The sequence below is a fragment of the Myotis yumanensis genome, unplaced genomic scaffold (genome assembly GCF_028538775.1).
Source record: "Myotis yumanensis isolate MYYU_CA2020_CCGP unplaced genomic scaffold, mMyoYum1.0.hap1 SCAF_3, whole genome shotgun sequence".
NCBI classification, from domain to species: Eukaryota; Metazoa; Chordata; class Mammalia; order Chiroptera; family Vespertilionidae; genus Myotis; species Myotis yumanensis.
The window spans coordinates 47,325,261-47,455,614 of record NW_027223754.1 but is presented as its reverse complement, the minus strand read 5'-3'; the positions used below and the strand labels follow the sequence as shown (position 1 = coordinate 47,455,614).

The 130,354-nt window shown below is 37.5% G+C and overlaps 1 long non-coding RNA gene, 1 other non-coding gene and 1 pseudogene across 2 annotated transcripts; 2 read left to right on the top strand and 1 right to left on the bottom strand.

The window, feature by feature from the left end:
• The first annotated feature begins 44,435 nt into the window (after positions 1-44,435).
• On the top strand, positions 44,436-93,615 carry LOC139004967 (uncharacterized). Its single transcript, XR_011470633.1, has 3 exons — positions 44,436-44,641; positions 74,107-74,268; positions 92,684-93,615. It is a non-coding gene; the product is annotated as an uncharacterized lncRNA (long non-coding RNA).
• A 7,443-nt stretch (positions 93,616-101,058) lies between these two features.
• LOC139006127 (importin subunit alpha-1 pseudogene) lies at positions 101,059-102,456 on the top strand (annotated as a pseudogene).
• Positions 102,457-104,315: 1,859 nt separating this feature from the next.
• LOC139007891 (small nucleolar RNA SNORA29) lies at positions 104,316-104,452 on the bottom strand. The gene has a single exon (XR_011471024.1). It is a non-coding gene; the product is annotated as a small nucleolar RNA SNORA29 (small nucleolar RNA).
• Positions 104,453-130,354: the final 25,902 nt, after the last annotated feature.

Genomic DNA, 130,354 nt, shown 5'->3' with positions numbered 1-130,354 from the left:
TCCTGCTTTGTTGGTCTCATGCCTGATCTCCATAGTTCTGAGCAATAACTTGGTATTCCAGGAAAATTCTACTCTAGACTTTGCTTGGAAGAAGCAGTGCCCTGCATGGAGCTGAAAATAAAATAGTAATTGTTTGTCTTAGGTTTTACCAAGTGTGTAAGGAGAGACACGGTGATAATGAGCTTGAAATGGCAGATTCAAATTAATCACATGAAGACCTCAAACCTCTTTGCATCCCATGTCTATGGATGATGAGAGAATGATGGGCAAGATGCCTGCACTCTCGGAACTTGACTCTTGCTTTCCACGTAAAAGCCCACCTGAGAGGCTTCCTGTGAGTGACCACTTGGTAAAGCAAATCACAATGTGTCTATGTGTATACAGCTTGGATCCCTGAAAGCTTTGGGAAATGCAACTACCCACAAGGCTAAGCAAATGTTTAGGTCCATATTTCAAGTCACATTTGTTCTGGGTTATGAGAAAGGGTGATAAAGAAGTTTATCATCATTTTCTCTCTTCTTGATGCCTGATACCTAGATGTTTATCCCACATTCTAAGTTGATTGAAAATATGATCACTTTATTGCACAGTATTGGATATTATGTAGTGACTAATTCACATGTCTTGGAAATTTCCAGCAGTTCCCTTTGGTTTTTTTTTTTGTTTGTTTGTTTTTGCTGAAAATACCAAATAAAATTCATGTAGATCTATATTTTTCTGTCTTAGCTTTGTGAGAGCAAATTTTCCTTGAAATAAATTAAAGGATTATGATCTAGGAACAAAAAAGAAATGAAAAGAGGGGAAGGTATACAGCAATTATCATTCCCTAGTTTTCCCGACTGCTATGGTCACAGCAGTTAGCAAACTACTGCAAAGGAAGGAAAAGTGTGACATAGGCAAGTATAGTTTCTTCCTTTCTTTAGAGAGAAAATGACAGTCATATTGACCTCAGCTCACCTGCTAGTGCATCTCAGGGTACTGAAGGTCTAAATATCCTGAATCAACACTAGCTCTTCATTTCTCTGAATAGAAATAAAAACACACCAATTTTAGATGATGAGAGGAAAGTATTACAGGAAACAATCTACTGTGTCTATTACCTTTAAAAAAAAAAACCTGAATCTGCCTCAGAAATAAAGCTGTTGAAGTAGATAGCCCTCTCTCTCTTCATTTTTAAAAGATAGATGTAATGAGAATTTTCTCATTCTTTTATCTCTAACATCATATTCCAATATAGGATTTGCTATTCTGACTCATGGTAAGTTAGTGATTTCTTTCTTTTTATGTAGTCCATATTATTTGCCACATTAATGTCCTTCATATTAATAAAAGGAAGTGAATATAATATATCCTTTCTTGTCAGTAATGAGTTATAACCTCATATATTGAAGTATGAAATACACAAAGTAAATTGTCCTATAATAGTAATTTGACAGAATTGATTTTGTTATTCTTCCTTTCCTGAGTTAATGACTATAAAGTGCTCTTCTGCAATAATGACTATTTCTCGTAAATCTTAGATATAAGAGGTATTCAATAATGTTTTTAAATGAATTCATAGATGTGTATGACAGTCATACTCCAACATGAATAATATTTCCATAAAAGTGTATTTTAGACAATATTATGGGGTGACGATAATGAGCAGATATTATTTGTAGTTCAGGGAATCTTTAGTGGATATTGATGAAGAATATTGTGAGCATATTAAAATTTCTTCAGAATATGCAATTTGTGTTAATCCTACTAAAAACATTAATGATCAAAACTCTATGTATTGGAGGCTACTGGCTGATTAGAAAACATTTTCTCCTTTTATGAACCCGAGTTGGTGTCATTATTTAGGTTCCATTGAGATATGGCCCCGTGACTGACTTCTCTTCAATAGAATGAGAGTGAAAATGATGTGTGCTACCTCCCTGCCTGGCCATACACACTTCCCGTGTGTAGTACTCCATGCTCTTTCTCTATCTATTGCTGGTGAGCAGAACAGAATCATAAGATAAAGGAGCTGAGACATTGAATAATCACATGGATAGGTGTTTATTAAGAATCAATACTTAGGAGTTTATGTGAGCAATAAGTAATCTGCTGTAGTTTAAGAATAATAAAAGTTATAAATCTGATATGACTAAAAAATCTACCAGACCAGTCTCTTCACAGATAAAAACTATAAACTTCTGACAAAATACAATAAACAATTATCTAAGGAGCCTGGAGAGTGAACAAAAACATGCAGAATCTGTTGGGGAGTCAATTATCCAAGAAGCAAACTGAATGAGAAAACATGCACTGACTTGGCAACGTATTGTAGTTAACACTGCATCATGACCAAAACTCTCAGAGAAGCCTCGTCTTTCTAATCTGAATAAACAGAGTACAGAATTCTGGAAAGTGACAGGGGAACCTTGGAAGAAAGAGAGACCGAGATGGGGTGTCACAAATTCTGTGTAAAAATCTCTGGTTGGCCCTTGAACTATGCATTCAATGGCAGATAGAAAGCAGTACAGTATGCCCAGCTTAGTGGCTCAATTGGTTGAGCATCATCCTGTGCATCAAAAAGTTGCAAGTTCAATTCCAGTCTAGGCACATAACTGGGTTGTGGGTTTGATCCTGGTCTGAGCACATAAGGAAGGCAGCCAATTGATGTTTCTCTCTCTCCCTTCCCCTCTCTCTCTCTCTCTCTCTTGTTCTCTCTAAACATGTCCTCAGGTGAGGATTTTAAAAATAATAATAAAGATAATTTTTAAAGAGCAATCCAGGTGTAGATAAAATCACTGAGCTGATATTTGAAATGGTGCAAAAAGATTGGTTTGACTATCCAATTAATTGTCTGCTAAGAAAATTAACATTATTTGGATGATTATAACAGAATCAAGAACCTCCATGACATACATTTATAATGTTCAGAATATAATATAAGTTTATTCTACATCAGAAAATGTGATCCATCTCAAGAGAAAAGAACAATAGAAAAGTGATAATGTTAAAAAATAATAAATGAATGTAAATCATTAAGTTAATACTATCTACAGACCTATATAACCTCAGTAACTAATTCTAGCTTAATGAATACACATTTATCTATATTCATTGAAGTCTAAAAAAATTATTTCTTTGTAAACAAATGAGATAGAATCATCAGAAATTATTTTCATAAACTAAAGTCAAAAAACAAGAAGCAAAGTAAGCAATCAACAAAGTGAAAAGGCAACCTATGAAATGGGGGAAAATATTTTCAAATCTTAAGAGTTTGGTAGGGGATTCATTCCCCAAAATTATAAGAAACTCCTACAATTCAATAGCAAAACTAACTAACTAAATAAATAACCCTATTAAAAATAGGCAAATAAATTGAATATAATTTCTAAAACACACGCACATGCAAAATATCAACAGGTATATAAAAAGATGCTCAACATTATTAATCATCAGGGAAATACAAACCAAAACTACAATTAATATCACCTCACACCTGTTATGATGGCTACAAACAACAACAAAAAAGATCATGTTGGCAAGGCTTTGGAGAAATTATACACTTGTACACTGTTAATGGAAATATAAAATGTTTCAGCTTCTATGGACAACAGAATGAAACTTCCTCAAAATTATTAAAAATAGAATTGCCATATGATTGAGCAACCTCACTTTTGAATATATATCCAAAATAATTGAAAACAGGATCTTGAAGATCTACCTGCACTCCCATGTTCATTGTAACATTGTTCACAATGGCGAAAATACGAAAACAACCCAATGTCCAATGACACACAAATGGATAAATAAGATGTGATATACGCATACAATAGCATATAACTCAGCCTTAAAATAGAAGAAAATCTTACCATTTGCAACAACATGAATGAACCTAGAAGATATGCTAAGTGGAATAAGTAAGTCGCAGAAGAATAACTATTGTATGATTTCACTTATATGAGATTCCTAAAATAGTCAACAGGGCTGCTATTAGATTTCAAGTCATGTTACAGCAGCTGCAAGAGATCATAAAATTGCTGCTGTTACCCGGAGGTGAGAAAGCCTCCTGACACAGCTGCCAATTTTACAACAGCCCACAGCCCAAAATCTGGGAACCAGGCAGTGTGACACTGAGCTAAGCTACCATGAAATCCAAGTCTGCAGAAGTCTACTAATCAGCTGCCACCACTGAAGGAGGAAAAGTCACCTCTGCATCCTTTCACCTTCCAAATCTTGCATAAGTAAATCTCAATGGCAAAACCCAAACCACACACAAAGCCTGGCAGTAAGAGAGTCAGAGTCTGGAGAATATATTTCTAAGACTTTTAGCCCCTGCAATAAAGATGAACACGTACAATGATTGAGAATGGGTTGAGAATTTAGCTAACAGACAAAATCTGGGACTACAAGCTAATTCAGAGGTCCATTGTAAACATAAAATGAGATGAAATACACAAGAGGCCCTCAAAAATGTTTGCTCTCAGAAAGCCTGGGGTGGGGCAGGGTTAGAGTAGAGGGGGCAAAAAGGGAGGAAATGGGAGACATTTGTAAAACTGTCAACAATAATAAAAAACAGCTCTTTTTCCCTTCTCAAAGCTACCAATATACTAATGTAGGTTCCCAGATTAATCTTAAAGTCCAGCCTGAAGAATCTGGTTTTATCTACAGAATTTATGGAACAATGTTCCTACCTAATAACAGAAAAAGTTCTTGTGAAGAACCTAGAAGAATCAAGTTTTTCTGAAGAACCCAGAAGTTAATGAAGTAAAAAGACAATATGGTCTATTTTCGGGTAGAAAAATAGATTTGAATTATTTGGAGAGGAGCTAGAAACTGAAATAAAATTTTAAAAAGCAGATTTGAGAAGTGTGCAACATTCAAGGAGCAAGCATTTCACAAAGCTTTGGGGTTTTTGAACAGCTCAGTCTCCTATTTGGGGGAAAAGATATTCCTACTGAGATCTGATGTGACAGTAAGAAATAAAGGAATATACAGCTATTTGACAACTCAAAGGTTTTACATCTTGGGTAGCTCAAGAGGCAGGACCCTAGAAGAGAAACACCAGCCTCATGGAGCATGTTTACAGCAAAAGCTACCACAAGATTCTGGTCTCAACTTACTACTTAAGATACATCAACAAGGTATTTCACAGTGGGAGGAACATAAGATGCTGGCCATCAGCAAAACCCCCAGTTTTAGGGAGATTTAAGGAGGAGAGGAATTGAGGCCCCATTTTTAATCGGGATGGAGGAAATGAGCCAGCAATATAAAAACATTAATTTTAATGTGACTATTCTTGGTTAGTCACATAAACTCAAGACCTGTGGAGACCTGGGTCACACACATAGAAACTCAGCTCAATTTCTATCTTTCCTAAGATTCAACATTAGGCACATATCCCTCCACCACATATTTGGGACCAAGCTTTTGTCCCTGGTGGCATGAGCTTGAGCTACAGTATTTAACTTTTCTGAAATTCTTGCTGGAAAATTAGACAAAGCCTTCAACATCCTGAATAGAAAATATTCTTTCCTAGTGAGCTTTGGGAAAGGGCTCACCAGAAGCTGCCATGGGGTGGTCATTTCTACTTGAATATGTGAAAGAAGAAATGAATGAACATGAAGTTCTGGAGGGGAGCCAAAGGCTACAATCACTAGGAATCAGTATTTCTTCTATGTCCCCTATTCTTCTGGAAGAGCTTTCTTGTTCTGATTTAAAAGTCAGGCCAAGAGTTTCCTTTGACACGACATTTAATGTGAATAGTAATTCTCCCGTTCCATTTTACTATCTTTGAGGTAGTTACTTTTATTATCTGCATTTTACAAGTGAAGAAATAGGCTGAGAAAGGTTAAGTAACTTGTCCAAGTACTCTATTTTTTGTGGGTTTCAAATTACATTCTTCCCCAGAAGCATTGAACTGCATATATAAATTCTTCTGACTCCTAAATTATTTTTAAAAAATACTTAATAGCAGATATTTTTTTCTAGAAAGTTTATCTAGATATATTAGAGGATTTTCATCTGCTTTGCTTTTTATTACTATGACTATATGATGACTATCAAACTCTATCAAGCTGAAATATGTAGAAAGCAAAATTACTTCATAACTCTAATTCCAAAACAAAAACCACTTGATAATTTGACAAATATTCTCCTAGATATGTATATATTTTAATTTACAACAGACTGTATGTATATAAGTATGCCATTTTTCCCTTGTGAATTGAATTGTTTCTAATGTTTTGCTATTTCATGCTGCAATTGATTTTGAAATTTCATCTAAGGAATCAGTTAGTGTATGAAATATTTATTGCATTTTCTGCTTAATCTTTAAGTATTGTGTATTTTTAAAAGAGCATACATCCCATCAAAAGAGAACAAAATAGTGGTTATTTAGTAACTAGAAGTTTGCCCTGCATATCACCAATAATTAGGCCCACAGATCACTATTTACCTTAATGACGGATACATGGCAAAAATTCCTGAATGATCTATAGAGAAATGAAAAGATGGAGAGTATAAGTACTGAAGAAAACACTTGTATGATTGAGTTCCATGTCTCTAAATGGACCAAAATTCTTTAATTAAATTTCTTATAAATTGGATTAATTCTTGTTCTTACTGAAATTCAACTTATCTAGTTATGAAGATAATTTTATAATGGTTCCTATATAAATCTGTAGCCCCATCATTGACAATTATTTTTATATGGCACTTAAAATTAACACATTTCAATGAATTAAATTCCTATAATAGGAGAACAGATGAAATCCAGTAAAATAGATCTACTAGTTGAAAGCATTTTCTAGAAGAGACTAAAAATAATAAAATAATATTATATATTCCCAGAGAGTTTTTCTGTGTCATTTTCCCATCACTCCTAACAAGTCACTAAAGTTTCTGTCTTCTTGAGAATAATTTTCAGAATCTATGCATACCCACAGATATACAAATCTCAAAAATTGCATAACCAAAGAAACACTAGGGCTAATATAACTACTCTGTATTGTTAGAATAAAAGGGTCAGAAAGACAGAGAGAACACATGGATAAGTAATGCATACTTGGATGCATAAATGTGATAAATGGAGAGATACATAGAAAGACAGACAGATGGGTTGATTGGAAAGAAGGTAGGTATATTATAGACTGGGAGCCCTGCACGTGAAATCCCGTGGCGCCACCCACCCACCTGCAGCCCTGCCTTGACACCCAAACCTGTCCACGCAGAGCTCCAGCATGCCTGGCCCAGCCCCCAAACTCTCTGGCCTTCTCTGGCCGCTTTAAGCCAGCCCTCAGTCCTTCCAGTTGCCTCCGGCTGGTCCCGCCTTCTCCCGGTGTCTCCCTGCTTCCGCCCTGTTTCCGGAGCCACGACCGAGCTAATATGCTAATGGCCTGGTCGTTACCCCTTACCGTGTCCCCACCATTAGCATATTAGCTCTTTATTAGTATAGATAGATGATGATAGATAGATGATAGGTGATAGATAGATGATAGATAGATAGATAGACAGATATTTTAAATAAGATGAGTACATATTCTATGCTATAATAAAGGCTTTCCATAAATCATCTATTTTTAAATTCTGCAGCAGCAGTTTTCAATCAGTGTGCCACAAGAATGTTTAAAACATACAACACCTGACGATTTAGTGAGGGGCAATGATATTTTTTCTCTTAGATTGTCAAATTAAAAAATACCAACAGCCAACACAACAATAGCTGTTTTGTGTGAATGAATTATAATTATACTTATTTTTTTGGTCAGATCGGCCCAAAATACATATTTTGGTGTGCTGCAGAATTTCAGTAATTAGTTTATGTGTGTCACGAGATGAAAAAGGTTGACAATCACTGCTCGGCAGGCATCTTATGAAATAGGCATCTTAAATGAGATGTGGAAATTGGGGCTTAGAGCTGAATTGCCCATGATCTTACACTTAAATGGCACTTTCAATAGTCAAATATGACATTTGAAAACATAGACACTCATTCATTTAATAAAACTGAATGACTCATTATGTGCCAGCACCATCCTAGGCATCACAGATCAAGCAGAGAACAAAGGAGACCATGTCTCTGCTTTCATACAGTTTGGAAAGAGACAATAAAAATATAAATGTTTAGTGTACCAAGAACTAATGAACATGCTCTTTTTTTTTCTTTTCTTTTTTTTAAATATATTTTATTGATTTTTTTACAGAGAGGAAGGGAGAGGGATAGAGAACTAGAAACATCGATGAGAGAGAAACATTGATCAGCTGCCTCCTGCACACCCCCCACTGGAGATGTGCCGGCAACCAAGGTACATGCCCTTGACCGGAATCGAACCTGGGACCCTTCAGTCCGCAGGCCGGTCAGGGCAAACATGCTCTTTTTAAAAAGTAAAATCTTGGTGAGGGAAGAGATAATGAAGATGGGCAGTCTGAGACTGTGCGTTACAGGAAAGGAAGACATTTGAGCAGAGACCTGAATGACGAGCAGCACTGCCATCCAGCATCTGGATGAAGGGCACTTGTGCAAAAGGAAAAGAGAAAAGATCTCAGGTGGCTGTTTCCTGAATGTGTGTGGGGGGGGAAATGCAAGCTCAGCACTTTCTATAGATGCCTGAGTTGGGGGTATTGCAGCAGGCAGGGTGGTAGGAGGCGAAGCAGAGAAGTTACCAGGAAAAAATCACCCAGCGCTGTTTGGTGTTGGGAACTGTGTGAAGAGAGGTGACAGGGTCTACTCCAGTGTTAACAGGGTAACTCTGGATGTTGTGGGAAGAGCTGATGGTAGGGAGGCAAAGAAGAAGGGATGAGTCAAGAGAGTGATTCTCAACCTTGTCAAACAACTCACTATTCCAAATAAATCTAAACTATACATACAGCTGATTGTCAAAATAACTCAACATTTAGAATAATTCATAATCTCCAAAGCCCTATTTATAATACCAAAGAGCAATAAAGGGAAAATAATTTACTTTAAAACCATGTATTTTAATATGTGTCTTTTCCTATAAGAATACATTAGAAAATAATAACTAGTGGTCAGGTTTTTAATACCTTATGTATGTCTACTGTAAATGTGAAGTCTAAAAGGGCCAACCAATAGAGGTGTTTTATGCTGGCAACTCAAAGACAAAGAACGCAGCCAATGATGATGTCATTTTCTGAAATAATTTTTTAAAAAATTCTAACAGGTTTTAAACATAACCTTCCTTCAATTTGCATGTGCCTAGAAAATTCCATTTGCAATAAAACAAAACAAAATATTTTGTGTTTATAAGTTACATGTCATCATATTCTAAGCTCAGACATGACCATGTGTTTGTAAATTACATGATGTTAGATTCTAGGCTCAGAAATGACCATACATGTGGGCATGTAAAAGTAAAACAGAATGCCCTGGCCAGTTGCTCAGTGGTTAGAGCATCAATTCATGCACTGAAGGTTTGCCGGTTCGATTCTTGGGCACTATCTGGATTGTAGTTTCAATTCCCGGACAGGTTGGGGTGAGTATGGGAGACAAACAATAGGTCTCTCTCTCTCTCTCTCTCCCACTTTCTGTAAAGATAAAAAATAAAATCAATGGAAAAAATATTCTCCAGTGAGGATTAACAAACAAAATAAAGTAAAACAGCAAAAAGAATTTTTTTTTTCCTGCAGGACTATCCTGTGCATTGAAGGGCATTTAGCACCACTGGCCCCTGGCTATTAACGGCCTAATGTCTTCTTCAACACATCTGATTAATGAATATGACTCCACAAGTTCTAAAAATGCTTTCAAGGGATGGTATTACCCACATTGGGAATTACAGATTCAGGAGACTAAAGCAAAAGGCCGAGTGAAATAAAAGTGGTGCTAGAGATGACATTAAGAGGCAGATTCAGGATATAAAGTTAGAAATGTCAGCATTTGCCAATAACAGGCTATCTATATGCATACTGGTAAAAGGCTAAGGGACCGGCTAACCAGCTGATCTGCCAACTGGCCTGTAGGACACACACTGACCACCAGGAGGCAGATGCTCTACGTAGGAGCTGTCAAGCAACAGAAACTTTGCAGAGTGCCCTCTCTCACTCTGGGACCCCTTGGGGGAATGCAGAACTACCAGTTTCAGCCCGATCCCTGCAGGCCAGGCCGAGGGACCCCACCTGCTGGAGGGACGCTGCTCACTCCACAGACGCCCTTCGAGCCCCAGTGCTACCCCAGGTGCGGCCAGCAGGGGAAGGACCGAGGGAGGTTGGCTCCAGGGTGTGCCGGGCCCGTCTTGCTGAGGCCCATCCTGCTGGCTACCTTCTAATTAATTTACTTTCAATGTGCACGAATACGTGCACTGGGCCTCTAGTGGGATATACAGAAAAGACAGGGGCCAAGGATGACTCCATGTCTCAGTTTACCCCATTGGCCAAAGAAGAGATGAGGCTGCCATCCACCTCTTAGAGCAGCAGGATTAGTCACAAGCTGCTGTAAATCATGATATAGTTGTCCACGCGTCCACAGTGAGTGTCTTTCCCCTTTAGGTCAAAGGGGTTTACTAATTCTTTCCTTGACCTGCCCACCTTGCTGTCCCCTGACCAAGCCACATACGTATGAAAGGAGTGAAGACAAGCTCTGGAAAGTCTTTCTGAATTATTCATACTCCATCTTCAGAAGTCATATTTCTCAATGTAAATTTGAATAAGAGACAGACTAAGAGGTCAGTGTTTTAATTCCAGTATGTTATCTCAATCCTTCCATATGCAGAATACTCTCAAATAATTCACAGTATTATTTCCCAGAACAATTGAAAACAAAAACCTGCTTTCCTTTGACTTTCACTGGGTCAATTTGATTTACATAACAATTTTGGCTGCAAAAGGGGACAGCAAGGGACTCCTGGTTGGTGAGACAGTTCCAGAGCTTGAAGCAGCTGAAATGAAAAACAGAAATAAAGTATGACATTACCCTCTGTCAAACACAGAAAATGTGTGATTTTGCAATGGTTTATATCCCGTGCTACTGTTTGACAAGCGTGATGTTGAACTGCATTAAATATTAATTTGTATAATGTAGTAGTCATATAAAACTAGGCATAAAACACAGCAGGGGAAATTGCATTTTCTTACTGTTAAGACGATTGTTACAGTCTTCTGGTAGCTCGTGCTGTCATCCTGCTTAGTAGATTGATGTTTATTTTTCCAGCGCACATCAACTGCCTTCAATAGCATTACCAACTTGTCTACTGTTCTGTTGCCCTCGAAAGTGCTAAATCTTGTAGAATGTGAAAGGGTCTTTAGTTTCAAGAGACTACCTACTCATAATCTGTTGACATGAATTTAATCAAAATTCAGAAATGACATGTGAATGCTTGTTTCTAGCAAACACAGTTTATGTAAACCTGCACACAGCTTTGGTTTTGATCTATAACTTATTTTATGAAGCAGGGCCAGGGATAACTTAACTTCCAAGTGTTATTTTCCTTTGTTTCCACTTGTGCAGTCTGTATAAGTAAATGTCTCTCAGTTTTCTCCTAAGTCTCTCCAAAGAAGGATATTTGCCAAAAGGGCCCATTTACCCTTTTCCCGAGTCTTTCCCTGTTTACTCTTTAATCTTCTTGTTCTTGTCATAAGTCATGAAACTATTACTTTGATTTCATTTTTCCAGAACATCCATAACATTGTTTTTACAAAATTACAAGGATTGAAGACATATTATTTAAAGACAATGTCTTCCTTTTCTATTTGGTTCCACTCCTGTCTCCTTTGTTCTTGACTCAATACACGTATATTCACATTCATCAAACCAGCTCTCTCCACTCCCACACCCTCTCCAAAGAATTGCCTTGGGCATTCTACTATGGAAGCTTATCTGTTGAATTTCAGCTGATGAATAGCAAGAAAATGTCACTCAGAAGGACATGGTTACAAAACTGACCATGTATTGTGTGCCGATGTATTTCTTGACATTCCCCAGTCCATACACCTTGGCCAAATGTAGCCTTTCTTGACCTTTGCTTCTATTTGGAAGGAATCTTGACGTCTGAGGCTCATTCTTTGCTCAAACCCAAGTAAAGAGGAAGAATAAAGAGCAGGCACAGAGTTTCAGAAATTCAGACAAAAGAGGTTCTTCTGATATCTTTGTTTAAGAACATATTTGTGTTGCATGGATAGGAAAGCCAGCATCAGGAACTGAATTCTGAAAGTAAGGGTATTGAAAGTGTTTAGTGAGTTCTAAACTCCTCATGAATTGCTTAATTACACCTGGATTTTGAAGGACCAGAGGTATTCTCTCTCTCTCTCTCTCTCTCTCTCTCTCTCTCTCTCTCTCTCCTCCTCCTCAAAACCAAACCTATAGTTTTTAAACAACTATAATTACTCCTATTTTTAATTACCCTAGAGAGAATAAGAATCTACTTTATTCCACCTAGTCATTTATATTCTCACCTAGATATTTGCATTATTAAAGATGATGTACTTTGGAAACTGCACTGGAAGGAAATCCTATTAGTGTAACTAACTGGTACGTGTAAGCCTGTTGCAAATCAAGTCATATACTCTCCAAAACACAGCATTAAAGAAGTCCTATAAACTTTAAAAAAAAAATTTAAAAAGATGATATACTAGTATTTTGCTTCCTCATCCCATTTCTGAAAGTGCCTTACTCTCTCACAGAAACATAATGCGATGCAAAGCATTGGATTTCAATCACTATGCATTCCGAGCAACAGGTTCTTGAAAATCTTAAGGATAACATAGCTGCTCATTTCTAAAACCTCCCTGGAGTTGTTGATAATCCTTCATGTTTCCAGTTGCAAATTATTGACAGAAACATTTCTGTGGCGTGCAGGTTCAAGAATTTAAAGCTAGATTAAAATATTCCTGCATTTATTACCATTTTATTGCACTATTTTTATATTTTAAAAAAATCTCAAAATGTCAAGTAAAGACTTTTCTTATTTATTTGAAATTATCTTCTATTATTATTTGCTTAAAAAATAGATCCATCAACATTGCCTATGTCAATATTATTTCAAACAAAATTCCTCCCAGATATAAAAATGGAGTTAGAAATTCAAAAGCCATTTTGGAAGTTTTAATCATCTGAACAGAGGGATTTAGAGTTGACTGGTAAATCTTCCCATGATAGCCTGTGAAATATACTAATCACAGGCCACTGGCTCAGTAGGAATTCAATAAATAATAATAGATGAGGTTGAAAATATGTTGCTCTAAGTTGACTCTCTAGTTTTAAATAACTGCTTTCAAACTTGCACCTTTAAAATGTCATGAATATAAAAATTATTTATGAGTGACAGGTCTCTTCATGCCTTCCAAACAAGTGATTTAGTCCTGGCTGACAATGCTGGGTCTCCAATATTCAAGAATTCATGCCTGAAGTCCAACATAAAAACAGGAAAACACCCTAAGTATGTATTACTACTGTCAATCAGAAGACTGAGTTAAAATGTAAGTAATAAAGACTAATTACATCTATGTTGGAAAAGATTAAAAATAATTTTAAAAAATAAAATTGAGAAATATGACCTGTTCAAATAATTTAAATAAAAGAATAAAGTTGGAAATACTGAAATTATAGACATAGACAAATGTAAAGTGTTTTGGTATAGTGGCAAAAAAAAAAGGTATGTGACAGGATAGCATATTCATTTTTGTAACTGAATTAGGGACTGTAATTTAAAACCATTAATCAGAAAAGTGGGTTGTGGTTACAGTATAGGAAAAAATACCTAAGTTTAGCCTTAATAAAACACTTAGAGAGTTTGTAAAAATTAGTTATGGAATTTCTTTATTAAAAATACTGAAGTTACATTTAAGAAGGATTGCAGCCTAGCTGGCATAACTCAGTGGTTGAACATTAACCTATGAACCAGGAGGTCACGGTTCAATTCCAGTCAGGTCATATGCCCAGGTTTCAGGTTCCATCACCACTGTAAGGTGTGCAGGAGGCAGCTAATTAATGATTCTCTCTCATCATTGATAATTCTATTTCTCTCTCCTTCTACCTTCCTTTCTGAAATCAATAAAAATATATTTTTATAAAAGAAGGTTTACAATGAAATAATTCAGCCAGTTTGCTGTAAATCTAAGGAGAGCCTCCTACTTTAAATATCTAATCCTGGGTCTTCTGCAATGGAACAACTCATCAGCAGGGCTGCTCTAAAGTCAAGTAAGGCCTCCATTTTTTTCTACTAATAAATTAATATATTTGTTTAAATACCAAATAAAAATTTTTTAATTTTTTTCTGAAATCTCTAAGAATGTTAACAAGTGATTTTCTGAGATGTATTGTGTACCTATTCACAACTCAAGTCTACAATTATCATAATGATTGCATTAGAAAATAACAAGCTTACTATTATATAAGGAAAAAAAGAAAATAAACATTAAATGTCTACCAATCAATACTAAAATATTTTAGTTTCTCTTCTACTACACAATGATGTAAAATTTCTAAATGGTCATTTTGATAATCTCTAGTATTCCATATAATGATCCATCTTTGGAGTAAATGTTTTTTCTCTCACCTAGATGAAATTCAGTACCTGGATTATGTCAATCATCCCCTTTTTGACATTGCAGTGCAGACTATGGAAGGAATTGTTACCTTCACATTGACACTGATTATACAAAACAAGCAGTGGCCTTCACTTCAGGTATAAAAAGGAAGCACATATATGGAAATCTAACACAACAGTAGCAACAGTGCTTAGGTTGTAAGATTTAAGCATCTGAAGGATTTAAGTAACTGGCCATTATTTAGAAGAGTCTTGAAACACATATGAAATATTATTAGGAAATATTTCAATTATTAATAAACAAACCTATAACAATTATCAGCACAGAGAATGGACAGAGTGCATAGAAACTCATTTAAAAACTATAACACTTCACCTTTAGCCAATAGCATTGCCTAAGGTTAAGGAATAAACTACTAACAAGAATCAAAATTAGAACCCTATAAAACCTTGTGGTCAATGTTATCTTTTGGGTTCAAGATATCAATTTTAATAACTATTCTAATACAAAATGTTTGTGATGTATCATAAGATTATAATAAAGTAATATAGTGTTGTTATTATGACATCTGATTATGTTGCCAACAATATTTTCTTATTTAAAAACAAAAGGTTGTCTAATTAAATGTCTTTCTAGGGAACTAATTGTTAAAACTTGAGAAAAAATTCATATCGGTAAATTATACACTATGTTTTATAATAAGATACTCTACTACACACACACATACACACACACACACACACACACACACATACACACTACAGAAACCATAGTCTATACAATGTATTTGTACCTTTGTAATGCCCTTTCTTTTTTCCTCAATGCCGAGCTGACTTGTTTGTAACTATGCAAATAACTGAAATAATCTTCTTCTCACTCCTTGTCCACCTGGTAGAGTTATAGGCATCCTCCCAAGTTCATCTGAAGTGATTACTCCTCTAGGAAGTAAAACCTTCGCCACAATGGGCAGGAATGTGGCCACCATCAACAACCTTTTCAATTCCCTATACTCTTGTGGTGTTTCCCATAGGATACTGAACACTTGGATTGCGGGAAACGAGTTAAGTCGGCTCGCGTGAATTGCGCGTACTCCGCGGGAGCCGTCTTAACTCGGTTCATATAGATTTGCGGATATTTAAATATATTGTGATAAAGACATTCATATAGAATTTTTTAACCAAATAAAATAAAATTGTTCCGCAAAGTGTTCGCATAATAATTATTTTTTTATATCAGATATCTATCGGAGTACCGCTATTTTCAGTTAGTATTATTTTTATTTGCTTTAAGCGTGGGAAACCTAAATAATTGCCCGCGCCATCTTATATTTTGGCGGGAAATTCACCCGACACCGTAGTGTGAAATATGTTATAGGAAAAGTCATGTAGAGAAAATTGCAAAAAATCGTTAGCAGTTGAAATTCCAGGTATACAACATGAACTTATCAGCTATGTAAATTTAATTAAGTTGTTTAATACCCCTTAACTTCCATTCCTTCATCTTTATTTTTTTAACTAGAAGCCCGGTGCACAAAAATTTGTGCTCTCGGGGGGTCCCTCAGCCCGGCCTATGCCCTCTTGCAGCGTGGGACCCCTCAGAGGATTTCCACCCCAGTGGGGACCCTCACCCCATGGAGGTTTGTCCAGCCTGGGTGAGGGGCTGATGGGTGTTTTCAGGCTGGCCACACCCCCTTTGGGGTGGGGGGTCCCCACTGGGGTGCCTGGCCAGTCTGGGTGAGGAGCTGAGGACCGTTTTCAGGCTGGCCAAGCACCCTGGCACCTAGCCTCTCCTTTTTTTATTTTTATTTTTTTATTCTGGGATTTATTTACCTTCTATAATTGAAACTTTGTTGCCTTTAGCAGAGGCCTGTGGAAAGCTTGGCTTCCTCCATCGCCAGGGGCAACCCACTCCTGCGCGCTCCAGCTTCGTGGCCATGGCTGGCTGAAAGCAGGTATCTGGGGTTTATTTACCTTCTATAATTGAAACTTTTTTGCTTTCAGTGGAGTTCAGAGCCGGGCTGCGGCAGGCGGGGAACCTTGGCTTCCTCCATCACTGGAGCAACCAAGTCTCCTGCTCACTCCAGCTCCATGGCTGCCTGCCGCCATCTTGGTTGGGTTAATTTGCATATAGTCGCTCTGATTGGCTGGTGGGTGTGGCTTAAGGCGTAGTGAAAGTACGGTCAATTTGTATGTTTGTCTTTTATTAGTATAGGATATGTTTTTATTGATTTTTTTTTTAATATATATTTTATTGATTTTTTTACAGAGAGGAAGGGAGAGAGATAGAGAGCTAGAAACATTGATGAGAGAGAAACATCAATCAGCTGCCTCCTGCACATCTCCCACTGGGGATGTGCCCGCAACCCAAGTACATGCCCTTGACCGAATCGAACCTGGGACCTCTCAGTCTGCAGGGCGACGCTCTATCCACTGAGCCAAACCGGTTTCAGCATTATTGATTTTTTTAAAGAGAGAGAAAGAGAGAAACATTGATGTGAGAGAGAACATCAATTAGTTGCCTCCCATCCAGGACCAAACCCAAAACCTGGGCATGTGCCCTGAGACACACTGGCAAGGGCATTTCTTCATCTTTAAAAAGTAGAGCAAAATATGTTTACCTTACAGGTTACTCTAAATGTTAAGTGAGTTCATACATGATAGAGCAGGTTGCACAGTGTCTGTCTCATGTAAACAAGAAGGGATGGTTATCATCATGATGATGAGGATGAGGACAGATGATGATGTACCCTCACTAGTCTGTGAGTTTTTTTAATCTTTAAAGGTTTAAGATAAACTTTAGTAATACTAAGTACTAGTAACTTCAGATACTAGAACTTTCTACTTTACAGATTATCAAGAATCTATGTTGAATTAAAAAAACACCAACTATAAGTAACTGCTCAGGAGATGATATGTAGCAATAAGAAAAAAGAATAAGAAGAGTATAAATAAAGACTACATATGGAAGATAAATTTAGATTTTTATCTAGCATTCAATAGACAATGATTGACAATTTAAAGCACAGAAATGACATAATAAATTTTACAATTTTAGAATTATAGTCAGCAGCCTGGAAAACAGATTGAACATATTTTTATTCTATGTATATGAAAGAAAACATTTATTCATTTCACCATGAATTTTCATTTCTATTATTGAAGATTTTAGAAAAATATGAATTATTATTTTTAAAGCACTTTTTATTTTGTTTTATTTATTAAATATAGTTCAATCTAGGATTTGCATCTTTTTTCCTTATATATTTTATACTCTTTGACATATACACATTTTTATGAAGGTGAATGATGAAGAGAATGTATGTGAAATTGAAAGTTCAATAAAATGCTTGTAATCAAATATTAAAGGATAAGTAATTACAGCAAAATAATGTAAAATTATAATCACTTTGTAGTTGTGTTCTACAGGGAAAAAAATATTTACAAGAAGGCAAATGTCCCTTGGTAGATTAGTAGGGCATTAAACAACATTTAACTCACATTTCTGGATTAGGAGATAAGAGTTATTAACTTTCATGCTTTATTTTTCTTTATTGATTAATTATTACATATGTGTCCTTATCCCCCAATTGATGTACATAATACTCTGTAGAACTATCCTTGGGCCTCGGGAGCTATTTACTTTGTTTTGCAATGTACACAATTGTCAATTTTTAAAGACTTAAAAATTTGAAGAACAAATCCTCTAAACAAACAGCATAGTATCCTTAAGTATATTAGTTTGCCAACATATATTTAATCTTTTTGTTACCATTATTCCTTCAATAAAAGCAAAACATCAACTGTGGTCTGGGCTTTAAATAATTTTTGAAAAGAGAAACACTAGCGAGTGTTTTATACAAGTAAAATACCATTTTTATTTAAAATGATAAGCATGAAATACTGAATTAGTATATATTGCAGTTGGATAATATAATTTTGTCCAGTTAACAATATTTCAATCTATCATAACATCAAATAAACTTAACCTGTAAGCAGGTCTTTTGGTAAAGTACATTTCAAGGAATCTCGGTTACATAGTGTTCTTCAGAAAATTATTGGCTAAGACCAAGAAAATATGTCCTTACCTAGCTATAATGTGGCCATAATAACTAAGCTCAACAATTTTATTTTAATTTCTTAGGATTTATGAGTTGACTTCACCAAGAATATAGAAATTAAAGAAGTCGTTTACTCTCTAGGAGTCAATGGAAAGAAGAAGATGGATCAAGGAAGCAGGAACAGAATCCTACATATTTACCTATTTAAACAGTGTATCAGTGACAGACTGCTTGTTAGCCAGGGAAGCAGAGGGAAATAGTCACCCAGGCAAATGTTGTGAATGCCCATGTCCCCTTTGTATAGAGGAAGGAAGTTTGAAGTGTTATAGATCCAGTGATAGAGATAAATGTGGGTAATTGTAGCCAATAGATGTTAAATACTCTGATCCAAAAAAAAATGAAAAAGAAAATAAAAGTTGTTGAATTGAGGTCATCCAAATTGATAACTTTTGCTCTTCAAAAGTTAATGTCAAGAAAATGACGACAAGCCACAGACTAGGAGAAAATATATGCAAAACATTGATGAAGGGTATTATTTGAAATATATGAAGACTTCTTAACAACTCAATAATAAAAAGATAATTTTATTTAGAAAAGGTCAAAAGACCTGAATAAACATTCCACCAAAGAAGATATGTAAATAGGATTATGCACACAAAAAGAAACTTAACATTATTATTAGAAAAATGCAAAATAAAAAGACAAATACCACTACACTCCCATTAGAATGGTTAAAATAAAAAATACAATACCCAATATTGGCAAAGATGTAAAAAAAATATTGTAATCTTCATGTGTTGCTGTTAAGAATATAAAATACTATAATCACTTTGTAAAACAGTTTAGTTGCCTCTTAAAAAGTTAAAACACACACTTACCATATGGTCTGTAAGAAATAAAAATGAATGTTTACAAAAAGATAAACACAAATGTTTATAGCATCTTTATTCATAATAAACAAAATATATAAGCAACAATAATATACATCAACTGCTCAGTGAATAAACAAATGATGACATCTTACATTGGAATAATACCTAGAAATGAGAAGGAAAAAAGTCCTGACACATGCAACAGTATGGAAGAACCTCAAAAATCTGCTAAATTGAATACCTGAAACACACAAAAAAACTATATGTGGTGTTATTTATAAGAAATTTCTGGAAAACATAAACCATAGAAACATAAAGCAAATCAGTGGTTGTCAGGGGGAAGGGTGGGAGCGAGGACTGACAATATCCTTCAACTGGCTCATTTTTTTAAACTATGAGACACCACTGAATTAGTTGAGATAATGTATGCTTAATTAAAATTAATCCTAAATTACATTCTGGTGATACCTAGAAAAAGTTTTTAAATGATACGGCAAATTTATTTTCAAAATAGTTAAAACTGTTCAATACTATAAAATTAATTCATTTTTACAAATAAGAGGACTTAGTAAATCTATATCTAATAATTTTTATTTGCTCCATTATTTTGGTATTGTCCTAAAATAAAAGGTTTGCATAGAAAATGTAAGTTAATAAAAATTGTACAATTAATATAAAACATTAAAGATAAAAACACAAAGAATATCATTGAGTTATACACTTACTCTAAATTTCTTCTTACACTACTGGTTTAATTTATTAATTGTATAATTTGAAAATCAAACACATCATTCATTTTTCTAAAGATCAAGAAAATACTTTCCAGTCTAAAATCTAAGAATAAACTAATGTTCATTAAATGAATATTCATCCTCATATTAGTACACATTTAAAGATATGCCAACAATGAGTATTAGAAAAAATGTCATAAAAGTACCCAATTTATCTTTTGCCAATTTAAATAAGCATTATTTTGATAAGCTAAAAGTCCCAAAGGGTAGTCCCAAGATCAGGGCTCAATGCAAGCACACCCACCTCATTTGAAGATTGCTGGTTCAGGGACTTTATTGTGACACATACTTAGAAAAAGTCATTATAAATCCAGTTTCTGGGTTGAATCAATAGTCATTGATAAAATGCCTTCAAAAGAACATGTATCATTTTGTGCAATTCTGAAAGTGCTACTTTTGATAATATAACAGTGTCCTTAACCTTTTTGATGGAAAAAACAAATGCATTATTGTCCTTATAATGACAGGTATGGCAATTATTAAACTGTATTTCTAGGAGACCAAACCTATTTTTTTCCAGTGACACCTCAATATCAACACAATTACTTTGTTTTGGAGAAAGTAAAGGTTGACTTTAGAATGTCAGAACCTAGAATAATCTCTAGAAGCAAGGACTTTTTCCTTCAGGACTGAATTTCAAGGACTCTGGATCAGAATATTTTAAAGAATTCTCTCAGGAATATCATACACACACACACACACACACATGCACATGGAGAGGTGCTCATTTATGAAACTAGATTTACTAACTAAATAAACTAATAATCAAAGACACAAATTATATGGATAAACACAGCTGAAAGATATTAAGCTTCATATTAACAACTATATATATAACCAATACCTTTCTTTTTAAGTTCTTTAATAAACATATAGGTGCTATAGAATGAGACAAACGATTGAATTCTGAAGTTGAAGTTCTGAATTCTACAATAATGATACCACATTTTTTCCTTAGTATATCTATGTTTTGGATATAATTACACATTTCATGTTATATACTTTATTATTATTTTATTTTTCATCTATGGATTTATATGATAAAATACAGTGATGCAGAAGTAAAATTTAATCTTTTAACAGTTTAAAATTTTGTAATTTTTTTTGTCCTAAAACATACTTGACAACAGATAGCATCCAAAGAAATTTAAACTCAGTCAATACATGACTACTTGATGTATAAATACAGTATAGGACTATATGTGTATGCATGTACATACTTATGAGATTCGATATATAAAAACAACTGGGGAAAGAAAACTAGAAAATGTTAATCTGAGCTTTATCACAGTAAGTTCAAGACAAATTATGCTAAAGACCCTTACATGGCATTGGTCCTTTCCTTCCTATACTATTTTTGGCACTGAGCATATTTGATGTAAATGCACACACCCTTGATCTGACTCCTTTGTAGTTTAGGAAACTTATTGGATTTTCTCTTTAGTCCATTTGCCCAAATTCATTAAAAAACAACATGCAGCTGAATTCAATACTGAGGTGATATAAAAGCAATTGATAAATCAACTATGAACAACAAAGTTTTTCTCATTCTCAAAGTATTGAATTTGATAATTAGCTAGGCCGGATTTATTTAAGAATTGTAATTTTCTGTCTTCAACTAAGCACTTTCCAACCAGTTCTAGCTAGGAGAGAAAAAGCTAATAGGTCCGTTAAATGTAAACATGACATTATTTTAAGCAGGCAATATGGCATAATTGTTGTTGAAGAGACATAAGTGAATCTGAGTCCCAGCTCTGGCACTCACTGTCTATGTGAGCTGGAAGTTACTTAACTTCTCTGAGCTTCCGAGGGAAAAAAATAAAATATTTAAAACCTCTACCGCCAATTGGCCCATCTGCCATCCAGGTGCTATCAAGCTGGGAGTGGGAAGGATCATTCACATTAGAGGGCAAATTAATTTCTAAACTGCTCCATTCAACCCACCTGTGGCTGTGGCTGAAAGGGAATGGGATAAGAAAAGACTCACCTTTCCAAATCTTGGTCAGTTCTTCAATGCTTCTGGGTGATAAACACTGAGAGTGGATGACTATGCTTTTGACAAGAGCTTAAGTGCATTTTTTTAGTATGCAAGTGTTAGTCTGAATTCTGGTTAGAGACAGAAAGGTAGATTGTTCTGGCTGATAATATCAAGACAATTCCATAAGAAAGCCCCAGTAGTAGGGGGAACCCAACAGAGACGTGGAGTTAAGGGATGAGGCAGCAGGTTGGGAAGAGCAATTTACATAGAAAATAAGACATCCCATGAAAAATTCGGGATGGTCAAAAGCCTTTCAGAAATAGGAATGTCTAATATTTAATTTTAAGTTGATATCCTAATTTTTCTGCCATGTAACTTCTTTCAAAGCCAAGACAGGTCCTTTTAGTATAAGGACCCAATGGAGCCAAAACCGGTTTGGCTCAGTGGATGGAGCGTTGGCCTGCGGACTGGGGGGTCCCGGGTTCGATTCCGGTCAGGGGCATGTGCCTGGGTTGCGGGCACATCCCCAGTGGGAGGTGTGCAGGGGGCAGCTGATCGATGTTTCTCTCTCATCGATGTTTCTCTCTATCTCTCTCCCTTCCTCTCTGTGAAAAGTCAATAAAATATATTTAAAAAAAAAAAAAAAAAGACCCAATGGATACATGCCTGTTGCTTTTGCCTTACTCCAAGAGCCCACCTCCAATTTCAAGCACATCAGTGGAGGACAGTTCTGAGCAAGCCTAGACTTGCCAGCCAGTGACCCCATGGATTCTTGCAGTCCCTGCTTGGAGCAGTCCCTGCTACTCTAGTCCTTCTCACCATGTGCAACATGAGCCTGTTTATCTTAATACAGCCCTGCCCAGAATGCGGGAAGTGTTTATGTCTATGTCAACCTTCAGCCACTAGAGGCAGGAGATGGTGAATAGCTTCTCATACTCCCATCCTGGGGATGGACCAATTTGGGAGGCATCAGGAGGTTCCGGTGGGATTGGGCACCTCATTGTTCTCAACAAGAACAACAGCACACCTCACATGGGCTTTTCTTCTTTCCCTGCCTTATGACTCCCAACCCTTCATTCTTGCTGCCTGGGAACATCTTCCCAATAGACTACCAAGACTTTGCCCATCCATGACTCTGCTTTCAACAGACTCCAAACCAAGATGCTTTGTGGAATCTGTTTTAAGTGGAAAATAGAGGGGAAAGGGCTGAGTTTCCTACTTGTGCACGTGCTGAGCTGAGAGGGCAGCAGGCTGAGGGAGAGAAGGCCCAGCAGAAGCAAGGATTGTAAGCCAGGATGTTGAGGAACACTGCCATTCCTGTGGGCAGTGTGATGAGAGATGTGAGTCAATCTTATTTATATCTCAAATTATAACCAGAATCCAAGTTTGTCTGCCTGCTGTCACAAAAACCAAACTCATGAGACAGATGCTGGTGAAATAGGAAAGAGGTTTTAATCAAGTGCTGGTTGCCTGAGATGCGGAACTCATGTCACAAAGCCCATCTCAACATCTCAAGGCAGGCAGAGGTTTTTACAAGGAGGCAGAGGCAAAGCTGAACAAAAAATCAAGGAGAGAGGGTTGAAAAGTTCTCTACCTGCAAGCCAGCACATCCATTCTGACAAGGACCTTAAGACTGGTCAAGTGATGGTCTGGCGTGTGTCATCCTGGTCTTCGTCATCCTGGTTCTACATTTGAAGGTCAGCAAATTTCCCAGAACTGGGATGACTGGAGGTCAGAGTCTGTATATTCTGAATTTAGTTCCTTGGATTCTTATATAAACACTAGAGGCCCGGTGCATGTAATCTGTGCACAGGAGAAGGAGGGGTTCCCCTCAGCCCAGCCTGCACCCTCTCCAATCTGGACACCTCAGGGGATGTCCGACTGCTGGTTTAGGCCCAATCCTGGAAATTTGGACCTAAACTGGCAATTGGACATCCCTCTCACAATCCTGGACCACTGGCTCCTAATCGCTCACCTGCCTGCCTGCCTGGTTGCCCCTAACTGCCCCCCCCTCCCCGCTGGCCTGGTCACCACCAACTGCCCGCCCTGCCAGCCTGGTCACTCCTCATCCCCCCTCCCCCCACCGGCCTGGTCACCCCATGCAGCCTGCTTGTTCAGTCGTTTGGTCATCCCTCACTAAGCCTCCTGCCAACCTGTTCATAGGCAGCCATCTTGTGAGGGTATGAGGGTTAATTTGTATATTGCCTCTTTATTATATAGGATGCTGTTTATCTACAAGCTACCTATTAGTCACAGTCAGCATTTACAGAAATAATGTCAAAAGAATGGTGGGGTGGGTTACATTTTCCACTGTTAAAAAATGACAATTAAAGGCAACCTTATCTAACTTCTGGTTAAAAGTCAGCTCACAATAAATGGCAGAAAATTCATTTAATAAAGCTGATTATGAGGGTAAGAATTTGCATTCTGAACCAGATTATTACTGTCAGCATCTTTGGTTTCAGATTTGGCTGATGAATCTCCAGCTTCAGTTTGCATTGTTATGAGATATAACTTGTGAGATACTCACCAATGAGCAGGTGGCACATTTTGAATCTCAGAGCCATTCTATGAAGTGGTGACAATATATATTTCAAAACTTATTTTCTGAAAGTCCTATGTATGCGTATGTTTGAGCCAAAAATTATTAACTATATGCATCTTGCATCATACCATCTATATTAGGACTACCTTTCATTCTCATCTGCTTTTTCTCCCAAGACCTATTCATCTTTCCAAACCTGCCTGAAAAAATATGTCATCCCTAAAAACTTCTCAAATCATATCAGACTGTAGTCACTTATGTTTTCATATAGTTATTTATATTTAACTAGAGGCCCAGTGCACAAAATTTGTGCACTGGTAGGGTCCTTAGCAGCTGCTGGCCAGGGCCAGGGCCTACCCCCTTCCCCCTGCCCAGTCGCCTGCCACCACTGCCACTGCCACCAGCCAGGGCCTCCCTCCCTTCCCCTGGCCAGCCCCACCCCCTGGTCAAACTCCCAGACAATTCCAGGTCGAGGGGGCAATTTGCATACTACCCTTTTATTATATAGGATTACTTTCATATCACAGGACAATATTTATGCTTCATTTATCTTTCACTTACATACTTAGTATTTCTGCATAGAGTTGGAGATTAGACTTGCTCTTTTCTTAGTCTTCTTGAATATACTAGGTAAATTTTTATTACAGAGGGTATTGCTACCAGCCTTTCCTATTGGCTTTCGAATTACCATGTGCCCCATTCCACAATCCACCATCAGACATCCTATACTGAAGCCTCATTCTGATTCTTGTGCCTTAAACAAATACCTACCTGTCACCAACATTTTGCTTTTACCCATATTCTCATATCCCCTCTTATTACAGGGTAAATATCCATACAGTTTTCCCAGGACACTTCCAGTTTAAGCCTGTTGTAAAGTGTAATTAACAACATCACCTTTTACTCTCAAAAGTTTCCTGTTGTGAAGAGTGCAGTCACCTTATTTATGCAGTTGCATGTTTTGTTGCTTTTCCTTCTACTCTGTGCTTCACCTATTTCCACACTGCATTTTGTATTATATATCTTTGTTGCAGAATATATACAATTTTTAAAGTGAGGGAACTTGTCATGTAAAATGATGTAATGCAATCAGCTTGCTCCGGGCATGCAGAAAGACTTTCCTGTGACCAACGTTATAAATGCCTGAGCACTATTAAGTCTGAAAAGCAGACACAAACCAAAATGGGTGGGAAGAGAAATTGCTTTTGGCACAACTTCAAAAACATCATTTCAGGAAGAAAAATCCAATTCAATTTTCAGAATGACCAGTTAAACCAATCCATGACAGGTCTATATAATCAATATCTCCTGCCACTTAACTTGGCAGCATTCCTAGAGAGATCATTTTCCAAAATTGTCCTCTTCTCAGCCACTTTCCATTGTGTTTTATGTAAATTACTTTGGCTTTGTCTACTGTAATCCTCTTTTTTTTTTTTTTGGCTTTGACTACAATAAAGAACTTAACCAACCTATTGCATTACATAAGAAAGAATAGGTATTTTCAATCCCAGTATGCATTTCATTACTTTGCGCAGTAAGCTATGAGATTGGTCAAAATATTCTCCCATTTTCAGAGTTCTTGTACATAATTCTTGCCCACCTGCAAATATTTCTATCTCTGTTGTCTTCTCCACTTACATGTAGCAGCTCTAGACCTTCTCCTTGAAAAAAAAATAATGTTTTTTTTCTAGTCAGCAAAGTCTGTGGCACCAGACATAGCTATTGGTTAAGGAACTGTTTGTTTTTTCTATAATCACATCTGATAAGTGCTTTTGTCAAAGGATAAGTATTAACTTTAATTTGGACCTGCTAATGAGAAACGCTTTCGCTTCCCCACTTAAATTACTCCTCATACCCCTCAGCAGCTCCCCATTGCTATGAAGAACAAAATCTTAACCTGGAGCCCTGGCCGACAAGTCCCTGATGGTGTGGCTGCTGCCTTCCTCTCCAACCCCAGCCCATCCACTCCTCCTGTCAGTCACCATGCTCTAGCCACGCTGGTCTCCTTTCTCTTGCTGAAAAAAAACCCCCACAAAATCCTCTCCCTTCCCTGCCAAGGAGGCACTTCTCTCAGCCCTTTAGGAAATAGACTCAGTCTCAACTCCAGTTCTCAGTTCAAGCATCACTTCCTCAGAGAACCCTCCCTTGACTGCACCACCTGAGGGTTCCTCCTTGGTTTCTTAAACCTTCCATAGCTCTTATCACAGTTAATCTTCTTATATGTTTGCTTATTTCATTGTCTGTCTACACATTAGGAACTGTGTCATTTTTACCCCACCATCCCCTCTGTCTAGCACATACTGGGTGATCAATAAATGTCTGTTACGTGAATGACAGCCTTAAGCAAGAGGGATACAGGCAATTTTTCTTATTGTATCATTTTATCTGCATTCTTTTTGCTAGTATTTAACACTGCTCCAGCAAGCTGTCAATAGATTTCAACCATGGTTGCTGGGACCAAAGAATTAAAGCAGCCAATCTCTGTCTGATTCATGTGTGTATGGGGGGAGCGGGCATGGGATGGAGGAATGAAGGAGAAAATGGGCACCCTGGGGAAAATGAAAAGAAAACAGGTGACATTCTTTAATCCTCATGTCAATTAGGTCTCCAGATAAATAGACCAATGATTTTTAATAGGAGAAACAAAGATTTTCTCTGAAATGCCCTCAGTAGAATATCCCTGCCTACAAATTACCCATACTAAAAAGAAACTAGGACCTATAAACATAAACCATGGATAATGATAGAATTGTTCTATAACATATAAAATAGATCTGATTAATAATTTGATTCCTACAAACTCCACATAGAAGTTTTAGCTATTATTCTGGGTAAAAAGTGCATGGACATTGAAAGACGATAGGACTTTAGGATCCACCCTTAAGTCCCCATTCCTGTCTCTGTTCCACCTAAGATGCGTAATGGTCTGTATTATAGAAAGGATCTCTGATTTATGAGACTATCTCATCTTGTGTTAGCTCAGCTGTGAATTAGAATCTCATGAGGAGTTTAAAAAATAGCAATATCCAAGTATTTAACTGTAGGGGAGAAAGGGAAAGAGACTGCTGAAGTTTGTTTTTCTGTTATTCAATCCTGACCTGGAAAAGTGAAAATGTAAACAAAGAGCTTCAGGTGATACTGATTGCAGTGGATTGACTAGTGGTCCCCAAAATATGTGTCTACATCCTAACTCCCCACAACCTGCTGTTTTCATCAGCTAGGACGACCATAAAAATTACCATTGCCAGACCGCCATAGCTCAGTGGTTGAGTGTCAACCTATGAACCAGGAGGTCCCAGTTAGATTCTCGGTCAAGGCATATGCCCTGATTGCAGGCCCAATCCCCAGTGTGGAGCATGCAAGAGGCAGACAATCAATGATTCTCTCTCAGCGTTGATGTTTCTATCTCTCTCTCCCTCTCCGTTCCTCTCCAAAATCAATAAAAAATATTTTTTTTTAAAAAGTACCGTAGACTAGAGGACTTAAACAACAGAATTTTTTCCCCACAATCCTAAAGACTAGAAGTTTTTAATGAAGGTGCAGGCAGATTTAGTTCCTGGCAGGAACGCTCTTCCTCGCTACCTTCTTGCTGTGTCCTCACAGATGGAGAAAGAGAGAAAGAGGAGCAAGCTCTCTGATGTCTCCACATATAAAAATACTAAACCCATTAGTTATCCTCTACTTCTCATTATCTCATCTAAGCCTAATTACCTCACAAAGGCTCCATATCCAAATGCCATCACATTGGAGGTTAGAGTTTAAATATTGAATTTGGGGTGGGGAGGCATGATTTAGTCCAGAGAACCTATGAATGTGACCCTATATGGGAAAAAAAGGGTATTTCAGATATTAAGGATCTAGAAACAGGGTCTTCCTGGATTATTCAGATGGGCTCTAAATCCAATGACAGGTGCCTTTATGAGAGAAAGGCAGGGGGAGATTAAACACATGGAGGAAAAGTTCATGCAAACACAGGCAGAGGTTGGAGCTATGTAGCCCCTAGCCAAGGAACACCTGCAGCCAACAGAAGCTGGAAGAGGCAAGGATCAACTCTCCCTTAGAGCCACCAGAGGCAGTACCACCTGCAGACACCTACCTTGACTTTGGACTTCTGGCATTTACAACTGTGAGACAATAAATTCCTATTTTAAGCCAATAAAGAAAAAAAATACCAATGTTCAAATTCCACCCCTTTCTATTCAATTAAATCAATATCCTCTGAAAGTGAAGTCCTGGCCCTGAGTTGGTAACTCTGCCATGTGATCAAGGTTGAAAAGCTCACACCTCATCTGTTACCCTGTCCAGAGTTATTTCCATTTTAATGAGGGTTTCTTCATCCCCAAAAAATCAAAATATTCTTGACCTTCGAAAAAAATTCTGCACAGTGGCAGATGGTTTGTACTAGGAAATGTATTGGAAACAAAGATGTTAGAGACTTCTGCATTCTTTAAAATTTGTTGTCCCTCCTATTATGACTAGAAAAGAATTTTTGAAAATAAATTTTGAAAAGTAGGCTGAAGGGCACTATGAAACAATGAAGAATTTTTATTTCTTTATATTACACAAAAAATAATAATTCTAAATGGGCCTGTAGAGTAACATTAAAAAGCTAGGTGTTTTCTTTCTTTTATGTTATAATTTCCAATTATTTTCCTCCCAGTATATCATCCTGATCAATAGTGAATAAATCTAGCTATACCAAGTGAAATAAAGAAGCAAAATAATCATAGTCTTACAGAGAAATAGAGACAGTTCATCTAACCCCAATACTTGCATTTTAACCTACCTTCAGAGAGCAGTACAGAAGGTCACCTCTTCATCTGTTTCTTAAGAAAAGAATGTCATACATATTGTTAAACTGACTTCATCTCCCAAAAATAAATGAGAGATGAACTGCGTTGAACAAAAGGACATTACTACTCTCAGAAAGCCATTTGCTTACAACAGGAAATCAATGTAAAGCAGTCTTACAACATTGCATGACATTACATGTCTATCATAACTTTATTCTGCTTAAGTTGTACAGATGTATTCTGCCAGCATTCTTCCTCTACAGTCTCTCCCTAGGAAATCTCATCTCCTTTTAAAACCACGAGGATCATTTATAAACTAATAGCTCTCAAATCCCCATCTCAATCCCTAATACCTCTTCTAAGCTACAGAATCTGTATGGTGCAGTGGCTAAGGATATATACACAGGCTTTAGAGCCAAAGGGACTATGTTCAACTCCCAGCCACCACTCATAGGCCAAATTATTGTCTTCAAAAAGGCTCACTTTTTTCATGCTTAAATCGAGAAAAATGCATGCATCCCAGTGTCTGGTAACAAATAAGTGTTTGATAAATGTTGTATTTACTTTATTATCATCAAGCTTGTCCACATAGCTGTTCCAGGAGTTTTTTAAGTACAAAATTGTCCAGACTGAATTCATTATTTTCCCCAAATAGTTGATCCATCTCTTTGAGTTTGACTGTACTCAATAACATCATCATCCTACCAATACAACCACCCCACATTTTTCATTTTGCCATCTCCTTAATTTTCCACTTATATTTAGTTGCTATAATCTGTTTCTCTATCTCTGTGGTGACTCATTGCACCTTCTTCATCCATCCCCATTGTCATGACCTGAATCAGGTCATCATCACTTCAACATTACAACCTCCCTATAATTGGTCTCCTAAGCTCCAATCTCTTGCACTCACATTGCTGCTGAATTCTTCCAGCAACATGGATCTAAACTGGAAATGATTCTCCAGTACACTCAAGTGCTGTGCTTAACATATCATTCAAGAACTTTCAAAATCAGGACCCAACCAACCTATCTAGCTTCATCATCCTCACAATTTTCTCAGGAGGATCTCAATTGTACTCTACTCGTGATATATGATACTAATAATAGTCACCTGCTCCCATGGGCATTCTCAGAGATAAATATGATTACCTTATCACTGACTGTAAATCTAATCCTTAAGAAAATAGTCTAGAATGCAAGTTAGAACTGTGTTAATATATATATTACCTTCATGTGATTCTAATTTATATTTTTAAAGCAAATTGTGTGTAAACATTGGTACTTTATAGTTTTTAAAGGAGTATCAAAAGCTTTATCTCTTATTCAATCTTGATAAGCATTAGATTATTATGTTATGGACTAGAGGTCTGGTGCACAAAAATTTGTGCACTCGGTAGAGAGGGGTCCCTCAGCCCGGCCTATGCCCTCTCGCAGTCTGGGACCCCTCAGAGGATGTCCACCTGCTGACTTAGGCCCGTTCCCTGGGGGATCAGGCCCGAGCTGGCAATCAGACATCCCTCTGGCAGCCCAGCAGCCCTCAGGGGATGTCCACTTGCCAGCGGGGAGCAAGCCTAAGCTGCAGTCGGACATCCTTAGCGCTGCTGAGGAGGCAGGAGAGGCTTCCACCACCACCACTGTACTGGCAGCTGGCAGCTTGGCTTGTGGCTGAGCAGACCTCCCCCTGGGGGAGTGCACTGACCACCAGGGGGCATCTCCTACATTGAGCATCTGCCCCCTGGTGGTCATTGTGTGTCATAGTGACCAGTCATTCCCAGTCATTCTACTGTTAGGGTCAATTTTCATATTACCCTTTTATTATATAGGATAAGTAATAATGGCCAACAGCATAAAATTTAAATTAAGTCTTAAAAGCCATTGTGATACCTCCTAGTACACTCTGTCTCTCAGCACTCTCCTCAAGACACCTGCTACCATAATCCATGAGCTCCTATCTCTTGAATAACTAAGTTCATGGTGTTCCTCAGCCACTCATGCTAATTTGCCCTTCTTTATCCTTACTTATTTATACTTACTCATCCTTCCACTCTCAGCTTGATGAGTATTCTCTCCTTGAACATTCTCTGATTCCTTGTAAGAGTAGGTGAATCTTCCTCCTTATATCTGAATTCCAGACTGTGCTGAAGTTCTAAGTACAGGTCTCAGCTCAAGTTGGACTGACCCCAAACTGCAAATTGCACAGTCAGGTTAATCCAAGAGAAAAAGTTTAGAAAAGAAACTGATTTTAAAGCCAGACTAATGTACAACTGAAGTAAATGAAGGGAGACAGTCTAGGAATGAGATAACTGGATAGAAATCACAATTTCAAATCAGAGAAATACTGAGTAGACTATACCTAGGAAGATTGAGCCTGTCCAAATGATCTAAGATGCTGGATTGTAGTCATCAGCTCTTCTCACATGTCATATAGGCCTTTAGCCAAGAATGGAGAAAAAGCTCTTAGAGACCACTCTGACATGTTAGTGCAATTCATACATTCCCCTTTCATTGCAACTTACATTGTTTTTTTCTGAGACAAAATGATGATGGAGAAAAAAGTATCTAGGTATAGAAATTATATGTGAATATCTGAAGATGAAAAATAAAAATAAAACTTTATATTAATAAAAACATATAGGGATATCCTTAATTACTAATATAATTTAGGCATTTTAATCTATGCAAAATTGCAAATGAAATCACAGACCACCTAGTGTTTCTAATTTGAGGCCAGAAAATATTTCTTTTAAAGTTTTCTAGCTAGAAATTCTTTACCCTATTATAGAGGTTGTCCAAATTTTTTCTTGGTGATTCAATTAAAAATTTCCAAAACCAGGTTATAATGAGACAGTTTTGAATTAAAACACTAAAAAGGCTGCTCTGATTCTCACTAGCAAAAATTTTCTGGCATTTAAAAGTAAACTTTCAAGAAATTTTTAATTGATTTTAATTGCAGTGATCTATGTTGAAATTATTCTTTGTATTTTAAATAACTGAAAAAAAGTTTACATAAACATATTGCTGTCAAATAAATATTGTCAACCTCATCAGAATAGATAAAGAAAAAAATTAGAATCCTATTTCATATGCATATATTGATTAAATACTTAAGTAGACAATAGATAGATGATGATAGATATTTACTCATCAACTTTTAGTTTTTAAAAAATATATTTTAATTCATCATATTATTGATCCTCTCAATAAAAAAGAGTTTGCACTTCTACCCAGTACAAAGGTGGTAGCCTGAAATCTATGCTCTGCTTCCCAACCAAGTCACGTGCCCTAGCTCAGGGCTGCATCCTAGAGAAAGCAGCATCTTTTTCTCATTCAGCAAGGCTAGCAGCAGGTTTTATAGCTCTATGAAAACTCAAGTGTCTGTGTCGTCTTTAATACAAAACCAAAGATATCACATAACATCTGTCATGTGATACCTTCTTACATTGAGAGGAAATACTCATGCAGGCAGGGAACAAATATTAAGTACCTACTCTGTACCAATGCTCTTTTAGGTGTAAGGGACACAGCCCAGAGAAAAACAGAAAGAAATCTCTGTTCTCATGGAGTTTATATTCTAGTGAGGGAGACAGACTCTAAACAGGAGTAGGTAAGTAAAACATAAAGCATCTAAAAAACACAAAGGAGCAAAAGAAATGTTAGTGAGAAATATAAGGAGATAAATAAAAAATAAAGGAAGGAAAGGGGATAAATAATATGTGGAGGTTAGGGAAGGCACTATGATTTTAGAGAGTTTAGCCAGCGAAGGCCTACACTAAAGATAGCATTTAACTAAAAACCTAAAGGAAATGGGTGATAAGGCATGTACTCAACTGGAGGAAAGAGTGGTCCAGGTAAAAACCGCAGCCCTAAGATGATATTATCCTGAAGAGCAGAAGAATTAGTATTCTCAGACATAATAACACAATTCTCAAGGTACTGTTCTAATCATTTTACACAGAAGAGACCACTTAGTCCTCACAAAAACCCTAGGATACTGGGGCTACTGTTGTTACTATTATATAGATGAGGAAAGTGAGGCATAGGTGGTTCGGCAACTTGCTCAAGATCACACAGCCATTCAGTGGAAAATTCAAACCCAAGCCATTTGGGCTGAGATCAGGTGCTCATAACCACTGTACTAAGGTATGTATCAATTTAGTGATTTTAATCGTGGACTAATGCAGATTATGACTATACCTACGTTAAAAAATAAAAAGAAAATAAATTTTAAAACAGTAATCCAGTGAAGTCAATCAACCCAATGGACCAACCGAGAAAATTCATAGCAAAGTTGATAGATCTATGCACCAATTTCATTGCTCCTTGCATAGCATAAGGGTTTTTCATTGGTCTAAACCTCATAAATGATGTAAAACTTAAAAAAGAGCAACCTTAACAAATCACTAAATTTTGATTATGATTTTTCTAAATTAATTGCCTACTTGAAAAATTAGACAGATAAATACCAGAACAGGTAATAGCAGATTCTCCAATTAGATTTTCTGAGTATGAATCATAGCTCCATTATTTATTAGCTGTGATGGTTAAGCCACTTAACCTCTCTGTGTTTCAGAGACTTCCTCTGAGAAATATGGATAGTGATAATACCCCATATGGTTTTCATGAGGGCTAATTGTGTTAGCAGTGCCTAGAGTAGAGAAGGAATGAGAGTTAGTTTTATTATTACTTTAGTGACAGTGGAGTATACTATGTAAGTAAGGGACTCCAGTGGTATGCTGTATAAAATGGAATCCCAGATTAACCTTTCCTGCTTTGTGACCTGGGTAGCTTAACCCCCCATTGACTCAGTTTCTCATCTGTAAAATGGGGATAATTATACTAACAACTTGACAGTGTTATTGGAAGGATTAAATGAGTTAATATATGTAAAATGGTTAGACAAGTACCTGGTCCATAAGTATTATATTTTTCTGATATTAATGTTGTTATGTGCCAATTAAATTTACCAAGAAAATTCACTCATTTTTCTCTTTCATTTTGGTTCAAGAAGACATGAACAAACTCTCACTGCTTCTTAAATACCTTTGTTTTTATTGTGATCCAGCATAAAAAATGTTTAAAATATGCTTCCTCGGTCATTTAATGAGAATTCAACAAATTAAAAGGTATACCTGGTGGTCTGAGTGTAGACATTTTACTTAAAACAGAAAAAATGTTGAGTGTTATGCTAAATTATTTAGCCACTTTCCTAAAAATTATGTTCCTGCAAAATCCCTTTCCTCTAGTCATCACTAACATAAAAATGTAGGTAGATTTAATTTTACATCCCTATCTGTAATTACCATCATATTACTGAGTGTTTTCAGTATTCACTCATATTTGACAGTAAAAACCTGATAACACATAAAGATCTATGACATGGGTCATTTTTCCCCTTATTATAGGATAGTTTAGGGATTTGGGATGACATCTGAGAGAAAAGAAATTAAACCATAGCTGTAGTTGGCCACATTAATGATAACTGCTATTTGCAGTGAATCTGTCCTTACCAAGATTTCATCTCCATGCTTCAACATCTAAACTGCCATGACATTGCCTTAATGCTCTTCAGATATATTAAACAGGGTTGGGTGTATCTTTTTTACAGAGAACATTACCTTTACCCTTACTCAAAAGGCAGAAAAATCTGCCAAAAAACTAAATTGCTATGTAATCAGCTTGGTTGGCACAACTCAGCTAAATTGGGATGACAGAAAAAATGTTCTAACAAATATCCACTCCTGATTTGCCCTATAAAGGGAAACACATTGGCTCTATCCCATGCTTACCACAAGCCTAGAGGGGAAAGGACCATGCAGAAAATACCTGGTAATGTGCAAAGTACCTTGAAATGTCACCATCAGACTATCGTATCAAAGAATTCTCAATATGAAAATTACCTCTCAGAATTCATAACAATTTTAGTTGCCATAATGATCTTATTATGAGTGATTTTACCAAAAAAGTAGTCTACCATATGAATACAAAGCTAATGTGGTTATTATGCCTCATTTTAAAAGGTTCAATAAAGATTGCCATTTCCTATCCCTACAGATACATTTTAAAATCTGAAATTTAACTATTCTAAGTTAAAGCATTAAACGGGAATTACCAATTGATACTACCATTTAAAATAATATGGAGAACACTTGATAAAAGGATTAAAGTATAAAATCCCTTTTTGGTATTTGAGAGAGAGGGTCATTTTTTTTCAACCAAAAGAGCACAATTTTTAATGTTTTCATAACTTATTTCTGAACTTTTTCAGACATTTAATAATTTGTGGTGTAGTCCCCTGGGGGACTCTACAAATTTTCTACACAATTTTTTAGAGCAATGGTACTTAACGTTCATGGACTTTTAAATTTCAAGAATCTTAAAACTATATATCCAAGGTATGAATAATATATTTAGAGAGAAATACTATGTGGCCCTGGCCAGGTAGTTCAGTTGGTTAGGTTAGGGCATTGTCCCAATAAACCAAGGTTGCGAGTTTGATCCCCAGTCAGGGCACTTACAACAATCAAATAATGAATTCATGAATAAGTGGAACAACAAAGATATATCTCTCTCTCTCTCTCCCTTCCCCTTCCTCTTTCTCTCTAAAATCAATGAATAAAATTTTTTTTAAAAAAAGAAATACTAAGTATGTAATAAGAAAAGTTGATTCTAGATATAAGAAAAGAAATAATTGTCTACCGAGGGTGCCATGGATTTTTCTTCCATTATTTACTATTGTGAAAACCTCACTCAGAATTTAGTAGGCAGTTAGACAGGCATGAGCAAAGTAGGAATGATGGGCCAGGTATAGAGGAAAACTAGGGTGAAAAGCCCCAGGTGCCTAGAAAGGGCAAAACTATACGCCCTTGCAGGACCACTTCTTAAATATCAATCCCTGGAAGATAACCGTGTTTCAGCTGTGTTTGCAGAAAAGCAGCAAAAATAGCCAAAGTGACCCCATAGCTGACTTCAAGGCCAACCAGATTGACTAATAACCCCTAGCACAGCCCAATCAGTGGAGAGACCACCAGAGGGCACACCTGGAAAGTTGATGAATATTCTATTGAGATGCTCCCCTAAAAGCCCTCAGGACATGATTCTGCAAGGCTCTTTAGATGGAATACACTCTTTCCTCACCCTTTCTCTCTCTCTCCCACCTTAGCCCCCTATAACTTGAACTACTCATCTCTCCAATTTGGTTGTTCCTGCATTGTTTTCTTTATAACAAACGAGTAAATGTAAATAAAGTGTGTTCCTGAGTTTTGTGAGCCATTCTATCAAATTGTTGAAACTGTTAATGAAAAAAAGGCATCCTATGGAAAGTAAACTCACAGGGTAATATGATCATAAATTCCTAACTTGGTGAGTCATGGTGGGTAATTACACTCCAGCCTTGTCCATTGTTCTTATGCACCTAGGTTAACACACCTTTGAAATACCATAAGTAATATTCCTCAAAGAGAATACATTATCTTGTTAACTAGCCTATAATTCAATCCCCACCTTCCATTCTCTCACTTCCACATAATGTTCTTTGCATTCCCTCCTTAATTTCAAATGCATAATAGAAGCTGTAAAACTGTTATCCTGGGGAGAATTTGAGTTTTGTGCCCTGGCATATGTCATCAGCTTGGCTCAAGTAAACTCTTAAAAAAATTCTCTCCAGGTTTGGACTTTTCTAAGTAGACAAATCTAAAGAAGAGTGTTTAGGAAACCCCCAATTTATAGCCAGGTGTCAGAAGGTGGCCCAGGATTTGTTACAGGCATCTGAAGTCTATGAAGTCTTGTGGGACTGAGCCTATATGGCCAATAACTAAAACAACAACAACAAAAATGGGTTCTACAGAAAATAACCTCGTTGTTGACCTGATCTTAAACTCCCATTTGGGCAGGAGTTTATGAGTCATGCCCCAGGTATATAATTTTTTAGTAAAAGGTTTATCTTTGCCTCAAGCAAGCCCTATCCATTGTTTTAGTGCATCTAGGTTAACATACCTTTGAAATGTGTAACCACTCTCAAGAAAGCATATAATATTGTCCACTAGCATGTAATCCAATCCCAATTTTGCTTTCTCCCACCTTCATGTAACCTTCCTTACTATCCTTCAATTTCAAATCTATAAAGGAACTGAAAAACTGTCATTTTTCAGAGCTTTTGAGATCTTGTTTCCTGGCAATTGTCATCAGTTTGGGCTCAAATAAACTCAGAAAAATTCTTTACAGGTTTGGACATTCTCACTGGGACACTGTTTACCTGCTAACTCTGTGTAGTATTAGAAGAAAAAAAAAAAGAAGAAGAAGAAACAACAGGCAAAAATGGAGTTACTTTTGCTAAGCCACCTCACCCAACCACAACTTAATAACTAACCTAATAGCAGTTTCAGCCTCTCCCAGGAGTGGAATTTTAAACCAATCACTCCGGAATTTCCTGAACAACACTAGTAAGACCCCTGATTTCCCCAAAGGGGAAATCCACTCTTTTGACTTTTTAGTTCCCTCCCTCTTTCTGACTATAAAAATATTCCATTTGGCGCAACTCATCGGAATACTCTTCTTGCTAGATGGGATGCTGCCAGATTCATGAATCACTTAATAAAGTTAATCAGATTCTCACATTTACTTTGTGGGCAAAAAGGGGGCCACACACTAAAACTGACAAGCTCAGGGAGCCTGCATGGTAGACCTTACAAATTCAGAGGCCAAAAGTAACCACATAGGATGGTCTGAACATAAAAATTTCTAACTAAAAGCCAGTCATGATGGGTAGCTTCCTTGAGGAATGTCAATGTTTACCTGAAGTAAGCATCTAAGTTAACACATAACATATTGGAATGTCAGAGAAATCCCCTTTTTCCAGACCAGAGCACAAGACCACAGAACCCCTCATGTAATTTTATTCCCCACATACCATTTGTATGATCGCTAAATGTTAATTATCTTATCTCTGTGTTTTACTTTTTATCTGATCCCAGAGATTTCCCCACTTAGCTTTCTCCTACCCCTTAATCTCCCACCAATGGATTTCATGTAACCCTCCTTATCTCTCCTCCTTTGGTTCTAATGTATAAAATAAGCTGCAAAACTGCTATTTTCTGGAGACTTTTCTTAATTTGTTGAGATTTTGCTTCCTGCAATTGTCATCAGTTTAGCTCAAATAAACTTACAAATTTTTTATATAAGTTTGGATGTTTCTTATGCTGACAACTTGGTTGAATTTTATTCTTTAACAGTAGTTAGTGCCAAAATTGTATTGAATTGAATTGTTGGACACCAATTGGTGTTTGGAGAATCACAGAACGAATTGTTTTCAGAAAACACCTCAGAACATAGTGATTTTAAAAGGCTACCCTAAGCCTAACCGGTTTGGTTCAGTGGATAGAGCGTCAGCCTGCAGACTGAAGGATCCCAGGTTCGATTCCGGTCAAGGGCATGTACCTTGGTTGCGGGCATATCCCCAGTAGGGGGTGTGCAGGAGGCAGCTGATCGATGTTTCTCTCTCATCGGTGTTTCTAACTCTCTATCTTTCTCCCTTCCTCTCTGTAAAAAATCAAAAAATATATAAAAAAAATAAAAATAAAAGGCTACCCTAAACTAATCTAAGCACTGCCTTCATTACTCTTTGCTGTATTACTACAGGCCTCCTCCCCCATTCCTATCCCACGCATGCTTGTTTCAGCATCAATGACTGGAGCACTGTAAAGCAATGAGTATTAGTTGAAGTGGAAAATAAATCTGTGTTGTGAACAGAATTGTATCCCTCTAAAGTCCATGTGTTGAAACTCTAACCTCCAATGGGACTATATTTGGGGATGGGGATTTGGGGGTGGTAATTTATGTTAAATGAGGTGACAAGGGTGGGATTCTAATCCAGTAGGGCTGGTGTCCTATAAGAAGAGGAAAAGAAAGGAGAGCTCTCTCTGCTTCTCTACACACCCAGAGAGGAAAGGCCATGTGAGGGCACAGCCTTAAGGCTGCTATCCAAAAGCCAGGGAGTAGCTCTTACTGGAAACAAAATTTACTACCAACTTAATTTTGGACTTATAGTCTACAGAATGTAGGAAAGTAAATTTCTCTTGTTTAAGCTACCCAGGGCATGGTATTCTGTAATGGCTATCTTAGCTGACTAATACAATCTGATAAAATTTCAAAACTTTCACATTCTAGTCAACATTTAAATCTTTTTTAGCCTAAAGACTATTTTTTTTCTACATATAACACAATATTTTAATATCAGGGATTGGGGCAGGATATTTAATTATTTGGACTCAAGCACTTCTTTTAGCTAGCAGGTAAAATAATCCCAAAATCCCAGTTTTAGAAATGTTGATTTTTTTTTTACTTAAAGCCATAACACTATAAATTAGAGTTTTCAACTCAAAATTTAATCATCTAGTCCCATTTCAATATATGTATTACTGTGAAAACAGGAAAATAAATATAGTTCCTGCCTTTGAGTTCACAGTTTTGTGAGAAGATAGACATTGTCCAAATAACCCCATGACTCCCTGAGGTTCGAGTAGGTTTGGTAATCCAGGCACATTATTCCACATTTACCATGTCAGGTTGATGTATGAAGATAAGTAGAAGAGTCCCATGAGAATTTCTTTTTTTCATAAAATGCACAGAAATATAATCTTGTCAGACACATATATGCTTCAGAAATTCATTGAGGTTATATAGTTTTGTAATTGGCATTTTACATGAGAAATCAAGAATGACTAATAAAATGGCCAATAGAACTAGAAAGTTTGATATATGAAAAAAGATTGAAAAGAGTAAATGCCTATAGCTTGACCAAATAAAAACTGAAAGGGCCCTAGCTGGTTTGGCTCAGTGGATAGAGCGTCAGCCTGAGGACTGAAAGGTCCCAGGTCGGTTCTCATCAAGGGCACATGCCTGGATTGTGGACTCAATCCCCAGTGAGGGGTGTACAGGAGGTAGCCAATCAGTGATTCTCTCTCATCATTGATGCTTCTATCTCTCTTTCTCTCCCTCTCCCTTCATCTCTGAAATCAATAAAAATATATATATTTTTAAAAAGCTGAAAGGGGATATGATCATGGAATTAAACCCAAAGTATTTAGAAAAGAAAAAAATTACAATATTGATACAAAAGAAAATTTTTACATTATAGAAAATGAGCACCAGCTTTATTCATTAAATTAGAGTTGCAGTTAAAATTTCTTTAAAATAATGCATGAGCTCAAAATTGAGGAGGGAAATCTTTAGAATACCCTATTTGGTCACTAAAAGCAAGGTAGCATTCAGGATTATCACACTCAAAGCATTGGGATAGTTTTTTAACAACTTAGGAAATAATTTACTGGGAGAAATATCAAGCAAAATTAGACTGACAATTCTCAAAGCCTAAGGGTATGTACTCCTGCCATACTTGTCATCTTTTTTAGAAAATTCAGGTAAGAATAAAGCATTTTCTTTCTGCTGTGAGACTAAGCCTCAGGACCTTATTAATGATGATGCCAGAAATGGCACAGGACACCTTCATGTTGCGTATTGATAATCGAAAAAGTAAAGAACTATGTTTTTCCATAGAGCTCTAGTAAACACTTTACCATGGAGGGCCCAGTGCACTTACCATTCTCCATAAATAAAGTGGATTTACCTAGAATTAAGCACTGTTGAGATGAATTATAATATTTTTTATTTTTAAATTACATGATTTTAAATTGAGCCTGTAGGTCTACTGGATCAGTTAAGAAAACCAAAACCCTTTTAAAATTACACATAAAAAATATAGTATAATAAATATTTTAAAAAGCACTCAAATATTAATAGTACAGTGTAATGTTTGCTTCTCCCTGAAATAAGCCCAATTTAAAAGATGCTTCTAAAAGAAGCGAATCTGGAGGAAGCCAGGCAAGCACACTGCTCTAGCCCAATGCTAACCAGGGCTTAGTGCCTATAGCATTCTCTGACTAAATAGCAGAAGTAAGATAGCTGACCTTTTTGCTAGACTTACAAAGGAAGTTCCTGAGAATATGAATGAATGCATTTAAGCAAGCTATCTGCTATTAATGTCAAAGTTATTTCCGGACATCTTCAAATACCAAGATAAACTGCAATTATGAGCTGCATTTGTCCAAATGGGATATCCCATAAATTTAAAAATTCTCCTACCTCACCATCTCTACCCCGTAAGCAGAAAGACCACCCAAAAGAAGGCTTTGATCTAAAATTAATGTTGTACTTTAAAAAATTAAAGAGTAGGTAACAGCAATGATCAATATGGGAGCCTTTGATCCTTATGAATTAGTCCCTTCGGAATATCCAAAAATAGGACACGGGGTTCAAGTATTCAGTGAGGAAGAAACCTGGAGGAATTTAGATTCACAAGCTCCTCAAACTCTATAATTTCATGATGTCTTTCTTTCCACTGTGAATTTCTAAATTAATTTGGGAATTCTTTTAGTTTAATGAACTGTTCTGAATTGTCACTCAACTACAGAATATCTTATATAATAAAAGGCTAATATGCAAATCGACCAAACAGCAGAACGACCAGTCTCTATGATATGCACTGACCACCAGGGGGCAGACACTCAATGCAGGAGCTGCCCCCTGGTGGTCAGTGCACTCCCACAAGGGGAGCACTGCTCAGCCAGAAGCCGGGCTCACAGCTGGCTAGTGCAGCAGCAAGGACGGGTCTAAGCTGTCAGTCGGACATCCCCCGAGAGCTCCCAGACTGCGAGAGGGTGCAGGCTGGGCTGGGGGACACCTCTGAGTGCATGGATTTCACGCACCGGGCCTCTAGTATATTGTAATTTGGAGAGAAAAATTTCTTCCACTATTGTTAATCATTAACATTGAACTAAAAACAATTTATTTTAATAAAGGGCTATTCAAAATAAACAATAACCCAGAAAATGCTATAGATTATAATTAGAAATATATAACCATTATTATAGAAGTAAAGACAAAAGTTGTTGATTGATTTTTTTTTAAGTGCTTTCCTAGGAACACAAAGATTGGTCTCGGTTATTATTTACATATGATAGAGATAATGGTCAAAAGTTTGGACTATGCAGTGCATTTTAAACAATGTTCCATGTTTTTAAGCCATTGGATAGAGTTCCACAGAGAATCATGGGTCTCACAAATTTGGGATCTGAATTAGAATTTTAAATCTCAATTACACTATTTTTAAATGAAATACACATATACACACTCTTATTACAACAGAAATTGGATAGAGGCAGATAGACATGGGTTTAATTCTGACCTTAGTATGTATTTACTAGCTATTTGCAGTTGAGTATTGAAATCTCAGAGTCATCGCAGGGTTCAAAGAGATGCTGGCAATAGAGCATAGCACCTCAAAATACAGGTCCTAAATGTGGTCTCTGGAGCACAGCATCAGATTCAGGGGGAACTTGTAAGAAATGCAAATCCTCAGACCCCACTCCAGACTTACTAAGGTTGGGACTAACAATTTGTATTTAACAAGCCCTACAGGTTATTCTGATGTGCATTAGAGTTGAGAACTACCACCCTAGACTCAGTTTCTTGGCTATTTAACAACTACACGGGCAAGTTAATAAATTCCTATGATCCATGTAAAGTGTTTGAAACATACCAGTAAATGTTAGCTATTATTAAAGTGTTTAAGACAGTGCTGGACTATAAGCATCTCAGTAAACGTTAACCACTTGTATGATAATTATTATTTTAATCATGACTACTTAGTATTATTATTAAGTCACTAGTGGCCCGTGCACGAAACTCATGCATGGGGGTGGGGGGGTTCCCTCAGCCCAGCCTGCACCAACTCCAATCGAGGACCCCTTGGGGGATGTCCAACTGCCAGTTTAGGCCTGATCTGGGACTTCTGGCTCCTAACCGATCACCTGTCTTCCTACCTGATTGCCCATAACTGCCTCAGCCTGCCTGATTTCCCCTAACCCCTCTTCCTGCCTGCCTGATCACCCCTAACTGCTCTCCTCTGCCAGCCTAATCTTGCCTCCAACTGCTCTCCCCTGCTGTCCTGATCTCACCCCCAACTGCCCTCCCTTGCTGGCCTGGTTGCCCCCAACTGCCGTCCCCTGCTGGCCTGATCTTGCCCCGTCTGTGTCTCTCTTTGTTTTTCTCTGCAGTCTTCCAGGCCTCCCTCTTCTCTTTCCCAGCTGAGAGGGGGAGAGGCTAGTGGGGGCCGCTCTACCCTCTGCTGGCCCTCCCTTCCATCCAGGCCTCTTCAAGCCCTGTCTGTTTTGTTTCCTCATTCTGAGAGAGGCTCTGAGAGCGAGCTGGGAGGAAGGAAAAGAAAGGGTGAAGAGGCTGGGAGCTGGTGGGCCCTATGTGTGCCTGTGCGTGTGTGCGGTTATGAGTGAGTGTGAGTGCGGGCCCTGCCTCCCCAGTCCCTGTCTCTGCTGCCACAAGTCCTCATGCACCAGAGCCTGCTGCAGGCACAGCCTGGGTCGAAACTCAGGTCGTTGTGCATGTGAGGGACCCAGGGTTTTTATATATTAGGATTGTGAAACAGAATCAAGCAGTAAATGCTTAAATACATTCAAGTTCAATAAAAAGCTTAAATTACATTCAAGTTCAAGGTAAGGAAAAAAGAAATCTGAAAGTTTATGGGTACCTTTGGGAATTTCTGTGATTCTTCAAAGTAGGTCCCATGGAAAGGTGTTCAATATACTTACTTTTAAGTTCTAAAGAACTCCTATAGCCTTTTCTTTATATGATCAAACTTGTTGGAAGCAGACACACTAAAAATAAAATTGACTCATCATGATTATTCACAGAGGTTTTAAAATTCAAAGATTAGAAAGACCTAATGTTCCTTTTAATCTGCTGATTTTATTCCTTTTGTAGTCCAAACGTCCACACAGAGCCAGGCTTGAATGTTAAGTATGACACATTAGTATGTTTTTTGTTGTTTTTTTATCCTTGTATCTCATAAAGGTTCAAAGAAAGGCAAAAGTGCCAATATGTGTATGGCCTGACATGTAGTTCTTTAATGCTGTGACAAAGAAGAACGATTGAGGATTAAGATGCAGAGAATAGAGATGTTCATGCTTGGGCGAGATGGTCATGAGAACGACAATAAGCATCTGCTTCGTTTCAGCCCAAGGCCCTGGAACTTCACAGCAATCTGATTACACCATCTGTAAGTATGGAAAATGCCTTTTAAATGTCTTAATTTGCAGTTTATCAAATTTATTATGTTTTTCCATTATTATATTGTTTTATAACAATAATAGCATATCAACGTTCATAGAGCCTGTAATTTTCTGTGTGGGAAGATTTTTGACTACTAATTCAGGCTTTTTCTTTGATTTGGTAAGCTATATCTTTCCTAAGACCTTGCCCATTTGATATAAGTTATCAAACGTGTTGGCCTAAAGGTTGTTCATAAATTCTTCACATTATCTTTTTTAAATCTACATAACATTGGTAATTAGGCCTTCTTTTTCATTCTGACATTACTTATTTGTGCCGTATACTTCATTGATTAATACCATTAAAATTTGTCTATTCTACTGCCTTTTAAAGAACAACTTTTTGGCTTTATTCAAACTTCTTAGTTTTTACTTCTGTAACATTAATCTCTGCTCTTATCTACATTATTATGTTGCTATTTTATTTGTATTTGTTTAGATTTCTTATTATAATTTATGAGATTAAAATTTAGCTCTTTAATTTCCAACTTTTTCTACATAATTAATATTTTAGCTCTTTTCTACCAATTTAAGATATAGTAGTATTTTCCTTTTCATTTTCTTCATTTTTATAATTTTCTGTACCTGTGATGATTTATTTCTTAACACATAAATTATTTTAGTTAATTTCTTAGAAATTTCCAAAGAAATGAAAATATTCTACTTAATATCATCATGATTGCTAATTGAATTCTAGGTTATCATCATAGCAATCCTTTGAAATGTGTGGAAAATTACATTATGGTTAAATTTTGTATGGTCAACTTTTGTAAATGTTCTATGTATGTCTGAAAAGAAAGAAGGTGTATTCTATAGTTATGTGATGTGATATTTTCTTGTACCCTCTAAGTAATATTTGTTAATCACAGCCTATAAATCTTCTATATTCTTTACTGATTTTGTTTGCTTTCTATCAATTACTGAAAGATACTTGTTAAATTCTACTGCTATGATTGTGGATTTGTCAGTATTCTTTTCATTTCTGTTTTCTTTGTGTATTTTGAGACATTTTTAGATATCTGCAATTTAAAAATCATTTCATGTTTCTAGGAAATTGAAACTATTGGCACTAAAAATGACCATTTTTATCTCTAGTAATGCTATGGAACTTAAATTCTATTTTGCCTGATATTCAAATAGATATGCCAGCTTTGTTTTATATTTTATTTTGATGTTGCCCTTTTTCACCCTTTGCTTTTAACTTCTTATATAACCTTACAGTTTTGATGTGTCTTTCATAATTTTTTTCATTCAGATGATTTGCTTAACTATTTTTGGGGGTCTAAATTGGGTCAGCAGACAATTTACATATAATGTAAATACTCATCTATTTGTATTTAAGTCCACCATCTTATTTTGAGTTAATTGCCCAGCTTCTTAAGTGTTTCTTTTTCAATGCTTTTTCTTCTTCTTTTGTAAGATCAGTAATAATGTCATAATGAATTAAAACAAGCATTAAAACATATGACAATAGCCCTAACCGGTTTGGCTCAGTGGATAGAGTGTCAGCCTGCGGACTGAAGAGTCCCAGGTTCGATTCCGGTCAAGGGCATGTACCTTGGTTGTGGGCACATCCCCAGTCGGGGGCGTGCAGGAGGCAGCTGATCAATGTTTCTCTCTCATCATTGATGTTTCTGACTCTCTATCCCTCTCCCTTCTTCTCTGTAAAAAATCAATAAAATATATTTTTAAAACATATGACAATATTAATACACAAATTGGATGACAATAAGTATAAAGTCCGTGTATTATCCAGGAAGGGAAAAATTTTGTTGATTGATATTAGGAAAATTAAAGATGCATGTGGTAATTTATAAGTAAACTTGTAAAAGAAATAAAGTACATTACTTTCAAACTATTGGAGAGAAAATGTGGAAGGATCAAACATAGTCATCAATCTACCTTTACTGTTTTTCATTTCTTTCTGGAACTTGTACCTTCATGATCCATCACAACCTTCCAAACCATCTGTCTCTATGAAGTGTGCTCTGGGTAATTTTTTCTCAGTTTTTTCTACCTAATTTTCTTTCAGCTGTGTATAATCAGTTGTTTAACCCATGCATTGAGTTTTCAATATTTGTTATTATAATTTTTATTTCTAGAAGTTAGAAATAACTTTTTCAAATATGCTCCATCAATTTTTATAGTTTTATGTTCTCTTCAGGTATATATAAGTTTGTCTTCTATTTCTTTAAACATAAAAAATATTTTTTTTCTCATTTGTGGCTGATATTTCTAATATATTAAGTGTTTTAGGAGTCTATTTCAGCTTTCTATTTTTTTCTGCCAACTCTCTCCCTTTGCTTTCTTTATGTGTATATTTTTATTTTTGACTAGTTCTGCTTCATGTGCTTTAAGAGAGTTATTTGTGGAAAATCTTTGATACCCAGAACAAAAGTGACATTTTCAGATAAGATTCCCATTTGCTTCAACAGAAGCTTAGGAAAATTACATGTCTGGGTCTTTTACAAAATAACTCTGTGGCTCTTCCCCTCCAGAGTTTTAGAACTAGCCAGCTGATATAAATTTGGTCTGCAGAACAGCATAAAGAACCATCTAATTGTGTTAAAGTCTAAGGGATTTATTTTCACACCTGAACTGTTGAGCACCAAAGCAACATATTTTTTTATAGGCTCATAGGTATTGAGTGTGGCATCTTACTGATGTTCAACACCTCCTGGAAACCTATTAGTCAGTATGGTCAAAGATTAGAAAACACCTCTGACCACAAACCAATTGTCTTCAACAGTAATAAAGATGACATTTTGATCTTTTATTCTTCTCATCTGAGGAGTTTCTCAATTTAGATAGAAAAGAAGGTATATACTTTATGTTTTGTTTCATTTTTTCTTTGTTTTTTTTTTTAAATGATCTGTCCTTATTTAAGATAATGACATTTTTAAAGAAATAAAACATAGGCACACATCTTTGTTAGAACATGTTTTAGTCATTATTATTTTACACTAAAATAGGCACAACATGTCATTTCTGACTTATATTAACACTAGAGGCCCGGTGCATGAAAATTCATGCACTGGAGGTGGGGGTTCCTCAGCCCAGCCTGCCCCCTCTTACAGTCCAGGAGCCCTCAGGGGCGGGAGGCGACCCAGAGATCAGGGGAAGGCAACTCCCCCATCACACCTCTGCTGCTGCCACTGCTGGCAACGCAAGCCTCGGCCGCCCTGAGCAGCTGGGCAGCCGCCATACGAGGCTTGCCTGCTCCTCAGGCCGGCCCTGGGTGGCAGCCACGGCCATCCGTGGCTTGCCTGAGCCTTAGTCAGTGGGTGATGCTGGAGGACCCGAGGCCCCTGATTGGGCTGAGGGGACTCCAGTGGCAGGCGCACAGAGCAGCTAGCTCCAGCTGAGGAATGGAGGATACTCTCAATGACATGAGTTATAACTTCCAATGTGTTGGACACCACAGTCAAACTTCAGCTTCGGGGGAAGGAGCAGGAGAGAGATGGGCAGCTCGTTAGAGGAGCCTGGGCGAGCTGTCAGTCAGTGGGGGGTTCAGGAGGACCCGAGGCCCCCAGCAGGGCTGAGGGGGACTCCGGCGGCAGGCATGCGGAGCAGCTGGCCCCGCCCCCACTGGGGGCACTGCCATCTTGTGGCGGCGTGACAATCAATTTGCATATCATCTCTTTATTATATAGGATCACTCATTTGCCCATTAAAGTAATGCTTATTGAGCATCTGCTGGTTTCCATTATTGCTCTTATAGTATGAGTTGTATCACTTAGGAACTTCTTAAATATACTGAGCAATTAGGTCAATTTAAAATTTCTTAAAAATCAAAATGGATGTTCAGGTATAATTTTAGGCATGGTGGACATGATCTAAAACTCACTAGTAAATGTATTATCAAATAATAATAAATACTGTGATTCTAAATTTGTAGGAATCTATATGAATTTTTTAGATTTTTTAAATATTCAAAACTCTTGTTTGGAAAAGAAGAAAAAAACACATAAAGGAAGACATTCAAATAAAAGTTAAGCTCCAGCAAGTAAATATTGTGTGATGACAAATGAAATCTTCACATTAGTATTTAAAAGTGCCACACTTTTGTGTGTTGTGATCTCAGTATTCATTTGTGACACAGAAGTAATATTAAGAGTACATAAAAAGATTTCCTCAAAACTATTTTTAAAGCATATGAAGTCCTTCATAAACTTTTGGAGAAATGGAAAACTTAATGAGAAAAAGGTTATCTAAGCATAAACTCTACTGAAAACAACTGTAGGACCTAATTTCAAAGCATTCTGTAACATAATGGTAGCAGTAATTACCTGACTTTAGAATGAACAGTAGGAGGCATTCTTTTTTTCTTTTTTTTTTTTAGCATATCGCATAATTTTACCTAAGAAAATATGCCCTTTACATTTCTAACAACAGTTTTGATGGATAGGAACAAGAAGCATTTGCACTATAATTTTTCAGTGCATTATAATGAAATGAATGTTTTCTAAATGTCATAGTTTAAATTTCATGGGGCGTGAAATCTTTTTTGAAATGAAATTTAAAGCCTTTTTCAAATAAGAAGACTAATCTCACAGTCAAAAACACTTTATATTCCCAGACATTATTAACCTTGGAGTACTGCATGCAAGATGATAATACTTTCTGACATATTAAGATTAAATTTGTCGTTATATAATTATGTTAAAGAATACATTTAAAATATATAAAATTGCAAGAGAAGTGGTGTGTGCAATATAGGAGGATTTCCATTTAATGATAGTAAATATATCTACTCATCATTTATATGATAATGTTAACACATATTTGAGCAGATCACTTCTGAAGAAAACTATTTTTGGACAAATCATGCTGCTTAATGTCAAAAATAGTAACATTGAGGAATAGTCTAAAAGAGAGTTGGCATTAACTTACTATACTACTTTTAAATATTAAAAAGCACATAATCATTTTTATTAATAAAGTGCAAAATTCTTTTCATATAATCAAGTACCATGTTAGTGCATCCAAAAGTGTTTTACAATGTGACTTAAAAACACATTAGTTATACTTTGAACAGCTTGCTTTCAGTTTGTTTTTAATTACAAGTAGCTGTACATGAATTTTTTTGCACAAAGACTGCAGTAATTGGCCATTTTTTTCAGACATGAGCTGTCAATGCCAAAAACTATATCAAATATGAAAGGTGATGATGCTACCACATTTTTATCTGCTTTAAGACTTTGAAATCTTAATGACAAGGTAAAGTATTATGTATCTTTTATTATTCCTTCATAATAGACTAATACCAATTTCCATTTTCATGATCCCAATGTTTTAAAACATGACCAAAGATAAGTTGAACTGATAAAAGGTAATAAAGTCTGGCCCATCAACTTTATCTGTGAGCAAGAAAACTCAACCTCTTTTAGGATAATAAATATTCTATGCTAATTACTGACTTCCACTCCTCCTCGTAGTGCTTTTTCACCCTAAATGCTCTTCTTTGCATCCTGACACTGACTAATTCTTCTGGGTCTTTGGTCCCACCTGCTGGTTGGTCAAAAGAATTGATGACCAGATGCTCCTAACTTCTCTCTCAGGAATTTATTCTCGGGCATAACTTCTTTCATTTTATTTACATGCTTATTTCTGCTTGTCAAATATATGTTGTCCATAATTTAGGTAATTGCCACACAGTAAATGTTTGTGTCACCCAGAGATACAGCTCCTTGTAAATCCCCTTGTTTTTCCTCTGGCATTCTATGTGTTTCCCGCTGGCCTCATGAATGTCTCTTTTCTTCTTAACCATCAACCTCATCACCAATTTTTCATCATCAATCTCTCCATCTCTCCAATTTTTACATGAGAATCAAGAACAACATGATTGACAAAACAATATTAACATTACTAGTAACCCGAATCAAGGAAAAGATAAACCATAGAGAATATTGTAAGCCCTTTAAGAAATCAAAAATTTTCCCCATTCCTCAAAAAACTGCTCAACTGTGTCTTCTTAAATAAATAAATATCCCTCAGTGTCAGGATTCAAGATGCACAGAAATCTTTTCTTTCCTATCTTTGTTTCCTATTGCACGTGTTCAATAAAACACTCTCCAAGTTGCAGAAAACCAACTTAAATAACCTATTTTTATACTGGACACTGTTTATATTAAAGCCTTTTATCTTTATTATCAGTTTAATTTCTCCCCAGTAAGAGAGCATTCTGTTTAATACTCCAAGCACGAGGACACAGTAGCAATCGGCAATAAAAATGTTTATGCTAACTTCTCCCAAAGAGCCACTTGCACATTTTTAATGTTTTTATATGTATTAAAAGTATTGATTCTTCCCAGAGGAATTAATACCACATCATGGATCAGCTTTGTTCGGGTCAAATAAGACTCGTGAACAAGAGGTATTTGTATCCTTTAAAATAAGTTTATGCAATTGCACTAAAGGCTACTATTAATATCATTCTCATTTTTAATCACTTGAACAAACTGTATACCCAACTACATTCTGGAACCAAAGAACAAATCTTGACTTTAATCATCTAAACTTAAGTGACCATTTTTAATTTTATTGCTTAGAAATGCTTCATTGAGATTATTTGTGGTAGAATTCCATTAGGATTCTCAAATGCTAGCTGAAAAAATTAAATATCCTGGGCTAGAAGGGAGTCCAGCCAGATACTTGTTCTCTATTTAAGCTTTCAGGATGATGGGAAAAGCTTTTACTGGTTGTAAAGCAGAGCACAAAATGCTCTGCATTCCTTGCTCTGTTCCAGCAGAAGGATCTCAGAACTAGGAGGGAGAGATTTTAACTGTTTATTGTTTAGGATTGTTTAGGGGTTTTGTTATTACAGCACTCTACAGCTTATGAAGTGCTTTAATTTATTTTATTAAATACTAGAGGCCCAATGCATGAAACTTGTGCAAGAGTAGGTCTTTGCAGCTCCAGCTGCATCAGCCCTCGCAGTTCTGGCTTCGTCTGGAAGGTCGTCCAGAAGGTCGCCTGGACGGTCGTTCTGCTGTTCAGCCATTCAGTTGATTTGCATATTATACTTTTATTATTATAGATATTTCTGTGTTCCAGCTCTCTAATGGACATGAATACATCAATAAAACTTCTTTACTTCTTTTTAATTTGTCTTTAAATCAGGAAAATGAAAAATATTTTTTATTTTTTTTTCTAAAAAATTTTTAAAGAATACAAGTTTGCACTACTTTGGGATATTATTATTATTATTATTATTGGTTAGCCATACTCAAATCTCAAATACAATGCCCCATAGTTGATGTAGAAAATATACTTTAATTGTATGAAATTAAAATTGCCAGATATAGAGAAATGGATATCCAGGAGTCTGAAACTGTTACTATTTTTAAATTGTACATTCTGAAGCATAGTATGTGTTATGTAGTTTTAACAAAAAATATATTTTGTAGGAATAATTGTCACTATCATCAACTAATATCTCTTCAAAATTGTTATAATAATTGTTTGTTTCTTCATTAGCCATAGTTATATAAAACATTGATAAAAATGCTAATGTAGCACTATTTGAGGATCATGAGTTATTTAAATGCTATTTATAAATGTTGAAATATACAGTGCAAAGTTAATATTTGACAGCCATTTCAAAGCATGTCACAGAAACACTGACATTTGTTTTAAATAAAGATAAGCTGATTTTAATACTTGCAACATATTATATGACTCAGATGGAACTATAGAAGGGTTAATATACTCACTTGAATGCTTCAGAAATGTACAAACCTCTATTACATTTACCAGCTCTTGAAAATTGCCATGGAGATATGACCTATAGTGACATGTTCCACCACATATTTGTCACTCAGCTGCTTTATGCTCAGCCAAATTTAAAAGTGAAATATGTCATTGGGGCATAAAGACTCTGAGTCAGACTTTTTTAAACTATGAACCATTCAAGGTGAGCTGCTTTTATTTTTCAAGGCATCTTCCCCACAAAATCAAATAGAAACATTCTTCTTATTGCTATCCGCCAAATTGCAATGAACTCTTCTCATAGAATTATCATAATACTCTTTTATTTCTCAGTTTTAGAGACTGGAAGTCCAAGATCAAAGTGCTGTGCTGATTCTGTTACTGATGAGGTTTCTCTCTTCCTGGCTTCTGTGCCCTCATATGGTGGAGAGAGGAGAAAGAGAGAGAGAAATGGCTTCATCCACATAACTTAGTTACCTCCCAATACCCCACCTATCACACTGGGGATTAAGACTTCATAAGCCAGTCAATGAAGGAAAAATACCACATGATCTCACTCACTCATGGATAATAAAGAGCATTATAAACTTATGAACAATAATAGATACAGTGGCAGAGCTGCCTCAAACTGATTGTCAAACTGCAGCAGGAAGGCTGGGGAGGGTTGGGGGGCAGGAGGTGGGGGGGGTAAGAGATCAACCGAAGGACTTGTATGCATGCATATAAGCATAACCAATGGACATAAGACACTGGGGGGTAAGGGAGGGTAGGGGTTTGTCAAGGGTGGGGGGAAAAAAAAGACACATATGTAATACCCTTTGTAATACTTTAAGTAATAAAAAAATAAATAAAAACTCTAAATTTAAAAAAAAAGAGACTTTAACATATAAATTTTAGAGGGACAAAATTCAGTCAGTAGCAAAGCTGGTTCTTAGTTGTGACACATCAGCAAGAAAATTAATTGAATTTATTAATGGCTGTAGTAGTCACTCCACCCCTAATCAGCCCTTCCCCAATATACCCCAAATGTATATATTGTATGTCTAAGACAACTGTTTTTTATTTACATTAAAGCCATTGAAAAAATAAAATATTAATAGGGCTCTTTTATAAAGTTACTAAATGCCTGTAACATGTTCTCTATCTTATCAGAATAGAAAAGACTGTTGCACTAATACTTAAGCTTCTCTAGCCTACGAATAGTATAAAAACCAAACAGGATGTCAAGAACACATCTCCAAATGTTCTTCTTAATATTATATCTATTTTGGGCTCCTGAAAATATGCATACTAATTAATGAAACCAAGTAACAGACCAAGGAGATGTTTAAAAGCCTATGACAGCCAAATGTGATTGGGACCTCATTAAAATTAAGATTATGCATTAATGACTGTAAGAAATGCTCTCATTGGCAATGGCATGCAATTTCAGTTCTACTGGAAGTAACATACACTTCTAAGGAATTACTTGGGTAACATCTCTTTCCACAAAGTAATTACTTTTTTATATTTTGACATGATGACATGTTAATGGCAAAGTCTAAAGGTGTTACAAATGCATAAATCACTGTCAAACACTCTCAATTGCATAATGTGGGATATTTTTATACTAACATCATCAATAAAAAGTACCTAAGTTACTCTGCTAAGAGGGTTCTATGTAAGGAGGGTTTCCATATTGAAAATAATAACACATTGGTGAATTTGTGAATAGACAGTGAAAGAAGGGACAAAATTAAGAGGATGTTGAAGAGGAAGTCAGAATTAAGTGTATTTTGAAACTGGGAGTGACACATGTTTGATTATGAGTTGAAATTATGTTAAATTTAATGATATAGAAAAGCTAAAAAAAAGTAAGAAAAGTTATATTTAGTACTATAGATATCTGAGGATGATATTTCATGTGATTGCTATTATGTCAGGCTCATGTTCATATGTTACCCTGGTTCACCAATGTGTATGACCAGAAAATAGGTTGGCTTATATACACTAATGACTGGAAACATGGTGCAAGTACCAAAATGTGTATATTGAATTTAAAATGCACAATTATAATGAGAAGAGGATTACTTTTCTAATTATATCTTAATGAGTTAGCATTCCCAGAACAAATACTGCTTATTGAAGAGAAAGATGCTTCATGCCATCCAAATGTGAAAGACACAGTGGGATTCGGTCTGTCATTGCACACAGACACACACGACTAAAGAATTTAGATCTTGAATACACTCCCCTGTCACAGAGGCTTCCTCTCACAGAATGCACCTACACCTTTCCTTTGATACTACTTGCTCTGAACTCTGTCTATGGCCACCTGTCAATGTGATTTGTGGAAATAATCAACTTCAATATACAATGGCTTTTCATATAATCAACCACCGTTTTCCTCTCTCATGCCAGAGAAATAGATTGTGGGATTTAAACTTTATTATCATTATTATTAATATTATTATTATTATATTTTTTATTAATTTCGGAGAGGAAAGGAGAGGGAGAGAGAGAGAAACATCAATGATGAGAGAGAATCATTGACTGGCTGCCTCTTGCATACCCCCAACTGGGGATCGAGCCCACAACCCGGGCATATGCCCTGACCAGAAATTGAACCATGACCTCCTGGTTAATAGATCGATGCTCAACCACTGAGCCACACTGTCCAGGTGAAACTTTATTATTATTCATAATCTGGTCACAACATTAGAAGCTTCAGGGGCCCCATATTCTCTCCCACAAGTTCTAAGAGCCATCAAAGTCTCTGGGTGGGCAGAGAGTCAACCCTGGGAAGTCAGAGATGGAGGGTAGATGGAAAAAGAAGACATGATAGAAAAAGGAAACAGAAAGTAGAGACTCAAAGAGAAAAATGATAAGAGCAAAAGAAGTAGAAGGCATGTGTAATTTGTACATTGTGGAACATTTTCTTTTGTACTACAATGTAGAAAAAATAACTTTCACAGTCACAGTCAGATTGTTCAGATGGAGTGTGTATTGATGTAAGAAAGTCCAGGAAAACTGATTTTACTACAAAATTCTGCAGGAGCAACAAAGAACAACAAAGGCTTCTGTCATTTGAGTGCTTACTGTGTATTAGATACTGAAGACAATATACAGATGTTTTCTAGTTCCCAATTTTGAAATAAAATTGTAATTCAGTTGTTTGTGCTCACTTCACAGACAGACACAGAGGATCAGATCACTTAAATGATTTGCCAAAAGGCACAGAATTGTTAGGTGGAAAAAGCCAAGACTCCCACCATACCATTTTGACAGATTTATTTACAATATTCTATACTAGAGGCCCAGTGCACGAAATTCATGCATGGGGGGGGGGTGGCCCCTCAGCCTGGCCTGCACCCTCTCCAATCCAGGACTGCTGGCTCCTAACTGCTCGCCTGCCTGCCTGCCTGCCTGATCACCCTAACTGCCTCTGCCTGCCAGCCTGATCGTCCCCTGACTGCCCTCCCCTGCTGGCCTGATTGCCCTTAATTGCCCTCCCCTGCTGGCCTGATCACCCCTAACTGCCTCTGCCTTGGTCCCTGCCACTATGGCTTTGTCCAGAAGGACATCTGGAAGACGTCCGGTCTAATTAGCATATTACCCTTTTATTAGTATAGATATGCATTATTTCTGACATATTAAGGTAGCATTTGGTAGTTGCTTTTGGAGCACAGATTCCTTTGAAAATGTCACTGATTAATATCCATTGCTTAATTTACATATAATAGTAGGATCCACTTTGGGGAAACTGCTTTTCTTCTTCTCCAATCATGGAGGACTGGTGAGGGCAGGTGAATGTGTTCAATCACAGAGTCTCTAAAGCACAAGGATTGATGCACAGATGGCCATGTGGCCCAGTGGGTTTAACCAATGTGTTTTGTTTTGTTTTTCTCTTATTTCTGTGATGGAAAGCAGTAAAAGGGGGCAGTTGGTTATTAGACTTTATTAGACTTTGAAGTCTAGATTATGAGACTGTAATGCCTGGAGTTGCTTGGTTAAGTGTCTGATTTAACCAAGGCAAAGAAGACCTTCAGACACTAGATGTGATCTAGAAAGAGGCAGATTCCTGGCAGCATTTGAACCTCTAATTCCAAGCATCTATAAAACTAAGAATGCCCTTCTTACAGTTATTGCCCATGTCAGTCAGTAATGTATCTAGTCCTACCCAGTCGTTCAGTGGTTAGAACATAAACCCATGGACTGAAGGGTCTTGGGTTCCATTCTGGTCAAGGGCATGCACCTCAGTTGCAGGCTCTTTCCCTGGCCCCCATCTGGGTGAATGCAGAAGGCAACCAATCAATATTTCTCTCTTACATAGATGTTTCTCTCTCTGTGTCTCTCCCCCTTGCTTCTACTCTCTCTAAAAATCAAAGGGAAAAATATCCCCAGGTGAGGATTAACAATAATAATAATTTATGTATTTTACCTGTTAGCAATAGTGAATTTTAGTCAATTAAAATAAGAAGAATCCTAACATTCATAAATGTATTTATCTAGAAAAAATGCAGAAAAATTAAAAAGTGAAAAAATTCATTTCATTGCATAGGAAATTAATTCATTTGCTTAGAATATTTTTAAAATCTATATATTTATTTTTAAATGACTATCTTGCTTTTTATACAAATATAAATTATATCCATTTCTTATAAAAATAAACAGAGATAAAGTGAGAAAGAGAAAAAGGAGGATAAAAGGAAGATTCAAATCATGCAAAAAAATTAATTACATGTGAATTGGGGGGAGGTTAATGCTACGAGAAAACATCAAATGTCAATTATAAATTTCTAATTGGTGGGAAAATGTTCTGATAGCTACAAGGACACATACTCAAATCTGCCATTCTATTTTACTCCAGATGAGGGTAAGCTTGTTTAAAAGAATAACAGAGTTCTGAAGTGCTCTCAAGATTGAATTCTGCCCACATTCTTCTTTGGCACTTCCGTCAATGAGGTCATCTTTGGCTGGGTGTGCAAATTGATATTGATATGTTATATTACCATGAAAAGACCAGAAATCCACATTTCATTTAAATGACTGGACATGGATTCCTGCCTGCTTTTATGTGACCTTCCCACCCTATTGTCTACCCTCCGTCCACATTTGGGGGCAAATCCAAGGACACCAAGGCAATGAGCTGCAAAATCACTGACCAGGAAGCCAGACGGTGTGTCCAATGCAGCCCCTACACAGAGGAGTAAATTTCCAGTATTAATACCAAGGAATGATAAATATGGACCAAGTAATAGATCTGTTATATGCAAAGCATAAGTATGCTTCTTTAAAGACAATCTGTACACTAAAGAGATGAAATCTCTGTGGTAGGTGTGGACTATTTAAATATTGTGCAATGTGATTCCTTCAGTATTGTGAGTTGTCCATTACTAAATGCATGAAGATTTGGCACACTTATTTCGAGCATTAGAAGTAAAATTGGCAAGTGTTAAAAAATTTAAAAACATCACATTCAAATTATGCTTTGGCATGTTTATTTTTAAAAACCCAGTTTGTTCACCCTGGTCCCTATTGTTCGGCCCAGGTTGGCAATGTCTCTCTGTCTCTCTCTCTCTCTCTCTCTCTCTCTCTCTCTCCCCCTTTTCCCCCAATCCCTCCCTCCCACTATCTCTCTGAAAATCAATGGGAAAAAATATCCTTGGGTGAAGATTTTGAAAAAAAATCCTGTGTGTTGTAATTATTTAGTGTAATATTTCTTTATACTACTTCAATTAATGTAAAAATAATTATGTTGTCATATGAGAATAAATTACAGCCATGTAAAGTTAAATTCTACCCCAAAAGTTATGAAGACAATGATTTATTCAAGAAAAATACCAATAATTGCAAATTGTTTTAATAAAAGTTGATTCTTCAGAGGACATTTTGCTTTCTTAATCAGTGTAAAGAAATTGAATTGTCATGAGTAAAGATTGGTGGAGGGAGTGACTGCACCAATTTTATTTGTATTAATTACTTTTGTCATAGTTATACTATTACATTATATTATAGTTATATGATAGGTGTAATATTATTATTACTAGGTTCTTTCCTTTGTGAGAAAAAGTAAGATAATTTTGAATAGGTTCTTCTCAGAAGAATAAATGCTAATTGTCAATAAACATTTTAAGCTATATTCATCCTCAAAAATAATAGAATCCAAATAAAAATGAGATGCTGATTTAAATTTTAATGAAGTTAATGAAATTTAACATACCTAAGTGAAACAGCCAATAAATTATAAAAACACTCACATAATCATTCAATAAATGTATACTGAATACATACTATATGTCAGACATTCTGTACCCTGGACAAGTGGGTTAGAAATCATACAAGTCTCTACCTTTATAGAACCTACCTTCTAAAATGGAAAGTGAACAATAAACAAGTAAACAAACATATAAATGATATGAATTTTTAAAGTTTTCATGAACAAAATAAAGAATATAGGGTAGCTAAAGGGCTCGATAGTCAGTGGGGTGTTTATTTTAGATGAGAAGGAAGAGAACATTGGAGCAAAAGCTTGAATGGTGATAATGGCAGCAGCCATAAAAAGACCCATGACGGGTCACTCTAGACAGAGGGAGCAACACAGATGAAGACTTGGAAGAAAGTCTAAGACTGGCATAACCAAGGAGCAAAGATTTAGGCAAGAACCAGATTACTTACAGACTCCTGAACCAAAGTAAGACTTGATAAAATGGGAGGTCACTGGATCCTTTTTATTGGGAGATTTACATAATCTGATGTACTTTTAGGGAAAAAACACTCCAGCGTCTGTGTGGGAACTGGAATGTAAAGGGGCATGGTGGAAGCTGGGAGAATCAGTGAGGAAGGAATTACTAAATCCTCATGATGAGTGAGGGTGGCTTAGATTAGGGTGCTAGAAGTCGAAGTTGTAAGGCGTGGTCAGATTAGAGGCAGAGTTTGAAGTTTGAATTTGTAGAATGTGCAATGGATTAAATGTGAGTGGTAATAAATATGTGCTTGTAAGTTGGTGGAGGGCAGGGACTTAAGTAATATGTAAAACATTGGTTGGAGAGAAGATGAGGGAGTCAAGAGTTCGATTTTTAATTGGTAGGTTGATACACTGGAAAGAAATGTTGGACATTCGGGTGGAAATTTTAAGGAGATAGTAGCATATACAGTCTGATGTTCAACTTAGGGATTGTGGTTAGTGTTATAAACTTGGAAAAATACCTAGTTATAAATGGTATTTAAAATGATGGGATTGGGAGGAATCAGCAAAAAAAAAAAAAAAGTATACTTACAAAAAAAAATCTAGGATTGACTTTGAAGATACTTCAATATTTACCAGTTAGAGGGCAGAAAAAGGAGACACCTATAAAAGATGGGATGTGAATAAGTAGCAAAGGGAAAATAAAAACAATAAATATATTTATAGTCCAGAGTAAGGAAATATTCCTGTGCAGTGTATCATGAGAGAAGACTTCATTGCAGAAAGACTCCTGAACACTGGGAGAAATTTGGAATTCCTATCACTCTGGCCTCAGATCTTAACCCACATACCTTTCAATCAAGTTTGGTGGGCGCTTTATGATTTCTTGTGAAGAACTCCTTTTCATTTCTTCTTTGGTACCTAAAGTGCATCTGAGAAATGACCAAGATATGATAAATTCATTGGGATAGGCATTTTATAAGCTCAGATTCACTTGAAGTTTCTTTGAATTTTCTAACAAATTCTTCAAAGAAAGTTATCTTGTTTACTTCATGCCTTTCCATCGTATTTTTATCTCTTCACATGCCAGATGTCCAAAGGAATCTTTTAAACGTCTTACAGGAACCAGGTTAAAAGAAGGCTTTTAATCTGATACTAGACTCTAAGCTCAGACTTCCATTTGAGCTCAGAGGACAGTTGTTCTGAGCCTTGCAGCACCAGAGCAAAAGCAAGTAGATCATCCCCACAGATAGATGAAGCAGGGAGGCCCAAACATTCACACACACACACACACACACACACACACACACTGACACACACATGCACATACACCTGTTTCAAGATCTGCTCAATGGCCACAAAAATTAGCTTTTAGAGTACACCTCGACAGTTAAAGCTTTATTTCTAAAACACCAATAGAACCATAAGAAAATGTGATACGTGAGAAGTGAAATGAACAGAGGCAAAGCCAAACAGTGAAGACAAAATCCACTAAAGGCAGGATGCTAGCCCACCACCACCTGTTGCTGCAAATAAAATTTTATTAGCTGTGTATTTACATATCATCTATAACCGCTTCCAGGCAAAAATGACAGAATTGAGCAGTTGCAACAGAGAACATGTGGCCCCAAAGCCTAAAATATTTACTACTTGGATCTTTACAAAAATTGGCCGCCAACCCGTCCTAGAACATCCCTCAGTGTCTATATCCTTTTATGTGGCATACAGCTCTGATGAATGGCATTATGTATTGTCTAGGACAGAAAAATTGAAAGGGGAATGAACAAACATCCCCACTTCCCTAACAGACACTAAGCATAATAATGACCATAGGATAAGAGTTTAATGGAATCCTTATTAGAACAATTTCTTCAGACTTTTATTTTTGAAAGGAAAGACGCAGCCATAAGGAGGTATGTAATTGCTTTCTAATTCTCAGAAGGCTCAAAAGCGTCCCCAGGGCAATTAAGGAAGAACTAAACACCATCACTCGAGTGAGAAGGTGATTGACTGACTGATTCTATGGAAACACTAGTGTCTTGAAAAATTATGAAGCAGTTTGAGAAACATTTATTTTTCTCCTCAATATAGATTTAGCCTACTGTCTGTGTTAATGAGTTTTATCCTTGGCACATAAGTGTGAATGTGTCCAACAATCTGATCTTTACTCTTTGAAAATGTGAGAACAGAAACAGACTAGCTGAAACTGATGAAGGTGGAGAAGGAGCAATGAAGACGGGCCCTGGGCTAGCCTGCGTGGCTCACAGTGGCAGAGCCCCTCCCTGCTCGCTTCTGCAGACTTGGGGATGTTTATAGCTAACACCAGGAATTCAGCTAAAGGCTCCTGGCATGGGTTCAGTGTGAGCGACTCTGCTTAAAGAAATATGTAATGGGAAGAGGAAACGGAATCCTTCAGTAAAAGTACTTCATTAGGTAAGTCTTAGGTCCACAATGAGAAAGAACACATTGCAGGGAGAATCAGCAGAACCGTGGACAGCTCTGGTAGTCCACTCAGGAAAAAGTTCAGATCTTTCCTTATAGACTAGAGGACAGGAAGCTCCAAGAGAGGAACAACTAGGGAAGGCAGACACTTGATTTACATATATATTGAGAATTACACATGTGCTCTACTGAGTCATTTGTGAACCCTATTTAATCTTCATTAAAAGCACAGAGTAAATTTGTTTATCCCCTTCCTCAGATTCAGGAACTTGTGCTCAAAAACATTTAACACAAATTAAACATCAGTTTGGATATAAAAATAAAGTTACAATGATTTCATACATTAGTGGTATGGCTCTCATTGTGGTACCTGGTACTCATTGTGGAACCTCTAGCCAACTTCCCCAGGGGGTCTCAGTCAGGTCAGCCTCACATATACCCGTGGGTACAGCACTTTCACAGCCATGCAATGCCAGCGATTCTGCTTCTCCGCTCCCTGTAGCTTCAACTATTTATGAGAATCCCTCCTGCAAAGGCTTCCAAAGCCCCAATAACTCCATGAGAGCATCTGCTGCTGTGGCTACTGCCCTTATTGCTGTCCTCTTGCTTAAGCCTCACTGTGCAAGGGTAATGCTGCACTCAAGCTGTTCCACTGGGTGAAGACACTGCACTGAATGTGAAATCCAGTGCTGGTGCTGGCACTGGCACGGTGAGTGGTACTCAGGCATTCAGAGCCTCTCACATTGCAGCTGCTGCTGGCACTGCAGACTGCCACCCAAGAAGTATCCATGGCTTCTGAACATGCTCCTCTGAAGGAGGGAAAAGTCTTTCACTTGCCTTCTTACCACATTCAGATCCTAAGTCCAAAATTGCTCCCTTGAGTCTCTCACAGAGATTTTGAATGACAATTACTCATTAGTGTATCTATCTAGATTCAGCTTGTCTACTTCTACACACGGTAACTTTCTATATAGTTAAAGTTGGGCACAGTCCCATGGGAGCTGGGGAACAAAGGAGCTGAGTGGCAGAAATCATGCCATACTCAAAAGCATAATCCTCTTGACTCGTGTAATATAAAAGAAAATGCCCTTCTGTAGCTCACATCTCCTGAGAGTATAAATTACAGTTCACTGTATTAATATTGGTTCATTTTATAATTCTAAGGCCTTAAAAGGGTATAGTTCTGGCCAGTAGACTGTTTAAAATAATGAGGTAGTGTGTAATTTTTCCCAAACTTTAACTCAAAAGGTTTTAATAAACTAAAGTCTTGGTGCTTAAAACAATGAGCTTTTATTATTGGCAAATCAGTCACATGGAACACCTCTTTTACTGAAGATTCTGGATAACGAGGCATCATTAGAAAATAGGAACAGTAACATATTTATTTTCATGCTGTTTCCCACAACGAAGAAATCCAATATCCAATTGATTCCTAAATTTGGAGAAGGAATATGAGTTCAATCCAAATAATTGAAGGGAAAATAATTAAGTACAAGCAGCCAACATGTGGCTGTAACAAACCATCTCTACTCACACAGCAGTGCAGTAGAAAGTATCCCAATGGGCAGACCCCAAATTCTGAGGGATATTGAAATGAAAGAAGCAAGCGCTTCCATAGGAAAAGCAAGTCCTACATCCAGAAGGGGTCGACTGGCACTCTCTTGTGAGGTGAGTCACTGGCTATGATACTTCCATGTGAGAAGCAACGAAAAAGTTTAGTTATGCCCAGGAATGCCTCCCTTTCAGAAGACCTAAAATTGATACTTATGACTTGAGAGGAAAGAAAAGAAAAAGACAAGGTTAGTAAACTATGGCCAGTGAGCCAAATCCTACCTGTGGTCTGGGACTGTTTTTGTAAAGAAAATTTAATTAGAACACAGCCATGCTCGGTCATTTGTATGTTTTCCATGGCTATAATAAGGGTAGAGTTGATTAACTGCAGAAGAGACTGTATGGTTCTTTACAGAAAATGTGTGCTGATCCCTACCTTGGGATATCAAGTACAAGTGTGAAACCTGCATCATGAAAGACATCTGAAAATCTCTGAACTAACAAGCGTTGGCAAGGGTTACTATGTACAGATCTTGACCTTAGAACCACATCACTAGACTCTGAGAAACTCAATTCCTGGATGACCTCACTGTGAATCCAAGCTTACCCTGCCAGGTACCAGAAAGTTCCCTTGCTTTCTTTTCTACTGTAGATCAAGTATTTCTTGCTATTGCTGCTTTCTACTTAAGTCCATCTGAATCAAGGGAAAGACTATTGTTCTGGAAATTATTTTAGTTGAATATATTCATACTGTTAACGTGAGTATTCCTTGCAAAAGAGAAGAGCTGCCAAAGTTAAAATGGATAATATCTTAATCAGCTCGGTCTGGCAGAACAAAATACCATCAACTTGGTGGTTTATAGTAAACAGCAGAGATTTATTTCCTGGAGTCTAGAAAGTTCAAGATCACGGTGCTGGCCAATTCAGAACCTGGAGAAGGCTCTCTTCCTGGCTTGTATATGGATGGCTGCCTTCTCACTGGATGTTCACATAACCTCTTCTTTGTGCCAACACGTGGAAAGAGAGCCAGCAAGCTCTCTGGTGTCCCTTCTTAGAAAGACACTGATCTCATCAGGAGCCCCCCTTCACAATCTCAGAAAATGGCATTTGCAGAACTTTTTCACAAGTACAATCAAGTTGTAGTTCAAGCTTTCTTTGAAAACCAACTACTACAAAATTTACTTTCTCCGTTCTTTAAGTTTGTTGATAATCATTGATTATCATTTTGGTTGACAGAAATCCTACACTAATTTGGGTCTTTGTCATGATTTTTTTTAAATATGTAGATTTCTTCTTAAACTGAGCATTTGAATTCATTCTAGATGTAGAAATAGAGGTTGCAAATGTCAGAGCACTTTTTGCTCTATATTTTAAAAAATGTATATTATTTATATATCTATTTTATCAAAGTTCTACTTTTGAAATAGTTTCCAAATAACACTTACAAACATAATTCTAATTTGTTTCTAAAAGTGGCTTCACCTAATCTAATATTTGTAGGGGTGGCTCTGACAAAAATATTATAAATGTGATGTAATCTTTTTAATCAGGTGCAAGTGTGGTAGACTTTCTACTGCAACCTCCAGAGAAATAACAACAAATAGATCTGGAATTCCTACCTATTTCTTGCATTTAATCAAAGGGACACTGAGATAGGGAATCAATGAGCTGTGCGGAGCAAGTGAAAGAGCAAAGCCAAGTTAAAATTGTGGGGAGGAAAACAGACCAGACGATGAACAAAGGCCTACAGGATACTATTTTGCGTAAAGGATGCTGAAAGAACAAGCCTGTTTCTCTCAGAAGCTTTGATTCTTGTGACAGTTCCCATAAGACCTGACTCTATTTATTCAACCTTTAAAATAAAACTCCCTTTTTGTTTAAGGAATCTTGAGCAGGTTTCAGGTTTTTGCAACAAATAATCCCTGTCTAGAATAGAAATTGGTGCAAAGGACATAATAGAAAAATAGAAATTCTCAAAGGTATGAATTTGGCTGTAATTTTGAGAAACAGGATATTTTTCAGATAGAAGAGGGGAGAGGCTGGGAGGGCAAGGATATTACCTTTAGGGTACATTGGGGACTAATACTAATTAATTTATTAACTGTAAACTGGTGGGATCTAGATAGGTGACTGAAGAAAAATATGGGAAGCCTAGCTTTCAGAATATAAGGTAAATGCAGATATTCCTTATGGCATTAAGTAAAATTGCAGTAAGGAAAAAAGTTCCTGTAGTCCTAGGTGACCTTGCTGAGTACCAGCAGTGAAAAGCAAAGTGCTCCCACTGGTGCAAAGGCATGTAAGGTTGTCATTAGGAGAAAGAAAAAGGGGCCGAGAGTGAGGGGACTCGATAGTGGGGGAAGAAGGTTTGATATTATGTCCTCTGAGAAAATATGTAAGAGATTCCCAGGAGAATCAGGATCATGGAATCAGGCAAAAGGAATTTAAAAAGCAAATCTGTTTCCCATTACCAACCCAGATATAGCTACAAAGAGGACACACTTAGGCTTCTAGTGACTTGATAACATCCTTGTCATTTATGAATTTCCTTAACTCATATAGATGTCTTCTTGTAATTATTAAGAGTAAATTATTTAGAAATAAAAAAGTTAAGTACATTTTTAGAAAGAAATTGAGATTAGGAATCTTATTTCTATATGTACTGGAGAAGATAACAAAATCACAGGGGACATTAAGTGACATACACTGGAGAAGTAGGTCAAAACTTGGGATACAAAAGAGGAAAAGAAGAGAAAGATACTGGCTTAGATATCATAAATTATCCTGAGATATTAACTGGAAAGAAACTCCTTTTTTCTCTACAAGAATTATATACAGAAAGCAAGGAGGGCACAAGAAAGGTATATTAAAGCAACTCAGAAGATAGAAATATTAGGCAAAAACAGCATTCATTGGTTTCCAAAATATGTTTTTAGAAAGCATTGTTCTCTGTTTGGGGACAATTCTAAATACTTGACATCTGAGGGAAATACCTACATTACTTGAAACTGCTCTTCTGTCTCTCACTAATGTGCAACTTGAAAGAACTAATGTTTTTTGCCTCTGAAAATTCAAGTAAATGATACAGACTATTCACATATTTACTTTGTACTAACAAAAAATCTATCTTCAAAAGTTTAGGGTTTTTCTATTCTTTTCATTGTATAAGATAATCTCTCTGATAGTGCTTAAATTGGGGCAGAAGATAAAACTTGCCAAAAAATAAAAAAGAAAGGAAAGGACTTTTATTTTGGCTTGGACATAATTCATTATATTTGCAACTACACATAAAAGGAAGAAAGATGAAACTAAAACATATAAGTGTACTTTTAAATGGTTGTCAAAAAATGCAAACACAGCCGCTATATATCTGATAACATTGGAGAGAAAAGTAGTTCTCAAATGATGTGAGGTTAAATCTACAAAAATGAGGTGAATTATACAGGAAAGCATTTAACTGGTGAAACCAATCAGTCCAGACAAGCAATCGAGGCAGCATTGTCACTTTTTCTTCCTCAATAAAAGGTTTATACTGTTAGGCTTTGGGGACAAAGTGCCTTATTAATTACATCAAATGTTTACTTCACTTTGCCTGCCTACTGATCACTAAGTCATTATTTTACACTAGAGGCCCAGTGTAGGAATTTGTGCACAGGTGGGGTCCAGCCGGCCGGGCAGAGGGGCCACGGGAGGTTGGCTGGTTGCCCCACCCCCCCCATTGGGGTTGGGGGGAGTGGCCGGCCCCACCCCCGATCGGGCTGGTTGGCCAGTTGTTCTGGTCGTTCTGGTCGCTTGGCTTTTATATATATAGATGAGTCTGATTGTTGATTGTAAGAGCTCAAATCTTCACTTCTTTTTATATTTATTACACTGTATCATTAATATCTATTTATTTACATATCTCCTCCACCTTTCTATAAACTCATTGAGGACAAGGATATATCTAATTCAGTGGTTCACAGGGTGTTCTGGGACCAGAAGCATCAACATCAACATTACATAGAAAATGGTTAAAAATACAAATTATTGGGCCCGACCCCAGACCTGGAGCCTGGCACTCTGCTATAAGGAGTCCTCCTGGTCAGATACTCATGGTTTTGAGAACCACTGGTGATGACTCACATTCAGGCACTAAGCACATACCTGACAGTGTAGAATCTAGCAGTTAAAATTCTTTCTGTGCTGAAACCTGTCTTGTGACTTTTTCAACACATTCTTTATATACAGTGTCCTACTGACCCGGATCCTACCTACCCATCACATAAAAAAGTGAAGTATTAGCTCGTTCATACTAAGGAACCATATTACTCCTTTCTGGGACATTTTCAATATTAAAAGAAAAATGCTACAGATAGTAACACCTATTGTCTTATGTAGGATCAGTTCAAGTTGACTTCCTTTAGACAAGGGGCATCAGGGAAAGCTTCTGATTAGGTAATGTTTCTTTGTACTCTCATAACACCCTGAACTACAATCGGGCAGTTCCAGACTCTTTCCTTTCTTTCACTGAGTGATCCTTAATGTTAATTACTGTGCTCCTTTCTTAGACCTCAAGAGCCTAAACCAGGGGTGGGCAACCTTTTTGTGAGTGCATGCCAAAACCAGCAAAATCTCTGACCCAAAATTCTTCTGCGTGCCAACCCTAATTTTTTGAGAACATGTTACACCTACTTGATATCTCTTAAGGTGTATGTATGTGAAGAACCTTGAAGAAATAATAAAGTTTATTTGAGTGACAAAAACACAGTATATGATGATGAAAAATACATTTATTTTTTAATGTATACATGTTATGAAAAATTATTTATTTATCTAAGATGCACCTACACTGAATTTATCTGAAAAATAAAAAAGTCGATATTAAGAAAAAAATTGTAAATGGAAGATTATAAGAGAGGGTTTCGTGTGCCAGCAAAAGTTACTGGCATGCCATGTTTGGCACGCGTGCCAGGGGTTGCCCACCCCTGGCCTAGAACCATAGCAGGTAGTAGATATTCAATAAACAAATGAATGAATAAACCCTATAGAAAATTAACTTTCCAATCACAATTTCCTAGTACTGAAATTTATAAGTAATTACTTCAGTGGTAAGTTACATCTTCAGAATTTCCCTTACACTGATATAAATTGGAAAATATTAAACCTGTTCACATTAGATAGTGCTTATTAACAAAGCGTTCAGTCACTTTTTGCTAAGAAAATACAACATTCTGGGGTCCTGAGGATTAAAATTACTTTATTAATGGGGTCATTATTTATAATTACTCCCATTCTCTTCAAGATAATCAACTGCTTAAAAACAATATTTCAAGAGACAGGAAACAACACATATTAACAGAAGTATTTTATTGGTCACTAAGACATATGACAGCTTAGCTCCAGACACCTAGGTGGCCATTTATTTTTCCAGATTTAAGTGAAGACACCTAGCTGGTTAAATGTGATCAAACATAGCTACCCCCATAGCTGGATGACACACTGTTACAGCTCTTCCTGTCTTCCCACCTATTCATAGTCAAAGGGGTAGGGAAGGGTTTCAAAGACCTTGACACACTCTTCTCAAAACCCACTCTTCTATATTGCAGAATATAGAAAATGTTTTCTCTCACAGAAAATTTATGGATCTATAGAGTTTTATTGAGCATAATTTCAGAATTCAGTCTCACAAATTTGTATAGCGAGTTCTCATTGTTCACCGTTACTCTAAATATAATTTTACTTTTTTCTTATCTAGAGAGCATCTTTCTTGTTTTACAATACATAAAACTAAACCTATGTGAAAAGAAGGCCTTTTTTTCCAATTAAACACATTATTCTTAAAAAATAAATAATTAATTAATTATTCTTCACTGTTCATTAATTTACTATTTTCCAGACTCATGTACATGAATTTTCTCATGTTCTGTAGAAAATGGTCCCTGCAAAGAGATCCTGTACAGTCAAACTATGTCCAAAATTCTACCCATTTTACTTCTAATTATATCTCAGCCCATCCTGTAAAGACATGGCTCCTGCCCTGAGAAGTATAAAATGTAAGAAAAGTCAAATTCCTTTCCCCAAGCCACTCTTCTTTCCTTTTTTCCTGATGAAATATTGTTTTTTCTTTAAATAACCTAATTTGTGAAACTGTTTCCCATTTTATCAATGCCCAGTCTGGTCTAATCCATGGCTATAGGTACCATCTATATGCTGAAGATTCACAAATTTCTAATTCATTCCTCCTTAGTTCCAGAACCATATAATCAATCTACTTATCCTTGCACATCGCAGTATAGCTTTCAAAAACACTTAAAATTCAATATCTATAAAACTTAACTCATGATCTTCTCCCCCCAAGACCTATTCCTGAATACTCAAGTCTTCCCATATATACCGTTTCCAAAGCAAAACACCTGGGAAATATTCTTAAATCTGACCGCCTTCTTGCCCTTTACATTTCCCAAATATCGCTTATTCCAACTAATTATATCTCAAATCTATCTACTTGACTCTATCTTCATGGCCATCATCCTAGTCCAAGCCACTTTTATGTCTTACCTGGATCACTGTGATTATTGTTTAACTGACCACAATGCCTATACTTATATCTTGCAGTTTGGCAGCCTGATATCTATAATCACAAATCTGATCATGTCATTCGCAAACTGTAACCAGTCCATGGTCTCCCATTGCCTTTACAGTGAGGTTTATATATCTTCAACATGACCTATAAGGCCTTGCTAGTAGTCTGAACTCTTAGCAAGAACTGCAAGGCCTTACCTGACTAGTTTTATCTCCCCCTGTTACCTCTTCACTATCTATGATCCAAACTGACACTCATTTTTTCAGTTAAGCCACTCAGACTGCTTCCTCTAACTATAATGCCTTTTCAAATTATTCCCTTTCAAACTGAGTCAACTTAAATATCACTCTCTCAAAGACACTGTGTCGGGTTTCATTGTTCCAACCATGGCCACAGCATAGCAGTATTGATTGTCTCACGTTATTTCCCAGAACTTTGTCCCTTGTCCCTCAAGAGCTAGAGTGTATTTATCTTTGCACCTTGGCTGGCTTGTGACTTCAACCAATAAAGAATGGCAGAAATGATGCTATATTACTTCCGGAACTAGGTTTAAAAAAGGGGGGCAGGGGCGGGATGCAGCTTCTGCCTGGCTTTTTTGGGACACTCACCTTTGGAAGTCGTCATCCATAAACATATGCAGAGGCCTTATGTAGGTGTTCTGGCCATTTGGCCAAGAATTCTAGCTAAGATCTTAGGCAACAGCCAGCATCAAGCATCAGACATGTGAATGAATGTTCTTCAGATGACTCCAACCTCTATGCTCTGAGTGCTACCCAGTCATCCCCCTGTACCATCGCTTGCCTTACTGAATCTCTAAACATAATGGAGCTTGTTTGATGCACTAAGTTTGAAATTAATTTGTAATGTTTCCCTGGTAATTGGAAGAGATGCCTGCCCTGGTTCTTCTCTGAGACTAGGTCTTGCTCTCACAGACATCCAGAGCGCTTATGGGATTTTAACTATGTCTTTAATGTCAATCTGCTCTTTTACCTTGAAGTTCAATGAGGATATGGATTGTATCAGCTTTTTTCACTATTATATTCACCATGTATTTGGTAAATATTTATAAAATATTTGAATAAAATTATGTAAGAGATAATGAACGGAAAAAGAGAAGCTTGACATTCAGAAATTGCAAAGCTAAAATGAGCAGCAGAAAAATAGCATAAAAATTAATAAATCCTTTAGAAACAAATGAAGGCATAAGACTATAATGCTATTCTTTGGAATTACATGGCGGCATTTGTATTTGTGAGATAGGAGGAAGCTAAGGGATAAGTAAGATGGGTTGACAGCATATACTTTGACATAGAGCAGAGCTAAGACCAAAAAACACTGAAAATTGGGAGGAGTTGAAAAAATATCCTGGTAAGTTTTGTTTTTTTTAAGTCACCCAAGGCTTTTTAAAAGTCAAATTTCCAAGTGATGGTGTCACTGGAGAAATGAGAAGAGTGATGAAAGGAAATGGAGGTAGGAATCAGTATTACAGCCCTGTTGTCAGCATCTCTAAGTAGCAAAATCAAAAAAGTATTTACAGTTAGATTGAGGCCAAAACACAGCATCAAAGAGCTTCTCTGCCCAAATGCTGTCTTCAACAAAGAAAGTATAAATATTTCACTGAAACTGACATGGATAGAGATCTTAACACTTTCCTTAACATCAAATACGGTAAATCAAAATTAATACCTTTGTCTTTCCTAATAATGTCAGATGTTAAAAACATATAGGTTAAGTTCTCTGATGCCATTTTCTCTACAAGGTCTTACATTCTTTAAATCTGATTTTTCCTTTTGCTGAAGTTTTCAAGATTCTAATTCTCAGCATATCCTTATTTTAAGCTAATTTGTATTGTGATAAACAATTATGTATTTGCAAAGTTGATTTCATAAAGATCCTAAAATGAAGACAAATATGCATAATGTAAAAAATAAATGGATGGGTATGCATACTATAGGTTATCAAAGCCTTGAATGAAACTAGTTTCTTAGCTATTTAAAAATATCTATGGGGTTGAAAAATTGATAAACAAACATCATAGATATGTAAAAATCTACTCAGGGAAATCAACATTTCTTCTGGAGAAGGAAAGGGAAACAATAAGGTACTCCAAGGATTAGTGCTAAAATAGATTCAAGTTTTTTAACTAATGAGGAAGCAAAGACACACTAAATTCTCTAAAACTGTACTGCAAAACCAAGCACTTTGAGATAATAAAATGCCCAGTCAAATGGTTGTCTTGAAAGATGTCCACAATGGATAGAAAATGCCAGTAAAGCTTTACCATAAGCATATGTATGATAATGTATTAAGCAAAAAGTAACCCAGATCCCGTTTACAATCTAATTGGGTCTGAGCTATCAGCAAAACTCAGGAAACAGTCAGTGAGGACTTTGTAGATTGACAGTCCCTGAAGGCATCGATGTAATGCACTCCTTTTAGCTAATTCCTTTATACAGAAAGGCTTCCAAAACACCACACTGAGAAGGTAGCCAGGCCTATAGCCTCTATTCAAAAACTAATTCCTGAACTGCCCACATCAATCTCACAGCTCACCCAGTCTTGCTCTAATTTCCCAGCTATGAATCTCAGTATGCGTCTACCTATATGCTGTGGCTGCAGCTCTCAGATCTGACGACCGAAGTCAGATGTAGCTAAAATCCTGCAGGTCTTCCCACTCAAAGCATCACCAGCAAACTCTCAATAGTTATCTGGCTAGAGGTGGCCTGTCTCAGGAGGGGAGCCCCCCACCTGGTGGTAGGAGCCTCACAGGAAGGACCAGACTTAATGTTCTGCTGAAGCCAAAAGAACCAAGAAAGCAATGGGCATTATTATCAATATATATTACTAGGATCTCCTTTTTCCCTCCTTTCTTTCTTTCTTTCTTTCTTTGAGAGAACACATCTCATTTTATATAGTGAAAACAAAAAGAAAACCAAGATTTACCTTGTTGAATTGTGGTTGTGTATATCTTTTCCATTATAGCATCATTGCCAGAGAAATTACCTGAATTTTGCCTAATTTATGTTATTTTGCATGAATATAAATTTCACCACTCTTATTTTTCAGTGGTTGTAATTACATCACTGCATAATGTTCTTGGTTTAAATTACACTATTGTCAAGTTAGCAAAAATACAAACAGACAAAAATAGCAATGGAATTATTAAGCATATATGCTCTCCAAATTACAATATGTGCAATAATGTGTACATCCTTTGAAAAATGCTGGTATCACATAACTGAAAAATAACAATCGAATATAAATATGTCTTTCTGTGTCTTTTCATTCTCATTGCCAAACACCACTATCTATGTAACTGATGCTCATGGTTTATAATTAAAAAGTACGATGTGCCTTTTTAAATTAAAATCATTTCCATATTATACCCAGTTTGTTTTATTTTTAAAAAGGAAAAGGTGGCTGATTGAATTGACAAGATTAACACACAGGCATGACTTAATTCTGCATGAGATCACTTATTCCTATGAATTATTTTTTTTAATTCTGTAGAATATCAACAATACCTGTCTGAATCAGAGGTGTCTGTGATGGAACAATACAATTTCCTCTACATTCACGGTGTCCCAAACAACAAAGGCAGATTTTTAAAACAGGTTGAGACCTTTGTTGATGCCTTCAATAGACAGGTTTTCTAGGTTACTCCAATTTGGTGCATGATGTGCTTCTGCCATCTACTGGAATAATGATATACTACAGTTGCAATAATTTTTGTAGCAATAAGAGTGTAACCCATGGTGATTAAACTCAGTTAACCAGTCACTTTAAAGATAATTTCTCATAGCCCTAATATATATATATATATATGAAATAGTCACTTTATACATGGCTAGGGAAGAGATCTTCCAAAACTGGAGACCTCTGTGAGGACTGTGAACCTTTTCTTTGTTGTAAAATTACTTTCTCTTTTAAGATGCAAGTATGTCTGTTTTAAATATGCAACACCATAGGGAGACAAGAGAAAAGAAGTCTAAGTTTCCAAAAGCCAGAGGCTTAAATAATAAGGGGAGAAATTCACACACAAACATTTTTTTTTATTTTTAGTAGACTTAAATTTTGGTTAAAGATCCATTTAGGCTTTTTCCATCAATATAATCTATCTGATAATCTCTTTTATTCAACAGAAAAGGGTTTCCCGTGGTCTTCTTATATGTGGAGGCCACCTTTAACATTCCACAGCATCTTGAATTTATAAAAGTGTCTTCATCTTGCAATCCTCTGAATTTGGTGGCTTCAACATTATTACTATCACCTGAGGGGTTTTAAACTGAAGTAGAGAGAATTGGAACAAGCGGACTCTATAATAGCCCCCCATGATCCCACCTCCTTGTGCATTCTCTTCTTTTGACTGTGGGCTGGACCTGGAGATTTGCCCTTAACAAATAGAATACAGCAAACGTAATGGAATGTGGCTTCTTCTGAGATTAGGTTCTAAAACTAACTCTCTCTCTCTCTCTCTCTCTCAGCTCTTCTCACTTGCTCACTCTTATGAAGCAAGCTGCCATCTTATAAGCTCCCTAGAGAGAAGGCACAAAGAATGGAAGAAGGCCTTTGACCAATAACCAGTGAGAACACAGGCCCTCAGTGCCACCCACAAGAAACTGAATCCTGCAAATCACATGAGTGAGGTTAGAAAGGCATCTTTCTACAGAGGCAGAGCTGCCTCAAACTGATTGTCAAACTGCAGTGGGAAGGCCAGGGAGGGTTGGGGGGCGGGAGGGAGGGGGGTAAGAGATCAACCGAAGGACTTGTATGCATGCATATAAGCATAACTAATGGACATAAGACACTGGGGGGTAAGGGAGGCCAGGGGATTGTCATGAGCCGGGGGGGTGGGCGGGGGGGGCGGGGAGAAAGGACACATATGTAATACCCTTTGTAATACTTTTAGCAATAAAAAATAAATAAATAAAAGGCAGAGATAATTACAATTAAAAAAAAAATAGAAAGGCATCTTTCCCCAAATGAACTTGTGAGGGACTACAGTCCTGGCATTATCTTCACTGTAGCACTGAGAGGGACCATGAGCCAAAGAATCTAGCGAAGCCCAACATAAACATCTCATGCACAGAACCCATTAAGTCATAAATTTCCTTTTTCTTACATTTTTGTTGATGTCAGAGAGGAAAGCAGAGGGAGGGAGAGAGAGAGAGAGAAAGATCAATGATGAGAGAATCATCCATTGGCTGCCTCCTGCACACCCGTTACTGGGGTTTGAGCCCACAACCCAGGTGTGTGCCCTGACCAGGAATCTAACCACGACCTCCTGGTTCATGGGTCTATGCTCAACCACTGAGCCACACCGGCCCAGCAGTCATAAATTTTATTTTAATGTTCAGCTAATAAATTTTGAGGCAATTGGGTATGCAGCAATAGATAACTAATACAAGAATATTAAGCAAATTCCCATAGATTCCAGCCTGGCTAATGATATAAAGGGAACAAACACTTTGAAGTTATCTCGGTAAGTTAATAGTAAGCCTGATTCTAGCAAATTAAAAAGAAGAAATGTGATATAACACAACAAATGCTTATTGAGCAGCTAATCTTCCAAAGGCCTAGATTATGTAAATAAGAACAAAATCTAATATCAAATGGGAAGTGCTGTAGGCCGAATGTTTGTGTGCTCCTAAAATTCATATGTTGAAACTTAATCTCCAATGTAATGTTATTTGAATGTGGGGCCTTTGGGAGGAGATTACGCCATGAGGGCAGAGTCCTCATAATGGGACTAGTGTCCTTATGAAAGAGACCACATATTAGTAAGGTTGTCTTGCCCCTTCCACCATGTGAGATTAAAGTGAAAAGATGGGCTTCTCTGAATAAGAAAACAGGTCCTCACCAGACACCGAATCAGCCCAATGTCTTGATCTTGGACGTCCCAGCCTCCACAACTGTAAGAAATAAATTGTTGTTTATAAGGCTACCAGTCTATGGCGTTTTTGTTATAGCAGCTCAAACAGACTAAGACAGAAAGTAATATGTAGGTAAAGAGGATTCACTAGAGGGAAGATTAGAGTGAGGGATATAAATAATGATGCTAATGTTAGGAGGGCTCAAAGAATATCCTCTCTAGATAAAGATCAGAAGGACATCATTGGGCCGACAGCCCTTGAAACAGGCCTTGTAAGAAAGGCTAAGATTTCCAAAGAAGAAGAGAATGTCAAGTAATAGTTAAAATATGAAAATGTGCAGAAATGAGAAAATGGAGCATACTTAAATAATGGGGCATACTTAAGTGAGTGGTTCATACATGGAGAGATACAAGGGAATAAATCTGCAGCAGTCAAATAACTGAATTGAGAGGCCTGAATGCCAGGTCTGAGTAGTCTGAATTTAATTAATTCTGCAAGGACCCATTGAAATTGTTTGAGAAGGAGTTGACCAAATTAACATCGTCAAAGAATTATTCTGCAACAAAACAAGAAATGGTCCAGATACTGTTAGAAGATTTGTGAAAGACTATGGAATGAACCAAAAAAGTTATTGACACTTTGATCATAAACTACACATATTGAAAATAGGAGTCAGGTACACTAGGGCCCATGGACCAAACTGGGCTAGCGACCTACTTTTGTACATTTGAATTTTGAAGGATGGTTATACTTTTAAAAGGTTCTAAGACAAAACAAAACAAAACCAAGATGAATAACTGACAGAGACCATTACTATCTGATTCTTTACAAAATATGCTAACCATCCTTTGGTGTAAATCTAAGATTCAGCTTCTAAATCTAAGGGATCTGCACGTTTCATAGTCTTTTGAGCTATTTTACACCTCTGTAAGTTGTAGATAATTGATAGCACTGCAAATAACTTGTCCATTAGCATGCAAATAAATTCTGTCTGTTGGAAAGACATTTTTCTCTTTCCCATACCTATCCCTGTGGAAAAGAGTTGATTTTGCTTCAAACCGTAAAATCATTTCATGGCCTATATGTCTCTCTTTTTTGAATTATCTTTTGAAGTGGTTGTAACACTTCACTGGTTACCTCATAAGTTCATGAGTTAAATAAAATCCTTGACAAGTGTTCATTTTATATTTTTTATGGAGTCAGAATTTGGTCTTTTACAAATTTATTCTTTAACAGTGGGAAAAGAAAAAGATGATAAATCAGAGATGATCAAAGCTACACATGTCCCAATGTATCATTAAACATCATGGAGCTCTGGGTGTCTCTAGTTGAATAAGTTCAGCTACTCCCCAAGTATATAAGGAGGTTAGAGACTAGGCAGGTAACTCAGCCCTCTTCTGATTTTAAGGGTGTTCTGGGTGTTATGAGATGAAGACTAAATGAAATCCTGTGACGTAGAGCAGTGTCCTTCCTACTAGATAGTCACCCAGAGAGGGACTAGATGAAGCAAGGACACCATCCAGTAAAAATACAGTCATGAGCTGCTTAACAATGGAGATGTGTTCTGAAAAATTAGTCATTAGGTGATTTTGTTGTTGTGTAAACATTATAGTGTGCACTTACACAAACCTAGATAGTATAGACCAGGGGTCCTCAAACTTTTTAAACAGGGGCCAGTTCACTGTCCCTCAGACCGTTGGAGGGCCAGACTATAGTTTAAAAAAAAACTATGCCGAAACCGGTTTGGCTCAGTGGATAGAGCGTCGGCCTGCGGACTGAAAGGTCCCAGGTTCGATTCCGGTCAAGGGCATGTACTTGGGTTGCGGGCACATCCCCAGTAGGAGATGTGCAGGAGGCAGCTGATCGATGTTTCTCTCTCATCAATGTTTCTAACTTTCTATCTCTCTCCCTTCCTTTCTGTAAAAAATCAATAAAAAATATATTTAAAAAAATAAATTAATTAATTAAAAAATAATTTAAAAAAAACTATGAACAAATTCCTATGCACACTGCACATATCTTATTTTGAGGTAAACAAACAAAACGGGAACAAATACAATATTGTATTTGCATGTGGCCCGCAGGCCGTAGTTTGAGGACCCCTGGTATAGACTAATACACACCTAGGCTATATGGTATAACCTACGGTATTGCTCCTGGGCTACAAGCCTGTACTGCATATTTCTATACAAAATATCACAAAATTAAATCAAGCTCAAGAGAAAATAATGCAATTGAGAAACACAAGATGCATGAGGCTTCTGTCCACATTACACGGCAACCTTTCTTTTTTATAAATAAAAAGAGTACTCTCTAAAATAATGATAAAAGGTACAGTAAACACATAGTCATTTGCTGTCATTATCCAGTATTATGTACTATACAGAATTGTCTGTGCTATGCTTGTGTTCAATTATAAGCATAGGTTTGCTTATGCCAGCATCACCTCAGGCACATGAGGAATGTGCTGTGCTACAACATTATAATGGCTACAGTATCACTTGGCAACAGGAATTTTCAGCACCATGATAATCTTATGGGATCACCATCGTATATGTGTCCATCATTGACCAAAACAACATTATGTGGTGTGCTAGTGCTAGCATAATACTTGAGTGAGGAAAAGAGAGGCAAGCAGGTCAAATTTTATAACAGGGCTTGTCAGCAATGTTCCACATAGTGGTCCTTTGTCAAGTCTCCCCATGGGGCAAACATTGGAATCCTTGCTCTTATTGAAAGGCCCATGTTTTTTCTCTCTCCTCCTTCAATCTGTTTTTAGACCAGGACATGACTTCCTCACTAAGACACTTTTCCTTACTTCTTGCTTCTTCAAGCATTCTTTTTTCTTTTTTAACTGCTATGCAAAAATCCCCTCCACTAGTTATTTCTCAATTGACTCTGATGGTTCATTAGAACAACCAATTTATCAAATAACTACTTTGCTCTACATCACAAAGGGTTTAATCTTTAAACTCTGAGTGAGTTGATATTTGGGCGTTTTGGAATGGTGGTAGTGAGGTATTGACATTTTGAAAAGAGGAAGAAGTTTATTTTTCTTATTAGAAAAGTCTGAATTAACTTATCCTGCTCCACATGGTAATATGATGATGAAATTAGAAAAAATTTGGTGGATTAAGAAATCATTATGAAGGTAGAATATTCATAAATTGGCAATTTATCCTATCTAATAAAGAGGGAATATGCTAATTGACCCTCATGCCATCACAAAGACGGTGGCAACCACAGCCAATAAAGCGGGAATATGCTAATTGACTCTCACACCCTCAAAGATGGCGGCGCCCACAGCCACAAGATGGTGGCGCCCAATCCCCTCAGCCCCGCCAGGGTGGCAGGCATGCAGCAAGGCTGAGCCCACCTCCAGAGACCCCCCAGTCCCCTCAGCACCCCCAGCCACCCAGGGCCGGCCCGAGGTGCCGGCAAGCCTCAGATGTCAGCTGCCCAGCCACCCAGGGCTGCCCGAGGCTCAGGTAACCAGGGCCACCCAAGGCTTGTGCTGCTGGCAGTGGCAGCAGCAGAGGTGTGATGTGGCGTTGCCTTCCCCTGATCGCCAGGTCACCTCCTGCCCCTGAGGGCTCCCGGACTGTGAGAGGGGGCAGGCCAGGCTGAGGGACCCCCTCCTCCAATGCATGAATTTTCATGCACCAGGCCTCTAGTGGAATCTACACTAATAAAAGACAAACATGCAAATTGAGCATACCTTTGCTATGCCTTAAGCCACACCCACCAGCCAATCAGAGCAAATATATGCAAATTAACCCAACCAAGATGGTGGCTGGCAGCCACGGAGCTGGAGCAAGCAGGAGGCTTGGTTGCCTATTGATGGAGGAAGCCAAGCTTCCCTCCCGCCTGCCCAGCCGGCTCTGAGCTCCTCTCAAGGCTACAAAGTTTCAATTATAGAAGGTAAATAAATCCCAGAATAAAAAGAAAAAAAGGAGAGGCTGGGAGCTTCCGTCACCAGGGGGGCTTGGCCAGCCTGAAAACAGCCCTCAGCCCCTCACCCAGACTGGCCAGGCACCCCAGTGGGAACCCCCCACCCTAAAGGGGCTGTGGCCAGCCTGAAAACAGCCATAAGCCCCTCACCCAGGCTGGCCAAGCACCCCAGCGGGACCACAACCCTGATCCGGGACACCCTTCAGGGCAAACCAGCCGGCCCCCACCCATGCACCAGGCCTCTATCCTATATAATAAAAGGGTAATATGCAAACTGACCCTAACAGCAGAACAACTGGGAATGACTGGTCACTATGACACACACTGACTACCAGGGGTCAGACACTCAATGCAGGAGCTGCCCCCTGGTGGTCAGTGCGCTCCCACAGGGGGAGCTCTGCTCAGCCACAAGCCAGGCTGACAGCTGTCAGTACAGTGGTGGTGGTGGGAGCCTCTCCCACCTCCTCAGCAGTGCTAAGGATGTCCGACTGCAGCTTAGGCCTACTCCCTGCTGGCAAGTGGACATCCCCTGAGGGCTCCCGGGCTGCCAGAGGGATGTCTGACTGCCAGCTTAGGCCCAAACCCCCGGAGAGTGGGCCTAAGCCAGCAGGTGGTCATCCCCCGAGGGGTCCCAGACTTTGAGAGGGCACAGGCCAGGCTGAGGGACCCCCCCGAGTGCACAAATTTTTGTGCACCGGGCCTCTAATATAAATATAAAACAGATGGATTGGTATAAAAGATATTACAGCATATTAAGCCTGGTTCATTGGTGGTGATGTTATCAGACAAGGGGAATTCTGGTCAAGGCACTGTTTTTGGAAGTGGTTGAAGAGATTATGATGTGACTTTTCTTACAAGTAATGTAAGGATCATTATAGCTGTAGTACTCCTTATAGGAAAATTTTAAGACAATGGAGAATAAATAATGTAGAAGTAATTCCTGTTTATGTCACAGATAAATCATATGGTTTAGGGTACTTATTTTAATATTTTCACCTAATTCGAGAGTGAGAACTTTTTCACAATCTTACAGAAGTTTTCTACTACTTTATCCCTGGATTTGAAGAACAACAAAAATGATATATTCATAAACTTACTATGTGTGAAATACACATATGGGATATTTCTAATTTTAAAAAGTTTCCTCATATAGCAAATTATGATTTAATCTTCTGTTAATCTCTGAATATTATACTATCATTATTAATTTTAGTAACTAAATCCATAGTTAATGCACCCCTGCAAGATCAGTCAGCAACCTATTTTTATTAGTGGAAACTACCATCTGGGGGTATTTGGAATAAGTCATATTTAATTTACTTTATCAGATTAAGTTTATATTTACTGTTATAATCTAGATATTGAAAAAAGTCAAAATCTTATTATTTTTTCTCTGTACATGATGCTGTTCCTTTTCACCTGTGTCCAGAGAGGGGTATTCAGAATCTTAAATTTTCCAATTCCGTTAAAAATAGTTAAAAATTGCCCTGACTGGTTTGGCTCAGTAGATAGAGCATCGGCCTGCAGACTGAAGGGTCCCAGGTTCGATTCTGGTCAAGGGCATGTACCTTGGTTGTGGGCACTTCCCCAGTAGGGGGTGTGCAGGAGGCAGCTGATTGATGTTTTTCTCTCATCGATGTTTCTAACTTTCTCTATCCCTATCCCTTCCTCTCTCTAAAAAATCAATAAAATATATTTTAAAAAATAGTTAAAAATTTAAAAACCCATTTGAAGCCTGATTCTATCTGCTTTACAAAAAAAAAAATTGTTTCAGAGTCAAACATTCCCCATCTTCCTTTTGCTTCATTACTTTATACAAAATCCAACTTCATTTGTAAAAGAAAGGTATTAAGCTTTTGTTTTTTAATGGATTGTATTCTGACCCTTGGCAAACCTATGGATATCAGCACTCAGTTAAATGAACAGTATGAATCCTAGTTTCAGGACTTGCTTTAGGCAAAATATGACAAATAGACAATCTCTTCTTACCTCCCTGGGGACCAGGGTGAGAATCTGACAGGGTGGAAACCAGAAAACACATTACCCTCAAGCTAAAATATTGCTTAGGTGTTAGCCACTTCCTATTCCCTTTAATAAAACTAAGACCTACACACCGAGTGACAGTTAATCAGACCCAGTAGCGAACAAAAGATTAATCATCAAGTAAAATACTAAGAAATAGCATAAACATTTTTCTACCTGTTCTTATAAATTAAACATTCTTTTCTTTAGGTAAAACAAAGGCTTAGCTGCTTTTGAATGGCCTAAAGCTAATACAGTGACATACATTCACATTTTTTTCATGGAACTGATTTATTATAGTCCTTCAGCATGACCAACAGCCTGCTCCAAACTAAATCATTTCACCACCATCAAAACTAAAATTTACCGAACAGTATTTAATATGCAAAATAATATTTCAAATGAATCCTTAATAAGTTATACTTTTCTTTTAGCAGAAACTTTGTATGCTGAAGCAAAATACTAAGGTTTTCTTAGGGGTGTTGCGTGTAATTAATCATAAAGATTTTTTAATGGGAAAATAAATCTATGTGAATTTTCAAATTATAGTATTAAAGAGTCTTTCTCTCTTGTGCCATGGTAATTAAAATTTAAATTTGTAAGTAGAACACACAAATCTTTTGAATACTAAATCTACCTACTCCAAGTGTATCAACAGAGGTCAATGCCCTCTACAATTTATGCTGGCAAATCTTCACTAACCATGCTGAGCTTCTTCTCCTGTGCAAAATATTTTTTACACTCTAAAGGCAACTGCTGTAGTGTATGAGAGCATGCCTTACCTCCAAATCAAACTTATATTAAACATGGGGTATAAATTATCTGTAATCATGTAATATAGTCTGACAATATAAAAAATGAGTCAATGAACATATTTTTTTTTTTTTTTTTTTTTTTTTACTTTTCCTTTTCTTTCTTTTCTGATTCACTCAACTCTTTATTTCTTACGCCACCTTCTGAGCCACTAACATAACAATGGTAAAATTGTGGGGAAATATAATGGACTACTTTTTTTCTTTAATGCCTTTAAAATGGAAGAATAATAAGGTATTATGGGGTCATTAATGTAGCAATATACACCAAATATTTAACAAAAGTTGTACAGAGGAAGGAGGGAAATAAATGAACAGATACTGAAAGGGCGAGGGCTATGCCCTCCATCTTGCCCCAGGGCGAGGGCTACTGCTGGGGTCCATCCCCAGCAGGTCCAGGGGTCCCCAAAGGTGTGGACGGAGTCGGCGAAGAAGGGATGACACGGAGGCAGCGTTCAGGTGATCATCATAGCCAGGTTCCTCTGGCCAGGTTCTAGCCAAGTTCTGGTCAGGATCTCCAGCCAGGTTCTGGTCAGGATCTCAAGCGAAGTTCTGGTCAGGTTCTCTTGCCATGTTCTCTTGCTAGGTTCTCCAGGCAGGTTCGGTCGCCAGGTTCTAGTCAGGTTCTCTTGCCAGGTTCTATCCAGGATCTCCAGCCACATTCTGTCGCCAGGTTCTGTGTAGGTTCTCCAGCCAAGTTCTGTAGCCAGGTTCTGTCCAGGATCTTTTGCCATGTTCTCTCCCTAGGTTCTCTCTCTAGGTTCTGTGTCTAGGTTCTGTCAATGAACATATTTTAACTCTACATTTTATCCCTCTTTTTTTCTTAAACTCTTCTATTCATTTGGACAAATAACAAATGTGGTCCAATTTACTTAAGAATTGATCATCTGTTTAAGATTTGCTCAAATACAAATATGTTAAGATAAAATTGTATACATTTGTTTTTAAAAAGAGGGTCATTTGGGAGTAGAAAAAGCATAAACTTTGGTTTGAGAACATTAATTTTGAGTTCTGTCATCTTTGGGAGTTGATCACTCTGAGCCTCAACAGTTTTTGTCTGTACAATGGGGCAATAATATAGGTTTCAAAGATTTGACAGGTTTGAAAGAGCTGATTTCATAAAGGAACAAGTACATACAGTTAGTTGTTCAATGAATGGCATTTCCTTTTTTGCCTACGGATAGCTATACCATGACAATTTGACAAGAAATGACTTGGATCCACATGCTTTTATTTGAGAGAAAATTTTCTTCTAGTTTCTAACCTAGATTCTTCAGAATAGAGTAATTTACCAATGGGGTAGCGAACATTTAAACTTTATTTGCATCATTATTATTGTTTAGATCAGACTCTAAGTATAAAATTCTAATGCATTCAAGTCCAGTCATCTTTCATTGCCTGACATCTACCATTTTGCTAGTAGTAAAAACAGAGACTTGATCTTGACAAAAATAGAAAATAAAAAACTTAAATTCCACCATTTGAGAAACTATATATCCAAGAGAGAATTCATAACAATTCATCCTATAAAATTTCATCCTATAAAATTTGACAAATACATTCATTTCTACCCAAATTTACATCCAGAAAATTATTTCTTAGTTCTCATATAGGCCAAATATAATATTTTTCATAATTGAGACCTTATATAAAAGAGAACCTACTTTGTTATAATAGTAGTCTTTAAATATCTATAAATAAAACCCAAATTTCAGAGTAAATCTAAGTCACTGAGGAAAGAGATGAAGCTAACATGTCTTGAGCATTTGCTATGAACCTAGCTCAGTGCTTTAGATTTTATAAACATTTCATTTGACACTCACCAAAAAAAAAAAAGATAAAAAGAAGAGGAAGAAGGATCTGTACAGTATCCTATCTAATAAAAAGGGAATATGCTAATTGACCCTAACGCCATTGCAAAGATGGCAGCACCCATAGCCAATAAGGAGGGAATATGCTAATTAAATGCCCCACCCTCAAAGATGGTGGTGCCCACAGCCATAAGATGGTGGCGCCCAGTCCCCTCAGCCCTGCCTCCAGAGTCCCTCAGTCCCCTCAGCCCTCCAGCTGCCTAGGGCCAGCCCAAGGCACAGGCAAGCCTCAGATGTTGGGTGCCCAGCCACCCAGGGCCGCCCGAGGCTCAGGTAACCAGGGCCGGCCAAGGCTTGCGCTGCCGGCAGTGACAGCAGCAGAGGTGTGATGGAGGCATTGCCTTCCCCTGATTTCCAGGTCGCCTCCCACCCCTGAGGGCCCGGACTGTGAGAGGGGACAGGCTGGGCTAAGGGACCCCCACCTCCATTGCATGAACTTTCATGCACCAGGCCTCTAGTTTATAATAATTCCCTTCTAAAGATGAGAAAACTGAGGTTTGGAAAGTTTATCAAATGTTATACAGGTAATTTATGGTGTCAGAACTAACATATTGAAAAGCCCGTCCATGATCTTCGTTTATGAATTATCTTGACTAGTCTCCATCTCAATGCTTCATTACTAAATAGGTTTAATGGTGTTACATACTCTACTACACATTCAAGGCTTCTTTTGGAGGCTAATTATACTATTAACAAAAATAAGGCCATCCATAATGCAAAATATTTACATAAATATACAATAAATTAACAAAAATTAAATTAGCAAACAATTATTCTGACAGTTGTTAAACAGCCAGATGACTCAAAGGGTTTGATGTATTCAGTAACAGCACTGGCCAGGTATCTCAGTTGGTTAGAGCATTTTCCTGATATGCCAGGGTGCAAGTTTGATCCCCAGTGAGGTCACAGACAGGAATCAACCAAAGAATATACAGATGGGTCAAACAAACCAATGTTTCTCTCTCTCCCCCCTTTCCTCACTCTTTCCCTTCTTCTCTCTCTAAAATCAATCAATAGGTAATTTTTTAAAAAATATTGAACAGCATTTAAAAATCAGTCTTAATTCCACTGAATCTCCTTTGATTACATAAGACATTCAGCAGCAGTTCTCAGCAGGTCAAATGATTTACACCTCCAACTGCCATAGAAACAGCCTCCAGACAATACCAAGCAACACCAGAGATCCTCATTCTGGAACAATAGCTAGAAAATATCTGATTTCCCTTTATCTAAAACTAGAGGCCCAGTGCATGAAATCCGTGCACAGGTAGGTAGGGTCTCTAGGCCTGGCTGTCAATCAGGACCCATCAGGGCCTTCCGGCTGCCAGCTGGGAACTCCCTTCCCCAGCTGCCAGCTGCCGGACGGGGCCTTCCTTCCCTGGCTGCTGGCCAGGGCCTTTCTCCATTCTGCGCCTTCCCCTGGTGGTCAGCACACATTATAGCGAGCAATCAAACTCCCAATCTCCTGGTCGAACTCCTGAGGGGACAATTTGCATATTAGGCTTTTATATATATAGATGTCTAAGTTGAAGAAGTGGAGGAATGCCAAATTCCTAAAACCAAAGGATTATGCATTCTTATTCTTCCATTCATCATTTCTAATCCTGTCCTAGGACTTCATATACTTAAAATACAAATTTCTGTTTATCTCTACATTGAAGCTTAGATGATTTAAAACCAATACTGACCCCTCCCTTAGAAAACTAGAGTTATTTTTCTAGTTTCTTATTTGACCAAATTAAACCTAAAGTATTGCTCTCTTTGGCTCCTCTACTTTCAGCATAAATATATATCTGGGCTAGCTCGCTGGAGACTGAGGCATGTAAAACAGAGCCAGAGCTGCCCCAGTCATTCCCAGCTGGGACTACTCCAAGGACAGAAGGGACAAGAGATTGAAGTATTTACCAGAAATCAGAGGGAGAGAGTCATGTAGAAAAGCCTTTTGAGGGTAGAAGTGACTTTTTTTTGCAGGACACATTCAACCTGAAACAATGCTTCACAGAGGGAAACAGGAACTAACTAAATATTCTAACTTCAGTCTCTTCTCATTCTATGATCTCCTGGGTCGCAGGTATCTCCATTGGCTGAAACCAGCTAGACCTGAGACTGAAACATTCCTTTGATGGAGTATGTACAGGCCATCCTTCTGGGGCAACAACAGGGTAAAGACTGACCCAGGGGAGCAATTGCAGTATGCCCAGCACACCATGAGAATGGGTGTTGAGTTTAATATACTATCTCAACATCCTTGGACAATAATCTTTAGGTTCATATTTCGTCTGTTAATGTGATAAAAGCTGCCTAAAATTGAACTACCTTTAAATTTCTGGAAAGAAGCTCACTTGGTAATGGTGTAATATTTCTTCGTGTGCTGCTGGATCCTATTGCTTAACTAAGGATATTTGCATCAATATGCATAGGAAAGATGTCTCTGAGTTTTTCTTATTGTTCCTGATTCCTCCCAGTTGCATAAAGGAGGACTTTTGAAAGTGTTCCCCAAACATAAATACAAAGAATACCAAACAAAAAGGTGAAAACCATAGTGTTTACCTTTAGTAATATAAAGAAAGAAAACTTGAGAGTTTTTTTTAACTCAGGCTTTCCTTTCTCCCCACCAAACACAGCATTGAGAGATATGGTCATGGTAGAGATTCCACAGGGACTATGGCTGTTTTTTTTTTTTTCTTTAACCTTCTTCATACACTTGTATTTTAGGAATGTTAGAGAAGGTAGTTCTTCAACTGGCTTATGTTAGGGCCTAGTAAACACTGCCCTTTCTGCGCCCTGGCCAGTGTGGCTCAATTGGTTTGGCAGCAGCGTTCAGTGCACCAAAAGGTTGCAGGTTTGATCCATCAGTTGTGGACATGCAGGAGGCAGGCAATCCATGTTTCACTTTCTCATCAATGTTTCTCTCTCACCCTCTCCCTTCCTGTCTCTCTAAAAATCAATAAAAATTCTTTAAAACACAAACACATACACACACACAACACTGCCCTTTCTTCCACCCTATTGTTTTACAAAGCCTTAGTATTGTAACAATTGATTATGCTGGTAAATAGGCAGCTAAACATCATAATTTAGTAGTTGCTCAGGATTAAATTAATTAATGTGCAAAAAGCTGCTGTCAGTTGCTGGTGCAGTCTAAGAATAATTACCACCTTTTTTTGTTTACAGAATAATTTTCAATCTTTAATTCTAGAAAGAAAATTCAGGTAGTTTATCATTTTAGTCGTTCTGGCCATTGTGTGGGTGTGTATATACTTGACCAATTCTGATAACTACAAGATCTTAACGAACAAAAGTGCTGTGAGCAGGCACACCAGCCCATCTGCGGACACTATTAGACCATCTCACTCCTTTTTTTCCTCCTTTCTCTTCAAGATCAATGCTTAATAAAAATTAGTAGAAATAATTTTCGGCCTGTTCCTCTCTTTGTGGAAAAAGACTATCTTTAACTTTTAGCTCATTGCTAAAAATATGCAGGTGGCATCTGAGTACTTAATTTCCAAATAATGCTAAGAGAAATTCAAGGAGGGATTTCACTGGCAAGCAGGACTGATTTTATGTTCTGCTCCTTAATCCAAATTTTTAATTGCATGGATATCTCCAATATGAACAGTTTGACATTTTAAAAGTATATTCATACAAATCAGTGAAAAAATATTTCTCTGTTCTACTGAGATATTTCAACGTAGCAATGCATATTTTAAAATCTCTTCTATACTATTTTTAGGGACATTAAATCTTTCTGGAAAATAAATTTGGTCAGAAATATTCAGAATCATTCAAGAAGTAAATGGACAATGGCATGTGTTGATATAAAACCTGTTAAAATAGTGCAGCCTATTTGTCTCTTATAACCACTGCCACTTCTTCATCCTCTTTAAATGTTTTTGCATACCCTTTACTTTGGATATTGGCAGGAATGTTAAAAAATACAACTAGCATGTAGATCAACATTGACCCTCCTCAATGTTCTGAGAGTCTCTCCCAAAAGACACACACACATTGCAAAAGCCCTTGTGCTTACAATTTACTACAGTTCAAAATGCCAGGCTATATATTCTTGGTGCTAGTCAAACACTCTGGCAATATTTAATGGTAAAGATAAACCAAGCATTTCTAGCCAGCCGCTTTCGACTGAGATCAATACAGTGTAATGATGATTTAGGATGCTTCTTAGTGTAACTTAAGTAATTTTCCCTTCTCTGCTTTGAGCTTGTAAATCTGACTAATTGCTTCACACTTTCTAGAACTGCTTCTTCTTGCTAAATATAATTGCTATGTCTGAATTCTCTTACACCCCAAATAATTTTGTGGAGGGCTTACCTACTGATCTCATTATGCTTCCAACTCTGATGCATCAGGCCCCGCGCTGCTATTTACCTACTTCAGTGTACTTGATAAATTAAATTCAGGTCTTGTTCAATTTACCCCTTTAAGGCACAGATGTCACAATTTAATGTGAGTTAAATTTAACTAATAGGCAGTTTCTTCTTCCACCGTGGAATATGCATTAGTGAATTTCAATTTGACCACTGAAACACCAATACCAAAGGAAAAGTAGTAAGATTATTTGTGACATAGATGTGTCTGGGGAGGTGTGGAGTATCCTAAAATAAGTTTTGAAGTGGAAAAGTGAAAATATTCTATCATGGCTTAATCAGCTCTTAGCTATAAAAGTGGAATGATGGAAGATAAGAAGTTAAATAAGAGTAAGAAGAGTAAGGAAGTGAAGAATGATTGCTACACGAGGCTAGCAATCAATCGTAAAGTCGGTTATTGTGATAGCCACACAGAATTGCCCTTTTAACATCAGTTCGAACAAAGATTTATTTCTTCACTGAGACTAGATTGTTTTAGTCCCATTAAGAAAACCAATCCAAGTTGATGAACTTTGATGTTGTTTTGCTCCTGGGTTCACAGCTGGAGGGAGGGGAACCCACAGGCTTTCTGTTGATGGCACCACCTTTCTTTGAACTTTGTTAGGGTGACAGGTCCCTGTGAAGGTTTTCTCTTTTGACTCTTTTCTCTGAGCCAAGCCTTTAGAGAAAATTGATTAGCATCGGCACTGAGGCTTCACTCACCTGGAACAGTTCAAGAACAAGTGTTCTCATCTTTCTTACTTTATCCTTGGAACATTTCTCAGCAGAAAATGTGCTGTTCCATCTGCATACAGTCTTTAGAATATGCAGTGGGAAAAGGTTTAAGGCAGCTCTGAGATTTGAATGTGAAATAAAGCACAGCCTTTTGTGGGCGAAATTATTCCTCTAACCACAGCTGCGGGACATAGCATGGACATTTTCTTTTTCCTACAAGGAACTCTTAGATGCTAACAAATGTGGACATTTCTATCTTGAGTTGGTGTCACTTTAAGGGGGAAAATAAAACAGAAAACCTTTAGAGGATTTTTTTTCAATATAAAATGCAATCTCTCAGAAACCAAGTTTCTGTAACCTACGGTAGGGAGGTGCCTTGATGGATGTGAAACCAGACAATAAAGCACTTTGCGTCTATTTCAGTTATCTATTAATGAGTAACAAAACTCACTGATGTTACAGTTTGAGTGGGTCAGGAATTCGGGAGTGGCTTCGATGAGTTGTCCAGCTCAGCTTCTCCCATGAGGTGATATTGGTTGGGGCTGCAGAAATCTAATGGCTTGACTGGGGCCCAAGAATCTTGTTCTAAAATTGCTGACTCATGTGGCTGTTAGCAGAAGGTCAATACTCACACAGTTAGTTGTTGGCAGCAACCCCTAGCTGGCTTCTGACAGGAGCCCTCGGTTTCTTGACACACATCCTGTTCAACGGGACTGCGTTAAGGTCCTCATGACCTGGCAGCTGGTTTCCTCCGAGTGAGTAAGCCAAGAAAGAGAAGGTCAGAACGCCTTTTGTCACACACCAACACTTCACCATATTCTCTTTGCTAGAAATGAGTCACTAAATCCAGTCCAGGATCAAGGGAGTGTATTTGAAGGGAAGAATATAAACAATTTATAGGCATATTTTAAAACAAAAACAGTGTCCTTCTTGCCTACTAACATTTTTTAAATATATTTTATTGATTTTTTACAGAGAGGAAGGGAGAGGAATAGATAGAGTTAGAAACATTGATGAGAGAAAAACATCGATCAGCTGCCTCCTGCACACTACCTACTGGGTATGTGCCCGCAACCAAGGTACATGCCCTTGACCGGAATCGAACCTGGGAGCCTTGAGTCCGCAGGCCAACGCTCTATCCACTGAGCCAAACCGGTTAGGGCACCTACTAACATTTTGACAGTTGAGATAATATTGCACTTTGGTGGACAGCTTTTAGGATGGCCTCCATGATTTCACCTTCTGGTCTTCACGCCTCTGTGTAATCCTCTTTTCTGAGCGTGGACAGAAATTGCTTTGAACCAATGGAATATGGGAAATGTGATGGGAGGTACACAATTACATAAGAGGGTAGCATCTGTCTTGTTTGGGTTTCTCTTTGTCTGTTGCTGGCTTTGAAGATACGTAATTAGTCAAATCAATCCATTAATCAGCACTCATCCGCTAAGATATTTAGAATAATTATTGACTCATTCAAGTAGCAATAGAGTCAATGGTTCTGTATTACAGTGTGGCTATATACTGCATCATCAAAAAGCAGCAGATGCATTATTACATTTCCTTTAAATTGGTGAGAAGTCAGTATTCAAACCATTAAATAAGGTGTTAATGCTCTAATTCAAAATTCTTTAGCTTTAGGGCATTGAATTGAAACTTCTAACAGTATAAAAGGTTTTTTTCTAGGTAATTTTCTATTCCATCACTATATATGGTACACGGGAGAATAACTACACACCAGGTTGGCTTTGGGGCTGATAGGTTTTTTAACTAAGTATTTATAGAGTATATTATTCCATGTTGCAAGGCTCAGCACATCATACAGATATTTTCAAATTTATTATTATGACTTGCCTGCAAGAGGCACATCCATTTTAACAATGAGAAAACTTTGACCTTTTGACCCAGAGAATCAAAGTTCTTAACCAAGAAGTCCAACCTGTGATACATGTCTCACATAAAGCTTAATCAGGTTGTCTTCACTGCTCCAGTCTCAGAGAACAATAAGTCTCCTGCAAACTGAGATTGCATGGGCAACTTGCATTAATATAATGTCTGGCAGGAAGAAATGGCAGCTTTGTGGTAACATATATAAGTTTTTATTGGTTTAAAAACAGTCTTACAATTTTCATGGGACATTTCACTATAGATATCATTCAAAGGTTCTTATAGTGGTTAAAATGTGTAGGCTACAGTCTGGAGTCAGACAGTCTGGTTTAAAATCCTGGCTTGGCCAATTATTAGGCACTTAAACTTAGGCCTCAGTTTATTCCTCTGTAAAATGAAGCTAGTTTAATACCAACCCTCATATATTTGAGAAAAAAACTAAATAAGATTATTCACATAAATAATTTAGCAGAATTTTTAGCATTTAGGGCACAACAAGTGTTAGAAATTATTATTGTTATTATACTTATAAGCTGATATACTGTCAGACTTGAATAATTGCACCAGAATATGTGGTCAAAGATTAACTGAGGAAAAAGGAGAAGAGAATAATGGAAATTTAAAAATTCCAAATGCTAAAAGTCATGCGAGATCAATTGTTTTATGTGCTTGAGTATTGACATTATAAAAATATAATACTCAAAAGCCCACATAATCTATAAAGGAACACAGAATAGGTATTCCATCTTTATAAATAGACAGGTAATTCTAGGAAGTGAACTTGTACAATAAACACAAAAGGAAGCTTTAGAAACAAACATTTAAATCTTCATTTTCAAGTTAACATTTTCCAAACACTCATCTTTTTACTTTAGTCTTAAAGATAAAGTGCACCTTACTAAATGTGCCATATTTCTGTCTCTCTAGATTTCATTATGTTTGCTTACTGAGTCACTTCTTGGACTTAAGAAATAAAACAGATGCATTGCTTTCCAAAGTTCAAAATCACAATGTCTCTTTAAATTAATACCCATCTCTCCAGCAGAGGGAGCAAATAAATTTTTATATTTTCATTTCTACCAAAAAGAACATCTCTGAATTTCAATGTGCTATTGGATAAAACATCGTCACTAGGAGACTATATTAAAGAATAAATTTGTAATAAAAATGTATTCAGGTGAACACAATAGAATATATTAAATGCTGATAAAATATTCATATATGTGTATGTCTTAAGCTTTTCATTTTAAATCCAAACAAAGAAAAACATATTTTTAAGTTCTTGAAATGCTAAAGTGCGAATAGTGTATTTTCAACAGTAATCTGTTATAGAGGTTTTTGGTTTTGTGGGGTTTTGTATGTGCCTTTTAGAAAATGACTAGTAGCAGAAGCATGCCAAATTAACAGTGGCAAAAAGGGTTACACATCCTGAAATATGCTGTGTGTGTTAATTAATTGTGTAATATTAAATTCACATTGGATCATCATGAGTTAATTATGCAGGCTTCAAAATCACAATTTTTTGGTTATGATTTTTCTCACAATCCAGGACCGCTGGCTCCTAACCGCTCACCTCTTCAGCTCAATCGCCCCCAACTGCCCTCCTCTACCGGACCGGCCTCCTCCACCAGACCGGCCTCCTCCACGCCACATGGTGCCGCAGGAACCCCAGGCCTCACCATGCAGAGCAGCTGCCGGGCCCCACCTCCGCTGTGTGTGCAGCCATCTTGTGGCGGCCATTTTATGATGATGTCATGCACAAGGGGCACCTAGGCTTTTATTAGTATAGATATGACCAACGTTTTAAAAGATATATCTCTTTTGTCCTTCCTTCACCCTCCCTCCTTTTCCTTCTCCTCCCTCACTCACCCTCTCTCTCTCTCCCTTCCCTCCTTCTCTCATTGCAGTCCAGGGGTAAAGTCATCTGGTGTTGCTATGATGACTCCAAGATTGGTGGGAACCCAGTTTCCTTTTGGGCTTCATCAAACTAAGAGTGTTTCCTTCAGCCACATGGCCCAAGATGGTTCACCACCATTGTGTCCACATTCTAGCTAACAGGAAGATAAAAACCAGAAGTGAGCCCTGACCGGTTTGGCTCAGTGGATAGAGCGTCGGCCTGCGGACTTTAGGGTCCCAGGTTCGATTCCGGTCAAGGGCATATACTGTGGTTGCGGGCACATCCCCAGTAGGGGGTGTGCAGGAGGCGGCTGATCGATGTTTCTCTCTCATCGATGCTTCTGACTCTCTATCCCTCTCCCTTCCTCTCTGTAAAAAAAAAAATTAATAAAATATATTTGAAAAACCAAAAAAACAAACAAAAAAAAACCAGAAGTGAGGAAGTCCCTCCCCTTTAAAGGTATAATCTAATGCATGAATCACTTCTAATAGCTTTAAAGGAGGCTGGGACATATAAAAATCAAGTTTCCATTGCAAAAGAGAAACAGAGAAAGAAAAGAAGGAAGGAAGGAAGGAAGGAAGGAAGGAAGGAAGGAAGGAAGGAAGGAAGGAAGGAAGGAAGGGAGGAAGGAAGGGAGGGAGGGAGGGAGGGAGGGAAGGAGGAAGGAGAAAATGTAAATCGGGGAACAAATAGAAGTTTTGCCAAAACCTGTCCCTTTGACCACCGAAATACCCAAAGTGCACCTTTCTTTTCTTAAGAAAAATATATTTGCCATTTTTCCAAGGAAAATAACTGCAAAATTCCAGCCAGTTACTGCCCCCAGGTCAATGACCAGGATCTCTGAGAAATGCTTTTCTACCTAAGCTCCACATGTTGCTTCTCCTGTGCAGGAAACCAGGAAGCGAAAGGAAAGTACTATGTCCCCATCGCTGTGTATATACACACACACATGCTCCCAAATTCAACACCCAATGATGTCATAGGAACAGGCTAACTGTTATTTTTAAAAATAATAAATAGAAAGAACTTTCTTCCGAAAGAGGGAAGTATAGAAAATGCACAGTAATCTCTGATCCATGGGATTGATCAGTTCTTGCTGGGCAGAAGCAAGGCGGCCTCTCACCCTGACAGGGGTGTAGTTCCTGGTTTCTGCACCCCTATTTTTACTACAAGGTGTTTCTTTGTTCTTATTCTCTGAGCCACATCAAAAGTAGGAAAGAAAGGGAAGTATGCCTTTCCTAGGTGCTATACGTCCGCAGCCTCTTTCCTGCTGGTGGAAGTTTTGGTTGCTGAGGGTTGATTTAGAGCTAATATAATCACAGGTTTTGCTAGGTCAGGCTTATTGGTATTTGCTTGCAGTTAATTAAAAAGAATTCAAAAAGTTTTGAGCCTGAAGACTTTTACTTATTATTAAACGTTTTTCCTTCCAATCTCCCTCTCCTTCAACTTAATTGTATCTTACTTTAGAATGTGAAAGAATAGGTTTCAGAACAGAGGCAATCTATATCATCTCACCCTTGTTACTGATGGACAGAAATACATAACAGGAGAAAATCTTATGATCACAGCCTTACCTGTGGCGATAGGTTTTCTAAAACTCTCTCCTCAGAGCCACACCTTTATAACGGTTTCAATTTGGGGTGAGATGCCTGTTTTCAGCTCTACAAAGCCCGAATTCTGGACTCTCATTCAACATAAATCATTCGGTTCTTGAGAATGTGTTCTCTATCTTCACCAGCATCTATTACCAAGTCTGACTCTTAGCAAATGTTTAGTAACTGCTTTTCGGTAAGCTGAATTCCAATACAAAGCACATGTGTGACTAACTACACAAAGCGTGTGAAAGAAAGCCAAATGGGAGGCAGGCTTGGTGTAGAATTTCTAACGGCGTGAGCACTATGGCTGTGATTGCTACCAATACCCTATGGAGGAGTAGGATTTATGCAGAACTCTCCACACCATGGACCTTTTTTAAAAAACTTTAGTTATGTCAGTTAACCTTCAGATGAATTCCATGAGATAAATGATGCATTGGCAGTTTACAGATGACAAAACTAAATGTCAAAGCTTCCTTCTGTTAAAAAATAAAATTTAACTCAGTAAATTTCAAGATCTCACTGGCCTTCTTCACCAGTTCATGAATTGGGCAGCATTCAATCTAGCAGATCAAAAGAGTTCAGAAGAGATGTATATAATGAAAAATTCCTAAACACAGAAGAGAGCAGGAACAATAAAGTTATACTAGGCCAAAAAAACAGGCTGGTAATTTTCTTTCAGGGGATGGTAGGGACCTATCAGGCAGATTACCCAACTAGAGCTGATCAGGCTTTTCCGGGTGGACCGGTTTAGATTCCATTTCTGAGAGAGCTGAGACAACTTCATCAGGTTGTCTTCTTATGGCGATATGGGGCTTAGCCTAAGCGACTCCATATGGGGCCAATTATCTTGTTTTTAATATTTCCCACTGGTGCACAGTTCGTAAGAGGCAGAACTTGGATCGAAACCCACTTCTTCCAAATTTCAGACTCTTTGGTCTTCTCATTCTCTAGAAGTGTTGCTTGTCATTTAAACTGGCCAAGAAGTGAGGGAGAGCATTCTAACCAGGACAGGCAGGAGCAAATGGGGCAGAAGGAAGGAAGAAGCATGCCTGGAAGAGAATCATGGCCTGGGTAGGGAGGTTTTGTATGAAAAAGAAAAAAACAATGAGAGATTAAATTGCAAAGATCCTGACGTCAAAAAGTATTTCCAGTAGTTTGATGACTAATGCTTCTTGAAGAAACCTCCATTTTGCTGAATTCCAATACAAAGCACATTGTGTTAGAACAAGCCTTTATTTTTTAAAGAGATATTTTAAAGCTTGCTCTTTTATGAGAGAATTATTGTTTGATTATATGGAATAATGATATTTATTATATTTATTACACTAAAGAAAAAAGTTTAAAATTTCTTTCTTTTACAAATATAATCCATACTGCTTAACATTTATTTCCTTCATTCATTTTATTGCTACTGTCACAAATAACAATGAAGTAAATTATGTGGGTTGTTGTTGTTTTTTTCCTGGAAAATTTATTGAAGTAAAACGTTTTTCAGTTTTGGAAGATGGAATTATGTGGGGGGTTTTTTTGCTCTGAATGCTTTTATCTAACATAAAAAAATATAAAAGATGCACAAATGAGTTATCTCCATACCCATTTTAGTAAGCTGGCTTCATTATTAGTACATTCATTATCATAGAGGAGTTTCAAAAGAAAAATGAGGGTACTTGAGGGTCATTTAATGAGATAAATGGATCTTGGCAATTAGATTCTTTTGGAAAGATAATGTATTTGTCAGACGTATTTAGGCAAGTTTATTTAATAAATATCCCCAGGAGATGTTAGTTCCTCTTGTATCTAATTGTAATGGATTTCTATACATATCCTGAGGATATTAGGGAATTTCCTGTTCTGTTAATGGGCTGCTCCAAATTTTCTCTTAGTTTCAGGAATGACAGAGATCTCATCCCAGCCTTAATGACTATTTAAAGAATACTGACTGGAGTAGGTGATTAGCAACAGGAAATAAGGTTTACATAATTGAAATTTATCTTGGGTCAAAGAGAAAGAGAAGGGAGAGAGGAAAGGTTGCAAGGTCTAACCTTTTCTTACTTGCTCTTGGATGTGTAAGACAAAAAAAAGGATGTTTTTGCTCTTAAATCAGGGCTATTATCTGACTCAGTTGAATCTCCCTTTTAGACTGTAGGTGTTTATTTTTTTATTATTAGCTCTTGTAGGCAAAGTGATTTTATCATGCATTCAAAGTGAACAAGTTACCATAAACCAGTAAAAGTTCTGTAATTTATAACATGGATGGAAGAATGTATTAGTGTTGTCATCAGTGAAACAATTCGATTAATCAAGAACACATGATCACATGTGCTTTTCAAAGGAACACCAATTGTTAACAAAATACTATATAAAATAAACAAATGTGTTCTGGTTTTTATATACACATATTTCATACTTAAAATCTAAATTTTGACCAATGTAGTGACAATAATTTATATGATCTAAAAATAGAAAAGAAATTTTAAGAAACTAATAAAGTATATTATAAATGTAGATGGTTACATCATGAGAATAAGTTCAGACTAGAATTAAATCAAATTCAGAGAAGGACATGCATGTCAAATTATTTGATGCACTTTTAAGCCTTAAAAATGTGAATTAAATATTTTAAATCTTGTTGAGGTTCAAGCAGACACTTATAAATAGACAAAGTAATCTATGAGGAATCATCATAACTTTACTTCCTCAAACTTAATCATAATGATCCTTCAATGATCATTCTGGCAAGATGAAAGGTAGCACACAAAATTTCTCAGGCAATTGAAGTAATAAAAAGAGCAATTTGAGGGTTTTTCTTATGTGCTGCCATTGAGATCATTTTCAGGAAAAAAAGGACTAGGTGGGATTCTCCCAGAAAAATGCAGAAATTGAGGTGGCAAATTGCAAGCAGCCCAGAGTGTGAAAAAAGTAAAAGCTCAGGTGTGTCAGACTTTTCTTTTTTTTTTTTAACCTTGTTTTTATTGTTGACACTATTACAGATGTCCCTATAACCTCTCTTTGCCCACCTCCACCCAGACCTCACCCCTCCCCTTCCCTCTGGCCATCACCACACTGTTGTCAGTGTCTTGGCAGAGATGAGACAATGGCATAAGCAAATATGTACAAAAGTGCTTAACAAGTCCTGACATAATAGACATTTAAAAATATAAATGATATTCCTTTTCTAAGCAAATGAAACATGAGGATCATTGTCTTATAATATTGATGCTGTTATAATATTTTGGTTGTTATTTAACAGGCAAGGAGAAAAGGGAAGACTAGATAACATAGGCATGCCATTTATACAGCTTTGCTAATTTAGCGATCTCCAAGTCTGTTCCCTGCAGATTGATGGGGGAAGGGTCAGGACAAAGGCTGTTTGGACACCAGCCTGATAAGGTCTGAGTGACCTGGGAAGGTGCTTACCTGTCTGTCAGTCACAGTGGCCAGAGTAGGCATGGCCACTGCAAGGGCCAAAACCTGAATATTTAAACTTCTGAACAAAGGAGCCACTCTGTTGCCTTATACTCCCTTGACCCTTGCCTCTCCTGCTTGCCTGTGCTCCTATGAGTCCTGTTGCACAGGGTACACTCCCCTGCATTGGCCCATGTAGCTCCTGGCAAGGTGGGACCCATACAGTGGACTGATTGACTTTAGCCTGATTGCTGAACTGGACCTGGCTGCAACATGGAAAGGAAACTCCAGACACTGGCCTTGCTTTGGGCTCTCCTGGAGGCCCAGCTGCACCTTTTCCAGGACTGGGTTAAGGGGCAGGGGACTTTGCAACCCGAGGAATGTAGCTCCATGCCAATAAAGCCTTTTACCACATCTCACTCTCCTGTGCAAATCTTAGAAAATTAATTTTCTAAAGATAGCGTAATAACCCCACTCCCACGAGTGAGGGAGAAATTTGATTCTCCTGAAACAATACAATTGGACAAAGACATAACCAAAGTGACATTGTGGCAAGCAGAGAACACAAATTAATATTTATTCCCTCTTTTTAATAATGAAGATGAAAACATTTTAAAATACAAGGTTTATTTCTGTGTAATGAGGGCTCACCACTGTTTATAAAGTTAATATTATATATCATAAAATGTGATCAATAAAAATAGCCAAAATGCTTATCTACTTCTGTCTCTTGTTTTGATTTAAAGGTCATAATATGAGTTGTGTTTTCAATAATGTGTCTCTTAATCCATCTTAACTCACCAGAAATGCAGTGACTGAAAATTCTGGTGTAAATGGCCTACACTTTCTCACCTTTCATTTATCATATTATGGCATCTTTTTTCATGTTTCTGCAAAACCTCATGCCCTATCAAAAACTCTGGAGGATGTATCAGGCCAGGGAATGTTTCCTTATAGATCATAAATGTTTAATATAGGCATCTATAGCTATAAACTTTCCTCTAAACACTGCTTTAGCTACATGCCATAAATGCATGTGTGTCTTCATTTCTACTCATATCGAAGTATTTTCTGTTTTCCCTTGTGATGTCTTCTTTGATCCATTGGTTATTCAGAAGTATATTATTTAATTCCCACATACAGTATTTGTTAAATTTTCCAAGTTACTTTCTTATTGATTTATTTCTAATTTCATTTCATTGTAGTCAGGACATATTTTGTATGATTCCAATCCTTTTGAATTTATTGAAGTTTGTTTGTGGCCTAGCATGTGGCAAATCATGGACAATGATCCATGTATACATGAGAATAATGTATATTCTATTGTTGGGTGGAGTGTTCTACAGATATTTATTATGTAGAGTTGCTTCATAGTGATATATAAGCCTTCTCTTTCCTTGTTGATCTTCTGCCTAGTTATTCTATACATTATTGAAGTCTCTAATTACAACTTTTGACTTTTGCCTTAGCTGCCTACCCACCCTTGTCTCAGAACTAACTATCATATTCCAACAATTCACATAAGTACAGTGATATGGGGCTTCTAGTGGCCATGTTTGTACAATGTTACTGGATCCTACTTAACATCCATGGGTTAAGATAGATTAGGAGTGAGCATCCGAACTCAAACTGGCCTAAACAATTAGCTCCTTTCCTAAGGAAATCAGAAATTGTACCAGGGAATTATCAACATTATTTTTCAATGAAATAAATAATGGCTTTTACAAGCAAATAGGAAATTAAAAACTGGTCTTATCAGATTTATCTGATACAGAAAGAAAGGATAAGCAAACACACATAAAAGATTTTCATGGTTTCTTTTAGCCCTCTACTCTCCAACTCAGGCTGTTCTTATGGCCCTACTAGAACTCTGACCTTAGAGCAACTCTGTAGCTTCACAATAAATGTCATTTTTTAGTTATACTCACCGCAAGAAGTTTCTCTTTATTTCTATCAGAAAAAATCAATAAACATACAGTGGAAATATTCTTGTTATAGTATTGAACAGTTCAGTAGGTAGAATAATATTCAGGCCAAATTGATAATATCACCTAGACCTAACATTCCAAAAAGAATGTCAATTGTGGAAATAGAAGAAATTCTTTTAATAAAAAATGCCAGCAAAAAATTTAAAGTTAGCTTTTAATAATCAGGGATAAAGACATGCAAATATGTATAAGTAAACTATATTCACATTGTTTACAATAGCACAGAATGTCAAAAAATCAGAAATTACATGTTCAATATTGTAGTATTCATTATATACTATAAATTACCTGATACTCATATAATAAAATATCTATACTGTGATAAAATTATTATGCAGATCTATCTATCTAAATATGAAAGCATTTCTGTGAATTATTAAAGGAAAGAGTACAAGTAATTTTGTAAATGTCCTACTTTTACAAATAAGTCTATGTGTGTGTGTTTGCACATGTATGTGTGTGTGTGTCTAAATTGAAAAGTATTAGCTGGATATACAGTAATTTGTTAACAATTATTATTCCTTGGTTTGTGAGCTGAAGGTAAATTTTTGCTAATTTTTAAAATGGTATTGTTCACATTATTTATAAGCACATATCTATACTAATAAAAGGGTAATATGCTAATTAGACTGGATAGACCAGACATCTTCTGAATGTCCTTCCAGACAAAGCCATGGTGGCAGGGGCCAAGGCAGAGGCGGTTAGGGGCTATTGGGCAGGCAGGCAGTGCGGTTAGGGTTAGGGACGATCAGGCTGGCAGGGGAGAGCAGTTAGGGGCGATCAGGCTGGCAGGGGAGAGCAGTTAGGAACAATCAGGCAGGCAGGCAGGCAGGCAGAGGCAGCAGTTGGGGGCGATCAGGCAGGCAGGTTGACAGAGGTGGTTAGGAGCGATCAGACAGGCAGGCAGGTGAGCAGTTAGGAGCCCGTGGTCCCAGATTGCAAGAAGGATGTCCCAGATTGGAGAGGGTGCATGAATTTTGTGCACCAGACCTCTAGTAATAAATAATTACAGAAAGTAAAGCTTTTAAAAAAATATATGTTTTTCCACAACAACCAGGGCACTGCAAATTGGTCTGTTGAGGACATTGTCAAAGGCATAAATAGCAACAATTTGGAGAGCCAGTTCCAAGCTGCTCAGGCTGCAATGAAACTGCTTTGTATGGAAAAACAGCCATCCAGGGACAACATAATCCGGGCTGGTTTGATCCCAAAATTTGTGTCCTTCTTGGGCAGAACTGATTGTAGTCCCATCCAGTATGGCTCTGTTTGGGCCCTCACTAACATAGCTTCCGGGACTTCGGAACAGACCAAGGCTGTAGTAGATGGAGGTGCTATTCCAGCACTCATTTCTCTGTTGGCATCTCCCCATGCTCACATCCGTGAACAAGCCGTATGGGCTCTAGGAAATATTGCAGGTGATGGTTCAGCTTTCCGAGACTTGGTTATCAAGTATGGTGCAGTTGACCCACTGTTGGCTCTTCTTGCAGTTCCTGACATGTCATCTTTAGCATGTGGTTACGTACGTAATCTGACCTGGACACTTTTAAACCTTTGTCGCAGCAAGAATCCTGTACCCCCATTAGATGCTGTTGAGAAGATTCTTCCTACTTTAGTTCGTCTCCTGCATCATGATGATCCAGAAGTATTAGCAGATAGCTGCTGGGCCATTTCCTACCTCACTCGTGGTCCAAATGAACGGATTGAAATGGTTGTGAAAACAGGAGTTGTGCCCCAACTTGTGAAGCTCCTAGGAGCTACTGAATTGCCAACTGTGACTCCTGTGCTAAGAGCCATAGGAAATATCGTCACTGGGACAGATGAACAGACACAGGTTGTAATAGATGCAGGAGCACTTGCCTTCTTTCCCAGCCTACTAATGAACTCCAGAGCTAATATTCAGAAGGAAGCTACATGGACAATGTCAAACATCACAGCTGGCAGCCAGGACCAGATACAGCAAGTTGTGAATCATGGATTAGTTCCATTCCTCGTTTTTGTTCTTGCTAAGGCAAACTTTAAGACACAAAAGGAAGCTGTATGGGCTGTGGCCAACTATACACGTGGTGGAACAGTTGAACAAATTGTATACCTCGTTCATTGTGACGTAATAGAACCACTGATGAACCTCTTAACTGCGAAAGATGCCAAGATTATTCTGGTTATTCTGGATGCCATTTCAAATATATTTCAGGCTGCTGAGAAACTAGGTGAAAGTGAGAAAATAAGTATAATGATTGAAGAATGTGGAGGTTTGGACAAAATTGAAGCTCTACAAAACCATGAAAATGAGTCTGTGTACAAAGTGTCACTAAACTTGATTGAGAAATATTTTTCTGTAGAGGAAGAGGAAGATCAAAATGTTGTGCCAGAAGCTACCTCTGAAGGTTATACATTCCAAGTTCAGGATGGCACTCCTTGGACCTTTAACTTTTAGATTGTACAACTGAGGCATAAAGTTGTTTGTTGTGTACTATGAAAAAAAAATATATATGTTTTTATTGATTTCAGAGAGAGGAAGGGAGAGGGAATATGAGATAGAAACATCAATGATGAGAGAGAATCATTGATGGATTGCCTCCTGTACCACCTCCAATGGGGGACCAAGCCCACAACCCAGGCGTGTGCCCTAATAGACAAAGCTATTTTCAATTTAAGAAAAAAGAAAGAAACATGTGACCAGACAAGGCTACAGAAACTCAAGTGTTGAAAGATAAACATGAGATGGGGTTAAACTCGAAAGCTTGAGGCACTGAGAAAAGGCCTCATCTCCATGTTCTGTAAAAGAAGGCCTGAGGATTAGGTTATTTCTCTTTCAGTAACTAGGAAGGTAAATAGGACAGTCTGGTAATGGGGTAAAAAGGAAGTTCAAATTTGATGAATAGATTTTTATCTCAAAGATCCTGAAGAAACTTTTTAGATTATCTTCCTGGCATAAAAAATGATAGGATTGCCTTGCAATGGGGCTTAGGCAATTGAACTTGCTTTGAATGAATTGAACAATCCATCTTTCACTCTGTGCAGATCTTCTGTTTGCCCCTTGTGTCTCCTCTGCCCCTGTCTGGACCCTGCAAGGCTCTGTGAATTCTAATAGGAACCAAAGCAAGGGCCTCTGGAGTCCTCTGGCTTCTTGTTAAACTGATGGAGCACTAGCCGGATAGGAGGGTGGAGAGTGAGGCCAGAGTTCTGGTTCTGTGGGCAGACCTTCCCACCACCTAAGGCAGGACACAGCCTCTCTTCCCACAGCATTTCTATGCGCCTCTTCTTCACTCCTTCAAGGGATGGACATACACCCCACCACCTGTATTGCAGTCCCCCACCCCCGCCCCCCCCGGAGCCCCCTACTCTCTGCCCTCACTTTTGTGAATAGTCCCTTTATTAAATTCCTCTAATTACTCAGTGCAGTGTTTTCTGCGGGACCTTCACTAATACAAACACTTATCTGTAAAGCGGTTTAGCAGGATCTACCCCTCTGTTCTTTATAGAAAAGAACTTCATAAAATAATATTTCATCAGTTTATGGTTGCTCCTGGAACAATTACATACGGTCCTGCAATAGACCTTGTTAGCATTTGGCCCCTATGTCCACATATCTTTACTGGTTTCTTTCGTTTTCATCACCTAAGCCAGCACCTGCTCTCTGTTGGAGGACTACCTTTCAGTGGCTAGAACCCTTTGTCCATATACAGGGGCAAAAAATCAAGTGCCTAGAATCTTGTGACCCCACCCCTAGACAGCAGCAACTAATCAATGACGGGTGGTGTGGGTGTGTAACTACTTCAACTGTCATCCTTGATGAGAGGGGATGTGACATATCCTGCTGGATTGAGCCCCAGCTACTTTCCGTAGGATTTACTTACTATCACAAGCTTGCTTTTTTCAAAAATATATTTTTGTTGATTTCAGAGAGAAAGGGAGAGGGAGAGAAAGATAGAAACATCAGTGATGAGAGAGCATCACTGATTAGCTGCTTCCTGCATGCCCTGCACTGGGGACCGAGCCTGCAACCCGGGCATGTGCCCTTGATCAGATATCCAACCGTGACCTCCTGGTTCATAGGTCAATGCTCAACCACTAAGCAACCCTGGCCGGGCACAAGTTTGCTTTTAATTCCTCCCTCCTTTTTCTCCCCTGTATTCCGTCCTCCCCACCATTCCCTTCCCTACTCATCTAAGTGCTTTTTCTGAATACATTTCATAATTAATCACTTTCACCTAAATCCTCATCTTAGGGTCTGTTTCATGGCTACCCCGTCTAAGTCAGGATCTGCACGGCATGTATCAGAAAATGAATTTTTTTTTTCTGTTCAGCCATTTCATATAGGAGGAGGACACAAATAAATCCTCCCTCTTCAGATCATGGCAATTTTAATCTATCCCATAAGCATAGCCACTAAAATCTATTAGGAGAAAATGTGGTAGTCAAATGGGAAGCAGAAAATGAATTTTTAAAGATATAAAATGGTAGAATAAACTGAAAATTCCTTTATAACCATTACAGGCAAATAGACATATGTCTGAAAGAATTTCATGACAGGTAAACTTGTTTTTTGATCAATAGTAAGCTAGTAGAATTAATTTTAGTTAGAATAATTTTAGACAGATAATGAAAATTAGACAGAATTTTCTAAAAGGCAATGCTCAAAAGAATACTGGATTGACTTTTCTGACATCTTTTTAAAGTTGAGATACTAAATTCTAAAAGCTTGAGATCACATTATCCATTTCGTATGGGTGTGGCACTGTGAAGGGCAAGGAGAAAGCATTCTGCTGGCTTTTCAAAGCACACCAGGACTGGGAAGAATGTAGTAGGTGCTCAATGAACTAGGTACACTTGGAGAGATCCCATTTTTCCATACTCCAAGGGCCTCCAGACCTGACATCTCTTTAACCTCTCGAGGGGAGAACAGGCATCTTTGTAAAAGAGTAACAGATGGAGAAGAATGGAGATGAGACCAAAAAAAAAAAGACACAATTCATCATTTTCTTATTTTAGTCATTACTTTGAGTAATGAGACACTCAAGTCCCAGTGATTTAAGTGGTCTACCAAAACCAGTCAGCTGGTTAGTGGCAGGGCAGGGACTTAGATCCAGGTCTCCAAGGTTCTAGTTAAATGCATTTCCACTGCTGATACCAGCTGTTCTACTTTTTAAATTACTTAATATTCCTCCAGATTTTCTGAGGTGCAAATTTAATCTTTCACCAGCTTTTGATTTTTTTCAGTTGATGCAATTATCAGAAAGAAGGGATTTGCTTAATTTAATTATCAAAGATGACTCAGGTTAACTATTTATAAAGCCATTAAAAGTTTACCTTCCTCATTATGAGCCTGGCTTCCAAGTGGAGTAGGGAGGGGTGTGAGCCACCCTTTCTTTCCTCCAGGAAGGCTGGCAATGTCAACAGTCCCCCATCCAGGAAGGGAGCCATGTGTCACCAACAAACCAATACTTGGAGGAGAATGTTTAACATTTTAAAAAATCATGTTTTATAACCAAAATGTAAGACCTATATGCAAGTCAACAAAAGAAATACAAAATATTGAAACAGCTATTTTCTTCCGTAATCTTTTCTTTTTATTTGTAGAGCCAAAAGATTGATTCCTCCTTTAATGTCTAAGCAATTTGCCAATGTAGAATGGATTAACTGAAAGAGCAATTATATTATTTCTATACCTACAGAATATAGTACTGATGTAAATAACTTTTTCAAAAAGGTAGTCTGAGATATCCATGTACCTAGTTTATTTCCATTGGTACATCATTGCTACGTTTTTCAAAACCTAATAAGCAAACATAAAATCTATAACTGAGTTCTCCCTGCACCCTGGTATCTATTGCAGTGAATATTGTGTGTGGCTCTGGTTTGGGGTTTGGTGTAGACCCAGCTAGATTTGACATCTTTATAAAAGCCATTCTACAGAGTTTACATGCATATCAGTGGCTATAGGTTAAAAGTAAGAATATTTAATATGTGATGGTCTCTTTACAAACAAATCTTAATGATAAGGTTAAAAATATTTTACAAATACATTTAAAAAGTATAAATTTTGCTTGTGCTTTTTGATCAGTTTAAATAGCATACATATTCTAAATACAGGTTTAAATTATGTTTTAAAGCTCCCTTTTCAAGAGAAAAGAGGCCACTATTAATAGAGATTTTTAATCATTTACAAATTAAAATGCAGAGTTGTTATACTATCCTGTGATAAACCTACATATTCTATTTCTGTAAAATTTGTTTCTACCTACATGCAAAATTAACATTAATTTTCAGAAGATGTTACGGGAGGGATAATTAACTTTGGGAGAAAAATAACTATAAATATGAATGAAATAATACCACTTGAAAAATAATCATCTCATAATTAGATCCATTCTGCAGAAATTTAGTTCATATGTTTGTTGTTTTGCAGACACAAAATTACCTTTGAAACGGAATCTTTATTAGTCTCCTCCAACATTAACCCCTGCAGCAGAGACTTCAGCCTACCTAATGTGAGCATTCCAACCAATCCACCACTCACCAGCTGTACGACCTTGGGTAGGTGACATCATCACTCTGAGCCTGTTTCAACATCTACGGAAAAGGAATGTTAATTATAGGAGTTACCTCATGGCATTGCTGTGAGGATTAAAATGAATCGAAGCCCAAAAATACTTAGAATGCCTGGCAAAGAGTGATACTATATATGTTTTTATTATGATGATTATCCTACCCAGTGCATCCTAGGTGCTAAATAAACATTTGTTGAATTAAATGCCCCTCCAAAATAAAGCAATGCATAGAGAGCCCTTCTCAGATAATATAACACAAAATGTAGTCCCATTTGCTATAAATGCAAATTCTAAGAAAATAAAAAGTTCAGAACACTGTTTCCAGTGGCTGGAATTTACCGAGCAGTTGTTGGTGCAGTGTCGTCTGAGCGGCTCTGAAAGCCCCACAGCATCCGCACAAACGCTGCTCTAGTGCCTGAAGCCCACCCAGTGTAATTTTGGCGACACCACTGAAAATCCTTTTAAAAAACAAACGTTAAAGAGTAGAAAGAGGTGATGCTACTTATTAAATGATAGTCGATCACTTGGAACAAGGTGGGGAATTTAAATAATACTTACTGTTGCTTTAGCTATGTCATTTATTAGATTAGTCACCTGGTTACAAACATTCTGTGGGATTATATCAGAGAAAGGACAGGAATGCTAAGAACTCAGGAGAGTGCTGGAAAGGCTCTAAGATAAGATAGAAGGAGTAAAATGCCTAGTTCATTTTTTTTTTTTCCCCAGAGGCTAGGACACCTCTGTCTTCTCAGAATGCCGTCAATACTATTTTAAAAGGAGAATTTCCAACCTCAGGATGTATGTGGTAGTGTGTCTAGCTTTTGAAGTCACTGACAAAAAAGATCTGATAATGTTCTATGTTTTGACACTTCCATTATCCCACAAAATAAAGACTTTCTTGCTTTAAAAAAAAAGTGGTTCCCTGCTTTAAAGAAAAAGCTTGTCTCCACCTAACAGTGGAGGTTTCATTTATACCTTGTGCAGAGTACAAATTGCGGTGCAGGAGTTAGTGTGGATCAGCCGGGGACACAATTAGAGAGCCTGACATTGGGTTACCGGGACAGAGACGTCTTGCTATGCAACGCTGACCTGTCACACTCAAAGGTGGAGGAAGACCTTAGAAACAACGGGTGTGCTGTGAGAAGCGAGTGGCACTGGTTTTTGTACACACTCACTGAACTAATTACAGAAAGTTCATGATGCCGTAGTAGTACTCTGAGTTCCAGCATCTGGGTTAATGTGCTCAGGGTATGTGTTATGATAGGAACTGACTGTTGGAAGATTGTGGTAACCCACTGATAATTCTATTAACATTATATAAATGTGGGGCAGTGGATGTATATATAACATTCCTCTCCTTCCTTTCCAAGATCTGATAAGACGGACACAGGAGTCAGACTGATGGGGACACACACGCTGGAGCCCCTACTATTAGAAGCTAGCTTGGAGAACAGGAGGCAGGTGTGCTGGTGGCTTCTAATACTCATGTACATTTACCTACCACACTTCCGAACCCCAAGGCATGGCCAGAAGCAGAGATGGGTCTGCTACTCATAGGACAAAGCAGACTAGAAGGTACTTTATCTACAGGTAGGAAGTCCTCCCTTTAACCTCCAATTAAAGGGAAGAGTGAATCAAGCACCCCACTTCTTTCTCTTTCTCTGATGAATTACATTCATGTAAGTGAGATTATATATTTGTCTTTGACTGACTGGCTTATCATTTATTGATTTTCAGAGAGGGGAAGAGAGGGAGAGAGACAGTGAGAAAGAGAGAGACAAACACTGATGTGAAGGAGAAACATGGACTAGTTGCCTCCTGCATGTGCCCAGACCAGGAATGGAACTCACCACCCTTAGTGTATGGGATGACTCTCCAACCAACACAGGCCAGGGCTGACTGGCTTATTTCACTTAGCATAATAGTCTCCAACATTTTCATTGCTTGCTATGTTTTACTGATATTTACTCGGCTGTGCTTTTATGAGAATCTCCTTCAAAAGTAGTACATTTTTCATAATAGGGAAGAATAAAAAAAAACAACCTTTGAAAAATTTGTTCATTAACCCTTCAGAGCAACTCTACCAAACCTCATTCTGAAGATCTCATGAAGACCAAAGAATTTTGAAGATTTCATACAGACCAAACAATCCTGCTTTCTAATGCCATGCTGAATGCTTTAAGAAAATATGAACAAGGAGAGAAAGATGGAAATCCCTATAGGTGTTTTGTGCCTTCTTGGTTGTTAAAGCTTCCACAAAGGTATCTAAAAGGGCTTAAGGCTCATAACAAAATTTGGGATGAGAAAGGATGACTTACTTTGATAAAATGGAAGAATTCTTGTTAAAGCAGTCACAGACTAATTTTAGGAAAGAGTTGATGTGAAAGTGAAAGATCTAAAAATGTTCCTTAAAACACTTAGGCTCTTTTACCCTCCCAAAATATATATGTGCCAGGTTCAAGTCCATAGGTGGCAATAAGTGATTTTCTAAATATTCCAAGGATTTTTTTTTTCTAACTCAAGGCCCATATCCAGTTGCAAGTATAAATATGTTGCTGATCTGATCTGCTACAAAGAGTATAGGAGGATAAACTTGGAAATCGAGGCTGGTATTTAACTCATTTCCTGGGTTTTCTTTCTAAAGGTTTTTTTGGTTCTTTGCAGGATTCCACACCACTTCACCACAATTTGCTGGCCACTTTTAACTGTGTCATGCCAGCCTAGGTAGCAGCTCTGTTAGCCTACTGAATACAATAATGTGATTTGCCTTGTTCAAGAAATACAGTATTATCCTTTATAATAAAAGAGAAACATTCAAATTAACCATCCCTCCGCTACTCTCAAGCCATGCCCACAAGCCACACCCACAAGCCAATCAGGAGCAGGTATGCAAATTAACCCAACTAAGATGTTGGCAGCCATGGAGCTGGAGCAAGCAGGAGGCTTGGGTTGCCCCTGGGAATGGAGGAAGCCAAGCTTCCCGCCTGCCCTGGCTGGTCCTCGGCTCTGCTCAAGGCTACAAAGTTTCAGTTATCCTATATAATAAAAATGTAATATGCAAATTGACCCTAACAGCAGAACGACTGGGAATGACTGGTCACTATGATACACACTGACCACCAGGGGCAGATGCTCAATGCAGGAGCTGGACCCTGGTGGTCAGTGTGCTCCCACAGGGGAAGCTCTGCTCAGCCACAAGCCAGCCTGATGGCTGCCAGCACAGTGGTGGTGGCAGGAGCCTCTCCTACCTCCTCAGCAGCTCTAAGGATGTCCACTGTTCCCTGCTGGCAACTGGTCATCCCCCGAGGGCTTCTGGGATGGCAGAGGGATGTCTGACTTCCAACTTAGGCCTGATCCCCCAGGGAGCAGGCCTAAGCCAGCAGGTGGACATCACCCAAGGGGTCCCAGACTGTGAGAGGGCACAGGCTGGGCTGAGGACCCCCCCCACCAAGTGCACATATTTTTGTGCACTGAGCCTCTAGTTGGATATAAAATCTCTAATGACAAAATTATATATCCCTAACATTAATGCAGTGACTTCTGTTTCTAAATCTGTGAATGGCATTATAATTAATGCAAATATATGTATTCCCAATTTGGAAAAAAAGTGAGATTTTGTATCTTTTATGTTGAAACTTGGGCTCTTTTACAGAAGAATGCACAGGACTTTAAAGATAAAAGTTTGAGTACTACTGGGTTAGGAAACAAAAAATAAATTTGGCAATAACCAGTAACTTGTTCTCTTCCATATAATTTCTAGTCAGTGATTGCTAAATTTTGAACCACCACTTTCCATAATTTAGTCAATATCTGTCCAGAACTAGAAATGAAGTATATTACCCTTAATATATTTCAATATATTTTTCAAATGTTGAATGTTAGGGTTGTCCAGTCATTTGGCATCCAAAATTAGTAAAATCCCTCTCTAAAGTGGTTGAAATAATAAAATGAATTAAGAAACTAACTGAGGTCACTCAGAGATATACTGGTGTATCTGGAAATAAAACCCAAGGCAATTTTTGGTTCCATAATTTTTTATCCCACCAAGGCACATCTTTGGTAGTTAATAATTATATATCTCCTCTCTTATATTGTTTATGTTCCTTGAACCATCAGTCTTTTAAATGATAATTTGGAATATTTTTAAAAGTTGACCTTCTCATTGTTCCTTATATAGATATTTTCAGCAGGACCAACAATAAAAGAGGAGAAAGAAAGAAAAGAAGGAAGAAAGAAAGAGAGGAAGGAAGGAAAGAAGGAGAAAGGAAGGGAGAAAGGAAGGAAGGAAGGAAAAAAGGAAGGAAGAAAGAAAGGAAGGAAGGAAGGAAGGAAGGAAGGAAGGAAGGAAGGAAGGGAGAAAGGAAGGAAGGAAAAAAGGAAGGAAAAAAGGAAGGAAGGAAGGAAGGAAGGAAGGAAGGAAGGAAGGAAGTTTTAAAAGGTGAGAGGAAAATAATAAAGAATTATTGTGAAAATCTGGATACAGGTGAATATCACGTTAAATAGATTATTACATATAGACATAACCTGTTCTACCTGTTAAAGAAAAATTGAATTATTATTTATAACATTCTAATATTAAGTCATAATATTTCTGCTATAGAAGGTTCAATAAACTAATAAAAGTATCCACATAAAAAAAGTTAGTGCCAACTAACAGAATAAGAATAAATGAATCTAATTTTTTACTAAAAAATTTTAGAAAAACAACTTTCTGTTTAATTTATATCAGTGATTTGTAAGAGACCAAATTTAGCCTATTCTAAACAAAAGAAATATGTTTCTAATTCATATCTATAATTATAATTATGAATCAGAAGAAACTGTTATAAACTATGCTTCCTATTGTCATTTTATTTAATTTATTTTGCTTTATTAAGCACATCCTTATCTAGCTCTTTAGAAACCAATTCTTTATCCAGGATGGCAGTTTCAAGAATTAAGTGTAAAGTTTCTGCATACTCAGTGCTTAAAATTTCAACGGTACTATTTTACAGTTTCTAAAGGATAATTCAGACCAATCACATACACAATAATGGTGCACTTTTTTCAAAGAACTAGTATTTATGTGCTTTGCCAGTTTCTGAGAAACCACAGCTATCCAAATCTCTGTAAAATAAATAGTAAGAATTTATGAAACCATCTATATTCCATCTATAAAGTCAAATTGAAATATTAGGGAAAACTTTGGATATAGGGGAAAACTGAGAAATATGTAAGAAGAAAAATTGGTCAATTTACTTGAACTTTTTCTTGCAAATATCCAATAGAGTCACATATAATAGCTATGCAGACATTAAATAATCTGAGAAAACGTTCAAATATTTGAAATTCACATTTTTCCTTAGCCCCTAAGTTCCTCTGAGAATTGCACTCAACTCAGAAATGCTTGGGAACAGAGCTCCTAATTCCCCCAAGAAAACTTTCTTTCCATTTTGATTTTCTCAGCCACAAACTAATCAGTCTTAATTGCTCCCAGCTGTGATTTCTTCTCCCAGGGGTTGATTCCTGCTGGGACCCAAGTAGTACAAAATCATGCAGTTTTGTTAAACTCCAATAAATACATGAGAGCTTTGTAGAACCTAATTTACTATACAAGAGTTCAAGCACTGTAGCAATCAAGTAAACTTTCACTCAGTGATGAAAACTGACCACACAATTAAAGACCTCTTTTTTCAAAGAAGTGACAAGAGATTGGACAATTGAAAATTATACTTTCTATCTTTAGGGATTAAAGTAGAAACACTATATTTTATTTGTCATGTGTATGTATTTATAGTTGTATATGTATGTTTATATATACACATGTATTAGATTATTTGTGTTATATGCAAAACATTTTTCTTGTATATTTGGAATTTTTATTTAAATTATTGTAATAACCAAAAGAGACTAAAATTAGCTCAAAATTATGTGATACCATCTTAAAGCAAAACACTTTATGATAATACCAAAAAGTGAATTTAACATAGGAAATATTGGCACATTAAAGTCTTCATAAAATTAAATAATTGGCTCTCCCTTACATTTTTTACTGCTTAATCTCAAAGAAAAAAAATCATAATTTTTTTCAAATATTTAATCCTGGTTATCAAGAACAGCATTTTAAAATATTACCTGAGCCCTGACCTGGCTCAGTGGATAGAGCGTCGGCCTGGGGACTAAAGGGTCCCAGGTTTGATTCCGGTCAATGGCATGTACCTTGGTTGCAGGCACAACCTCAGTAGGGGGTGTGCAGGAGGCAGCTGATCGATGTTTCTCTCTCACCGATGTTTCTAACTCTCTATCCTTCTCCCTTCCTCTCTGTAAAAAATCAATAACATATATTAAAAAATTAAATTAAATTAAATATTACCTGAAAAGAATATTAGGATTTTAAGTTTCTTAGCTTAATCATAGTGCAAACTCAACCATTTGGTTATTTAATTTCTATTAATTATTTTTGTACAAAGAAAATGAAACAACAAAAAATTATTAGAAGAAATCAACTACATCTGAAAGTGATATAAGATGTGACTGTGGGGTTTTTTATTAAAATCAATGAATCTGAAGTTTCAATTAATGAACCACAATTCACAGCTATCAGCTTGACTAATAAACTTTGTTAATAGGCAGAAAACTGAGGGTAATGAAAAGTATCAAAGCTTGAGAACAAGCAGAAACTGAACAAGTTCAAAATGCCTAAATAAGAAAGTTTGCAAAACAATGTTTAGGAAAATGCAAAAATAATTGTTTTCTCATCTTAATGACCTCACTCCATATTACAACATAACAAGGTTTATTTGTGCTCAAAATAGTACAGACATGGCATCAACATGTCATAACATAATACATAGAGAGTATTGTATAAGGCACTAGAATTTTAGCACAAATAATGAGAAAAAGCAAAAAAAATGTGTTAATATATTTATACATTTTCAGGATCACATGGAGAGCTTATTATTATTTTTATTTCTAAAATTAATTGTATAAATAATAATTCACAGTCATGTGGCTAAACATGCTATATTTATACTAAACTCCATGCTCTGAAAACCCACTGTTTAGAGAGAAATCAAATCTAGAAAATCTAAACAAACAAAAAAAGGATTGAGTATTTCATGCCATATTAATGCTCCCACAAAGAACAAACACAGGATGGACCTGGAGAGCATTATGCTAAGCGAAATAAGCCAGTCGGAGAAAGATAAATACCACATGATCTCACTCATTTGTAGAATATAGTGAACAACATAGACTGATGAACAAAAATAGATCCAGAGACAGAGAAGTATCAACTGACTGTCAAACCTCAGAGGGAAGGCCAGGGAGAGGCGGGGGAATAGGGGTGGGGGTAAGAGATCAACCAAAGGACTTTGTATGCGTGCATATAAGCATTACCAATGGGCACAGACACTAGCGGGATGAGGACATGTGCTGGGGGTGGGAGTGGCCGAGGAGAGGTCAATGCAGGGGAAAGGAGACATATGTAATACTTTAATCATTAAAGAATTAAAATAATAACAATAGTAATAATATTGTAATAGCTATGTACAGGCCAGGGCGGGTACTTGAAATATCAGGGGACCACTCTGTAAAGTAAATGATTGTCTAACCACTATGTTGTACACCTGAAACTAATACAGAATAATATTGAATATGAACTACAATTTTTTAAAAAGATGGAAAATTGTATATGTTTTTCATTACAATAAAAAATAAAAATTTAAAAAGGAAAGAAAAAACAACCACAAAAGGCCGATAAAATACCAGCAAATTTATTAAAAGAATCAGATTGCTGCAGGTGCAACAAAGACAAACAACTAATAACTTGGACATTGGAGGGCCATGGAGAAGTGAAATGGTTTTCTTTGATGGAGTTTAGAGCTGTTCTAAAATGACACTTTGACATATTGATTATTGTGTATTAAAATTACTCAAGAAACAGCCCATACAAGAAGGACACACTGACCCTCTTTGCCCTCCTGAAAGCAGGAAATAAATTTCCCATGTGAAAGATACCCTCCCTGTACTCTGAGAAAGAGACATCCTTAACACCAGTGATTGGGAATGCAGGGCAGAAAAAAACTGTATAAGTAAACTTTGTTATTTCTTCCCTAATTTACTATCCCAAATCCAAACTACTTTGTCTTGTCAACTCTTCTCAAATGTATTGTTTCTTTGTCTGTTCTGGTCACTTCTTTGAGACATATTTCTATGAGCTGCCATACATGAGAAATTAAAATTTTTTCTTCTGCTCATCTGTATTGTCAATTTAATTATTAGGCCAGCCAAAGAACCTAGGAGGAAAAAACAAAAAGTGTTCCTCTCCTACATCTGCAACCATTCTTTTGGGGAGCATTTGTCAATTTGGAAGAGGGGGAGAATCTGGCTTAGCCTAGGCAAGGAGCCACTATGGGGAAAGCAAAGCCAGTGGATTGTGCAGTGGTTGTTCAGCGCTGGAAGAACAAGATAGCAGAGTTAGTAGCCTCAAACATACAGCCTGTTTCCTCCAAAGACATGTGTTAAAGTCTAAGACTGCACAAGAAAGAGGCAAATTGTCTAAGCCCAAAACCTCTGAAAAATAAAGCAGACTGCTCCACAGTATTGTGATGCTGAAGCAAACAACAACAACAAAAAACCCAGCGGATGAAGTGGTTCCAGTGAACACAATATTTTCAGTTGAAAGTCTTGGAAGGAGTGGTGCATTGTTGATGCACAGCTGTATTTTCTTCTTCTTCTTCTTCTTCTTCTTCTTCTTCTTCTTCTTCTTCTTCTTCCTCTTCCTCTTCCTCTTCCTCTTCTTCTTCTTCTTCTTCTTCTTCTTCTTCTTCTTCTTCTTCTATTTTTTAATAAAGATAGGAAAGGATTGAGTATTTATTCTTGTTCCCAGCAAAGGACTGAGATTCAGAAAAAACAGCTGAGACTCTGATGGTCATGTAGGGTGGGCGAATAAGACAAAATTGAAGGCGGGGTTTTCTCCTTTAGGACATTTGCTGAATTCTGGAGAGGCCTGACGAAGGAAGCTAATAACTAATGTCACAGTTTTCTTCACGTACTTATTGCAAAGGACAAAAATATCCTCCAAAGACAGGTATCCCAGTTAATAATTAGAAAAATTATTCAATGGAAAAATGGGGAAGTCTAGGGTCAAATATAAAGAGCAAACCAGAGGTAGCCTGACTTTATCCAGAATCAACTCAGCTTAGAAATGGGAGATTGAGGTGCCAAGTCCCCTGTCTTTACTTGCTAAACAGAGGCAATTGTGATGCTTCTCTCATGGAAGATAATAACCTCATCTGGTGTCTCTGAAATTGTTTTTTCACAATGGGTGTCATTCAAACAGTACCATTGGGCACTAATTAACTGGTTACCAAAGGATGCAACTTCAGAAGGTGATCCATCTGTTAGAGTTAGCAGACATGTACTTTAAAATAACAATGATTACTATGTTGATTAAAATAGAGGAGAGACAGAAGAAATAGGTAAAAAGCTAGAATAGAATCACAGAATTGAGATGTCTATAAAACAAACAATCAAAAGTTAATTCTTTAACTTAATAGTATAATATCAAAAATTAAGAAATCGTTGGTTGAGTTTACTAGAAGATTGAACACAGGAAAAGGCAGGACAGGTGAAAAGAAAATACACTAACTGAAGTACAGGGAGGAACCAAGACTGGAAGATTAAAGGGAGCATAAGCACGAAGGGCTTAGTAAAAAGGTCTTAAATATGTCAAATTGGAGAAGAAAAAGAAAATAGTAGAAGAAATATCAGGGGGGAAAAACACATGGTTTAGAATTGAAAAAAGTTAATAGAAAGGATTAATAAACATTTTGGGGGAGCTCTACAAACCTGAAGTAAGATAATTACACAGTAATTCATAGGTAGGCTCACTGTGATAAAACTTTTGAAAATCAAAGACTAAGGGAAATTTCTAAAAAAAACAAAACTATAGAAAAAAGATTATACCTTCAAAGGAGCAACAAAGAATGAAAATTTGTACAAATGTTCATCAAACGCATATGTTAAAATGCTCACAGCAGCACTATTCCTAGTAGATCCAAGCTGGAAAAAAAATCCTTCATCAGTAGAATGAATAAATAAAGTGTGCTGTATTTATGCTATGGATCACTATAGGGCAATAAGAAATTAACATACTATAACAGGAATAAGTTTCACACATATAATATTGAGTAAAAGAAGCCAGATATAAAAAAAAAAAGTCTACTGTATGATTCCATATATATAAAGCTCAAAATCAGGCAAAACTAAGTCATATTAATCTTTTTTTAAACATTTATTGTTGAGAGTATTACATATGTCCCCTTTTCTCCCCATTTCCCTCCTCCACCCAGTTCCCATCCCACCCCAGGCCTTCACCACCCTACTGTCTGTGTCCATAGGTAATGCATATCCTATATAATAAAGAGGTAACATGCAAATTGACCATCACTCCAACACACAAGATGGCTGCCCCCATGTGGCCTCCACAAGATGGCCGCCACAAGATGGCCACCACAAGATGGCCAGCAGCGGAAGGCAGTTGTGGGTGATCAGGCCAGCAGGGAGGGCATTGGAAGGAACCAGGCCTGCAGGGGAGAGCAGTTGGGGAGGACCAGGCCTGAAGGGGAGGGCAGTCAGGGGGGACCAGGCCTGCAGGGGAGGGCAGTCAGGGGGGACCAGGCCTGCAGGGGAGAGCAGTCAAGGGGGACCAGGTCTGAAGGGGAGGGCAGTTGGGGGGGACCAGGCCTGCAGGGGAGGGCAGTCAGGGGGGACCAGGTCTGAAGGGGAGGGCAGTTGGGGGCGACCAGGCCTGCAGGAGAGGGCAGTTGGGGGCAGTTGGGCTGGCAGGGGAGTGGTTAGGGGGTGATCAGGCTGGCAGGCAGAAGTGGTTAGGGCCAATCAGGAAGGCAGGCAGGCGAGTGGTTGGGAGCCAGCAGTCCTAGATTGTGAGAGGGATGTCTGGCTGCCCACCAGGAATGGGCCTAAATGGGCAGTCGGACATCCCTTAAAGGGTCCCAGATTGGAGAGGTTGCAGGCTGGGCTGAGGGACACACCCCCCATGCACGAATTTCATGTACTGGGCCTCTAGTATGTATATAAGTTCCTTGGTTAATCTATTCCTGCCCCTCTCCTCCTTCCCTCTGAGATTCACCAGTCTGACCCATGTTTCCATTCCTTAGGTTCTATTTTATTCATCAGTTTATTTTGTTCATTAGATCCCTTGTTCATTTATTTTGATTTTTAGATTCAATTGTTGATAGATATGTATTTATTGCTGACATTTTTGTCTTTTTTGTCACATTAATCTTGAGGATACATTGACTAGAAGGAGGACTGAGAAGGCTTCTGGGATGCTTGTAATGTTCTAATTTTTTTTTTCCATCTGGATTCTGGTATCACAGATGTGTTCATTTTGTGGAAATTCTTTGAGTTCTACATTTATGATTAGTCCTCTTTTATGTCTGTATGTCTGTATATTTTACTAAAACATTCGCATAAAAGTAAAGAAAAATTTTAGTTTGTGTTCAAGACACCTGATTCTAAATATTTAAATTTCAATAGAGCTGAAACTATCTCTGAAGGATGCTTTATTGATGGACTTTGGAAGAGTTCTCATGCTGATCACTCTTTCTGGCCAAGTGGGAGAAAATAAAAGCAAGTGAGGAAAGGGGTGGCTTTGAAATGTCAGGCAAAGGGGCATCCTTAGCAAGTTCCCCTTGTCTCCACACCTGACTGAGCTGAGGTTTGATAGGGAGGTATTGCTTTGGAAATTATCTTTGGAGAACTTGTCTATTTCAGCCTTCGTATTATGTCAGGTTAATCTTTGACTAAAATTTAAAATGTATATTTTACATAAAGTGAAGATATATATTGTACACTTAATTATCTTCCAGAGATAGTTTCAATATATCCTACTTACCTCAACCTTACCATTGTTATGGCTTTTAGGTATAGTATCTTTCCCTTTAGGAGTCCTGCCTGGAGGGATGTGCCTCACATATGATCAGAGTTTCCACCAGGGGTTTTGCAGCCACTTTGTTTTAGAGTTCTCAGTTCTTGCTGTCCATAAATTGGTATAGTTCTTTGTTCTATACCTATGCTGTTGCTGATCTCCATGTTTTTGGTGATTTTTTTTTTTCTCTCTTGGGAAATAAGGAAGTGATTCTCATATACCTTTTGGTCTCTGGGGGACAGCAGTTCATGTCAGAAGAACTGTGCCCACAGTTAAATAGCCTTTTGTTTTTTATCTCAATCATTTTCTTCTGAAAGCCCATGAGCATTGCTGATGTTCTGGGCTTGGGAGTACGAAAGCACAGCTTTATCCTATACTCAGAACTTTTACCACCCCGGAGTCCATCCCTATCTGTCCATTCTGGCCTAACCTGCCAGACTACTTCCTCATGAGGGTAACTCTTCATCACGAACCTTTCAGGTCTATCTTCACCTCCAGGTCCATCAGTCTATCAATCTGTTTCTGTATATCTGAATCCTGATTATATGTAGTACTCAAGTTATTTCTCAAGCAGCTGGTGGGTCCCCTATGAATCAAAGAATGAATGTTCCTGAGCATTCTTAAGAATGTTCCTAAATATTTTATGAATTAGAACATTTCTCTGCCAGTGCCAGAAAATCACTCTCTGTCATACCCACAAGTATATCAAAGTGACAACTTTATACTTCACAAGATACCAAAATAAGTGTCAAAAATCAATGCTGCAGGGCAGTCAAGGGATAAATCAATGCAGAGAGTTGTAAGAGCTGAATCTTAAATTTCTTTCCAAGATTAACCTGATGTAAAACAAAGGCTGAATAGACTTCTTCAAAGATACCTTCCCAATCAATTCTTCCATATTCAAACCTCAGCTCAGTGAGGTGTGCATGTCAGCAGAAAGAGAAAATTTGCTAAGGATGCTCCTTTGCCTGACATTTAAAAGACACTTCTCACTTGCTTTGATTTTCTACTACTTGACCAGCAGGGCGACCAGCATGAAAGCTCTCCCAAAGGCAGTCAATTTGAACTGCAATCAGTGATAAGAAAAAGAACTAAGAAATATTGAAAAACACTCATTACCTACTGAAGTCTTTCTTTCTTATATCTATAGGACTATACTATTCTTGTTCATTTAAGATATTGAATTGGCTCTAGGAAATTGCATTCCCTCATACATTTCTTCACCTTCAGCTCCAGTTTTGAAAAAACACAGGTTTTTTGAGGAGAGAGGGGCTTAATCCTCACCTGAAGGTATTTTTTTCCATTGATTTTTAGAGAGAGTGGAAGGGAGGGAGGAAGGGAAAGAGAGAAAGAGGGGAAAAAACACATATTTATGTGAGATAGGCACATCGATTGGTTGCCTCCTGCACAAGCCCCAACAGGGGCTGGGAATTGAACCTGCAATCCAAGGTGTCCTTGACCGGAATCGAACCTGAGACCCTTCAGTGCATGGCCGATGCTCTAACGCACTGACTCATACTGGCCAGGCAAAACCACAGTTTTTCATGATAGGTTAAATTCTGAGGTAACAGAAAAATCCCCAAATCTCAGCAGCTTAAGATGTTTTCTTTCTTACTTAAGCAAGTGGGGGTGGGTCTAACTGCTGCTTGAGGGGAATCTGTCTTCTGCATAATGGCTCAGCATCACACCTCCATCTCAGTATTTGTTTGCATGACCACATGGAAGGGTGGTCATGCAAGGGTGAAAGTGCTCAAGAGTCTCAAAATTAAAGGAGTCATCTTGGAAGATGGGTCACTTCTGCTCGTATTTTACTAGTAACATCAATCAGTGGCCACACATAACATTAAGAAGGTAGGGAAGTGTCCTTCTTCTCTGCAATCTTGTCCTAATGGGAGGCAAAAATGAACTATAAAATATACGTTGAGTAATTAATGTTTTATACCAGTCACCTAATCTAGACCCAGTTTTAATGTTTAATTAATATAAAGGAGAAAGAAAGAATTAAACATAAAAAAGTCAACACTAAACAAGGAAGGGGAAAGATTACTCAATTAGTGAATCAATTTGGTATAGCTTCATGGAACAATACCAAACTTAGCCCAGTAGGAAAGAGTGATTCAACAGCTCAATGATATCAGCTATGAGCACAAGAATGAGGAGTATTGCTGTGTCATAAATTAACTTATTAACCCTAATTCCAGCCTTGTTTCTGCATCCATTCCTTTGCATGGCCTCCAATAGGTCAGAGTGGACTTCTGCATCCCTTGATGGGTGGTTTCTGGAACTTTTTTAGCCAATGGCATGTATGTAGAAGTGTGTAATATCTAAGCCAAGACCTTCATGTCCTCCTGTGTTTCCACTTGCTCTCTCATGTCTCTGCCATTCCTATGAGAAGAACATACCCCAGGTGGTGCTGTTGTCCCAGCAGAAGGATGAGAGATACATGAAAAGGAACCACAGCTTGAAGCAAAGCTGCCCCAGGCATCCCATAAATCTGTGCAGAGCCATAAAGTGAGCTCAGTCTGCATCAATTGAACTTCCACCAACTTCCAGAGAGTCAAGAACAGTTACAAATGATTGTTGTCTTAAGTCATGACATTTCTGAGGAATTTGTTAAACAGCAAGAACTAATCAATACATGGACATGTGCCAGGCACTGGCCATTCATAAATTACAGTAGATGAGGAAGAAAGAAAGAAAGAGAGAGAGAGAGAGAGAGAGAGAGAGAGAGAGAGAGAGAGAGAGAGAAGAAAGAAAGAGAGAGAGAAAGAAAGAAAGAAAACTGAGAAAAAAAGAATGGGATGCTATTACACAAAGAAAAAGAAAAACATTCTTAAGGATTAGGAAAGATATGAAAATGAATACATTTAATATGACTATTTTCTGAATAGTCAAAATACATGAACTAAGACCATATGTTTTGGTTTGTAACTACAGTATACATAAAAAAAATTACAAAGTTACAAAATTTGACATTTTAATATAAGAATTCATTTTATTTTAAAATCAGGGGGGAAAGGTGAAACTGGAACACTGTCCAACAATATACATGAGTGACCATCAATAATCATTCTATAAAATTATAAACTTGAACATAATATCTACTACAGTATCCTGTTGGATTAGACTTTAAGGAATGTCTTACTTTTGAATGATATGATGTTTAGAAAAACAAATGAAAGCATTAGTTCAAACAGTAAAACCATAGAATTCAGAGACTTAATAAAATATATAACAATGTTAATAGAATTTTCAGGATAAATTTCAGAATGATAATTTTTCAAATGAGGTATTTAAGAAAGCCAAAATGAAATACCTTTTGAAATAGAGACTAACATCAAGAAAATATCTAGGTCCTAGCAGGTATGATTTGGCAGGATTATGAGTCCAACTCAAGCTTTCTATATTTTCATAAATAGGCAAAGGTAAAAGCAAATAAAAGAGGATTGAGCAAGTCAGGAGTACATGGGAATCAAGAGTTGATGACTTGGTCAAAGGGACCCCTAGCTGTTTTTCTTTCATTGATGTTACTGAGAGTATTAGCCCCAAGGGTTCTTACCATCATTTGTATCAGAATCAGTTAAAATGCTTTTAAAAATACAGGTGGGCAGGCCTCAGATTCCATTGGTGTAATATTGGTATTTTTAAAAGATCTGTATACCATTTTAAAATGTAACCAGTGTTAATAGTTATCACTATTTTGACCTATTCCAAGAGTACATAAGTCAAGTAATGATTAATTCGCTACCAACTCTCCAATCCCAGGCTGTTCCTGGTCTCATTGCATTCAACCTGATTGGGTCATGTGCTCTAATAATTAAAACCTAGAAGAACTGTCACATTATCAAATATTTACAGAGTAGCACAGTGACATTTTTCTAAGCTGTGTCTCACAGTAGTCAAGGTGGATTACATAAATAACAGCAAAAGATTACCAGCTAACCCAAAAAAGAATCTGCTATAGCTGCAGAAATGATCATTTGTATGAAAAGTACTGGTTTCCAGTATATGAAGCAGAGCACATGTTTAATTTCAGCATTATGAGTGGAAGGAACTGAAGAATAGAAAAGAACTCTGATGTCATAGTTTCAACTTTTGAAAAACAGAGTGCATGTTAACTATAGATAACAATTGAAGCTATATTTACAGGCAAGTTATAAAACAGTTACAGAAAAAAAATTTAATTGAATATCAACTGAAGACCAGGTTGATAAAGTATAGGAGCTAAGTACATGGAATGCAAAGGGCACACGACTGGACCCTTTATTGAAAAAGGAAAGGGAAGGGGAAGGGGAAGGGGAAGGGGAAGGGGAAGGGGAAGGGGAAGGGGAAGGGGAAGGGGAAGGGGAAGGGGAAGGGGAAAGGGAAGGGAAGGGAAAGGAAAGGAAAGGAAAGGGGAGGGGAGGAGAGGGGAGGGAAGGGGAGGAAAGGGAAGGGGAGGGGAGGAGAGGGGAGGGAAGGGGAGGGGAGGGAAGAAGGATGGAGGGAAGAAAGAGGGAGGGAGGAAAAAAGGAAGAAAGGGAAAATCAATTTTCCCACCTAATATCAATTATTTCCCACAGCAAATAACAATGAAATAATTTGAAACTTACTACTTGCCACCCTCACTACTTGATTACATTAGAAAACTCCTTTTGGAGTTACTTTCTGTAAATAAGTTGATGTGCTTAAAACTACAGAACATCTCCAATATTCATACAGTGAAGTCTACAGAACAGGTATAAATAGGTAGTTAATCTGGTTCATCATTTTATTTTGACATTATATATATATATATATATAATAATAAAAGCATAATATGCTAATTAGACCAGACATCCTTCCCAACATCCTTCCGGACGACCTTCTGGACGAAGCTGGGGTTGCAAGGGAAGCCCAGGTCCCAGGTGCCAGAGGGAAGGAAGCTGGTGCTGGCAGCCGGGGGAAGGAAGGCCTACTCTTGCAAGAATTTCGTGCATTGGGCCTCTAGTATATATATATCAAGCAACCAGAATGACTAGATGCTATGACATGCACTGCAGCATCCAACCAGCCCTATGGGGGCCCCGATCAGTGCCCCCACTGCAATCGGGGGTGGGGCCGGCCAGCCAACTGCCTGCGGCCCCTCCCCCTGGCTGGCTCTGCTCCTGATCACCTCCCCACCCCAATCAGGGGCGGGGCCGCCTGCCAACCTCCCGCATCCCTTCCCCCCTGCCTCTAGTTCTACATATAAGTGAGATCACGTGATATTTGTCTTTCTCTGACTGGCTTATTTCACTCAGCATAATATTCTCCAGGTCCCTCCATGCTGTCCCAAATGGTAATAGATCCTTTCTTTTGTACAGCTGCATAGTGTTCCATTGTGTAAACACACCACTGTTGTTGTTGTTTTATCCTCTACTGATGGGCACTTGGGCTGTTTCCAGATCTTAGCTATTGTAAATAGTGCTACTGTGAGCATAGGGGTGCATACATCCTTTCTGATTGTTTCCGGTTTCTTAGGATATATTCCTAGAAGTGGGACCACTGAGTCAAATGGCAGTTCCATATATAATTTTTTAAGGAACTTCCATACTGTTTTCCATAGTAGCTGAACCAGTCTGTATTCCCACCAGCAGTATAATAGGTTCCCTTTTCTCCATATCCTTGTCAGCATTTGTGATTTGTTGATTTGTTGATGGTAGCCATTCTGGCAAGTGTGAGGTGGTAACTCATAGTCGTTTTAATTTGCATCTCTCTGATGATTAGTGACTTTGAGCATTTTTTTCACATGTATAAACTGAGGAACAAAATAGATCCAGAAACATGGAAGCACAAAACAGACTGATGAATCTCAGAGAGAATGGGGGTGGGGAGAGGTGGGAAGGGATTAACCAAAAAACATGCATAACCCATGTACCCAGATAATAGTGTGGTAGGCTGCCGGGGGGTGGGGAGTGCAGAGTGGAGGGGTTCAATGGGGGAAAAGAAGGAGACAGCTATAACACTTCCAACAATAAAGATACATTTTTTAAAAATAGGTAAAGATCCTGAACAGCTTTGGTAAAACCAAACAAACAGAAAAACGTTTAACAGTAAGGTCTGTGCTATCCATGTTTCTCTTCCAAAGGGCGATCTGATTATAACTCTCTTCCAGGTTTGGGAGTTACTCATCCTTAGGACTAAAGGGAGGAAATGTGTCTGCCTCCTCCCCCACAGCTGGGCAGATGATGGAGCAAATGGCTGCAGGCCTTTAGAGCAGAGGGAGACAACAAGTTTCCAGCCCAGGCAAACAGAGTGGATAGGGGAGTAGAAGGGTGGAAGGAGAGGAAAGAAAATGGTAAAAGAAGCTGTTTTTAATGCCAGAAATGTAAGAATGCCTTTGTTACAAAACACAGGCATGGATTTCCTGTTTCCATCACCTGTGATTGGTGAGTTATTTTTACATCTATTAATGAGGTTACACCCTGCACTGAGATTTCATATAAGCCATTTTCCTGACTAGGAAACAAACAAGATATTCTTCTCTCTGATTCTATTTCTTCAGTGACCTTGGGAAAGCTAAACAAGAGAATGGTCTAGGTTGCACATTAACCTATATGTCTAAGATTGGGTGGGGAGAAGGAGCAGTAAGGCTTTGTTAACTCCAAGGAATTATTTACCTGTGAGACGTGGTTCAGTGTTATTTACTGACTTTTATTTGTACCTTGAGAAGTTACAAAAAGACCAGAAAGTGAGTTTCCCTAAGCTGTGGAGGAAAAGTTCTCAAAAATGTATCAATATACATTTGGCCTTGAATGATGCATCTCAAATCAATTCTGACAAAATAATCTTGTGTGGGTGAATAAAAATTAATGGAACATGATTCATTGTGGGCATCAAATATTCAAATTAATGAAGAGCAGAGCCAAGTAGACACAATTATTTTATTCTCTGGCTATTACCTGCATGCTGCAGTGGACAGAGGAATTTGGAATGTGTCCTTTATTGCTGCCACGCTGCTTCAGGCACTGGCTTGGGAATTAGGGATTCATGCCTCTACATAATGATATATGATTAGCACCGCGAAAGTAATTGAACTCTTTGTTCGAGACAATCCCTTGCAGTGTCAGCAAGAAGCTGGAGCAAACTGTGTCATTTAACAGAGTTATACTGTAAGTGAGAAACCCCTCTGATCCCTGCACAATTAACTTGCTAATAATTTTGAGGTTCTCAAGATTAAATGCGAGAATTACTATAATAGACCATGTAAGTGTGCATCAGAGAAATAAACTGGTGCAAAGGCACTTAAAGGGATGGGACATTTAAGAAAATTAATAATTGTCCTCAAATATAATAAGAGACAGGTGTCAGGCTGTTAAAAGGATGATTGTTGTAACTGGAGCAGCTGAGAATGGTAAAAACACAGCTGTTGCAAAGATTAGCTGTATAGTAACAGAGAATGTTTGTTTTGCTGTGCACTCTACCAAAGTCAATTATATTGCAATGAGCTCATAAAGTATCCAGAAAGTGAAGTAATAATGATATTTATAGCTATTTTACATAATAAAATACTATAACTCAAATCATTTAGCATAACTTTATGCCTTTGAAATCTCAGAAAACTGGCTTTATTATTTTTGAACTTTCTCTCAAATTTCTTCATTAAATATATGAGATATCTCAAAAAGCATTTTAAGACAATAATGCAATTGCATTATATTGCATTCGAATTCAAAATGATCAAAATTTTTAAAGTAATATGTTCTTTTTGAAGTTCACTAGTTCCAAACACTCTTTTATTCTGGGAGTTTAAAAGTTTTATCAAAATGTTGTGGGGGGTTTTAAGATTTCATAGATTTTTTAGAGAGGAAGGAAGAGAGAGAGAGAGAATCATAATGGATTCCCTCCTGAATGCACCCTGACTGGGGATCAAACTCGCAACCCAGGCACGTGCCCTGACCAGGAATCAAACCTGCCACTCCTTGGTTTATGAGACAACACTCCAGCAACCTGAGCTACAACAGCCAGGGCCAAAATGTTATTGTATTCAGTGTGATGAGTTGTATTTCAAGTAATTCTGTAAAATTTTATGAGCATTTCTCCTGGATAAAGATGACTATATTTGGTTCAGTCTTGGACTCACTGACCTTTAGGGGAAAAAGGGAAGAAGAAGTGATTGCTTTGTAATTATTATCAAATAATTTTTTTGTTTACACAATACCATCATGTATATCACCTAATCAGTTAATATCTTCATGTACAACATAGAACATAGAGCAGAAAAAATGAGTATCAGAATAGAGATGTGACTAAATTTAAGGCTGCCTGTGGAATCCTATATAATAAAGAGCTAATATGCAAATGGTCATCATGCCAACACGCCATCATACCATCATGCCAGGGCCGGGGGACCTGAGGCTGCGCCCCCTGCCTGGCGGGGCTTGACGGGGAACCTGAGGCTGTGCCCTTTGCCCTGCAAGGCTTGACAAGGGTGGGGCCGGCCGGGTCTGGGTCTCACGCGATTTCGAGGTACATGCGGGTGGGCAGGGACTTGATTCTAAGTCCTGTGGTGCGCCCCAGACTCTGACAGGAGGGAGATTTTCACATACATTTTACTAATTTTCTTTCATCTCTGATACTTCTATTATAGAGAAAGGGCAAATAGCAATATTAAAATACTTCCTTTAATTAATTTCCTTTTAATGTGCATGAATTTCGTGCACCAGGCCACTAGTTTCTTTTATAAAAGAGTCTATGAATGAAAATGGATACCAGTCACTCATTCACAGCTTTCTGAAAAAGAGTCTAAATTGCTTGGTGTTGGGGAACTGAGTTTATTCTGTAAAGCTTTTGTTCATAATATTTTGTTTTGATAAATTATAAAATTTCTTTTTTATGCCTCTCTAAGCCAATACCAATTCATGTGAGTTCCATTCACATTGGCAAGTGGATGCTAATTCTACCAAATATGTGAATTGAATAGCAAAATATCAATATACTTGTGCTGATAAATTGCTTTGAGAGTTGATCTCAAACACCATTCTTATGCAACTTTGGAGATCCTTCCATGTATTTAATATATGTCTGGCTAAATAAACATTCCTCTTCCTAAAAGTTTTAAATTGACTGGACACAAGATACTAGCCATTAATTTTGTGTTAGTTACCAGAAAAGTTTTGTTTCTACCTGGATAGGTTTAAATAAAGCATTCATCTTTTTATTATTAAACTAAATTGATACTGCAAAATTCAAATGCTTAGAATTTATTCTTTGGGTTTTTTCTGCCTTGTTTTTGCTGGTGTGTTCTTTTGTTTTTTGCTGGAATAGGGTTGCTATACAATTAAACTTCCACTAGTCTTAGATGACCATTGACCCAAGGTTTGAATTTGGGTCCAAGGTTTCTGGCTGGTTTTCTTGCAGATTCTATTTGAATAATCAAAGAGAATAATGTGAACTGATAATGAATTACAATAATACTGAGCTTTTATCCTTTTAAAAAAGGAAAAAGAAAAGGTATTAACTGTGTTAAAGAAGTAGTTTTGGTTTAACATTCCTAACATTTTGGTTGAACTTTTTTTGTTTTTTTTGTATTTTCAAGAGCAGTTACTTCACTGGTGGACTCCAAAACCTTAATTAAATTTTACTTGGAAGAGGGTGGGGTGGAATAATTTAATGAAAAATTATATTGTTGCTGCTGATATGGATGACTATCAAGTGTATATCTTCAGATGACATCAGCATTGTTGTAGCATATTTAATAATATACGGTAATCAGTTGACTTTTCCATTATCTGTCATTGAAATTATAAAACAAACTTCTCTAGATCTTTTATTTTTCATCAAAGTAACTGCCAGTTGAACAAATGAGCTAGAATTCTTAAGAAAGTTTGTGGATATATAAAGATGTATGCAAGTAACAAAAAAGACTATTATATTCAGTTCTAGATTTATGACAAATCCTAGAGCATAGAAAACCGTGAAGCTGGGTCCTAGAATCCATAAAATCTAGGATTTGGACTCTATACTATGTCAGCAACAATGAATGTGGAGAGGCATTTCAAAATCCCTGTAGTTCTTTATATGCCCTGTGCCCTTATATTATTTGAATGTATTTGTTGCTTGTTTGCTTCCCTTTCCTCTCTTGCTCTCTGCCTAATGCCTATTTCCAAAAATGTGCCAGAGGTATAAGAGTACTCTATTGTTTTCTCATAGTTCTGTGCCCTGCAGTGTCCAACAGACCGCCTTTCATTTAAAGTGTTCGCAACAAGTGTAAATGGACTGATCAGATGAACACTACAGATTCAAAACTGGAGAACAAAAGTTGAAGAGAATGCATGGAAACCAAAAAGGAAGATGTTCAGAAAGCAACAGGGAAAATAAATGAGAAATAGCAGAAAATCTAAAAAAAAAAGAGGCCAGCAGACAGGCTTCAGGATAGTTGCAGCCACTCAAAAATCAAGATGATTTGTCATTTATTTCATTCAATACTCAAATATTAGTCAAGTGCCAGACAGCATGATGAACACTGTTCAATGGTAATGAATAAGACACGCATCGGGTTGTATGTGGAGGCAACCAATCAATGTGTCTCTCTCACATCGATGTTTCTATCTCTCTGTCTCTCTCCCTCCCTTCCATTCTCTCTAAAAAAATAAATAAATAAATGAAAAATTAATGGGAAAATATCCTCAGGTGAGGATTAAGAAAAAAACAAATGTCTTCTGTGAATGGGAAAGCATAGTGAAGGAAATAAATATTATGCTTAGGTAGATGTAATAAGTGGATAAGGACCGGGTGGTCAGCCAGGACTTCTGTGTATAGGTATAGATACCATATATTCTTGGATTTAAAAGGTGAGAAAAAAAAGAACAACCATTCAAAAAGTGGGAAGAAATATTTCCCAACAAAGTGAGCATGTGCCAAGTTCCCAAAGTGAAAATGTACTTAGAATGTCCAAGGAACTGAAAATAAAAGCCAGTGAAGTTGGACTAGTGAGTGAGAGGAGTTTCGCAGAAGATGAAGTTGGAGAAAGAGGCAGTGGCAAGATAATGCAGGTCTTGAAACCAGAAGGAGGGTTTTATTTCAAGGGAAACACCTATTCCAAGAACAGCAGGGATCATTATCTAATTTAGCTTAAAAGAAAAAAAAAACAAAATAGTGGAAGTGGGAAGGTCAGTTGCAAGCCCATAGAAACATCTCTGATGTGGGATTCTGACAGCCTCAATTTGAGCAATTGTAGTGAAGACAATGAAAAGTGGAGCTCTTTGATCCAACAGCATTTACTAAAAGATTCGATGGTAGAGATGGGACTCAGCAAAGTAATGAACCAGGGCTGACTTTTAGCTTCCTGGCTTGAGAAACTGGGTAAAAGTTAATGCATTTACTAAGACGGGAAACCCACAAAAGGGAGAGAATACCAAGTTCGAGTGGAAGTATGAATCCGGGGTCTTCTTTTAGGTGTGTTCATGTGAAGATGCCTACTAGATGGCCAACTAGACATGTCTGTATATGAACTCGGAGATGAAAGGAGATGTCTTGGCTGAGATATTAGTTTAAAAATCATCAGCACAATATAGTATTTAAAGGAATGAAAATGCATGATTTCAACCAGGAAGAAAAGAGACATTAGAAAAAAGATCCAAGTACTGTAGTAGGTAGTTAGATAGGCATGAGCAGAATAGGAATGATAGGCTCGGTGCAGAGGGTTACCAGAGTGGAGGGCTCCAGGTACCTAGCAATGGGCGAAACTACAAGACCTTGCATGACCATTTTCTTAAGTATTAACCCCTGGAATGTGACATCTAGACTTCAGCTGTGTTTCGGCTCCAGGCCCAGAGAAGCAGCAAAATCAGATGGAGTGACTTCAGGACCAGGTGCATTGACCTATGACCCCCCACCCCTGGCGC